The sequence below is a fragment of the Budorcas taxicolor genome, chromosome 25 (genome assembly GCF_023091745.1).
Source record: "Budorcas taxicolor isolate Tak-1 chromosome 25, Takin1.1, whole genome shotgun sequence".
Classification (NCBI taxonomy): Eukaryota; Metazoa; Chordata; class Mammalia; order Artiodactyla; family Bovidae; genus Budorcas; species Budorcas taxicolor.
In genome coordinates, this window is record NC_068934.1 from 38,975,270 (window position 1) to 39,119,448 (window position 144,179).

Consider the following 144,179-nt stretch of genomic DNA (forward strand, 5'->3'; position numbering starts at 1 on the left):
GGGGGTTCCCATAAGGATAACAGCTGATCTTTCAATAGAATCTCGTCAGACCAGGAGGGAATGGCAAGGCATACTTAAAGTGATGAAAAAAAAAAAAATGCCTACAGCACAGATTACTGTACCCAGCAAGGATATCATTCAAATATGAAGGCAAAATCAAAAGCTTTACAAACAAGCAAAAGTTGAGAGATTCAGCACCACCAAACCAGCTCTAAAACAAACGTTAAAGGATCTTGTCTAGACAGGAAACACAGAAAGTGTGTATAAACTAGAACCCCAAACAATAATGTAAATGGCAATGGGTTCATACTTATCAATAATTACCTCAAATGTAAATGGGTTGAATGTCCCAAACAAAAGACAAAGACTGGCTGAATTGATACAAAAACAAGACACATATATATGTTGTCTACAGGAGACCCACCTCGAAACAAGGGACACATACAGACTGAAAGTGAAGGGCTGGAAAGAGATATTCCATGCAAATAGAGACCAAAAGAAAGCAGAAGCAGCAATCCTCATATCAGATAAAATAGACTTGTAAACAAAGACTGTGAAAGAGACAAGGAAACTACACAATGATCAAAATATCAATCCAAGAAGACATAACAATTATAAATATAAAGGCACCCAACGTAGGAGCACTACAAAATGTAAGACAAATGCTAACAAGTATGAAAGGGGAAATTAACAATAACACAATAATAGTGGGAGACTTCAATACCCCACTCACACCTATGACTAGATCAACTAAACAGAAAATTAACAAGGAAACACAAACTTTAAATGATACAATAGACCTGTTAAACTTAATTGATATCTATAGGACATTTTATCCCAAAACAATGAATTTCACCGTTTTCTCAAATGCACACGGACCCTTCTCCAAGATAGATCACATCTTGGTCCATAAATCTAGCCTTGGTAAATTACAAAAAAAAAAAATGAAATTATTCTAAGCATCTTTTCTGACCACAATGCAATAAGAGTAGATGTCAATTACAGGAGGAAAACTATTAAAAATTCCAACATATGGAGGCTGAAAAACACGCTGATGAATAACCAACAAATCACAGAAGAAATCAAAAAAGAAATAAAAATATTCATAGAAATGGATGAAAATGAAAACAAAACAAGCCAAACCATGTGGGACACTGTAAAAGAAGTGCTAAGGGGAAGGTTCATAGCAATACAGGCATACCTCAGGAAACAAGAAAAAAGTCAAATAAATACCCTAACTGTACACCTAAAGCAACCAGAAAAGAAAGAAATGAAACCCAGTGTTAGTAGAAGGAAAGAAATCTTCAAATTTCAGGCAGAAATAATTGCAAAAGAAACTAAAGAGACCATAGCAAAAATCAACAAAGCCAAAATCTGGTTCTGTGAGAGGATAAATAAAATTGAAAAACCAATATTTGACAGGCCAATATCTTTGATGAACAGAGATGCAAATATCCTTAACAAAATTCTAGCAATCAGAATCCAACAGCACATTAAAAGATCATACACCATGACCAGGTGGGCTTTATTCCAAGGATGCAAGGATTCTTCAATATCCACAAATCAATCAATGTAATACACCACAAAAACAAATTGAAAAATAAAAGCTATATGATTTTCTGAATAGATGCAGAGAAAGCCTTTGACAAAATTCAATATCCATTTATGATAAAAACTCTCCAGAAAGCAGGAATAGAAGGAACATACCCCAATATAACAAAATCTATATATGACAATCCCACAGCAAAATATTATCCTCAATGATGAAAAATTGAAATCATTTCCCCTAAATTCAGGAACAACTACAAGGATGCCCACTTTCACCACTACTATTAAACATAGTTTTGGAAGTTTTGGCCACAGCAACCAGAGCAGAAAAGTAAATAAAAAGGAATCTAGATTGGAAAAGAAGAAGTAAAACTCTCACTGTTTGCAGATGACACGGTCCTCTACATAGAAAACCTAAAGACTCCAACAGAAAATTACTCGAGCTAATCAATGAATATAATAAAGTTCCAGGATATAAAATCAACACACAGAAATCCCTTGCATTCCTATACACTAATAATGAGAAAATGGAAAGAGAAATTAAGGAAATAATTCCACTCACCATTGCAATGAAAAGAATAAAATACTTAGGACTATATCTACCGAAAGAAACTAAAGACCTATATAGTTTTATAGAAAACTATAAAACACTGGTGAAAGATATCAAAGAGGACACTAAGAGATGGAGAAATATACCATGCTCATGGATCAGAAGAATCAATAGTGTGAAAATTAATATACTCGCCAAAGCAATCTATAGATTGAATGCAATCCCTATCAAGCTACCAACGGTATTTTTCACAGAGCTAGAACAAATAATTTCACAATTGGAATGGAAATACAAAAAAACATTAAATAGCCAAATCAATCTTGAGACAGAAGAATTGAACTGGAGGAATCAACCTGCCTCCCTTCAGGCTCTACTACAAAGACACAGTCATCAAGACAGTATGGTACTGACACAAAGACAGAAATAAAGATCAATGGCAAAAATAGAAAGCCCAGAGATAAATTCACACACTTATGGACACCTTATCTTTGACAAAGGAGGCAAGAATATACAATGAAATAAAGACAATCTCTTTAGCAAGAGGTGATGGGAAAACTGATCAACCACTTGTAAAAGAATGAAACTAGAACACTTTCTAACAGCATACACAAAAATAAACTCAAAATGGATTAAAGATCTAAATGTACAACCAGAAACTATAAAACTCTTACAGAACATAGGCAAAACTCTCTCCGACATAAATCACAGCAGGATCCTCTATGACCCACGTCCCAGAATATTGGAAATAAAACAAAAATAAAGAAATGGGACCTAATTAAAATTAAAAGTTTCTGCACAACAAAGGAAACTATAAGCAAGGTGAAAAGACAGCTTTCAGAATCGGAGAAAATAATAGCAAATGAAGCAACTGACAAACAAGTAATCTCAAAAATATACAAGCAACTCCTGCAGCTCAATTCCAGAAAAATAAACCACCCATTCAGAAAATGGGCCAAAGATTGAAATAGACATTTCTCCAAAGAAGACATACAGATGGCTAACAAACACATGAAAAGATGCTAAACATCACTCATTATCAGAGAAATGCAAATCAAAACCACAATGAGGTACCATTTCATGCCAGTCAGAATGGCTGCGATCCAAAAGTCTACAAGCAATAAATGCTGGAGAGGGTGTGGAGAAAAGGAAACCCTCTTACACTGTTGGTGGGAATGCAAACTAGTACAGCCACTATGGGGAACACTGTGGAGATTCCTTAAAAAACTGGAAATAGCACTGCCTTATGACCCAGCAATCTCACTGCTGGGCATACACACTAAGGAAACCAGAATTGAAACAGACACGTGTACCCCAATGTTCTTCGCAGCACTGTTTATAATAGCCAGGACATGGAAGCAACCTCGATGTCCATCAGCAGATGAATGGATAAGAAAGCTGTGGTACATATACACAATGGAGTATTACTCAGCCATTAAAAAGAATACATTTGAATCAGTTCTAATGAGGTGGATGATACTGTAGCCTATTATGTAGAGTGATGTAAACCAGAGAAAAAAACACCAATACAGTATACTAATGCATATATATGGTATTTTGAAAGATGATAAAGATAACCCTGTATGCGAGACAGCAAAAGAGACACAGATGTACAGAATAGTCTTTTGGACTCTGTGTGAGAAGGAGAGGGTGGGATGATTCTGGAGAATGGCATAGAAACATGTATAGTATCATACAGGAAATGAATCGCCAGTCCAGGTTTGATGCATGAAACTGGATGCTTGAAGCTGGTGCACTGGGACGACCCAGAGGGATGGTACAGGGAGGAAGGAGGGAGGAGGGTTCAGGAAGGGGAAACGTGTATACCTGTGGCGGGTTCATGTTGATGTATGGCAAAACCAATACAATATTTAAAGAAATTAACTTCCAATTAAAATAAATAAATTTATATTAAAAATACATTTAAAAAAGAAATATAAACCCCACCACATATGAAAAGAAAATGACTGAAACACAAAAGTTAATGAATTTAACTCTCTGTCCTCAAAAGATTGTGAGTTAATGTGAAATGCTAAAAAATAAGTAGAGATAACAGTGTGCATAGTTTTAAATAGCTTTCTGTGGTAACCTCTAAATTCCCAGGGTTCTGGATGATTTTGACAGAGAATTGTACCCAGAATGGGTTTCTCTTGCTTTGGTTTGAATGTGACACTGGTTATTCAGCCATGTTTGGAAACACCAGGGGGTGACTGGCAATACAGTCTACTGCTTTTTTAACCCTTCTCTCACCAAAAAGAGTAATGGATACAGCTGGAATAAACTACTCCAGCAAAAGGTAATGTAAAAAATAAATTAACTTAGCCTTGTTATAAACTGTATTGTATCCCTCAAGTTCACAAGTTGAAGACCCACTGCCAGAACCTTATAATGTGACTGCATTTGAAGACAGGGCCTTTAAAGAGGTTGAGATGAAGGCATATGTGTGGGATCAAATGAAATATGACTGGTGTCGTTAGACTAGAAGGACACAGACAACATAAACAGAGGGAAGAACATGTGAAGACACAGTGAGAAGGCTTCTATCTGTAAACCAATGAAAAAGGCCTCAGGAGAAACCAACATTGCCAATACTTTGATTTGGGACTTCTAGCCTCCAGAAATGTGAGGGAATAAACTTCTGTTGATTCCAAAAATAAATAAATAAATAAAAGAAAGAAAGAAAGAAAGAAAGCTGTGGTACATATACACAATGGAGTATTACTCAGCCATTAAAAACAATACATTTGAATCAGTTCTAATGAGGTGGATGAAACTAGAACCTATTATACAAAGTGAAGTAAGCCAGAAGGAAAAACACTGATAGAGTACACTAATGCGTTATTATGTAATTTAGAAAGATATTAATGGTAACCCTATATACGAGACAGCAAAAGAGACACGGATGTATAGAACAATCTTTTGGACCCTGTGGGAGAGGGAGAGAATGGGATGATTTGGGAAAATGGCATTGAAACATGTATAATATATATGAAACGAATTGACAGTTCAGGTTTGATGAATTTTACTGGATGCTTGGGGCTGGTGCACTGGGATGACCCAGAGAGATGGTGCAGGGAGGGAGGTGGGTGGGGGGATCAGGATGGGGAACACCTGTACACCCATGGCGGATTCACGTTGATGTATGGCAAAACCAATACAATATTGTAAAGCAATTATCTTCCAACTAAAATAAATAAATTTATATTTTTAAAAATGAGTAATTTCCACCCTGGTGGGTGGGGGCACAAGTAGACATGGTGAAATTTGAGACTCAAGGATTGTTCCCTATAACTTAGATCAGTACTATCAACTCTCTGCAGAAAACTGGAAGGGTATCACCTATACCTTCCTACAGTTCTCTGTATGTACCTCTCTCCTGTGAACTCTAAATATATAGAGTCATAAATCTCTTTTCTTGGGGTGACTGTTTGCCTCTGCCTAGGTACACCTTCTATGTATGTGTTGGAAACTATTTCTAGAGTTGGGGCAATTGTAGAACTCTCCTTGCTTGCTCCCTGCCTCAGAAATTCATTCTCTGCTGCCAGATGTTTGATGTAAAACAATGCTCTTTCATTTGTCTTTTCTACTTTGGAGTTAGTTGAGACAGGAGGATAAATGTGTCCTTTATTTCTTTCAGTTCAATTCATTTCAGTTCAGTTGCTCAGTCGTGTCCGACTCTTTGAGACCCCATGAATCACAGCACGCAAGGCCTCCCTGTCCATCACCATCTCCCGGAGTTCACTCAGACTCACGTCCATCGAGTCCATGATGCGATCCAGCCATCTCATCCTGGGTCGTCCCCTTCTCCTCCTGCTACCAATCTCTCCCAGCATCAGAGTTTTTCCAATGAATCAACTCTTCGCATGAGGTGGCCAAAGTACTGGAGCTTCAGCTTTAGCATCATTCCTTCCAAAGAAATCCCAGGGTTGATCTCCTTCAAAATGGACTAGTTGGATCTCATTGCAGTCCAAAGGACTCTCAAGAGTCTTCTCCAACACCACAGGTCAAAAGCATCAATTCTTCAGCGCTCAGCCTTCTTCACAGTCCAACTCTCACATCCATACATGACCACAGGAAAAACCATAGCCTTGACTAGATGGACCTTAGTCCTTTATGTCGACTAAAATGGAGGTCCCCTTGCAATCAGAACTCACTGAATGCCTTGTGAATGCTAGGCACTGACTTCTGTGCATGGGTGCAAACTTGACTGGGGATATGTGTTGGGGCCTTAGGGAGCCCCAGTCTTGCTGGAGAGACATGCCAATTACAAAAAGTATCTGCTCTGTGGTATGTTCAGTTCAGTTCAGTCACTCAGTCATGTCCGACTCTTTGTAACCCCATGGACTGCAGCACACAAAGGCTCGCTGTTCTTCACCAACCCCTGGAGCTTGGGCAAACTCATGTCCATGGAGTTGGTGATTCCATCCAACCATCTCATCCTCTGTCATCCTCTTCTCCTTCTGCCTTCAGTCTTTCCCAGTAACAGGGCCTTTTCTAATGTGTCAGTTCTTCACGTCAGTTGGCCAAAGTATTGGAAGTTCAATTTCAGCATCGGTCCTTTCAATGAATATTCAAGTTTGATTTCCTTTAGGATGACTGGGTGGATCTCCTTGCAGTCCAAGAGACTGTGAAGAGTCTTGTCCAACACCAAAGTTCAGAACCATCAATTCTTTATTGCTCGCCATTCTTTATGGTACAACTGTCACATCCATACATGACAACTGGAAAAATCATAGCTTTGATTATACTGAACTTTTTCAGCAAATTAATGTCTCTACTTTAAAAAAAAAAAAACTTTGTATAGGTTTGTCATAGTTTTTTCTTCAAATGAGCAAGCATCTTTTAATTTCATGGCTACAGTCATCATCTGCAGTGATTTTGGAGCCCCTAAACATAAAGTCTCTCACTATTTCCATTGTTTCCCCATCTATTTGTCATGAAGTAATGGGACCAAATGCCATGATCTTCATTTTATGAATGTGAAGTTTAAACCAGATGGTTCACTCTCCTATTTCACTTTCATCAAGAGGCTCTTTAGTTCCTCTTCAATTTCTGCCATGAGGGTGGTGTCTTCTCCATATCTGAAGCTACTGATATTTCTCCCAGAAATCTTGATTCCAGCTTGTGCTTCATCCAGTTGGGCATTTCACATGATGTACTCTGCATATAAGTTAAATAAGCAAGATGACAATATACAGCCTTTATGTATTCCTTTCCCAATTTGGAACCAGTCTGTTTTTCCATGTTCAGTTCTAACTGTTTCTTCTTGACCTGCATACAGATTTCTCAGAAGGCAGGTAAGATGGTCTGGTATTCCCATCTCTGTAAGTGCCGGGAGCCAGCATGAGGAGTCCCGCCCATGGCAAAGGTCATGAGGTTAAGGGGTCCGACAGGCAAAGGCGAGTTGGGCCTTAAGGGAGCCTCACTGAATTTTCTCCAACATCTCCCCTCATAACCAGAGTCTGCCCGCCTTACTGCATTATGCTCTCACCAACTCCTCTGACATCGACAGGGGGCTGTCCCCACCACCTTCCTCTAAAAAGAATTAACTTAGAGCTCCAGTTAACAGTCTCCTGCATATAAAAGGAATGTCTCGGCTTAAATCCCTCTGATAGCTTTTTAACTTACCTGACCAGCCTGTCTGGATTTTTACAACTACACATGTGATTGTTTATGGTTCCCCAACCACGAGAAGCATGAAGCTTAAAGCATCTTAAAGATATAGAGCCTATTCTAAAAAGCAAAAAATTATATTGGTGACGGGTTTCACTGTTGAGTCAATGACTGTTGCCAGGCCTCCATATTTTTTATCTTTTAGGCACTTGAAGGATATTAATCAATGGAATTGGGATATAGAAAAAGGAATATAGTAGCTTTGATGTTAGCAACAGTAGGCTTTTGACTTAATGAACTTTCTCTTTGTTATAAATCACTGTACTCCTCTTTCCTTGTTATGAATTGTTGTGTCCTTGCTATGTAAGAATGTAACTTTATTTAGTGCTTTCTGACAGTGGCACCAGACTTTGGGAAGAACAACTATTAAGGCAAATAAGTTTTCTGGTTGACAGATCCTTATGAGAAAAGGGCCGTAAAATGTTAATAGGCCTCCTGGCCAGAAGATTATGTAAATCACCCAAGACTTGTGTATACAGCTAGGTATGCAGAGAGAAAGCCTGGTCTCAAGAAGAGTCAGGGCTGCTGATGCTGCATAATTTTGTATTATCCATTGATCTCTATGTACAACCAAAAGTATAAAAAGCATTTCTGGACAATAAAGGATGGGCCAGTCACTGGAAAGACTGGTTCCCTCGTGTCTTCTTTACTCTATTTTCTGTCTGAATTCCCTGCTGGATCGTGGAGGCTCACCACGTCTACTTACTTGCCCTGGCTTCTCAGACCCACAGCGGGGCACCCTCCACTATTCAAGCGGGTGCCAGTGGCGTACGTAGGTGGTGCAAATTTCTTGTCTTGAGACTTCATTAGCTTTCCGCGTAAACCAAGTTATTCAGCCTCTTTTCTCCACTAATTTTCCTACAACACTATTCTTTCTTAATCTCTCTTTATATTTCTAATTAAATAGTTCTTTCTAAGATGCTGACTCTGTCCCTGCTTCAAATTACCCTGGATCCAATGGGGCTGGACCCCGGCATGTGAGTTTTCCAGAGTTTGTTGTGATCCTCACAGTCAAAGACATGATCAATAAAGCAGAAGAAGGTGTTTCTCTAGAATTTTCTTCCTTTTTCTATGATCCAACGAATGTTGACACTTTAATCTCTGGTTCCTCTGCCTTTTCTAAATCCAGCTTGAGCATATGGAATTTCACAGTTCAAGTACTGTTGAAGACTTGCTTGGAGAAATTACTTTGGTGGCATGTGAGGTGAGTGCAACTGGGTGGTAGTTGAACATTCTTTGAAATCACTTTTTTGGGGGGATTGCAAGAAAACGACCTTACCAGTCCTTTCACCACTACTGAGTGTTTCACATTTGCTGGCATATTGAGTGCCACGCCTTAACAACATCATGTTTTAGGATCTGATATATCTCTACTGCAATGTCATCACCTCCACTAGCTTTGCTCTTACTAATACTTCTGAAGACCCATTTGACTTCATATTTCAGGACTGTCTAGCTCTAGGTGAGTGATCACACCATCGTGGTTATCTGGGTCATTAATATCTTTTTTGTGCAGTTCTTCTATGTATTCTTTCAATATTTTCTAATGTATTCTGCTTCTGTTAGGTCCATCTTTTGCCTCTTTTTTATTGTGCCCATCTTTGCCTGAAACATTCCCTCCCTAACTAATAATCTTTTTTTCCTCTATTTCTTTGCACTCATCACTTAGGAAGGCTTTAATGATTTATTTTTTAATCTCTTCTTGCTATTCTTTCGAACTATGAATTCAGATGGGCATGTCCTTTTTTCTCCTTTGCCGTTTGCTTCTCTTTTTTTCTTAGTTATTTCTAAGGCTTTCTCAGGCAACCATTTTGCCTTTTTGCATTTCTTTTTATTTGGGATGATCTAATGTGGTAAGGTTAAAAAAAAAAAAAAAAAAAAAAAACGAATATCATGGCATCCAGTCCCATCACTTCATGGCAAATACCTGGAAAAACAATGAAAACAGGGACATACTTTGTTTCCTGGGCTCCAAAATCACTATAGATAGTGACTGCAGTTGTTAAAAAAAAAAAAAAAATGCTAGCTCCTTGGGAGAAAAGCGATGAAAAACCCGACAGCATACTAAAAAGCAGAGACACTACTTTACCAGCAAAGGTCTGTATAGTCAAAGCTATGGTTTTACTGGATGTTGTGAGTGGATGTGAGAGTTGGACCATAAAGAAAGCTGAATACCAAAGAATTGATACTTTGAAAATGTGGTGTTGGACAAGACTCTTGAGAGTTCCTTGGACTGCAAGGAGATCCAACCATTCCGTGAAAAAGGAAATAAGTCCTGAATATTCATTGGAAGGACCGATGTTGAAGCTGAACCTCCAATACTTTGGCCACCTGATGGAAAGAACTGACACATTGGGAAAGACCCTGATGCAGGGAAAGATTAAAAGCAGAAGGCAAAGGGGAAGATAGAAGATGAAATTGTTGGGTGGCATCACTGATCTCATGAAGATGAGTTTGAGCAAGCTCCAAGAGTTGGCGATGGACAGGGAAACCTGGCATGCTACAGCCCATGATATAGCAAAGAGTTGGACATGACTGGGAGACTGAACTGAACTGAACTGAACTGATGTACAGAGCACATCAGGGAGCATGCAGAGGTCTTTGGGGTCCAGTCAAGCCTGTGGCCCTGGTGGGAGTGGTGAAAGATTTAGGTGGAAGGGAAGGCTTCCTATCCTCTGGTGCAGGTCCTTGAATCCAAGGCAAGGAGCACAAAATTTTGAATATATTACCAAATATTGTTTTCTAAAAAACAAAACAAACAAAAAAAAACAAAACAAAGAAAACCTGTTTTCCTAAGGAGTGAGAAGTTTGACGAAATCTGTTCTCTAGATTTTACTGAGGGATATGGAAGGGATCTGGAGTGGACTGAGTCTGCAAAAATTATGTGACCAGCTGCTGGAGTGCCAGGCTTATGATTGACATTCTGCACTAGATGGAAAACAAATCCAGAGAAAAAGTGTCCCTTCTGGAGTGTACATGCAAATGTATCACACTGTTTCAGCAGATCACTTCAATGGTGTTTTGGGACAAGCAAGGAATGCATGATGGGTGATTTTCTTTTGTCAATTTCTGTGGATAGTTAGATGACTAAATGTTTGGTTACTTCACTGCATAGTTGAAATTATGCTTGGGGAAGAAAAACTAGATGAAGTTCAACTTATTTTGTCATTAGACAACAAGCATAGGAAGGTTACTAATGCAAATATAGGTAATTTAAACATGAAGGGCCAAATGGGGAAAGATTCATTTAACAGGCTGAGATTGGCTGTACAGGTTTCCATAGTTGTTACTATGACAATTAGCCATAACAGCTACTTGTTGCTATACTGGAGATGTGGGAAACTGACAAGAGAGCAAGAGCCTTTACGACTCTCCTTGCAGTGTGATTTCAGCTGAGAAGTAGTTGACAAGGAAATGCTGACTGGTAAGGCTGAGGAAGGGAGTAATCTGAACCAGTAATCTTTAGCTCTTGTGGGAGCCCAGAAAACAAAACCATCAGCTCATTCAGAGTTCTAGGTCAGGGTTCAGAAATAGATGTCATTTGGCTTGAATCAATATTTAGCCTTTGGTATAGCAGCCATAACCTCGAAACAAAAGATATCCTTCTCCCCAGGTGGCAGAATAATTCATATTTGTTGCAGACTCAGGAGCCTAAAAAACCCTCTCAGGGCCATTTGCTCTTAGCAGGCACAATCTAGAAGGTGGAATTATCATCATATTGCCCATTTTCCAGATGAGAAACTGAGGTTAAGAGACTTGGTCAAGATCAAACAGCTAAACGTGTGAAAAGCCAAGCAGAAGCCCAGGGTAACAGTCCTCAAACTGTGTGTTTTTGCTCCACACCCACTGAGAGTGGTGGGTGGTGATCTGGAAGCAATGCTTAGGCAGAAGCAAACAATATTCAGGCTTCAGTTGAAGAAAGTAAGGAAAACCACTAGAACATTCAGCTATGACCTAAATCAAATCCCTTATGATTATATAGTGGAGATGAAAAATAGATTCAAGGGTATAGGTCTGGTAGCCTGAACAACTATGGGTGGAGGTTTGTAACATTGTACAGGAGGTAGTCATCAAAACCATCCTCAAGAAAAACAAATGTGACAAGGCAAAGTGGCTGCCTGTGGAGGCCTTAAAATTAGCTGAGAAAAAAAGAGAAGTGAAAGGCAAAGGAGAAAGGGAAAGATATACTCAATGGAATGCACTCTTCCAGAGAACAGCAAGGAGAGATAAGAAAGTCTTCATAAGTGAACAGTGCAAGAATTAGAGGAAAACAATAGAATTGTTAAGAGTATAGATCTCTTCAAGAAAAGTGGAGATACCAGAGGAACACTTCATGCAAAGATGGGCACAATAAAGTACAGAAAATTCAAAGACCTCACAGAAGAAGATGAGAATAAGAAGAGGTGGCAAGAATGCACAGAAGACCTATACAAAAATGATCACAATGAGTGGGATAGGGTTGATGCTGGGATCACTCACATAAAGCTAGATATACTGGGATAGGAAGTCAAGTGGGCTTTAGGAAGCATCACTACAAGCAAAGCTAAGTAAGGCAACGGAATTCCAGCTGAGCTGTTTAAAATTCCTAAAGAATGAGGCTGTAAAAGTGCTGCATTCAATAAGTTAGCAAATTTGGAAAACTCAGCAGTGGACGCAGTGCTGGAAAAGGTCAGTTGTCATTCCAATGCAAAAGAAAGACATTTCCAGAGAATGTTCAACCTATCATGCCATTGTGCTCATCTCACCTGATAGCAAGGTAATGCTCAAAATTGTCCAAGCTAAGTTTAACAGTACATGAACTGAGAACTTGCAGATGTACAAACTGGTTTGAGGAACAAGAGATCAAATTGCAAATATCCATTGGATCATAGAGAAAACAAGGCAATCCCAGAAAAAACATTTCTATCTGCTTCACTGACTATGCTAAATCCTTTCACTGTGTGGACCACAATAAAGTGTGGAAAATTCATAAGGATATGGGAGTTCCATATCACCTTACCTACCTCCTAACAAGTCTCTATGTAGGTCAAAAAGCAGCAGTTTGAATCAGACATGGAACAGCTGAAAGATTTAAAATTGGGAAAGGAGAATGACAAGGTATACATTCTTACTCTGGATATTTAACTTATATGTAGGATATATCATTAAATATGCTGGTCTGGATAAATCCCAAGCTGGAATCAAGATTACTGGTAGAAGTATCAATATCCACAGATATGAAGATAACACTACCCTAATAGCAGAAAGCAAAAAAGAGCTAAAGAGCCTCTAGATGATGAGAGGAGATGAAAAAACTAGGTTAAACTCAACGTTCAAAAAACTATTCACAAAAAGACACTCACCACTCGTGGCATCCAGTCCCACCACATCATGGCATATAGATGAGGGAAAAGTGGGAACAGTGGCAGATTTTATTTTCTTGGGCTCCAAGATCACTATGGACCTTGACTGCAGCCACAAAATTAAAACACACTTGCTCCTTGGAAGGAAGAAAGGCTATGAAAAACCTGCACAGTGTATTAAAAAGCAGAGAATCACTTTGATACAAAGGTCTGTAGTATCAAAGCTATGGTTTTTCCAGTAATCAGGTACAGATGTGCAATCTGGACCATAAGAAATGGTGAATGCCAAAGAATTGAGCTTTTGAACTGTGGTGCTTGAGAAGAGTCTTGAGAGTCCCTTATACAACAAGATCAAACCAGTCAATCTGAAAGGAAATCAACATCTGACCCTTGCTGTCTCAGCTGAGGCATCTACTGAGGGCCTCCAGGTGGAAAGAACAGATGTTTCCACAGCAAAAGTGCCTAACCATGACAGCTCCAACAAACAGTTTTTTAGCCCCACCCATGGAAAAGCTCAGAAAGGCTGAAGGCTCTGTGTACCCTGGGTCTCCCTATACATGCGTTGCATTCTCCCCAGCAGCACTGGATGCCAAGGAAAGGGCATTCTGGGCCCTGGAGGAGGGGGATCACTCAGGGATCCACTGGAGCCATCACTTACCCAGTAGGAATGGAAAGGGCAGGGCAGGCATATGCCGTAGTGACCTCGTGACTTCGTGTGGGTAAAAAGGGAACCAGCTCTCCATGAAGTACTTCACCCCAACTCCCCAGGAGCAGAAGCCCAGTGATAAGTTCATCTGAGATGGGATGAAGCGAGTCTATTTTATTACCCCTTATTATTCCTCTGAATGAGGAGGTGGTGGAGTTGGTGGGTCATACAAACTCTTCTATGGCCTAGACTATCTCCCTGTTGCTTTCTTTGGGCTGCCTCTCCCCAGCTAGAGTCATGTAGTTCTGGAGGAAATTGACAATCATGTGTGCTGCTAGGTCAGGGTCACAAGACCATGTAAAGCCAATCATAGGACCCCATAGCCCTGCAAGGATGGCTAATCTAGGACTGTACATGTGATCTGAGATGGGTCATTCAGAGAACACCCTTGAACTCTGATGTCTTCAATCTTTTCATTCCTTACTAAGGATGCCTTCAAGATATAAAACCCTAGGGCAAGTAGCTTGGACTCCATCACTAGGTGCAGATGCCTCAGCGAAGAAAGTTTTCAGGCTAAGAACACCACAAGAGGGAATGAAAGTGTGAGAGTGTGAAATGATGACTTCTGATCTCTTGGTCCAGTCACAGAGATCTTTGTATTTACTCTGATTCTTGTGTCCTAGATTCCAAGAATCATTTCAATGATTCTCCCCTTTCCTTGAAGCCAATTGGAGGTGGGCTCCTCTCAACTGTGATTCAGACTTTGTTCTAAATGCTTCCCTATCATTGTACAACTCCCAGACACAAACAGAGGCACACGTTTGTTTCAGCACCATTACGAGTGAAACCTTTTATTCTTTATTGCCAATAGGATGTGCAGACCACCTAATACAGTTCACTGGCATCTTGGGCAGGAGTACCCTAAGTGTGATTTAGTGTTTGCTTGGAGGACCTTATTGATTCCTGAACCACTCCAAGCATTTATACTGCCTATGCCAGGACAACCTGTCATTTTCTCTATCAAAGACTGAGAAATATAGCCTCAGGAAGATGTCACTGAGGATCAAGGTCTCTCTAGATGTCCTCACTTTGTTTTCCTGAAAGGTGGTATAGCAGTGGCCTCTAGAATCCTGGGGGAGTCAGAGACACACACCAGTCAGCCTCAACCCTTACGTGCGACTCCCACAAATATCTAGACCTAGAATAATTATTAGTTCTATTTCCCTCTTTTGGTATGTATCATGGGATTTTCTGCTGGGACCCAGCACAAGGAGTCCTGCCTGTGGCAATGGTCATGAGGTTAAGGGTCCAACAGGTAAAGGCGAGTCGGGCCTTAAGGGAGCCTCACTGAATTTTCTCTAACATCTACGCCCAAAACCAGAGTCTGCCTGCTTATTGTACTGTGGTTTCCACCCTTCTGACATAACAGAGGGCTATCCCCGACCACCTTTCTCTGGAAAGAGTTAACTTAGAGCTCCAGCTAACAGTCTCCTGCATATAAAAAGAATGTCTTGACTTAAACCCCCTCTGATAGCTTTCTAACTTATCTGACCCCTCTGTCCGGATTTTACCACTACACATGTGATTGTTTATGACCCCCCAACCATGACAGGCATGAAGCTTAAAGCATCTTAAAGATATAGAGCCTTTTCTAAAAAGCAAAAAATTATATTGGTAATGGGTTTCACTGTTGAGTCAATGACTGCTGCCAGGCCTCCATGTTATTTATCTTTTAGGCACCTGAAGGATACTAATCAATGGAATTGGTATATAGAAAAAGGGATATAGTAGTTTTTGATGTTAGCAACACTAGACTTTTGACTTAATGAACTTTCTCTTTGTTATAAATCACTGTACTCCTCTTTCCTTGTTATAAATTGTTGTGTCCTTGCTATGTAAGAATGTAACTTTATTTAGTGCTTTCTGACAGTGGCACCAGACTTTGGGAAGAATAACACTATTAAGGCAAGTAAGTTTTCTGGTTGACAGATCCTTATGAGAAAAGGGCCATAAAATGTTAATAGGCCTTCTGGCCAGAAAATTTTGTAAATCACCTAAGACCTGTGTATACAGCTAGGTATGCAGAGAGAAAGCCTGGTCTTGATAAGAGTCAGGGCTGCTCATGCTGCATAATTTTGTATTATCCATTGATCTCTATCGGAGAAGGCATTGGCACCCCACTCCAGTACTCTTGCCTGGAAAATCCCATGGGTGGAGGAGCCTGGTGGGCTGCAGTCCATGGGGTGGCTAAGAGTCAGACACGACTGAGCGACTTCACTTTCACTTTTCACTTTCATGCATTGGAGAAGGAAATGGCAACTCACTCCAGTGTTCTTGCCTCGAGAATCCCAGGAATGGTGGAGCCTGATGGCCTGCCATCTATGGGGTCACACAGAGTCGGACACGACTGAAGTGACTTAGCAGCAGCAGCAGCAGCATTGATCTCTTTGTACAACCAAAAGGATAAAAAGCTTTTCCGGACAATAAAGGATTGGCCAGACACTGGAAAGATTGGTTCCCCCGTGTCTCCTTTATTCTATTTTCTGGCTGAATTCCCATCTGGGGCGTGGATGCTCGCCAATTCTACTTACTTGCCCTGGCTTCCAAGACCCATGCAAGAGGGAGCCCAAGGCGGGGCACCCTCCACTATTCAAGCAGGCACTGGTGGCCTAGGTAGATGGTGCAAACCTCTTGTCTCAAGGTTTTATTAGCTTTCCATGTAAACCAAGGAATACAGCCTCTTTCTCTCCTCTATTTTCTTAACTGCAAACTCTTTGTTTATCTCTCTCTAAATCTATACATCTCTCTCACCAAGCCGTCCCCGCTTTGAATTATCCTGGATCCACTGGGGCTGGACCCCGGTAATTTTCCCATCAGCAGGGAATATGAGAGTTCATCCACAACCAAAAAGGGCCAAGACATGAGGTTTCCATGAGGACAGGTGTGGAGGAGTGGAGGACTCAGAGTTGGGGACCCAGAGGAATGATAAACAAAGTCCTACTGCAGAGCATAAGGAAATATATTAAATAACCAGTCATAAACGACATGAAAAAAATAAGATATATATTTTTTTTTCTGTATGTGTATAACTGAGTCACTTTGCTGTGCAGCAGAAATTAACCCAACACTGAAGATTAGCCACAGTTCAATAAAATTTTCATAAAAGAAAAAGTATGTCCATAGTTCCCCTCTCTCCCTGATTCTTTCCTTGTGACTCCTGCTCCTTGTTTTCTCTGCAGAGAATGCTGGTCCTCCTCCTGCGTCCCCAAAATCCATACTTTATTTTAAAAAAATTATTTTGTATTGGAGTATAGCTGATTAACCATATTCTGAGTTTCAGGTGGATAGGAAAGTGACTCAATTATATGTATCCATGTATCTTGGTCCCAAAGATACCCCTCTCATCCAGGCTGTCATATAACTGAGTGGAATTCCCCAGGCTACACATTAATTCATTGTTGGTTATCCAACAGTGCCCAAAACACCTTCTTGAAGACTTAACTTAGGAACTCTGGGAATCCTCCTTCGGCCCACACTCACCTACTTTGGCCACTCCAGGCTTGGGTGGGTAATGTACTCTGGTTCCCCATGCCCACCAGTCAGTCCGTAGCCCTCATCACCCCGAGTAAGTCCCCAGTGTCCCAATGCAGAGCACCATGGGATGCCATTTGCATGGAATCCAGTGCAGTTTTCCCTAGAACCAACCAACCCTCCAATGGCTTCATGAGTTTACAGTTTTAGAATTCCTGAAATTCCCTCCCTTCCTCAAAGCCTTCTCGGAGCCCATCAGCCAGCTCTGAACTCCCCTAGGGAGCTGACATGAATCCTCCACCCTGTGCTGGGGCTGAGTAGTCACTGTGCACCCTTTATTCACATTAGCATCAAGCCTCCCCACAGAGGGGTCGGGTAGCCTGACTCACAAAGGGGACACCCGACCAGAGCCAGGGGAAGATGCATCTGAGAACTAGGGTGACAATGTAATTTATCATCCAAACTAGGAAAACTGTGAGAAGGGAAGAGAGACTGTTAATCCCTATGCTGGGACAGCACACTGGGACTGTCCACAGCCATTCTCCATGTCACATGACTTATTTCAAGGACTGCTAGAGCTGACTTTCCAGGTTCATCCGTCTGAGGGTTCAGATAGAACTGAAACTCTTTGAGGACTGAGCACCTGAGTGTTCACCTCTCCTGTGACTCCCACCATGTCAGCACCGTGTGGTGTGTCCACATTTATTTCAGGATGATCAATGTCCCAGACGGCCCTTTACTCTCAAGTGATTCGTCTTGCAGGAGACTCTGGCCAGCCCCAGGGCTCAGCAGCTTCTGCAATAGAGCGAGAAGGCCTGAAGAGGGAGCCCTCCTCCCAGCAGCAGCCCAAGGTTTCCTGCAAGTTCCTATTAGAGAACCACCCCTCAGGGTTCTCCCCTCATCTTGTTGATGGAGGCTTGAGCTGGGACAGGGTATGATACCATTAATGGTGAAGATAATAGAGGACAGGGTATGGACCACAGAACATGAAATGTAGTGCTGTTAGAGAGAAAGGGAGAGAGGTTGGCCCTGGAGATCCTTCTTGTGGTTGGAGAGTTGGAGTGAGCCTGGGGCATGACTTTTCATCTTGTAACCCCATGGCATGGCGCTGGTGAGCTTCTGGATGTTACTGACCAGTCTTCTTGGGCCAAGGATCAGTGATGTCCTGATATCCATAAGGGCCTTGAAGCTGCCAGAACAAACAATAACCTTTCTTTTCATGGAGATGATGAGAGACAGTGTGACAAAGCAGGCATCAAGGTCACTCTGTGTCTCCCCAGAGCTGCCCTCTTCCCGAATGTCTTCTAAACAGCCCTTTGTCTCTTGCCTTCTTTTCCTTTGCTCCTGACACGGCACCTTCCTTGACATTCTTGAATGTAGTACTTGAATACACCAGGCTCTTTTGCACTTTGCCACAAGCTGGTCTTCCTTCCTAAAGCAGGCCGCTCCCCTTTGACTGGCAAATTTCTTCTCATCTTCCAGATTCCAGCTTAATTGTCATGGTTTCAGGGAAGTCTTTCCCTGGGTGTTTATCAGTCTCCTTTCTTGACAGTCTCTGTAGACACTTCCTCATGTTTAGCATGTACCAAAGTCACAATTCACTATGTGTGTGTCTCAATTCCTGTGCATCTGCCTTCTTAGATGTGAGGGCGAGTTTTATTTTCATTGCTTCTCTAAAGTGCCTGGCACACAGTTGATGCCCAAGGCTTGTCTTTTTAGTGAGTGAATGAAGACTTGAGAATAATGATTGAGAAACTTCCAGAGAGCTGTATCTGGTGGGGAACAAATAACGGGTCAATTGAAGAGTGAAGATGGAGATTCACGAGGGCAGCAGACTCTCATAGTGGTGGGAGAGAGGGGCTCCTCTAAAATAGGGTGTCTGCCAGCACTGCTCTTACAACCAGCTCAGACCCTGAGACCCTGGCCAGGAAATACATGACTAGCCCACAGAAACTCCAAAGGACAGGGCAGATTTTGTCTGAGGGTATCACACAGAATCCTATCAATTATGCCTCTTGTCCTCAGGTCACTCCTGGATCCCACATTCCTGATTCTGTTATAGCCCCTAACCCACTGTGTGCCCATGCACCTGTGGTGTCTTTTTCATTAGTTGCTTTCACATCTTAAGACTTCAGCAAATCTCTCTACACTTCTTAGTCATTGATCCCTTAGGAGGCCAGTTCTCCCCATTTGCTCAGGACTTTCCCTGTTTTCAAACTGACATTTATCTGTACTGAGAACTTCCATTGTCCCAGCTAGCCCCAGAAAGTTGGTCATCTTATATCTCTCTTCATGTTGGAGAAATTCTCTCTGATCCTCTGTTCAACACACTGTAAAGTCTTCCATCCATGCTCCATGTCTCACAAGGCAGTAGGTGCAATCCTCTCCCAGCTGCACAGACGTCTCCAGACCCGTTTAAGACCCTCATCAGACCCCTGGTCAGAAGGCCTGAGGATTATGAACCCATTGGTTGTTTGCATATCTATCTGCTTGTGCTTTTGTTTGTATATGTGTTTGTATGTGTGTTTCTATGCATCTCTGTGAGTGCTTGTGTGGCTCTGACTAGCTATGCATGTTTATAGGTGTCTCTGTTTATGTTTATATATGTTTTCTTGTGTGTTTCCATGTGTCTGTGTGTCTGTGTGTGTTGTTGTGGGTGGTGTATATGTTTGTGTGACTGTGTCTATGAGAATGTATTTGTGTGTGTCTGCCTGTGTCCATGTACAGTAGTGGGAGCATCACTCGGGCTGACCCTCAGAGGATGAGATTACCAGTCCATGTGTACACTCCAGTCGCCCCCTTTGATCAATGTTATCCAGTTGAGCACTCCCTGGCAGTAGGATTTATACACCCCACCAAACATCACCACACTGCCTTTCGTCCCGCATGTGTAGAGAGAAGATAGTGGGGGGATCCTTGGAGGACAGTAACAACAGCAGTGTCTGAGAGCTGTGCTGGTCCACCTATCAAGGCCCTAATAAGGTCCCCATGTACAGAGGCAGAAATCGAGTCTAGAAGTGATTGAGATCCAGACTAAGGTCGGTTCCTGGCTAATGAGTGGCACAGAGGAGGTTAGAAGCTGAGTCACCTGGCTGGGCTCCACCCACTATATCTTCTGAAGTTGTCCTACCTCCTGCAACCTGAGTACTCAGACACACTCAGAGGACACGGTGCTGAAGCATAATGGGTTTCTCCTTGTCCAGATTATCATTTTTCAGGAAAATCAAAGCCTGGGAGTTCTAAGGGTGTGGTTTCAGGTCACCCAGAGTTGGCTCCGCTGGCCTGTGACCCCTACTGTCCAAAGGGCCCCACACTCAGAAGGGACCACATCTCTGCTCTCCACATGTGTGACCTCAGCAAGGCCCTTGCTGTCTGCTCTTCAGTTTCCTCATATGTCTCATGAGCTAATCAGACCACCTGCTGTGTGGCATTGTTGCAGGATTAAACCAATTATTATCTGAAATGCCAGGAACAGTCTGTGAATATAAACATGGGTGCTTTTCCCCCTCTTCTCGCTCCCAGCAAAATGAACCTTGAACTGCCTGTGGGCAGAGGAGCTGCAAGTCCACACCTCAAGCCACTCTCTGGGTTAGCTAATCCATTTGCTCTTGTGTCACCACAGGCACTGCCTTCCCACGGACAGGATCCTGTGGGTAGGATGGCCAATGTCTATGGGAGTCAGGCTAGGAAGGGTCCTGCAAGATGGTCCTGCATCTGTTTTGCAAGCAGGTATCACTCCGTAGCCAGTAGTGACTCAACTTCTCTTTACATCTTACCCGAATAGTGTCATAAACAAGAAATACCTTCATGCTCCCAGATCCGTAGGCGATCCTGAAGGTCTCTTGGGTAGTTTGGAAGGCGGAAGACTTGTAATGTCTGAACCTAACTTGTGTAGCTGCAGACACAAGAGATGAGTATCATCAAGTGCCAAGGGTGGAAACAGGGTGACAGGGCAAGTGAAAGAGGGTCCGGGCATGAGGTGTCTGTACTCACAAAAGGCTGGACTGGGGCAAAAGAGGGAGGCCACCCACAAGTCAGATGAGCCTGTGTCAAAGATAATCTGGAATTCCTGTGGGGGGGGGGGTGGTGTTCCAATAGTGATGTTACCGCCAAAGAGCATCTACAGGAAGAAGGAGGGAGTGGGTTAGTGCAGAACTGGCTACCCTCTAATCACACACTGATGTCTCCATCTGGGTGCTATATATCTCTTGAGATCACTTTCCAACAACTGTGAAGCTCACAGAATTGATCACAGAGGTGCTTGTTTTTGATATTTTTTTCATATGCTACATTGTATGCAGGATATTGATTCTATGACGAGGTGTTGAAGCGGTACCTCTTGCATTGGAAGCACAGAGGCATAACCACTGGACCTCTAGGACCGTTGGACACCCAGGGAAGTCCTGGTGCCTTCATTTGAGAAACTCTGTAGTCTCTTCAAACCCAGCCTTAGCACTCTTTTCTCCAAGAGGTCCTTCTAGATCAACCCCAGCCACTCCCTTTAAATTCTGACCACATCAAATCAACAACAAACAAGTGACACTTTCATGTGACATGTTTTTACTCTTTGCCTATCTCTCAGGATGGCATGCTCATTCTTGAAGACAAAATAAGCCCTTTTTCTAATCTAAAAACAGTAACCAATGTGTTAGATTCTGATGGCCTTACATGGAATACAAGTTCAGTAACTTTTTACTGCTGTGGTTGTCACATCTCTGGAAACTGAATTCCTCTGCCTGGTTATTCACAATTGCTTTGCAGTCGGTTCTACCTTCTGATCAGAGATGGTTCACTCTTCGTCTGTAACTAGTTGACTGCCTTAGTCCAGAAGCAACTGTGGCTGCTACTGCTACTAAGTCACTTCAGTAGTTTCCGATTATGTGCAACCCCATAGACAGCAGCTCACCAGGCTCCACCGTCCTGGGGATTCTCCAGGCAAGAACACTGGAGTGGGTTGCAATTTCCTTCTCCAATTCACGAAGGCAAAAAGTGAAAATGAAGTCGCTCAGTCATGTCTGATTCTTGGTGACCCTATGGACTGCAGCCTACCAGGCCTCTCCATCCTTGGGTTTTTCCAGGCAAGAGGACGGAAGTGGGTTGCCATGCCTTCTGCCCATAAGGAACAATATCCCTCAAACTAATGGCACATCTTTGACACAGAAATGAATGTTTACCTGCCATCTGGTAATTTCTGGGCTCAGTCACCAAGACAAGAGTTGAGAATGATATTGCCTTCTCCCTCTGCGTGGGGACCCGGTTGCCCAGTGTTTCTGACTTTTGCAGGTGCCCCAGCCCCAACATCTCACGTGGTATCACCGGATGAGCCTCAGTGCTAGGCTAGAGCACCAGGGGGCGCTTGGATCACCTCCCGAAACACATGCATGATGTTCCTTAGGGGGTAAATAGCTATATTAGAGCCACAAGAAGAAATCTGAGACAGTCTGTAAGCATGTTCCTTGAGGAAATTGTTCATAATGTTTTTTTTTTCACTGAAGGTATTTTTCATGGTCTTCACTTTCCTTAAAGGTATTCTTTCACCGAACATTTGACAAAGAAAACAAAGAAGATGCTACAATTAACTGTCAGTGTTAAGCTATAACTCTCATTGTAACAGCACTGAGTATTTTCTCATCATTATTATGAGTCACCTTATTATAAGAATTGTATGCATATTCCATGGCAAAGACATAGGTTTGAATAAAGATTCTGTTCTATAATACTGAGTTAGCCATATGACCATGTGGGGTCTCATTCTCCCCTTCAATAAAATGGTGGAATGTAACGATTCAAACCCTCCAAATAGAATATATTGGGGATAAGTAAAGTGATGGATATAAGGTACCTGATAAATAGGAACTCTCAACAATGACAGCCGTTGGCATTGCTGTTGCCATCCCCTGTATCCTTCTCATAGAAGCTCAGGGAAGGAGGTAGAGGGGGATTCCTATCCTCTTTTACAAGGGAGGAATTTGAAATGCAAGAGGTTTGTGAATTGGCTGTGGTCACACTGCTTGTCAGGTATAAAACAGTGTATAAGTAGCTCTCTCAATGTTTCTCCAAGTTGAAAGAGAAGAGAGTTGAAAGAAGAATCCAGGAGATAGGGAACAAGTTCAGGAAATGTAGAAAGTTAAAAGAAAACACCACAGAGAGAAATCCACTCACAGAGACTTCCAAAGGGATGGAGAGATAAATGACAGTGATACAGAGATGCAGACATAGACATATACACACTGAAGTAGAGAGGGAACAAAGAAGTCATGCTAAATAAAAGGTAGAAAAATGTTATTCCACAAGACCACACCTACATCTGCATTGACTGTTCACTGAACAATTGCAAGGCGTTCCAGTTTCAGTAGGTCATGACCTGACTGGACCACAGAGTTGTGTAAATATGCAAATCTACACCAAGAACCTTGGGTCCCACATTTCCTATAGTTAAGTACTTAGTAGGAAAGGGTTGAACTTTAAGATTGCCAGGGAAATATTCCATTCCATCCTAAACCTGATGAGTAGGAGAATAATCAGATTGAAAGAAAAATCACAGAAAGGAAGATGATGTGGCTTACAGTCTCCATCCATACATGACTCTGCAATCTGAGGAGGTCACTGGCCTGAGAAGGACAAGCCACGTCATGTTTCTTTCATGGCTCCAAGGACTCAGGGAAGTTCAGGTTCTTAGCATGTAGTGGTGACTGGGAGCCCTTAGTTACATATGCTCTGGCATGGTCTAGTTTAGCCCTTTAGGCCAATAATAGGTCTGAAAAAAACACAAAAGTCTCGATAAAATCTTTATCTTCATCAGTGTCCTTGGTGAGTGGACTTTGAAGCTTCTCAGAATACAGAGAATTGAACTGTAACCTCTTCCTTGAAGATTGACTGGAAAATCAAACTGATCTGCATGGACATCTAAGAAGATGGAGAATCATGCCTACTTGGAGGAAAAAACTGCTAAGAACATCATAAAAATGGATACTAATGGCCATGCTCGACATTCGTCATTTCATGTCATCTTCTAGCTACTTCATGAGATATGCATTACTGTTTTCATTGGAGAGGAGATTGCTAGGAGGATAAGTTGTCAAATGGCCAAGTGAAGACTTCAGGGACAGCCCAGGGACACACAATTGGTTTTAGGTAGTGGGTCTAATGGCAGACATCAGGGGCATCTATATTGCCAGTCTATGTCAAAGATTTAGGGCAGAGCCATACTTCATTTCCATTTTTTCAGTATTGGGAGAAATGTCATATGCATCCACAAGATATTTTATAGCATCCAACAAATGTACAAGGAAGAACTGTGTGCTAGGCTCTGGCTTAAAGATTTCAAAGTCAAAGTTGATGAAGACAAAAGTAATCTTTATCTTAAGAGTGCTAGAAGCCTAGTTCTCACAAAGTCATGGCCCCCAGAGGCAGGAGATATGATAATAAGACTAGGTGGCCATGTTGAACCATGGGCCGCACAGGCTTTGCCACTGGGAGCAGCCTTTCTTCTACTTCACCCATGCTGGAAAGCAGGCCAGTTGGCCATGTTTTCAAGAGAATCAGAAGTTTCAATATTTATGTACAATCTGCTGATTTTAATGTTAGCAACTTTTTTTTGGGGGGGGGGGGAATGAAATATCCACAGTGATGTGCTGGAATCAGCCTTCAGTCTCTGCAGGTTTTTATTTCTCACCTAGAGTTGGGAGTGCATTGGGGACAGAGAGGAATTTAATTCATGTCATTTGATTTTAAAAGACACTGAATGCATATTCAACATGTGTGTTTCCTTTCTATTTATAAAGAAAGAACATCAGGGGCATACAAACCAACAAAATTTAACTGCTGAAGATAAATGGATATATTTCTGATGTAATTTCCCCTAGGGTCTATGTCATGAAAAATTTTGTCTGCCAAAACAAACATACAAAAGAAAAAAAAAAAATTGAAATGTCTTCCCAATCAAAGAAGACGAAACTACTGTGGCAGCCAAAGTAAAGACAATCGCATTTAATGACTCCTGCAGGACTTCCAGGGCCTATTCCTGTATGAGACCTATCCATGCCTGTCCCTTGAATAAAACAGGAAACTCTCCTGTTGCCAGGTGTGTTTAGATGGAGCACTGTGACTTAATCCTCATTTTTGTATGTTGTTTAAATTCAGTTCTGGTGGTTAAATCCCAACAGGGGGAATATGACGTCACTGACAAATGACACACATATATGTCCTTTAAACTATGGTGTTGGAGAAGACTCTTGAGAGTTCCTTGGACTGCACAAGATCAAACCTGTCCATCCTAAAAAAAATCAGTCCTGAATATTCACTGGAAGGAATGATGCTGAAGCTGAAGCTTCAATTATTTGCCCACCTGATGGGAAGAACTGACTCATTGGAAAAGACCCTGAGGTAAGGAAAGATTGAAGGCAGGAAGAGAAGGGGAAGACAGGATGAGATGTTTGGATGGCATCACCGAGTCGATGGACATGAGCTTGAGTAAGCTCCAGGAGTTGGTGATGGATAGGGAAGCCTAGCATGCTGCAGTCCATGGCACTGCAAAGACATGGACCCAACTGAAAGGACTGAACTAAATTGAACAAATTGAGAACAAGGAGACTGATAAATCTAATTGCATCAAGTTGGTGACTAGCTGCCCATAACAACACACTAGATAAGTGGCTTTAAAATTCAGAATTGTGACTACATTCAGCGTGGAATATCTTCTGAGGAAAAACAAGAATACTGCCCATCCAAAACAAAACCAAAGAAAATCAAGAGACAAACAGGAAAGAAATCTGAAACTATATTCAACAACATACTGTTTCTCATAACTTCTGTTATTGTGACAGAATCATATGCATGTTAACAGGTAAAAGCAAGGCAATACTTAAAACTAATGTTCTGAAGTAAGCCTTTCAGTGGCTAGAAAAGGAGGTTCACACATACCATAAAGAAGTTTAATTAAAACCCTGCTGTCTTAATCTGGAACTGAAAGCAAGTTTGTAACAAATAGTTTTATTCATTGTTATTTTTTTTTTTTTATGAAAATGTGTACTTCCTACTCTGACCAGTGTAGAGCCTACAAGCAATGACAACTTGATAACAGTGACTATTCTGAGGTCTAACATGTAGCTTCTAAATACATTTCCCATCAGATGATGCATGGATTCTTAAAGAGATGGCTAATTTCAGGACATGGAAAAGAAATGCATGAAATAATCTTGGGAATCGTGAAGGACCAGAAAGCTAAGGGGCTTCAAAGACCAATGGGGACTGGACAGAAAGTTGAGGAATCCAAATGAAAAGGCCAGATATCTACCAGTTTGTTGGACAGAGTGATATTTCTGCTTCTCAACACACTGTTTACATTTCTCATAGCTTTCCTGCCAAGAAGCAATTGTCCTCTGATTTCATGGCTTCAGGTAGCATCCACAGTGGTTTTAGAGGCTGAGATGAAGAAATCTGTCATTGCTTCCACCTTTTTTCCTTCTATTTGCCATGAAGGATGGGGCTGGATCCCATGATCTTAGTTTTCTAAAATTTAATTTTAAGTGGCCGAATGTGTCCAAATGTTAATAGGCAACATCTAATCTGTCACTGTCATAGATTCCTGGGGCACCAACTCACCATTCCAAGCAATGAGAAAGGAAAATAATCATCAATATTTATGCTATTTTTGTTTCTATTAAGCATATGTTATGTAACTAAAAACAGTTCCAGGAAAACAAGCTAGAATATCCCTTCTGGGGGTGATGAGAGAGTGTAGGGGAGCAGCTATAGTATAGATGAAGCCTCACTTACTGGCCTGCAGCTCACCTCCTGCTGTGGAGGTCTGGTTCCTAATAGACCAAGGATTGCTACTAGTGCTGACTACTGTGCTGGTATTGTGGACTCCTGCTCTAAACCCAATAGGAGGGATATTCTGTAAGACAAACCACCCTGTTTCTGCCCAGTTTCTGAAAAAAAAATGACATTAAAATTGGGAAACAGTTATTTAGTCCCAAAGGAGAACAACCAAGTGCAACATATGACAACATTCTTTCAATAAACTGTGAACTGCTTTTTGAGAATCAGGGAAATGTGTACATGGACTGGATATTAGATGTTATTTTTATTGGGAACAAATGAGCATTTTTTCCACATCCTATCATTTTATCCCAAATACTCATTATATATATTTTGTGAAATGTTCATCATGTCCATAAAACACTTCAGGAAAAACGAATAAGGAGTAAAAGAGTGAATGAAATGAGGGTCTGTCTTGGTTTAAAAACAGATCTGCATAGCTGCTATGGATTGAATTGTGTCCACTCTTAACTCCCAATTGATGGTATTAGGAAGTAGAGCCTTTGGGAGGTACTAAGTTGACATGGGGTTTTGATGGTGTCCCTCTAGATGGGATTACCCTCTCCCTCTTTTTCTCTCTCATTCTCCCTCTTCCTTCTTCCCTTCCCCCACCACAAATGAGAACATAGCAAGAAGAGAAAGACCTGATGTAAGTCAAGAATGTCTTCACCAGGAACTCAATTGTCCACAACATTAATGTTGTATAGTCTCTGGTTTATGACAACCTGTGGGACTAAGAGGTTAGTTTTGTAGTTATTGATGCCGAATGATGAAATATAAGGTTCATGACTCTCTTCTTTCTTATATTTGTTATGTTTGAAGTGGTTTTGTAGTAAGAAATTTATAGAATGACATTTCTGTCTTAGTGATATCCTGAGGGGCCCAAGATGACAGATTTAGGCAGGTCCCCGATGAGTGAGTGGTTGGAGGACCACATGCTCCTTCCTCCAACTCTTCTCTTGTCATCTGAAAACCATCCCCCCCCCCATACCTGAAAACCTTGCCTCCAACACTATCTGCATCTCCACTCCCCTGTTAAGCTGCTGGGGCATCTGGTTGGAGATCTTGATCATTCAAGACAGGGTCTGGAAGGAGAAGGAATGCAGACATTTTCAGAAAGAATGATCTGGGCAATCCTTCCTTGGTTTTCCCTTATTTATTGCCATCTGAAGGAGAGGGATAGGCCTGGGTAGAGAGGAAGCCACAAGTGAGACTGCATGGATATTTGCAGGAGAAGGGAGGAGGAATTCACAACCCAATAACCAGGAGGTTGGAAGCTGCACAGGACCCAGGACAGAAGGAAGAAAGACTGGAAAAGAATAGTGCCTACCTGAGGGTCAGACCTACCTGAGTCTTCCTGTTAAACTTGGAGGTTGTGTCCTTCCTGATTTAATTTCTGCTCCAGATGTGGAGGGGATAGAGGTACTCATTGCTAGTGAGTTCGGGGAGAGGGACATCCTCCCCCAGGAACCCTTTGATTCCACTCTAACTGTGGCTATCATCCCAAGCCAGAGAGCAAATGGCAGGTCATCCAAAAGGTGACCTACTTTAAATAGTATTTAAAATACTAGAGAATTTGTCTAATAGTCCTGGCGTATATTTTCCCAGAGTTTTTTTTTTTTTTTTTTTTTTTTTTTTTTTTAGGAGAGATGATTAGTTATCCTAATTTGGGTTCTGCTGAGGAATCTACAAGCTTCCCCATTGGTAACTTCTGACTTATAAACACCTGATCTCATCCCACAGAACCCAAATGATGGTAAGTTCCAGTGGGCAAGGACTCTAAGTTCCTCAGTGTCACAGCAGCTGTGTGCCAACTGGTCTACCACTCCCAGTCCTGAGCCCAGGACCCATGAACATCACCAGACAGTTACAGCCCCCTGCCCACTAGAGGCAGCCTCAGCATAGTCAGCAACACCCACCTCTGAGCCACTTGTTCACTGATTGGCACTGAGCTTCAGTCTGGAACAAGTGTTCTGGAGCAAGTCTAGTCTCCCTCATCTAAGAGATGGGAAATTGAACCCTGGGGTGTATGACTCACCTTAAAGCTGCAGGTAAGTTAGTGAAGACTTGGGACCAAGGAACTCTGCTTCCCCGGCTAGGAGACTTCAAGGAAGGGAAAGATGAAAGAAAGCTCAATTGCATCCACTGCTGGGTAGCTCTCAGATGTCTGCAAGCACCAGAGTGGAAGTTCCTTTCCCTTTGCCCCTCAAGTCTCATTCCGATTTTATCAGCAGACTTGCCTTCTTGTAGCAGCAGGAAAGAAAAATTCAGGGCTGTTTCTTCTGGGTTCCAGGCACAGCGGGGGCGGCCCAGCTGTAGTGACCCCAGGAGGCAGTCCTGCAAGTGGTGACTGACTCACTCCCAACTCCAAATCCAAAGAGCTCCCGCTTCTCATTCACACAACACAGATCTTGGGTGACTCGATAACATCCACCTGCATTCAAGTGAAATGCATTCCTTTCTCAGCCTTCTGGTAACTTAGATAAGTGCCATATATTTCCTGAGGGAACCCCTGGCTGAGCGAGGCTGGGGTCTGAGACTAGCCTGGATGAAACGGATATGTTCCCTCTTTGATGCTCAAAATAGACCTTGGAGCTTCAAAGGCCTTCAGAAGGTAACAATCAAACTTCTGTTTTTTCAGGACTTTGTTTTATGAATCTGGTTGGAGAAAAGGGATAGAAACACAGGACAAGGCTGGACATCTCTGGGTCCCTGCTGACTCTGAGTTGACTTCCAGCCACCAGGCTTCACAGTTAGGTGCTGCTGTTATTCATAAGCCACCTTTGAAGAAGGAATAGAGGAAAGAGTTTTTGGGCAGACAGCAGTGTGGTCAAGGGGCCGTGGGAATCACACGGGACAAGATGAAACAAGAGTCAATACTTGTTTCTTTGCTCTATCAGTTCCTTGGTGTTTCTACTCCTGAGAACAAGTACATGGAGATAGTCAGAGTCATTGGTGTTGCCCCTGGCACCTGATGCTCCTGGTGAGTTTGTGGACACGTCCCTGAGTTCATAGCATATTCAGCCTCGTGATAGCCCCAGGTTCTCCCTTCTTGCAGGGGGCTGACATGGTTCATTGCTTATAACTCACAACTGAAACATGGGATGAGGTCATGGTGGTTGACCTGTAGGCCAAGTTCCAAGCATGGAAGGAAGGCTGGCAGTGGAAGGGTAGCCATTTATTGAGCTTGGTTACTTTGGTCCTTAGCAGGGGCTATTTCCCACATCTACAATGTTTTTCTCCCAGCTTTTTGCATGGCCAGGTCCTTCTCAACATTTAGAATCATCTCAAATGAGTCTCTCTCAGGCTTGCTTTCCCTGGCCACTGCACTCTCATGGCACAGACCCTCATCCAAAAAGTTCCTAGACCCTTCCCTCCATCAAAACACTAATTATAGTTACCAAAGTGGAAAGGTGGGAGAGGTGTGAGTTTGAGATTAATATATGTATGCTATATGTATACTATGTTATTTAATAGATAATCACCAAGGACCTACTGTACAGCACAAGAATTCTGCTCAATAGTCTGTAATATCCTGTATGGGAAAAGAATCTAAGAAACAATGGATACATATGTATGTATGATGGTATTCATTTCCCATAAAACTAGTATTAATACAATGCTGTAAATCAACTACACTCCTATATAAATTAAAACCTCAATATTTTGTTAAAAAATGCTGACATGTAGAGTCTCATGGAGTTCTTTAGACTCGCAGGATGTCAGATATGATGATGGAGAAGGCAGGCTAGGTGCAGAACTCTAGACATTATCTGAGGTTGCATTTTCCTGAGCTTTGGTGTCTTTTTGCTTCTAGTGCCACTTTCGATTTTTCTTTGGAGGATCTAATACAAGGGCTTGGATACACCAGCTGGGTGTTAGTTGAAGGATGAGAAGGAGGCACTAGTGGGAGAGTGAAATCCCAGCTCCCTAGCCTTGGGTTGGGGCACGTTTGAGGCACAACTTATATCCCAAGTTCCTTGTGAAAACAGGCTGTAGGTTCCCTCTCCACGACTTGCATGAAATCAGATCCAGACTGGTTTCATCCTTTTTCATGTCCTTCTTCCCCTAGGATCTCACTGGTTTCTCTAGGATAATTTTTTTTTTTTTTTAAATTTTGGTAGCACTAGGTCTTCATTGTGGAGAAGGCAATGGCACCCCACTACAGTATTCTCACCTGGAAAATCCCATGAATGGAGGAGCCTGGAAGGCTGCAGTCCATGGGGTCGCTAAGGGTCAGAAAGGACTGAGCTACTTCACTTTCACTTTTCACTTTCATGCACTGGAGAAGGAAATGCCAACCCACTCCATTGTTCTTGCCTGGAGAATCCCAGGGACGGGGGAGCCGGGTGGGTTGCAATCTATGGGGTTGTACAGAGTCGGACGCGACTGAAGTGACTTAGCAGCAGCAGCAGGTCTTCATTGCTGCTCAGGGCTTCTCTATTTTCAGCAAGCAGGGACTACTCTGTAATAGCAGAAGACTGGCTTTTCAATTCTGTGCTTCTCTTAATGCAGATCACAGGCTCTGGGGCACTCAAGGTCAGTAGTTGTGGCCCACCGGCTTAGTTGCCCTGGGGCATTTGCAGTCTTCCCAAACCATGTCTTAAATGTGTATCTTAAGCACTGGATCAAAAGGGAAAACACTCTGGAAGATATTTGAAATAAATCACTTTTATATGAAACTTGGCACCATGGCCTGTTTATGAGGAGACTGAGAGAGGATTGTCCCTGCTTCAAGCAGCCTCCTGAGATCAGGACTGATTGAGGTTCCCCTCCCAAGGGTTCCTACAGGATCTTGAAGCTCTCCTGCCATGTGGCATTGTTCTTGTTTCAGTTTCTGAATCTCACACTAGAGCACAGCTTTCAGAGGGCAGGGCTGTCACTTGACTCACTTGTAAGTGTACATCATAGATATTGTCTCATTCAGAACCCAATATCAAGACAAGGCTAACACAAAGATCAGTTATTTTACTGAGTGTTAGGTTACAGGTTCAATGACTGTAATCAAACCTTAATAACATTGTCTTCAATACAATATAATTTCAATCTAGATAGCATTTTGAAAAACAGAGACATTACTTTGCCAACGAAGGTCCGTCTAGTCAAGGCTATGGTTTTTCCAGTGGTCATGTATGGACGTGAGAGTTGGACTGTGAAGAAAGCTGAGCGCCAAAGAATTGATGCTTTTGAACTGTGGTGTTGGAGAAGACACTCGAGAGTCCCTTGGACTGCAACCACTCCATTCTGAAGGGGATCAGCCCTGGGATTTCTTTGGAAGGAATGATGCTAATGCTGAAACTCCAGTACTTTGGCCACCTCATGCAAAGAGTTGACTCACTGGAAAAGACTCTGATACTGGGAGGGATTGGGGGCAGGAAAAGAAGGGGACAGCAGAGGATGAGATGACTGGATGGCATCACTGACTCGATGGATGTCAGTCTGAGTGAACTCTGGGATTTGGTGATGGACAGGGAGGCCTGGTGTGCTGCAATTCATGGGGTCAAAAAGAGTCAGACACGACTGAATGACTGAACTGAACTGAACTGAATTTCAGTTCTCTGTCATAATATGTTAGTGCAGGTCTCACCACAGAGATGAAGGCCCACTTCTTTATTGTCACATCTTCCACATATGCTACTTACCGCTTGTCTAACATGGCTACTCCAGCTTCTGTCATTATATCTCCATTCCAGATAGTGAGACAGAAAGTAATACTTCCATTTGGAAGTGAGATATCACCTCTACTCAAATTCCACTGGCCAAAGTATCTTCCATGGTCATGGCAAACCTGGGGGTGGTGGGCACACAGAAGGGCAGGGAAATGTGATCCTATTTCAGAACACACATAATGAGTAACAATGGCCACAACCCTTCGTTCATGTCTTTGTAATTCATTCTTCTTTGGTTCTCTCCAGACAGCTCTCAGTCTGTTTTGGCCCGTAGATATGGATATGGATGAAGTTATAAGAGAGGACATGGCCCAGGCTGTACAAATATGGAGAAAACAAAATGGAAAGAAGATCAGTTCAGTTCAATTCAATTCAGTCACTCAGTCGTGTCCGATTCTTTGTGACAGCATAAACCGCAGCACACCAGGCCTTCCTGTCCGTCATCAACTCCCGGAGTTCACTCAGACTCACAGCCATCAAGTCAGTGATGCCATCCAGCCATCTCATCCTCTGTGGTCCCTTTCTCCTCCTGACCCCAATTCCTCCCAGCATCAGAGTCTTTTCCAATGTGTCAACTCTTTGCATGTGGTGGCCAAAGTATTGGAGTTTCAGCTTTAGCATCATTTCTTCCAAAGAAATCCCAGGGCTGATCTCCTTCAGAATGGACTGGTTGAATCTTCTTGCAGTCCAAGTGACTCTCAAGAGTCTTCTCCAACACCACGGTTCAAAAGCATCAATTCTTCAGCACTCAGCTTTCTTCACAGTCCATCTCGCACATCCATACATGACCACTGGAAAAACCATAGCCTTGACTATACAGACCTTTGCTGGTAAAGTAATGTCTCTGCTTTTAAATATGCTATCTAGGTTGGTCATAACTTTTCTTCCAAGGAGTAAACGTCTTAATTTCATGGCTGCAGCAACCATATGCAATGAGTTTGGAGCCCAAAAAATGAAGTCTGACACTGTTTCCACAGTTTCCCCATCTATTTCCCAAGAAGTTAGGGGACCAGATGCCATGATCTTCATTTTCTGAATGTTGAGTTTTAAGCCAACTTTTTCACTCTCCTCTTTCACCTTCATCAACATGCTTTTTTCTTCCTCTTCACTTTCTACCATAAGGGTGATGTCATCTGCATACCTGAGGTTATTGATATTTCTCCTGGCAATCTTGTTTCCAGCTTGTGCTTCTTCCAGCCCAGCGTTTCTCATGATGTACTATGAAAGAAGATAAAAAAAGTATAAAAATTGAAAATCTAAACAAAAACATGTTTATAATCATAATTTTGCATTTATACAATTTAGGTATAATGGTTGATTAATTAATTTATAAAACAAAAGAATTAGAGAAATGTAAAAAACATATATATATATTCACTAAACCCAACAAAATAATAAAGGTATATCATATTAAGCACATAGTAGCATCAGGATTAAGTTTGGATGCACATTGCAAAAAACTAAAACAACCATAACTTTAGCAAGATAGACTTTATTTTTCTTTCCCACTGAAACAAAGTTGGAGGTGGGCAAGCCAGAGCTTGGGTGCTATCTATCTCCAAGGTTAAATGATTGCCCAATACAACTGCAGGAGTTCCAGCCATCACAACTAAAATCCAGAAAACTATTAGGAAGTAGGTGTGGAAGGGAAGAGTCCCATCTCTCAGCTAAATCAGATCTTGAAAGCAGTCTTCCAAGAAATCCCTCTTACAGATCTGCTTGCATCTCCAAGACACCTGTCATGAACACGGGTGTGTAGAAAGTGCAGTCCTGTAGATACTGGGCTCATGGCTATATAACAGACTATTTTCAGTTTTGAAAGAGAAGCAGAGATTAGATCATTTTGTATGTAGCCTGCAGCGCCTGCCTTAAAGAACAAAATAATAATAATAATGATAATGATAATAATAATAATAATGGAATAGGCTGAACGGCTGGGCACAGTGTGGAAGCCAGGAGAAAGGAGTAGCAATGAGAAATAACTAGATGGATCTGAACTGTGCTCCAGAAAATAGAGGCAGACTGGTAAGTAGAGATCTTCTAAGGACTGAAGTGAGGATTACACATACCACATGACCAACTTGGTTTAAAGACTGCTTTTTCATACTCAGGTCTCAAACCTCTCTCAATTCCTCAGCTTCTAAATACCTTGTCTTTATTACCTTACATTCTGACCTACCTGTCTCATCTTCCTTATTTCTGTTCACCTCACTTCTCCATCTAGTCCACCAGCATTACAAGATCCAGTGTTGAGAACTTAGCAACACTTTCTAGAAGTGGGTAGAAACACAATGACTATTTCTACTTTAGTATTTGTTTGTCCTGATCAAGGTCTTTTGAAAAGACTGAAGATCTCATGTTTCCTGTAAAATCCCAACCAAGAATGTGACTTCCTTGGACCTGGAGGGGATGTGTTCACTTTTGCATCCACAGGTCTTAGCAGAACAGTAAGTCCCCTGTATATGAACAAGTTACATTTGAAAGGGGTGTTCAAAAATTCCAATTTCATAATAAATCCAACAAAGTTACTTAGGTAGCCAACTAAGACAATTGGCTATATATTACCATAGTTTAATAGCTTTATGATATTTTTTCACACAAATAACATATAAAAAACAAACACAATAAAAGAAATACTTTTAATCTTGCAGTACTTGGATACGGCATGGCAACCCACTCCAGTATTCTTGTCTGGAGAATCCCCATGGCAAGAGGAGCCTGGCAGACTGCAATCCATATGTTGAAAATTCAGGCACAGCTGAGCAACTAATCACACCTTTAAAAATAGAATAGTAGTACCGTCTACATTATTACTGAATTTATGCTTCCTTGCAGACAGCGTAGGCTTGAAATAAAAGTCATGCACTATTGTACTCCATACAGTTCTGTACAATAAAGTACGCAAATATACACCAACTTGTCTTGGATGTGCTCACAACGATGTGTGTCAGATCTGTGAACTAACTGATGTGATTGCACATGCAAATGTACTTTTACATGTTGAAAGCTTTATACTTGAACGTTTGCATGTAACAAACTTGCTACATAGGTCTTCAGTGGATGTATGTAGTGAAGGAACAAGAGAGGAGAGTAAGGAGCTGCCTGTTCTTTCCCTTTTTGCGTGTATTATGGCCACTCTGAATAAGAATTTCATTGGGTGTAACTGAGGCCCAGTGTATGGGAACATGACTGCAAGTGACAGAGGACCAGAATCCCAGGAGGTAGGACAAGAGCCGTGGTTGGTTGAAAAGAGCCAAGAGTGCGAAATAGGAGGAAACAAATTTTCACTGGTTTATGTGAAAGACTCAGCAAATATCATCCAGCTTTGTGTGTAGTGATTGAGCTGTGGATTAGAGGAGCAGTCCCTCTTGCCCAGGATGAGCAAGAGAGGAGAAGAGAGAGGAGACCAAATCGTGAAAATCAAACATGTATGTCTAGTATTGTCTATTTATGTCAAGTATGTCTAATATTGAAGAGATGTAAGTCCTGTCAATTTATCTGCTCCCTCCTGAGAAGAATTAGAGTTGCAAAAGAGAGAAGGTCCACACTATGCTAGCACCTTATTCTTCTTCTGTCCAGTGAACATTGATTTCTAATGCCATTTCTTTATAAACAGAGGATGTACTTTGCATGATTGAAGTCTTCTAATTTACTGTTCTGTATAAACTTTTGGTGCTGTTCTGTGCCCAGGAACATGGGTGTTAAGGGGAGGCAGGCTCTGTTTTGGCTGCACAGTTCAGCGTATGGGGATCTACTGTCATCTGGGCCTTGGGTTATATATTCAGTCTGGGTTCACATCTGAGGGGTTAACTCTAGTTGGGTTTAATTCGATCCTCTTGCTCTTTATCTTCAATTTGTCCCATGTTTTCTTTCCATGTCCCTTTTTATCCCTGACCTCTCTGTAATTGAGTAGTTTTTCTGATTCCCTTTTATTTCCTTTGTCACGTTATTAACTGTAACTTTTTTATAAGTAGTTTTAAGATCCATGGTATGCATCTTTACCTTGCCAGTCTATCATTATAAATCATGATGTTTATTAAATTATTTATTTATTTATCATTTCTTTGTCTGGGTCTTAGTGTGTCATGCAGGATCTTCCTTGTGGTAGGAACTCTCTATTTGAGGAGGGTAAGCTCAATACTTGCAGTATGTAAACTCTATTTGAGACATACAGGCTTAGTTACTCAGTGGCATGTGGGATCTTAGTTTTCTGGCAAAGGAACAAAACTTTGCCATTTGCAAATGCTTTGCATTGCAAAGCAGATCCTTAACCACTGGACCACCAAGGAATTCCCTATATTTACCTTTTAATACATACTATATGGTTATCATTTTGTGTACTGTTCATTCCCCCTGTAGATCCAGATTTTCACTTGGTTTTAAATTCCTTCTGACTTGAGGCCTTTTTTAAAAAAATATTACACTGGTCTGTTGGTGGTGATGCAGTCTTTTTCTTGATGTATGTCTGAGAAAGTATTTTATCTTGTTTTAGATATGTATTTTTCTTGGGTATAGAATTCTGAGGCAATTATCTTTCTCTCAGCATCTTGATGTGGTGCCAGTGTCCTCTGGCTAACATTGTTTCATTTGCCTCATCTGCTGTCATCCCCATTTTTTGTTCTACTGTATTTTTCCTTCTAGTTATATTTCTTTGGTTGGTTGTCTTAAACCATGAATTATGATGTGCCTTTGTATAGTTGTCTTATTTCTTGTCCTTGAATTAATTGAGCTTCTGTGTTAATGGGTTTAAAGCTTTCACCATACCTGGAAAGTTTTCAGCCAGTAATTATGAAGTTCTTCCCTCTATTCTGTCTTTCACTTCCTGTGGGATTCCATTTACATATATTTTAGCACTCTTAAAGTTACTTCAAAGCTCTCTGATGCACAATTAATTTTTTCCCCACAGTCTTTGCATTTCTGTTTTACCTGTATCTATTTAACATACTCAATATTCTTCAGCTTCATGAATATAAGGATTATTTATGTAGCAAGCATTTTAATGTCCTTCCCTGCTAATTATGTAATATATATTTTACTTGTGTTTTTACTAATTGAATTTTCCCTCATTATGGATATTTTCTTGCTTCTTTACACATCTGGATTTTTTTCTTTTTAAATTTATTTATTTATCTTAATCAGAGGATAATTACCTTACAAAGTTGAGATGAAACTAGGACAAATACTTTCACAATTTGTATGTAAATTTTAAATTGAATGGTGGATGTGGTCACTTTACCTTTGGATGCTGGATACTTTTTTAATTTTTATAAATTGTTCCTTTCACTGTTTGCAAACACTGTTAATTTCTTGGAAACAACTGTATTTTTTGAAGGCTTGCTGTAAAGTTTTTTAAGCTGAAATGAAACCAGCCTTTAGAACGGATTTACTATTCCCCACTAGCAAGGCAATATTGTCTTCAGGGCCCTATTGATTTCATGGGAATTATGAATACTTTGGGGGGCGGTCCTAAGGTGGCAGAGTAATAGAACAGGGAGACCCTTTCTCCCCAACAAATTCATCAAATGAACATTTGAACGCTGAGTAAATGCCACAAAACAAGTTCTGAATGCAGGTAGAGTACATCAGGCACCCAGAAAAACAGCCCATTGTCTTCAAAAGGAGGTAGGAAAAGATGTAGAAGATAAAAAGAGAGGCAAAAGAGGTAGAGATGGAGATCCGTTCCGGGAAGGGAGTCTTAAAAAAGAGAGGTTTCCAAACACCAGGAAACACTGTCACTGGCGAGGCTGTAGTGAGCCTTGAAACCTCAGAGGGCAACATAAGTGGGAGGAAAAAGAAATAAAAAAACTAAACCCACAGATTACATGCCCAATGGTAACTCCCAGCAGAGAAGCAGTACAGAGGCCTGCATCTGCCCCTAGCAAGAGGGGGCTGGGCAGGGAGGTGCGGGCTGCATTGCTTAGAGTAAGGACCAGGCCTGAATGCCCCAAGGGCAATCTGAGGGAACTAACTTGAGATAGCAAACCAGAGGCTGGGATAGCTACCAGGTGAAAAGCCCTAAACTAAGACATCGACAGGCCTGCTCATAGAACAAAGGACTGAGCAGAGGTATCCAGTTGTGGACTGGCCCATCCCCTGCCAGAGACAGGGGAGTGAGGGCAGCCAGAGCCAAAAGGGGGCAATAGCAGCCCCAGAGAGGCATCATCTACCAAACTGCAAGCAGACTTCTTTGCTAACCAACATTTCTTGGGATTCTGGATGGTCAATATCCGCCTGAGAAGGTGTGCTGGTTGTACACCCAGAAAACCGAGCGGCAGGAACAGGAGAGGCAATACGTTGCAGCGACTGCACTCACCAAACATCTGGTCACCTGAGCAGCTCGGACCAGGGAAGGGAACAAAACTCAGGCCCAACCGAGTCTGCACCTTTGTGGAGTACCCGAGTACCTGAACCTCAGTAGCTTAGACCTGGGAAGTGCATGCAACCGAGGGCCCACCTCAGACAGTTCCCAGCAGAGCAACCTAGAGCCTGAGCAGTGTAGACAGGGAAAGCATACACGTCATGAGCGGGGGCAAACTCAGTGGGGCCAAATTACTGTGAGCACACAGCAATGTTATCTGTTGGCAGTGTCCCTCCCTCCCGACAGCACAACAGAACAAGTGAGCCTAAAAAAATGTTCCACCACCGCCCCCTTGGGTCAGGGTGGAAATTAGACACTGAAGAGACCAGCAAACAGAAGAAGCTAAAACAGAGGGAACTGCCCTGGAAGTGACAGGTGCAATAGATTAAACTCGTGATGTTAGCACTGACTACATTGGAAGTGGCCAAGAAATCTTGAGAAGTATAAGTTGGATCAAGGAATTATCTGAAAGTGAACTGACCCCACACTGTCCACAACAACAACAGAGAAAATCCTAGATATATTTTTACTATTTTCATTATTTAATTTTTTTTTTATTTTTAAGTCCTCTATTACTCCTTTAATTTTCATTTTTATAACCTTCTATTACTTTAAAAAAAAAAAAAGACCCTATTTCCTAAAGCAAAATTCATGTATATATAAATACACACACACATATATATATACATATATATATATATATATATACATACACACACACACACACACATATATATATAATTTTTGTGACTTTTTTTCCTTTAATATTGTATTTTTGAGAATCTGACATCTACTCTAGATTTTTAATTTTTGCTTTTTGTTATTTCTTTTGCAATTTTGTACCTTTAAGAACCCAATCTTCAGTAACAATTTTTACTTGGGAGTGAGATCACTGGCCTGATTGCTCTCGCCCCCTTTGGATCTCCTTTTTCTCCACCAGGTCGCCTCTATCTCCTCCCTCCCCCATTCTCTTCTCTACCCAACTCTGTGAATCTCTTTGTTTGTTCTGGACTGTGGAGAGCACTTAGGGAACTGATTACTGGCTGGATGTTTCTCTCTCCTCTTGATTTCCCCCTTTATCCCCCTAGCCACCTCTGTTTCCTTCCTCCCTCTTCTCTTCTCTGTGTAAACCTGTGAACATCTCTGAGGGATCCGGACTGTGGAGAGCACATAAGGAAGTGATTATTGGCTAGCTTGTGCTCTCCACTTTTGATTCCCCCTCTTCTCCTCCTGGTCACCTCTAACTCCATCCTCCTTCTTCTCTTCTCTATGTAACTCTGTGAACAACTCTGAGGGATCCAGACTGTGGAGAGCACATAAAGAAGTAATTACTGGTTAGTTTGAGGAGAGTGAAAAAGTTGGCTTAAAGCTCAACATTCAGAAAACTAAGATCATGGCATCTGATCCCATTACTTCTTGGGAAATAGATGGGGAAACAGGGGAAACACTGTCAGACTTTATTTTGGGGGGCTCCAAAATCACTGCAGGTAGTGATTGCAGCCATAAAATTAAAAGACGCTTACTCCTTGGAAGGAAAGTTATGACCAACATAGATAGCATATTGAAAAGCAGAGACATTACTTTGCCAACAAAGGTCCATCTAGTCAATGCTATGGTTTTTACAGTGGTCATGTATGGATGTGAGAGTTGGACTGTGAATAAAGCTGAGCCCTGAAGAATTGATGTTTTTGAACTGTGGTGTTGGAGAAGACTCTTGAGAGTCCCTTGGACTGCAAGGAGATCCAACAAGTCCATTCTAAAGGAGATCATCCCTGGGATTTCTTTGAAAGTAATGATGCTAAAGCTGAAACTCCAGTACTTTGGCCACTTCATGCAAAGAGTGGACTCCTTGGAAAAGACTCTGATGCTGGGAGGAGGATAAGGGGACGACAGAGGGTGAGATGGCTGGATGGCATCATGGACTCGATGGACGTGGGTCTGAGTGAACTCTGGGAGATGCTGATGGACAGGAAGGCCTGGTGTGCTGCGATTCATGGGGTCACAAAGAGTCAGACACGACTGAGCGACTGAACTGAGCTGAATTGAACTGAACATTCTCTCACCTCTTTTGATTCCCCCTCTTCTCCCCCTGGTCACCTCTATCTCCCTCCTCCCTCTTATCTCCTCTACATAACTCTGTGAACCTCTCTGGATGTCACTCACTGTGACTAAACTGTTCATCTTCAACCTAGCGTTTTATCATTGGTGCTGTATAGATGGAGAAGTCTTGAGGCTACTATAAGAATAAAATTGAAAACCAGGAGCAGGACACTTAAGTCCAAATCCTGAGAACACCAGAGAACTTCAGACTCCGGGAAGCATTAATTGATAGGAGCTCATCAAATGCCTCCATACCTACACAGAAACCAAGCACCACCCAAGGGCCAACGAGTTCGAGAGCAAGACATACCACGGAAATTCTCTTCAGCAACACAGGAATATAGCCCTGAGCTTCAATATACAGATTACCCAAAGTCACTCGAAACCCACTGACATCTCATAACTCATTACTGGAAACTTCATTGCACTTCAGAGAGAATAAATCCAGCTCCACCCACCAGAACACCGACACAAGCTTCCTTAACCAGGAAAGCTTGACAAGCCACCCGTCCAACCCCACCCACAGTGAGGAAACTCCACAAAAAAGAGAACTCCAGAAACTGCCAGAATATGGAAAGGCGACCCCAAACACAGCAATATAAACAAAATGAAGAGGCAGGATCATAAGAGACTACTCTCAACAACTATATGCCAATAAAATGGACAACATGTAAAAAATGGACAAATTCTTAAAAGAGTACAACTTTCCAAAACTGAACCGGGAAGAAATAGAAAATCTCAACAGACACATCACAAGCATGGAAATTGAAACTGTAATCAGAAATTTTCCAGCAAACAACAGCCCAGGACCAGATGGCTTCACAGCTGAATTCTACCAAAAATTTAGAGAAGAGCTAACATTTATCCTTCCAGAAAATTGCAGATGAAGACAAACTGCCAAACTCATTCTATGAGGCCACCATCATCCTAATACCAACACCTGACAAAGAAGCCACAAAAAAAGAAAACTACAGGCCAATATCACTGATGAACATAGATGCAAAAATCCTTAACAAAATTCTAGCAATTAGAAGCCAGAAAGAAAAACACTAATATAGTATACTAATGCATATATATGGAATTAGAAAGATGGTAACAATAACCCTGTTTGCAAGACAGCAAAGAGACACAGATGTATAGAACAGCTTTCTGGACTCTGTGGGAGAGGGCGAGGGTGGGATGATTTGGGAGGATGGCATTGAAATATGTATATTATCATATGTGAAATGAATCGCCAGCCCAGGTTTGATGCATGATACAGGATGGTCGGGGCTGGTGCACTGTGATGACCCAGAGGGATAGTATGGGGAGGGAGGTCGGAGGGAGGTTCAGGAAGGGGAGCACATGTACACCGGTGGGAAATTCATGTCAGTGTATGACAAAACCAATACAATATTGTAAAGTAATTAGCCTCCAATTAAAATAAATTTATATTAAAAATATGAGTAATTTTGACACTGGTGGGTGGGGACACAATTAGACTTGGTGCAATTTGAGACTCAAGTATTGTTCCCTATAATTCAGACCAGTACTATCATCTCTCAGATGAAAACTGAAAGGGTATCACGTGTACCTTCCTACAGTTCCCTGTATGTCCCTCTCTCCTATGAACTCTAACTATATGGAGTCAATAATCTCTCTTCTTGGGAAGACTGTCTCTGCCTAGATACACCTTCCATGTATGTGTTGGAAACTATTTCTAGAGTTGGGACAATTGTAGAACTCTCCTTGCTTGCTCCCCGCCTCAGAAATCCATTCCCTGCTGCCAGATGTTTGATGTAAAACAAGGCTCTTTCATTTGCCTCTTCTACTTTGGAGTTAGTTGAGACAGGAGGATAAATGTGTCCTTTACTCCTTTATGTCGATTAAAATGGAGGTCCCCCTGCAATCAGAAATCACAGAATGACTTGTGAATGCTAGGCACTGACTTCTGTGCATGGGTGCAAACTTGATTGGGGATATATGTTTGGGCTTTAGGGAGCCCCAGTCTTGCTGGAGAAACATGCCTATTACAAAGAGTGTTTGCTATGTGGTATGTTCAGTTCAGTTCAGTCGCTCAGTCATGTCTGACTCTGCCACCCCATGGACTGCATCACGACAGGGCTTGCTCTTCTTCACCAACACCTGGAGCTTGGGCAAACTCATGCCCATCGAGTTGGTGACTCCATCCAACCATCTCATCCTCTGTCACCTTCTTCTCCTCCTGCCTTCAAGCTTTCCCAGTAACAGGGTCTTTTCTAATGAGTCAGTCCTTCACTTCAGTTGGCCAAAGTATTGGAGGTTCAATTTCAGCATTGGGCCTTCTGATGAATATCCAGGTTTTATTTCCTTTAGGATGACTGGGTGGATCTCCTTGTAGTCCAAGGGACTCTCAAGAGTCTTGTCTACACCACAGTTCAAAACCATCAATTCTTCATCGCTCACCATTCTTTATGGTGCAAATGTCACATCCATACATGACAACTGGAAAAATCATAGCTTTGATTATACTGAACTTTTTCAGCAAATTAATGTCTCTACTTAAAAAAAAAAATTATATACGTTTCTCAGAGCTTTTCTTCAAACAAGCAAGCATCTTATAATTTCATTGCTGCAGTCATCATTGGCAGTGATTCTGGAGCCTCCGAATATAAAGTCTCTCACTGTTTCCATTGTTTCCCCATCTATTTGCCATGACGTGATGGGACCAAATGACATGACCTTTATTTTCTGAACGTGAAGTTTAAACCAGCTGGTTCACTCTCCTATTTCACTTTTATCAAGAGGCTCTTTAGTTCTTCAATTTCTGCTGTAAGGGTGGTGTCTTCTGCATACCTGAGGCTATTGATATGTTTCCCAGAAATCTTGATTCCAGCTTGTGCTTCATCCAGTTGGGCATTTCACGTGATACTCTGCATATAAGTTAAATAGCAAGTTGACAATATACAGACTTTACGTACTCCTTTCCCGATTTGGAACCAGTCTGCTGCTTCATGTTCAGTTCTAACTGTTGCTTCTTGACCTGAATACAGATTTCTCAGAAGGCAAGTATGATGGTCTGGTATTCCCGTCTCTGTAACTTTTCCACAGTTTGTTGTGACCCACAAAGTTAAAGGCCTTTGCATGGTCAATAAAGCAGAAGAAGGTGTTTTTCTAGAATTCTCTTCCTTTTTCTATGAACGAACGAATGTTGACACTTTGATCTCTGCTTCCTCTGCCTTTCCTAAATCCAGCTTGAACATATGGAATTTCACAGTTAATGTACTGTTGAAGACTTGCTTGGAGAAATTACTTTGGTAGTATATGAGGTGATTGCAACTGTGTGGTAGTTGAACATTCTTTGAAATCACCTTTTTGGGGGATTGCAAGGAAAACGACCTTTCCAGTCCTATGGCCACTGCTGAGTTTTCCACATTTCCTGGCATATTGAATGCAGCACTTTAAGAGCATCATCTTTTAGGGTCTGATATATCTCTACTGCAATACCGTCACCTCCACTCTTTGCTCTTAGTGATGCTTCTAAAGACCTATATGACTTCGCATTTCAGGATTGTCTAGCTCTAGGTGAGTGATCACATCATTGTGGCTATCGGGGTCATTAATCTTTTTTGTGCAGTTCTTCTATGTAGACATTACTATGTAGACATACTTCTAAGAGACATTACTTTACCAGAAAACGTCTGCATAGTCAAAGCTACGATTTTACCAGAAATCATGAGTGGATGTGAGAGTTGGACCGTAAAGAAAGCTGAGTGCCAAAGAATTGATGCTTTTAAACTGTGATGTTGGACAAGACTCTTGAGAGTCCCTTGGACTTCAAGGAGATCCAACCGGTCCATACTAAAGGAAATAAGTCCTGAATATTCATTGGAAGGACCGATGCTGAAGCTGAACCTCCAAAACTTTGGACACCTTTTGGGAAGAACTGACTCTTTAGAAAATACCTTGATGAAGGGAAAGATTAAAGACAGAAGGCAAAGGGGAAGACAGAAGATGAAATTGTTGGGTGGCATCACTGACTTGATGAAGATGAGTTTGAGCAAGCTCTGAGAGTTGGTGATGAACAGGGAACCCTGGCATGCTGCACCCATGATATAGCAAAGAGTAGGACGTGATTGAGAGACTGAACTGAACTGATATACACAGGAAATCAGGGAGCATGCAGAGGTCTTTGGGGTCCAGTCAAGCCTGTGTCCCTGGTGAGAGTGTTGAAAGATTTAGGTGGAAGGGAATGCTTCCCATCCTCCAGTGCAGGTCCTTGAATCCAAGGAAGGAGCACAAGATTTTGAATGTGTTACCAAATATTGTTTTCTTAAAAAACGAAAAACCTATTTTCTGCAGGAGTGAGAACTTTGACTGAGTCTGTTCTGTAGATTTTACTGAGGGATGTGGAAGGGATCTGGAGTGGGCTGAGTCTGCAAAAAATTATGTGACCAGCTGCTGGAGGGCCAGGCTTATGATTGACATTCTGCACTAGATGGAAAACAAATCCAGAGAAAAAGTGTCCCTTCTGGAGTGTACATGCCAATGTATCCCATTGTTTCAGCAGATCATTCAATGCTGTTTTGGACCAAGCAAGAAATGTATGAAGGGTGGTTTCTTTTGTCAATTCCTGTGGGTAGTTAGATGACTAAATGTTTGGTTACTTCATTGCATGGTTGAAATTATGCTTGAGAAAGAAAATTAGATGAGGTCCACACATATTTTGACATTAATCAACAAGCATAGGAAGGTTACTAAGGCAACTATACATAATTTAAACATGAGAGGCCAAATGGGAAAGGATTCATTTAACAGGCTGAGATTGGGCTGTACAGGTTGCCATAGTTGTTGCTATGACAAATAGCCATAACATCTACTTGTTTCTATGCTGGAGATGTGGGAAACTGACAAGAGAGCAAGAGCCTTTATGACTCTCCTTGCAGTGTGATTTCAGGGGAGAAGTAGTTGACAAGGAAAGGCTGACTGGTAAGGCCGAGGAAGGGAGTAATCTGATTAGTAATCATTAGTTCTTGTGGGAGCCCAGAAAACAGAAGCATTGGCTCAGTCAGAATTCTGGGCCAGGGTTCAGAGATAGATGTCACTTGGCTGAAATCAATATTTAGTCTTGGGGATGGCAGCCATAACCTCGAAAAAGAAGATTTCCTTCTCCGAGGTGGCAGAATAATTCATATTTGTTCCAGACTCAGGAACCCAGAAAGCCCTCTCAGGGCCACTTGTTCTTAGCAGGCACACATGCAATCTAGAAGGTGGAATTATCATCATGGTGCATGAAAAAACTGAGGTTAAGAGACTTGATCAAGCTCACACAGTGAGGCATGTGAAAAGCCAAGCACAAACCCAGGGTAACAGTCCTCAAATTGTGTGTTTTTGCTCCACACCCACTGGGAGTGGTGGGTGGTGATCTGGAAGCAATGCTTAGGCAGAAGCAAACAATATTCACATTTAAATTGAAGAAAGTAAGGAAAACCACTAAAACATTCAGCTATGACCTAAATCATATCCCTTATGATTATATAGTGGAGATGAAAAATAGATTCAAGGGATTAGGTCTGTTAGCCTGAAGAACTATGGATGGAGGTTCATGCCGGGGTCCAGCCGTGGTGGATCCAGGGTGATTTGAAGGTGGGGATGGAGTCGGCGTCCTGGAAAAAACTTATTTAATTACAGATATAGAGGGAGATTAGAAACAGATACTGTACTAGGAGAATTAGTGGAGAAAAGAGGCTGAATAACTGGTTTACATGGAATACCAATCACCACCTACGTAGGCCACAGGCGTCTTTCCATTCTCCCAAAGGAGAGGAGGCACTGAGGCCTTCCCGGTCCGATCTCAGAAGCCCGGGCAGAATTGGCAGGCTTGGTGAGTACCCACATTTCAGATGGGAATTCAGCCAGGAAAACGGGGAGTGAGAAAGAAACAACACGGGGGAATCAGTCTTTCCAGAAACTGATCTAATTTCTTTATTTTTCAGGTTTGATTATATACCTTTTTGTTATACATAGGGATGAATACAGAGTCACGCAGGGGTCAGCAGACCTGACCCTTGTCACAATCAGGTGCTTCATATAAAATTATACAAAGGTCTTATGAGTTTCATCATCTTCTAGCCATGAGATCTGCTGACATTTTATGGCCCTTTCTGATACCGGTCAGTTAACCAGAAAATTTATTTTTCCAGGGGTGATTTTTTCTTAAATCAGGCGCCACCCTCCAAATAAAGTTGCATTCCTATAGGGTGAGGGTGTAGTGAGTTACAATCAAGAAAGTAATTTACTTAACCTAAGGTTTAACATGATTAATCTTAAAGGTTAATACTTATCTCTCCTATATGCTAGTTATATTCATTGTAAGGGCAGGAATATGGAGACTTAGCAGCAAATATTGGCTCAACAAATGTAAACCCTTCACCAATGTTCCCCTTAAGATCTATTTTGTCTTAAGATAGTGATAAAGTTACATAGCATAGTGATTTATAGTGATTTATAACAAAGTACAGTGATCTATAACAAAAGAGAAGATTCATTAACTCAAAAGTGTAGTATTGCTAACTTCAAAAACTACTATATTTCCTTTTCTATATTCCAAATACATTGATTAATATATTCCCAGGTGCCTAAGGATATGGAGGCCTGATGGCAATCATTGACTCATCAGTGAAAAAAGCCCTATGCTAATACTCCAAACTCTCTGTGCTGTTTATGGTTGAGAGGTTGTCACACACACACGAGCTAGTCTGTCAGCAGAGAGGTTTGACCTGAGACATCCTTGTCACACTCAGGGCAGGGAATTAGCAGTAATTATTGGCACGACAAATGAAAAAACCCTTCACCAATATAATTCCTAATCAACCCACTAATACTATACTAATGATCTTCTAACTACTCAAAAAGAGTCTGTGCTTAGAAAGTTTTAAAACATCCCGTGCCTCTCACAGTTGGGAGGCTGTAAACAATCACATGCAGCCAGACGAGCCTGATCAGGCAGGCCAGAGAACCTTCAGAGTTCATAAGTTGAAACACTCTGGTCACACCCAGGAATTTTTATTAACTTGGAGCTGCAAGTTAACTCCTTCTCCGAGAGAAATAGTTATGGGGGAGAGCTCCCCATAAAGTACTCTGATTTGGGAGTAGATGCTCTGGAACAGGGGGTTTCCTGAGGCTTGATCACGCCTTTGTGTATGCCAAGCGTCCTTCCTCATGAACCTTTGCCATGGGTGGAGTTCCTCACGCTGGCTCCCAACAGGTTCATAACATTGTATGGGAGGTGGTCATCAAAACCATCCTCAAGAAAAACAAATGTGAGAAGGCAAAGTTGTTGCCTGAGGAGGCCTTAAAAATAGCTGAGAAAATAAGAGAAGTGAAAGGCAAAGGAGAAAGGGAAAGATATATCCAATGGAATGCAGACTTCCAGAGAATAGCAAGGAGAGATAAGAAAGTCTTCATAAGTGAATAGTGCAAGATTTAGAGGAAAACAAAAAGAATTGTAAAGATTATAGATCTCTTCAAGAAAAGTGGAGATACCAGAGGAACACTTCGTGCAAAGATTGGCACAATAAAGGACATAAATTTAAAGACATAACAGAAGCAGATGAGATTAAGAAGAGGTGGTACAAATGCACAGAATTATACAAAAATGGTCATAATGACCAGGATAGGGATGATGCTGGGGTCACTCACATAAAGACAGATATGCTGGAGTATGAAGTCCAGTGGGCTTTAGGAAGCATCACTACAAGAGAAGCTAGGGAAGGTGATGAAATTCCAGCTGAGCTGTTTAAAAATCCTAAAGAATGAGGTTGTTAAAGTGCTGAATTCAATATGACTGCAAATTTGGAAAACTCATCAGTGGCCACAGTGCTGGAAAAGGTCAGTTTTCATTCCAATGCAAAAGAAAGGCAATTCCAAAGAATGTTCAACCTATCTATCAGTCATTGTGCTCATCTCACTTGCTAGCAAGGTAATGCTCAAATTTGTTCAAGCTAAATTTCAACAGTACATGAAGTGAGAACTTCCAGATATATAATCTGGTTTGCGGAACCAGAGATCAAATTGCGAACATCCATTGGATCATAGAGAAAACAAGGGAATCCCAGAAAAACATTTCCATCTGTTTCACTGACTATGCTGAAGCCTTTCACTGTGTGGACCACAACAAACTGTGGGAAAATCTTCAGGAAATGGGAGTACCAGATCACCTTACTTTTCTCCTAACAAGTCTTTTTGTAGGTCAAAAAGCAGCAGATAGAATCAGACATGGAACAACTGAAAGATTTAAAATTGGGAAAGGAGCATGACAAGGTATACATTGTCACTCTGGTTATGTAATTTATATGTAGCATACATCATTCAATATGCTGGTCTGGATAAATCCCAAGCTGGACTCAAGATTGCTGGGAGAAGCATCAACATCCACAGATATGAAGATAACACTACCCTAATAATAGAAAGCAAAGAACTAAAGAACCTCTCTGTGAGGAGAGGAGATGAAAAAACTAGCTTAAACTCAACATTCAAAAAACTATTCACAAAAAGATACTCAACATTCATGGCATCCAGTCCCACCACTTCATGGCATATAGATGAGAGAAAAGTGGAAACAGTGGCAGATTTTATTTCCTTGGGCTCCAAAATCACCATGGATCTTGACTGCAGCCACAAAATTAAGACACTTGCTCTTTGGAAGGAAGAAAGGCTATGAAAAACCTGCACAGTGTATTAAAAAGCAAAGACTCACTTTGCTACAGAGGTCTGTAGTGTCAAAGCTATGGTTTTTCAAGTAATCAGGTACAGATGTGCAATCTGGACCATAAGAAATGGTGAATGCCAAAGAATTGAGCTTTGAACTGTGGTGCTTGAGAAGATTCTTGAGAGTCCCTTATACAACAAGGAGATCAAACCAGTCAATCTGAAAAGAAATCAACCTCTCATCCCTGCTGTCTCAGCTGAGGCATCTACTGAGGGCTTCCAGGTGGAAAGAATGGATTCTCCCACTGCAAAAGTGCCTAATCGTGGCAGCTCCAAGCAAACAGTTTGTAGCCCCACCCATGGAGAATCTCAGAAAGGCTGAATGCTCTGTGTACCCTGGGTCTCCAGATACATGCTTTGCATTCTCCCCAGCAGCACTGAAGTCCAAGGAAGGGGCATTCTGGGCCCTGGAGGAGAAGGATGGCTCATGGATCCACTGGGGCCATCACTTACCAAGTAGGATTGGAAAGGAAAGAGGAGGCATGAGATGGCAGAGACCTGGTGACTGGGTGTGCGACCCAAGGGAACCAGCTCTCTATAAAGTACTTCACCCAAACTCCCCTGGAGGAGAAGTCTAGTGATAAGCTCATCTCAGATGGGATGAAGAGAGTCTATTTCATTACCCCTTATAATTCCTCTGAATGAGGAAGTGGTAGAGTTGGTGGGTCATCACAAACTCTTAAATGGCCTAGGCTATCTCCCAGTCGCTTTGGGGCTGCCTCTCCCTAGCTTCAGTCATGTAGTTCTGGAGGAAATTGAAAATCATGTGTGCTGCTCGGTCAATCGAAGAGTGAAGATGGAGATTCACGAGGGCAGCAGATTCTCATAGTGGTGGGAGAGAGGGGCTCCTCTGGGAGAGCGTGTCTCCCAGCACTGCTCCTACAACCAGCTCAGGCCCTGAGACCCTGGCCAGGAAATACATGACTAGCCCACAGAAACTCAAAGACAGGTCAGCTTTTCTCTGAAGGTATCACAGAGAATCCTATCAAGTATGCCTCTTGTCCTCAGGTCACTCCTGGATCCCACCTTCCTGATTCTCTGTTATAGCCCCTGCCTTATTGTGTGCCCATGAACGTGGGGGTGTCTTTTTTATTAGTTACTTTCACATCTTAAGACTTCAGCAAATCTCTACACTTCTCGGTTGTTGCTCCCTTAGGAGACCGGTTCTCCCCATTTGCTCAGGACTTTCCCTGTTTTTAAACTGACATTTATCTGTACTGAGAACTTCCTTGGTCCCAGGTAGCCCCAGACTGTTGGTCATCTTATACCTCTGTTCAGGCTGGAGTAATTCTCCCTAACCCTCTGTTCACCACAGTGTAGTGTCTTCTAACCATGCTCCACACCTCACAGGGCAGTGGGTGCAATCCTTTCCCAGTTGCACAGACCTCTCTGGACCCTTTGAGGACCCTGGTCAGAGCCCCGGTCAGAAGGCCTGGGATTATGAAACCATTGGTTGTTTGCATATCTATCTGCTTGTATGTTTGTTTATATATGTGTTTGTATGTGTGTTTGTATGTGTCTCTGTGACTGCTTGCGTGTCTCTGACTAGCTATGCATATTTACTTGTGTCTCTGTGTATGTTTTTGTGTGTCTGCTTGTGTGTTTCCATGTGTCTGTGTGTCTGTCTGTGTCGTGGGTGATGCATATGTCTGTGTGACTGTGTGTCTAAGAGTGTATTTGTATGTGTCTGCCTGTGTCCATGTACAGCAGCAGGAGCATCACTCGGGCTGACCCTCAGAGGGAGAGGCTTACCAGTCCACGTGTACACTCCAGTTGCCCGCGTGGATCAATGGTACCCCTAAGCTGAGCACTCCCTGGCAGTAGGATTTATCCACCCCACCAAACATCACCACACTGCCTTTCACCCTGCATGTGTAGAGAGAAGAGAGGAGGGGATCCTTGGAAGACAGTAACAACAGCACTGTCTGTTAGCTGTGCTGGTCCACCCATTAAGGCCCTAATAAGGTCCCCATGTACAGATGCAGAAATAGAGGCTAGGAGCGATTGAGATCCAGACTGAGGTCGGTTCCTGGCTAATGAGTGGCACAGAGGAGGTTAGAAGCTGAGTCACCTGGCTGGGCTCCACCCACTATATCTACTGAAGATGCCCTACCTCCTGCAACCTGAGTACTCAGACGCACTCAGAGGACATGGTGCTGTAGCATAATGGGTTTCTCCTGTCCAGCTTGTCATTTTTCAGGAAACTCAAAGCCTAGGAGTTCTAAGGGTGTGCGTTCAGGTCACTGAGAGTTAGCACCACTGGCCTGTGACCTCTACTGTTCAAAGGGCCCCACAATCAGAAGGGACCCCACCTCTGCTCTCCCTGTCTTGAAATGCCTAATATTTCTTGAACAAGGCGTCCCACATGTTTGTTTTGTGTCCCACACTTTCATTTTTCACTGGCTCCTGCAAATTGGGTAGCTGTTCCTAGGCTCCCAGTGGAATGCTAATGAGGATGGAAAGATATCCACCATCCTTCTCCTTCCTTCCTTATCAAATTGATGAGCAAATCATATTGCTTTTCCTCCAACTTGTTTCCTGTTGCCTTCCATTAGTCTTCCTCCTCACTCACGCCCACTAGACCAAGTTACTGGTTTTGAGCCCAGGAGCAGGGTTGTGTTCCAATAAAAAGTTATTTATAAAAGCCAGTGGTGAAGTCAGGCACAGCCCAGGGCTATATTTATCCTGGGTTATATTATCTCTCAGGAATCTTCTTTATCAAGTGTTCTATAATTTCGTGCAACTGAAAGCATCTTAAGGCTAATTTGGAGAAAGGGATTGTCCATCTCAGACTTACTTGCTCAACTAGAAGGCCAAAACAGGCTCAGTAATGGCACCTTGATTCTCCAGCTTGTCAAAGATGGGGATGGCTCCAGAGAAGGATTCGTTGGAGTAGTTCAAGCCCAAGATGCCATCATAAGCTCTGCCCTCAAACCCGTATTCCACCACGCTTAGCCCAAACGGCTGGTCAGTACATATAAGGTCCCCAATCTGTGACAGAGAAGAGTGTTCCCACTTACGGATATGTGAAGTGGGATTAGGACTGGGCTGGGGTGCATTGCCGTTATATCCTCAGAGAAGAATTGAGGCTGGGCTGTGTCTTTGGTGGGCCTCAGACAGTTAGACCAAGCTGGGAGGGGAATTTGATTTCCATTTGTTAGAGGCTATGAATTTTAAAACATCAGCCCTCTGAAAAACACCACCTGAGTGAGTCAAATTGGCCTGTGTCTTCTGTACAGGTGGGGCAACCGACTCAGGTCAGGACCCATTGGTGCCCCTTTGTGGACAAAATGAGTCGAGAGCAAGGTAGCCTTCTCTGGCATCACTATGACCTAATGACAGGAATCTACTGAATTCTCTGTAAGGTACTGTGGATTCTACATCTGTCCAGGAAGACAGAAGCCAAAAACACAGTCTTGCTTGCAGGGATTTATGAAACTACTGCCTGGGAAATTCACATTTGGGGATATGTGTATATTTGTGTGAGTGTGTATGAGAGAGAAAGAGAGAGAGGGGAACTACTCAAGTACTTTGGAGAAACAGGCCATACATTTTATTAGACTCTCAGAAGCACCCTAGAGTGAGAACTCATATATCAGGCCCCTTGACATCTCTGGCCTCCAGTGTCCCACTATGGATACCTGAAGCCCTTGACTGCCCCCAGAGTCCCCAGATCAGTTTTATTCTGTCCCTAAACACCCTACAGTAACTGCCGTCCTGAAAAGCCAACCCAGCTCCACCTTTTACCACATGTGTGACCTCAGCAAGGCCCTTGCTGTCTGCACCTCAGTTTCCTCATATGTCTCATGAGCTAATCAGACCACCTGCTGTGTGGGGTTGTTGCAGGATTAAACCAATTATTACCTGAAAGTGCCTGGAACAGTCTATGAATATAAAAGTGGATGCTTTTTCCCCCTCTTCTCGCTCCCAGTGAAATGAGCCTTGAACTGCTCATGGGCAGAGGAGCTGCAAGTCCACACCTCAAGCCACTCCCTGGGTTAGCTAATTCATTTGCTCCTGTGTCACCGCGGGCACTGCCTTCCCAGGGACAGAATCCTGTGGGAAAGATGGCCAATATCTATGGGAATTAGGCCTGGAAGGGTCCTGACAGATGGCCCTGCATCTGTTTTACAAGCAGGGGTCACTCCATAGCCAGTCCTGATTCAACTTCTGTTTAAAAGTTACCCGAATGGTGTCATACACAAGAAATACCTTCATGCTCCCAGATCCATAGGCGATGCTGAAGGTCTTTTGGGTAGGTAGGAAGGCGGAAGACTTGTAATGTCTGAACCTAACTTGTGTAGCTACAGACAAAAGAGATGAGTGTCATCAGGTGCCAAGGGTGGAAACAGGGTGGCAGGACAAGTGAAGGATGGTCTGGGTATGGGGTCTGTACACACAACAGGCTGGACTGGGGCAAAAGGGGGAGGTCACCCACAAGTCAGATGAACCCATATCAAAGATAACCTGGAATTCCTGAGAGAGTGTTCCAATGGTGACTTTACACATATATAACTTAACACAGAGAAGAAGGGAGTGGGTTAGTGCAGAACTGGCTACCCTCTGTTCCCACACTGCTGCCTCCCATTGGGTGTCACATATCTCTTGAGATCACTTTCTAACCACCACGCAGCTCACAGTCTTTGGTCAGAGAGGTGCTTGCATTTGATATTTTTTCCCTGTACTACATTGTATGCAGGATATTGATTGTATGACCGGGCATTGGAGTGGTACAACCTGCATTTGAAACGCAGAGGCATAACCACTGGAACTCCAGCCCCTTTGGACACCCAGGGAAGTCCTGGTGGATTCATCTGAGAAACACTGTAGTCTCTTCAAACCAAGCTTTAGCACCCCCTTTTCCAGGAGGTCCTTCTTGAACAACCCGAGCCACTCCCTCTAAACTCAGACCACATCCAATCAACACCACACAAGTGACCCTTTCATTTGACATGTATTTACTCTTTGCCTATCTCTCAGCCTGGCATGGGCATTCTTGAAGACAAAATAAGCCCTTTTTCTAATCTAATCTAAAATCAGTAAGTGCTGTGCTAGATTCTGATGGCCTTCCACAGGTTCAGTAACTTTTTACAACTGTGGTTCTTGCTTCTGTGGAAACTGAATTCATCTGCCTGGTTATTCACAATTGCTTTGCAGTTGGTTCTACCTTCTGATCAGAGATAGTTCACTCTTCATCTGTAACTAGATGACTCCCTTAGTTCAGAAGGAATTGCTGCTGCTGCTGCTGCTGCTGCTGCTGCTGCTGCTGCTGCTGCTGCTGCGTCAATTCAGTCATGTCCCATTCTGTGCAATCCCATCAACAGCAGCCAACCAGGCTCCACTGTCCCTGAGATTGTCCAGGCAAGAATACTGGAGTGGGTTGCAATTTCCTTCTCCAATTCAGGAAAGTGAAAAGTGAAATTGAAGTAGCTCAGTTGTGTCCGACTCTTAGTGATCCGGTGGACTGCAGCCTACCAGGCCTCTCCGACCTTGGGTTTTTCCAGGCAAGAGGACTGAAGTGGGTTGCCATTGTCTTCTGCTCAGAAGGAACAATCTCCCTCAAACTAGTGACACATCTTTGACACAGAAGTGGATGTTCACCTGCCACCTGATAATTTCTGGGCCCAGTCACCAAGACAAGAATTGAGGATGACAGTGCCTTCTACTCTGCGTGGGGCCCCTTTGGCCCAGTGTTTCTGCCTCCTGCAGGGGCACCAGCCTCAACATCCCACGTGGCATCTCCGGATGAGCCCCAGTGCTATGCTAGAGCACCAGAGGGCGCTGTGGAGCACCATCCTCCAAAAACACTCACATCCATGATGTTCCTTAGGGGGTGAATAGTTATATCTGAGCCACGAGAAGAAAACTGAGACAGTCTGTAAACATGTTCCTTGAGGAAATCGTTCAGCATTTTTTTTTCACTGAAGGTATTTCTCATGGTCTTTGTTTTCCTTAGAAGTATTCTTTCAACAAACATTTGAAAAAGAAAACGAAGATGCTACATTTAGCTGTCAGTGTTAAGGTATAACTGTCATTGTAATGCCACTGTGTGTTTTCTAATCATTTTTATGTCACCTTAATATAAGAATTTTATGCATATTCCATGGCAAAGACGTAGGTTTGAATAAAGCTTCTGTTCTGTAATTTTGGGTAAGCCATACGATCATGTGGGGCTTCAGTTTCCTCTTCGGAAGAATGATGGAATGTAATGATTCAAACCCTCCAAATAGAATATCTTGGGGTTAAGTGAAGTGATGGGTAGAATATATCAGATAAATAAGAAGTCTCAAAAATGACAGTCATTAGCTTTGCTGTTGCCATCCCACTGTATCCTTTTCATAGAAGCTCAGGGAAGGAGGTAGAAGGGGGATTCCTATCCTCTTTTATAAGGGAGGAATTTGAAATGCAACGGGTTTGTGAATTGGCTGTGGTCATACTGCTCGTCAGATATAAAACAGTGAATAAGTAGCTCTCCCAATCTTTCTCCAAGTTGAAAGAGAAGAGAGAGTTGAAAGAAGAATCCAGGCGATACAGAACAAGTTCAGGAAATGTAGAAAATTAAAAGAAAAGTTAAAAGAATACACCACAGAGAGAAATCCACTCACAGAGACTTCCAAAGGGATGGAGAGATAAATGATAGTGATACAGAGATGCAGACATAGGCATATACACATGAAATAGAGAGGGAACAAAGAGGACATACTAAATAAAAGGTAGAAAAGTGCTATTCCACAGGACCACATCTACATCTGCATTGACTGTGCTCTAAACAATTGCAAAGATTTCCAATTTCAATAAGTCATGACATGACTGGACCCCAGAGTTGTGCAACTATGCAAATCTACACAAAGAACCTTGGGTCCCACAGTTCCTATAGCAAGGTACTTATCAATATTTAAGGGCTCAACTTTAAGATTGCCAGGGAAATATTCCATTCCATCCTAAAACTGATGAGTAGAAGAAAAATCAGATGAAAAAAAAATCACAGAAAGAAACATGATGTGGCTTACAGTCTCCATAATTAAATGACTATGCACTCTGAGAAGGCCACCTGCCCAAGAAGCCCAAGCCACTTCATGTTTCTTTCCTGGCTCCATGGACTCGGGGAAGTTCAGGTTCTTAGCATGTAGTGGTGACTGGGTGGCCCTAGTTATATATGCTCTGGCATGCCCTAGTTTAGCCCTTTGGGCCAATAATAGGTCTGAAAAAAACACAAAGGTCTCGATAAAATCTTTATCTTCATCAGTGTTCTTGGCGAGTGGATTTTGAAGCTTCTCAGAATACAGAACATTGAACTATAACCTCTTCCTTGAAGTTTGACTGGAAAATCAAACTGATCTGCATGGACACCTAAGAAGATGGAGAACCTTGCCTACTTGGAGGGAAAAAAAAACAAACACAAACAAACAAACTACTGCTAAGTACATCATAAAAATGGATACTAAGAACCATGCTCAACATTCGTCGTTTCATGTCATCTTCCTAGCCACTTCATGGGATATGCATTGATGTCTTCACTGGATAGGAGATAATATAAAGATAAGTTGTCAAATGGTGAAGTGAAGACTTCAGGGAGAGCCCAGGGACATACAACTGACTTTAGGTAGTGGGTCTAATGGCAGACATCAGTGGCACCTATGATGCCAGGCTGCTTCAAAGATTTAGGGCAGAACAGTACTTCAATTGCCTGGTATCAATGTTGGAAGAAATGTCATATGCATCCACAAGATATTTTATATCATCCAACAAACGTACAAGGAAGAACTGTGTGCTAGTTTCTGGGTTAAAGTCTTCAAAGTCAAAGTTGATGAAAACAAAAGTAGTCTTTATCTTAAGAGAGCTAGCAGTTTAGTTCTCACAAAGTCATGGCCCCAGGAGGCAGGAGTTATGACACTAGGATGAGGTGGCCATGTTGAACCCTGGGCCACACTGGCCTTACCACTGGAGCAGCCTTTCCTCCACTTCACCCATGCTGGAAAGCAGGCCAGTTGGCCATGGTTTCAAGAGAATCAGAAGTTTGGATATTTATGTACAATCTACTGATTTTAATGTTAGCAACATTTTTTTTTTTTCCCAAAAAACCATGGGAATGAAATCTCCACAGTGATGTACTGGAATCAGCCTTCAGTCTCTGCAGGATTTTATTTCTTGCCTAGAGTTGGGAGTGCAGTGGGGACAGAGAGGAATTTAAGTCATGTTGGTTGATTTAAAAAGAGAATGAATGCATACTGAACATGTGTGTTTCCTTTCTGTTTATAAAGAAAGGTCATCAGGGACATACAAACCAACAAAATTTAACTGCTGAAGAGAAATGGATATATTGCTGATATAATTTCCTCATTGGGTCTATGTCATGAAAAATTTTGTCTGCCAAACCAAACATATAAAAATAATCAAAGACAAAACTACTGTGGCAGCCAAAGTAAATACAATCATGTTTAATGACTCATCCAGGACTCCCAGGGCCTATTCCTGCTTGAGATATATCCATACCTGTCCCTTGAATACAACAGGAGCCTCTCCTGTTGCCAGGTGTGTTTAGATGGGGCACTGTGACTTAATCCTCATTTTTGCATGTTGTTTAAATTCAGTTATGGTAGTTAAATTGCAACAGGGGGAACATGACATCACTGACAAGTGACACACATATATGCCCTTTAAGCTATAGTGTTGGAAAAGACTCTTGAGAGTCCCATTGACTGAGATGAGATCAAACCAGTCCATTCTAAATAAAATCAGTCCTGAATATTCACTGGAAGGACTGATGCTGAAGCTGAAGCTCCAATTATTTGCCCACATGATGGGAAGAACTGATTCATTGGAAAAAAGCCTGATGTTAGGAAAGATGGAAGGCAGGAAGAGAAGGGGAAGACAGGATGAGATGTTTGGATGGCATCACCGAGTCGATGGACATGAGCTTGAGTAAACTCCGGGAGTTGGTGATGGATAGGGAAGCCAGGCATGCTGCAGTCCATGGCACTGCAAAGACATGGACACAACTGAAAGGACCGAACTGGACTGAACAAATTGAGAACAAAGAGACTGATAAATCTAATTGCATCAAGTTGGTGACTAGCTGCCCATAACAACACATTACTTAAGTGGCTTTAAAATTCAGAATTATGACTAAATTCAGAGTGGAATATCTTCTAAGGAAAAACAAAAATACTGCCCATCCAAAAAAACACAAAACAAAACAAAGAAAATCAGAAGAAATACAGGAAATAAATCTGAAACTATATTCAACAATTTATTGTTCCTCATATTGCTTCTGTTATTGTGACAGAACCATATATATGTTAACAGGTAAAAGCAAGACAAGAATTAAAACTAATGTTCTGAAGTAAGCCTTTCAGTGGCTAGGAAAAGAGGTTCACTCATAACATAAAGAACTTTAATTAAAACCCTGCTGTCTTAAATCTTGAACTGAGAGCATAAGTGTGTACCAAGTAATTATATTCCTTTTTATTTTATTTTTTAAGGAAAATGTGTTCTTCCTACTCTGACCAATGTAACACCTACAAGCAATGACAACTTGATACCAGTGACTATTCTGAGGTCTAACATGTAGCTTCCAAATAAACATTTCCCATGAGATGATGCATGGATTCTTAAAGAGATGGCTGATTTCAGGACTGGATAAAGAAATGCACAAAATAATCTTGGGAACCGTGAAGGACCACAAAGATAAAGGACTTCAAAGACCAGTAGCGACTGGACAGAAAGTTGAGGAATCCAAATGAAAAGGCCAAACATCTACCAGTTTGTTGGGCAGAATGATGTTTCTGCTTCTCAACACATTGTTTATGTTTCTCAAAGCATTGCTGCCAAGAAGCAAACACCTTCTGATTTCATGGCTGCAGTCACCATCCACAGTGGTTTTAGAGGCTAAGATGAAGAAATCTCTCACTGCTTCCACCTTTTCTCCTGTTTGCCATGAAGGATGGGGCTGGATCCCATGATCTTAGTTTTTTAATATTTAATTTTAAGCTGGCCAAATGTGTCCAAATGTTAACAGGCAACATCTAGTTTTTCACTGTGATAGATTTCTAGGACACCAACTCACCATTCTAAGCACTGAGAAAGAAAATAACCATCAATATTTAAGCTATTTTTATTTCTATTAAGCATAAGTTATGTAACTACAAACAGTTCCAGGAAAACAAGCTATATTGTCCCTTCTGGGGCTGATGAGAGAGTGTTGGCGAGCAGCTATAATACAGATGAAGCCTCACTCACTGGCCTGCAGATCAGCTCCTTCTGTGGAGGTCTGGTTCCTACGAGACCAAGGACTGGTACTTGTCCTGACCCACTGTGCAGGTATTGTGGATTCCTGCTCTAAACCTAATAGTGGGACATTCTGCAAGACAAACCACCCTGCTTCTTCCCAGTTTCTGAACAAGTGAATGTCATTAAAACTGTGAGAGGAACAGTTATTTTGTCTTAAAGGAGAACAACCAAGTGCAACATGTGACTACATTCTCTCAGTAAACTGTGAAAAGACATCTGCTTTTTGAGATCAGGGAAATTTGCACATGGACTGGATAGTAAATGTTCATTTTATTGGGAAAAAAAGAACATTTTTTTAACTTCCCATTATTTTACCCCAAATACTCATTATGTACATTTTGTGAATTCTTCATCTCGTCCCTAAAATACTTTAGGAAAAAAATGAATAAGAAGTAAAAGAGAGAATGAAATGAGTGTCTGTCTTGATTTAAAACAGTTCTGCATAGCTGCTATGGATTGAATTGTGTCCACCCTTGAATCCCAATGTGATGGTATTGGGAAGTAGGGCCTTTGGGAGGTACACAGGTTGACATGGGGTTTTGATGGTGGTCCCTCATGATGGGATTAGCCTCTCCCTCTTTTTCTCTCTTATTCTGCCTCTTCCAAGTTCCCTTCAACCACCACATGTGAGAAGATAACAAGAAGAGAAAGACTGATGCAAGTTAAGAATGTCTTCACTGGGAACTCAATTGGCCATCACCTTGATGTTGCAAAGTCTCCAGTATATAAAAACCTGTGGGACTAAGAGGTTAGTTTTGTAGTTATTGATGCCAAATGATAAAATATAGGGTTTGTGACACTCTTCTTTATTATATTTGTTATGTTTGAAACTGTTTCATAGTAAGAAGTTTATAGAAAGTCCATTTTGAAATTTCTGTCTTAGAGTTACCCTGAGGAGCCCAAGATAGCAGATTCAGGCAGGTCCCCAATGAATGAGTGGTTGTAGGACAACATGCTCCTTACTCCAACTCATCTCTTGTCATCTGAAAACCATCCCCCACACCTGACAACCTTACTGCCCCCACCATCTGCATCTCCATTCCTCTGATAAGCTGAATCAGCCAGCTGGAGATGTTAATGATTCAAGACAGGGTCTTGAAGGAGAAGGAATGCAGACATTTTTAGAAAGAATGAACTGGGCAGACCCCTCCTTGGTTTTCCCTTCTTTAATGCCATCTGCAGGTGAGGGATTGGGCCTGGGTAGAGAGGAAACCACAAGTGGGACTGCATGGATATTTGCAAGAGAAGGGAGCAGGAATTCAGAACCCAGGAACCAGGAGGTGGGCAGCCTGCACAAGACCCAGGAAGAAACGTTGGGAAAAGAATAGAGCCTACCTGAGGGCCAGACCTACCTGAGTCTTCCAGTTACACTTGGAGGTCATGTCCTTCCTGCTGGAATTCCTCCTTCAGAAGTGGAAAGGAGAGAGCTATACTCACTCCTACTGAGTCATAGGAAGAGGGACAGCCTCCCCCAGAGCCATTTGATTCCACTCTAACTGTGGGTACCATCCCAAGCCAGAGAGTAACTGGTAGGTCATCCAAAAGATGACCTACTTTAAATAGTATTTAAACTATTACAAAATTTGTCTAAGAATTCTGGCATATCTAGTTCCCAGAGTTTTTTTAGCAGAGATGATTCATCAGCCTAATTTGGGTTTCTCCTGAGGAATCTACAAACTTTCCCATGGGTAACTTCTGACTTTTAACTACTTGATCCCATCCCACAGAACCCAAAAGATGGTAAGTTCCAGTGGGCAAGGACTCTAAGGTTCTTGGTGTCACAGCAGCTTTGTGCCAAGTGGCCTACCACTCCAAATTCTGATCCCAGGACCCTTGAACTCACCAGACAGTTACAGCCCCCTGCCCACCAGAGGCTAACTCAGCATCCTCAGCAACAGGCACCTCTGAGCCACTTGTCCACTGATTGGCACTGAGCTTCATTCTGAAACAAGTGTTCTGGAACAGGTCCAGTCTCCCTCATCCAAGAGGTGGGAAAATGACCCTGGGTTGTATGATTCACTCTAAAGCTGTAGGTAAGTTAGTGAAGACTTGGGACCCAGGAACTCTGGTTCCCAGGTTAGGAGACTTCCAGGAAGGGAAAGAGGAGAGAAAACTGCATTGCATCCACTGCTGGGCAGCTCTCAGATATCTGCAGGCACCAGAGTGGAAGTTCCTTTCCCGTTGCCCCTCAAGTCTGCTTCTGATTTTATTAGCAGACCTGCCTTCTTGTAGCAGCAGGAAAGCAATACTGCAGGCTGTTTCTTCTGGGGTCCAGGCACCGCAGGGGAGCTTCAGCTGTAGTGACCCCAGGAGGCAGTCGTGCAGGTGGTGATAGACTCACTCCCAGCTCAGAATCCCCAGAGCTGCCTCTCCTCATTCAGTCAACACAGGCCTTTGGGTGACTGGTTAACATGAACCTGCATTCACAGTGAGAAACTCTTCTTAGCCTTCTGGCAACTTAGATAAGTGTCTTATGTTTCCTCAAGGAAGCCCTGGCTGAGGGAGGCAGAGGTCCGAGGATAGCCTGGATGCAGGGGCATATGTTCCCTCTTTGATGCTCCAAATAGGCCTTGGAGATTCAAAGGTCTTGAGAGGATTACAATCACCCTTATGTTTTTTAGGGACTTTGGTTTATGAATCTGGTTGGAGAAAAAGGACAGAAACTCAGGAAAAGGCTGGATGTCTCTGGGTCCCAGCGGATTGATCGTGAGTTGAGTTCCAGCCACCAGGCTTCACAGTCAGGTGCTGATGTAATTCACAAGCCACTTTAGAGAAGCAAAAGAGGAAAGAGTTTTGGGGCAGAGAGCAGTGTGGTCAAAGGGCCATGGGAATCACACGGGGTAAGATGAAACAAGAGTCATTACTTGTTTATTTGCTTTATCAGTTCCTTGGTGTTTCTACTTCTGAGAACAAGTACATGGAGAGAGTCAGAGGCATTGGTGGTGCCCCAGGTACCCGATGCTCTTGGTGATAACAAGTCTGTGTACACTTCCCTGAGTCTAGAGCATATTCAGCCTCATGATAGCCCCAGATTCTCCCTTTTGGGAATGCTGACATGCCTATTGCTGCTACCTCACAACTGAAGCATGGGATGAGGTCATGGTGGTTGACCTGTAGGCCAAGTTCCAAACACGGAAGGAAGATTGGCAATGGAAGGGTAGCCATTTATTAAACTTGGTTACGTTGGACCTTAGCAGGGGCTACATCCCACATCTAGAATATTTTTCTCCCAGCTTTTTGCATGGCTGAGTCCTTCTAAACATTTAGCATTATCTCAAATTAATCTCTCTCAGGCTTGCTTTCCCTGATCACTGCACTCTCACAGGAACTGACCCTGATCCACAAAGTGCCTAAACCCTTCCATCCATCAAAACAATAATTATATTTAACAACGTGGAAATGTGGGAGAGCAATAAATTGAGAGTTTGAGATTAATATATGTATAGCACTGCATTTAATAGATAATCAACAAAGACCTACTGTACAGCACAGGAATTCTGCTCAATAGTCTGTAATATCCTGTAGGGGAAAATAATCTAGGAAAGAATGGGTACTTATCTATGTATAAGGGAAATAATTTCTCATACAACTAATATTAATACAATGCTGTAAATCAACTATACTCCTATATAGACTAAAAGCTGATTTTTAAAAAAAAAATGCTTACATGTGGAGACCCATGGAGTTCCTTCAGTTCAGTTCAGTTCAGTCGCTCAGTCATGTCCGACTCTTAGCGACCCCATGAATCGCACCATGCCAGGCCTCCCTGTCCATCACCAACTCCCGGAGTTCACTCAGTCTCGGGTCCATCGAGTCAGTGATGCCATCCAGCCATCATCCTCTGTTGTCCCCTTCTCCTCCTGCCTCCAATCCCTCCCAGCATCAGAGTCTTTTCCAATGAGTCAACCCTTTGCATGAGATGACTCGCAGGATTTCAGATGTGACGCTGGATATGGCAGAATGGGTGCAGAAATCTACACAATTTCGGAGGTTACATTTTCTTGAGCTTTGGTGTCTTTTGCTTCTAATGTCACCTTTGAGTTGTCTTTGGACTCTACAAGGGCTTGGAGACACAAGGTGGGTGTTAGTTGAAAGATGAGATGGAGAGGCTAGTGGGAGAGTGAAATCCCAGCTCCCTAGCCTTGGGTTGGGGCATGTTTGAGGTGCAACCTATATCCCAAGTTCCCTGTGAAAACACGCTATAGCTTCCCTCTCCATGACTTGCATGAAATCAGACCCAGACTTGTTTCATCCTTTTTCATGTCCTGCTTCCCCTGAGACTACACTGGTTTCTCTGGGAGAAATTTTTTAAAAACGTTTGGCTGCACTAGGTCATCATTGCTGCCCAAGACTTCTCTATTTGTAGCAGGAGGGGCTACTGTGTGATTTCAGTGCACTGGCTTTTCAATCCTGTGCTCTTGATGTAGATCACAGCCTCAGGGACACTCAGGCTCGGTAGCTGTGGCCCACTGACTTATTTCCCTTTGGGCATTTGCAATCTTCCCAATCTAGGTTTCAAATGCATGTCTTAAGCACTGAATCAAAAGGCAAAACACTCTGGAAGGAATTTTAAATAAATCACTTTTACATGAACCTTGGCACCATGGCCGATTTATGAGGAGATTGATAAAGGATTGCCCCTGCTTCAAGCAATCTCCTGAGATCACGACTGATTGAGGTTCCCCTCCCATTGGGTTCCTACAGGATCTTGAAGCTGTTCTGCCATTTGGCTTTGTTCTTGCTTCAGTTTCTGAATCCCACACTAGAGCACAGCTTCCAGAGGGCAGGGATGTCACCTGACTCACCTGTAAGTATACGTCAGTAGATATTGTGTTATTCAGACCCTAATACCAAGACAAGGCTAACACAAAAATCCATTATCCTGAGTGTTAGGTTACAGGTTCAGTGACTGTAATCAAACCCTAAATAACATTTTCTTAAATACAATACAAATTCAATTCTCTTTCATATAATATTAGTGCAGGTCTCTCCACATAGATGAGGGCCTAGTTCTTTCTTGTCATATCTTCCACCTGTGCTACTTACTTCTGGTCTAACATGGCTGCTCCAGCTCCTGTCATTATATCAGCATTCTAGCTAGTGGAAGAGAAATAATACTTCAATTTGGAAGTGACATATCACCTCTATTCAAATTCCACTGACCAAATTATCTTCTATGGTAATGGCAAACCTGAGGGTTGTGAGCACACAGAAGGGCAGGGGAATATGACCCCACTTCAGAACATGAGTAATGAGTAACAAGGGCCACCACTCTTCATTCATATCCCTGTATTCATTCCTCTTTGGTTCTCCCCACACAGCTCTCGGTCTGTTTTGACTTGCAGATATGGATATGGATGAGGTTATAAGAGAGGACATGGCCCAGGCTGTAAAATATGGAGAAAACAAGAAAGGAAAGAAGATAAGAAAGTATAAAAATGCAAAATCTAAAGGAAAATATGCTTGTAATCATAATTTTGCATTTATACAACTTAGGTATAATGGTTGATGAATCAATTTATAAAATAAAAAAATAAAGAACTATAAAACATAAATGTATTCCCTAAACCCAACAAAATAATAAGGCTATATCATATTAAACACATAGTAGTAACAGGATTAAGTTTGGATGCACATTGCAAAAATCAAAAATAACTATAACTTTAGCAAGATAAACTTGATTTTTCTCTCCCACTGAAAAAAACCTGGAAGTGGCCCAGCCAGAGCTTGGGTGGTATCCATCTCCAAGGTTACATGATTGTCCAATACAACTGCAGGAGTTCCAGTCATCACAACTAAAATCCAGACAACAGTTAGGAAGTAGGTGGGGAAAAGAAGAATCCCATCTCTCAGCTGAATCAGCTCCTTGAAAGCAGTCTTCCAAGAAATCCCTCTTACAGGTCTGCTTGCATATCAGTCACCAATCATGACTAAGAGCATGGGTGGGCAGGAAATGCAGTCCTGTAGCTACTGGGCTCATGGCTATATAACAAACTATTTTCAGTTTTGAAAGAGAGCAGAGAATAGATCATTTTGTAGGTAGCCTGCAGTGCCTGCCTTAAAGAACAAACCTTTTCTGAATGGATTAGGCTGAATGGCTGAGCACAGTGTGCGAGCCAGGTGGAAGGAACAGCAATGAGAAACAGCTAGATGGACTTGAACTGTGCTTCAGACAAAAGAGGCAGACTGGTCAGTAGTGATCTTCTAAGGACTGAAGTGAGGATTATACACACCACATGAACCAGTTTGGTTTAAAAACTGCTTTTCCAACTGAGGTCCCAAATCTCTCTCAGTTCTTCAGCTTCTAAATACCTTGACTTTGTTACCTCACATTCTGACCTACCTGTCTCACCTTCCTTATTTCTGTTCACATCACTTCTCCATCTAGTCCACCAGCATTGCAAGACCAGTACTGAGGAGTTAGCAATACTTTCTAGAAGTGGGTACAAACACAATGACTATTTCTACATTAATATTTGTTTGTCCCTCTCAAGGTCTGTTGAAGGACTGAGATGGCTAGAATTATCGAGATCTCACATTTGAGTCCTGGTAAAACAAAAAATATATATATATATTTCTTGTTACATTGGTTGTTGGTGGTGATGCAGTTCTTTGGAAGGAATGATGCTAAAGCTGAAACTCCAGTACTTCGGCCACCTCATGCAAAGAGTTGACTCATTGGAAAAGACTCTGATGCTGGGAGGGATTGGGGGCCAGAGGAGAAGGGGACAACAGAGGATGAGATGGCTGGATGGCATCACAGACTCGATGGATATGAGTCTGAGTGACCTCCGGGAGTTGGTGATGGACAGGGAGGCTTGACGTGCTGTGATTCATGGGGTCGCAAAGACTCGGACATGAATGAGCGACTTAACTGAACCGAACTGAAAAAAAACACTTCTTGTTACATTGGTTGTTGGTGGTGGTACAGTCTCATAGTTGTTGTATGTCTGAGAAAGTATTTTATCTTGTTTTTGATATGTATTTTTCTTGGGTATTGAATTCTGATTCAATTATGTTTCTCTAAGCATTTTAAGATGTGGTGCCAGTGTCCTCTGGCTAACATTGTTTCATATGCCTAACCTGCTGTCTTTCCCATTTTTTGCTCTGCTGTGTCTGTTTTTGCTTCTGTTACATTTGGGGGCGGGGTTTGATTGTTTTTAACAATGAATTATCATGCACCTTTGAATAGTTGTCCTATTTCTTGTACTTGCATTAATTGAACTTCTGTGATAATGGGTTTAAATCTTTCATCGTATCTGGAAGATTTTCAGCCAGTGATTATGAAGTTCTTTTCTCTATTGTCCTTCTGTCACTTCCTGTGGGATTCCATTTACATATATTTCAGTATTCTTAATTTTTTTTCAAATATCTGTGATGCACAATTAATTTTTTCCCACAGTCTTTTCATTCATATTTTCCATTTCTCTATTTAACATACCCAATATTGTTCAGCTTCATGACTATTAAGAGTATTACTCTAGAAAGCATTTTAATGTCCTTCCCTGCTAATTACGTAATGTATATTTTAACTGTATTTTTACTAATTGATTTTTCCCTCATTATGGGTATTTTCTTGCTTCTTTACACATTGGAATTTTTTTTTTCTTTTTAAATTTATGTAATTATCTTAATTAGAGGATAATTACTTTACAATATTTTGATTGACATAGGGCAAATATTTTCACAATTCATATGGAAATTTTACGTTGGATATTGGATATAGCAATTTTTACCCTTTGGATGCTTGGATATTTTTAATTTTTATAAATTATTCATGGCACTGTTTGCAGACACTGTTCATTTCTTGGAAACAATTGTATTTTTTGAAAGCTTGCTGTTCAGGTTTTTTACCTGATATAAGACCAGCCTTTAGACCAGGTTTATTGTTCCCCACTAGTAAGGTAATATTGTCTTCAGGGCCATAGTGATGTCATGGGAATTATGAATAATTTCCATGCTCGTGGGTGTCCCCATGAGTTGGCACAATTTGAGACTCAAGGATTGTTCCCTATAATCTTGACCAGTACCATCAACTCTCTGCTGAAAACTGGAATGGTATCACCTGTATACTTACACAGTTCTCTGTGTGTAGCTCTCTCCTGTGAACTCTAACTATCTAGAGCCTCAAGTCTGTCTTCTTGGGAGACCGTTTATCTCTGCCTGGATAGTACTTCCATGTATGTGTTGGAAACTATTTCTAGAGTTGGGGCAATTGTAGAACTCACCTTGCTTGCTCCCCGCCTCAGGAATCCATTCTCTGCTGCCTGACATTTGATGTAAAAATTTTCTCTTTCATTTATCTCTTCTATTTTCAAGTTGTTTGAGACAGGAGAATAAATGTGTCCTTTGCTCCTCTATGTCTAGAAAAATGGAGGTCCCCCTGCAATCAGAACTCACTGAATACCTTGTGAATGCTAGGCAGTGACTTCTGTGCATGGGTGCAGACTAACTAGGGATATGTGTTGGGGCTTTGGGGAGCCCTATCTTGATGGAGAAACATGACAATTACAAATAGCATTTGCTATGGAGCATGTTCAGTTCAGTTCATTCACTCAGTCATGTCTGACTCTTTGCAACCCCATGTACTGCAGAACACCAGGCTTCTCTGTCCTTCACCAACTCTTAGATCTTGATCAAACTCATGTCATCGAGTCAGTGATGCCATCCAACCATCTCATCCTCTGTCATGCTCTTCTTTTGCTTTCAATCTTTCCCAGTAATAGCATCTTTTCTAATGAGTAAGTTCTTCACATCAGTTGGCCAAAGTATTGGAGTTCCAGCTTCAGCATCGATCCTTCCAATGAATATTCAGGATTGATTTTCTTGACTTGTTGGAGCTCCTTTTAGTCCAAGGGACTCTTAAGAGTCTTATCCAACACCACAGATCAAAATCTTCAATTCTGCATTACTCACCATTCTTTTAGCTCCAACTGTCACATCCATACATCACAGCTGGAAAAATCATAGCTTTGATTATACTGAACTTTTTCAGCGAAGTAACGTCTCTGCTTTTAAAAATGTTGCTAGGCTTGTCATAGCTTTCTTCAAACAAGCAAGCATATTTTAATTTCATGCAGTCATCATCTGCAGTGATTTTGGAACCTCCCAAAATAAAATATCTCACTGTTTCCATTGTTCCCCCATCTATTTGCCATGAAGTGATCGGACGAAATGCCATGACCTTCATTTTCTGAATGTGGAGTTTAAGCCAGATGTTTCACTCTCCTCTTTCACTTTCATCAAGAGGCTCTTTAGTTTCCCTTTATGTTCTCCCATGAGTGTGGTGTCATCTGCATGTTTGAGGTTATTGATATTTTTCCAAGCAACCATGATTCCAGCTTGTGCTTCATCCAGTTGGCCATTTCGCATGATGTACTCAGCATAGAATTTAAATAAGCAGGGTGACAATATACAGCCTTTAATTACTCCTTTCCTGATTTGGAACCAGTCTGCTCTTCCATGTTCAGTTCTAACCGTTGCCTCTTGACTTGCATACAGATTTCTCAGAAGGCAGGTAAGCTGGTCTGGTATTCCAATCTCAGTATGTTTTCCATAGTTTGCTGTGATCCACAATGTCAAAGGCTTTTGCATAGTCAATAAATCAGAAGTAGGTATATTTCTGGAATTCTCCTGCTTTTTCTATGATCCAACAGTGCCGGAGTCCAACTCTAGCAACCAGGGATTCAATCTGAAGAGATGAGTGGTTTTGGCAATGAGGCAGCCTGTCATTTTTCTTTTGGACTGCCTGTTTATTTCAAGTTTAAGATTCTCTTTATACTTTTACAAAAACATTAGGCCAGAAGTTTGACATTTTCAGTTCCCCCTCTCCCAGATTTATTATCTCCATAAATCATTGTTGCTCTTCAAACAGATTTCCTGCTTCAGTGATTCTCTTGGAATCAGCCTTATCATCTATTATCTATCTCTTTTAATGTGTCCTTGGCTCAGATGGTAAAGCGTCCGTCTACAATGTGGGAGACCTGCGTTTAATCCCTGGGTTGGGAAGATCCCCTGGAGAAGGAAATGGCAATCCACTCCAGTACTCTTGTCTGGAAAATCCCATGGACAGAGGAGCCTGGTAGGCTACAGTCCATGGGGTCGCAAAGAGTCGGACATGACTGAGCGACTTCACTTTCACTTTCACTTTCACTTTCTAATGTGTCCTATACTTAACTTGTGATTACATTGTAACTCATGGTACATTCCTCAGTTTACTACTTATCTCCCTGTTTGTCCCCAACATCCTGAGCTCACTATCTCTTAAAAAGGCTTCTAGCTATAGTGTCTCCAAAAATTCCTAACTTCTATAAGCTATAGTAAAATATGCTAACTTTACAACATTCCTTAAATCTTTAACTTCTAACTATTCTAATTATTTCTAAACCCTAAATTCAGTAAACTCCTTTGCCATAAACATTCTCCTCACAAATAGGCTTCATATATCAATCCCTCCCATGGCCTCAAGCTACAGCCTATCTGCTCATCCTGGAACACTCTTTTGTAAAAGTCCTTGAACAAATATCAATGATTAACTTTATGAATTATTTTCTGAGCAATGCTGCAGAAGGCTTTGTGCCTTGTCATGCTCCTCTGGAGAACAATAAGCACCTTAATATTCCTTTTCAGTCAACTCAGCTGAGGAGAGGAAAAGACAAGTCAGAATTACAAGGCCTAACTCCTTCATCCCTTGGATCCGTGCCTGTGGAATGAGGAGAGGGGGCTGGGGACCGTGCCCCCATTTTGTCAGTAATACCTAACGTGGCCCCCGACACACCAGATAATGGCAAATTGATCTCTGGTTCCTCTGCCTTTTCTAAATCCATCTGGAACATATGGAATTTCACAATTCATGTACTGTTGAAGATTTGCTTGCGGAAATTACTTTGGTAGCATGTGAGATGAGTGCAATGTGTGATAGTTGAACATTCTTTGAAATTGCCTTTGTTTGGAATTGCAGTGAAAACGACCTTCCAGTCCTGTGGCCGCTGCTGAGCTTTCCAAATTTCCTGATGTATTAAGTGCAGTACTTTAACAGCACCATCTTTTAGGATTTGAAATGACTCAACTGCAATTCCATCACCTACACTAGCTTTACTCATAGTGATGCTTCTTAAGGCCCTCTTGACTTCACATTTCAGAATGTCTAAGGTCTAGGTGAGTGATCACACCATCGTGGTTATCTGGATCATTAACATTATTTTTGTTTAGTTTTTCTATATATTCTTTCAACTTCTTCTAAATATATTCTGCTTCTCTTAGGTCCATGCCATTTCTGTCTTTTATGTGGCCCACCTTTGCATGTAATGATCCTTCCCTACCTCTAATTTTTTTGAGCAGATCTCTGGTCTTTCTCATTCTATTGTTTTCCTCTATATCTTTGCACTGATCTCTTAGGAAGGCTTTTTTTGTTTTTTGTTTTTTGTTTGTTTGTTTGTTTTTTCAAATCTCTTCTTGCTATCTTTCCAACTCTGCATTCAGATTGATATGTGTTTCTTTTCTGTTTTGCCTTTTGCTTCTCTTCTTTCTAAGTTATTTCTAAGGCATCCTCAGACAACCATTTTGCCTTTTTGCATGTATTTTCTTGGGGATGGTCTTGATGAGGCACGCACAGATCAAAAAACGAAGATCACTGCAACCAGTTCCATTATTTCATGGCAAATACATGGAGAAACAATGAAAGCAGTGGCATAATTTATTTTCGTGGGCTCCAAAAATCACTGCATATAGTGACTGCAGCTGTGAAAAAAAAGGTCACTTGGTCCTTGGAAGAAAAGCTGTGAAACACTTTGACAGCATACAAAAGAGCAGAGAAATTACTCTACCAGCAAATGTCTGTGTAGTCAAAGCTATGGTTTTTCCAGAAGTCATGAGTGGATGTGAGAGTTGGACCATAAAGAAAGCTGAGCACCAAAGAATTGATGCTTTTTAACTGTGGTGTTGGGCAACTCTTGAGAATCCCTTGGACTGCAAGGAGATCCAACCTGTCCACCCTAAAGGGAATCATTCCTGAATATTAATAGGAAGGATCGATGCTGAAGCTGAACCTCCATTTCTATGGCCAATTGATGGGTAGAACTAACTCATTATAAAAGACCCCAATGCTGGGAAAGATTAAAGGCAGGAGGCAAAGGGAAAGACAGAAAGCAAAATTGTTGGGAGGCATCATCAATTTGATGAACATGAGTTTGAGCAAGCTCTGGAAGTTGGTGATAGGGAAACCTGGCATGCTGCATCCCATGATATAGCAAAGATTTGGACATGACTGAGAGATTGAACTGAACTGATGTACAGAGGACAATCAGGGAGCAGGCAGAAGTCTTTAAGGAAGGAGGATGGAACAATTCATTGACAGCTGACAATTTTGGGTCAGCAGACAACTTCAAGCTGGAGAAGCTGTAGGGAAGCAATTCTATGCCAGCTGGAGAGAAAAGTAAGAGAAAGGCAGGGTGGCAGTGCTGGATTTCCCAGAGGACTAGATCCCTTTTCTGTTAAGCTTTATCAATGGTCAATATTGTTAGGTAATTAGAAACATGAGGGTTGTTTTGGAAGAGGTAGCACAATATTCAATGGAAGGACTGATGATAAAGATGAAGCTCCAACACTTAGGCCAATGATGTGAAGACCCAACTCAATGGAAATGACCCTGATGCTGGGAAGCATGTGAGCAGATGGAGAAGGAATAAAAGGATGAGACTGTGAGATGGCATCACCTACTCAAAGGACATGAGTTTGAGGAAACTATACGAAACAGTGAAAGACAGGGAAGCCTGTTTTGTTGCTGAACAGGTAATCACAAAGAGTCAGATATGACTTAGCAACTGAATGATACCAATGTGGACACAGGGTCCAGTGAAGGCTCTGGTCCTGGTTGGAGTGGAGAAAGATTTAGATGGAAGGGGAGGCTTCCCATCCTCTGGGGCAGGTCCTTGAATCCAAGGCAAGGAGCACAAGATTTTGAATGTGTTACCAAGTATTGTTTTCTGAAAAACAAAATTTCTTTTCCACAGGAGAGAGAGCTTTGACTGAGTTTGTTCTCTAGATTTTACTGAGGGATGTCGAAGGGATCTGGAGTGGGCTGAGTCTGCAAATACCACCTGACCAGCTGCTGCAGGGCAAGGCTTGTGGTAGACATTCTGCACTAGGTGGAAAATGGATCCACAAAAAGTGTCCCTTCTGGAGTGTACCTGCCAATGTATCACATTGTTTCAGCAGATCACTTCAATGTTGTTTGTGGCAAGCAAGAAATGGATGGGTGGTATGCTTTTGTCAATTCCTGTGGGTAGTTAGATGACTAAATGTCTGGTAAGTTCATTGCATGGTTAGAATCATGCTTGGGAAAGTAATCTAGATCAAGTTCACACATATTGATCATTAAACAGCAAGCATAGGAAGGTTTCTAAGGCAACCATAGGTAATGTAAACATGAAGGGCCAAAGTGGGACAGCTTCATTTAACAAGCTGAGATTGGACTATACAGGTTGCCATAGCTGTTGCTATGACAAGTAGCCATAACAGTTATTTCTTGCTATGCTGGAGATATGGGAAACAGAAAAGAGACCAACAGCCTCACAACTCTCCTTGCAGTGTGATTTCAGGCTAGAAGTAGTTGGCAAGGAAAGGCTGACTGGTAAGGCTGAGGAAGGGAGCAATCTGAGCCAGTAATCATTAGCTCTTGTTGAGGCCCAGAAAACAGAAGTATCAGCTCAGTCAGAGTTCTGGGTCAGGTTCAGAGACAGATGTAATTTGGCGTGAATCAATATTTAGCCTTGAGGATGGCACCTATAACCTCTAAACAGAAGATTTTCTTCTTCCCAGGTAGCAGAATAATTCATATTTGTTCCAGACTCATGAACCCAGAAAGCCCTCTCAGGACCACTTGTTCTTAGCAGGCACGCATGCATCTAGATGTGGAATTATCATCATGATGCCCATTGTCCGGATGAGAAAACTGAGGTTGAAGGACTTGAACAATGTCACACAACTAAGCACGTGAAAAGCCAAGCACAAACACAGGGTAACAGTCCTCAAATTTGTGTTTTTGCTCCACATCCACTGGGAGTGGTGGGTGGTGATATGGCACCTATGCTTAGGCAGAAGCAAGCAGTATACAGGCTTAAATTGAAAGAACTAAGGAAAACCAGTAGAACATTCAGCTATAACCTAAATCAAATCCCTTACGATTTTATAGTGGAAATGAAAAATAGATTCAAGGGATTAGGTCTGGAAGCCTGAAGAACTATGGATGGAGGTTTGTAACAATGTACAGGAGGTGGTCACCAAAGCCATCCCCAAGAGAAACAAATGTGAGAAGGCAAAGTGGTTGCCTGAGGAGGCCTTTAAAACAGCTGAGAGAATAAAAGAAGTGAAAGGCAAAGGAGAAAGGGAAAGATAAACCCAATGGAATGAAGACTTCCAGAGAATAGCAAGGAGAGAGAAGAAAGTCTTCATAAGTGAAAAGTGCAAGAATTAGAGAAAAATAATAGAATTGTAAAGGGTATAGATAGCTTCAGGAAAATTGGAGCTACCAGAGGAACATTTCATGCAAGAATGGGCACAATAAAGAACAGAAAAATCAAAGACCTAACAGAAACAGATGAGATTAAAAAGAGGTGGCAAGAACGCACAGAAGAACTGTACAAAAACCCTCATAATGACCAGGATAGGGATGATGCTTGGGTCATTCATGTAAAGCTTGATATACTGTAGTATGAAGTCAAGTGGGCCTTAGGAAACAACACTACAAACAATGATAGGAGAGGTGATGGAATTCCAGCTGAGCTATTTAAAAATCCTAAAGAATGAGGCTGTAAAAGTGCTGCATTCAATATGTCAGCAAAATGTGGAAAATGCAGCAGTGGCCACAATGCTGGAAAAGGTCAGTTTTCATTCCAATCCAAAAGAAAGGCAATTCCAAAGAAATGTTCCACCTATCATGCAATTGCACTCATCTCACTTGCTAGCAAGGTAATGCTCAAAATCCTTCAAGCTAATCGTAAACATTACATGAACGGAGAACTTCCAGATGTACAAACTGGTTTGAGCAACCAGATATCAAATTGCTAACATCCATTGGATCATAGAGAAACCAAGGGAATTACAGAAAACATTTCCATCTGCTTCACGGACTATGCTAAAATCTTTCACCGTGTGGACCACAACAAACTGGAAAATTCTTAAGGAAATGGGAGTACCAGATCACCTTACCTGTCTCCTGAAAAGTCTGTATATAGATCAAAAATCGGCAGTTAGAATCAGACACAGAACAACTGAAAGATTTAAAACTCTGAAAGAAGCATGAAAAGGTATACATTCTCACTCTAGTTATTTAACTTCTATACAGGTTACATCATTCGATATGCTGGATTGCATAAACCCCAAGCTGGAATAAAGATTGCTGGGAGAAATATCAACATCCACAGGTATGAAGATGATACTGCCCTAATGGCAGAAAGCAAAGAACTAAAGAGCCTCTTGGTGAGGAGAGGAGAGGCAAAAACTGGCTTAAAACTCAACATTCGAAAAACTATTAACAAAAATATGCTCAACATTCATGGCATCCAGTCCCACCACATCACGGCATTTAGGTGAGGGAAAAGTAGAAACGGTGGCAAATTTTATTTTCTTGGGCTCCAAAACCACTATGGACCTTGAGTGCAGCCACAAATTTAAAAGACACTTGCTCCTTGGAAGGAAGAAAGGCTATGAAAAACTTGCACAGTGTATCAAAAAGCAGAGACTCACTTGGTTACAGAGATCTGTAATGTCAAAGTTATGATTTTTCCAGTAATCATGTACAGATGTGCTATCTGGACCATAAGAAAGGGTGAATGCCAAAGAATTGAGCTTTTGAACTGTGGTGCTTGAGAAGATTCTTGAGAGTCCCTTATACAACAAGGAGATCAAACCAGTCAATCTGAAAGGAAATCAACCTGTGATGCCTGCTGACTCAGCTGAGGCATCTACTGAGGGCCTCCAGGTGGAAAGAACGGATGCTTCCACTGCAAAAGTGCCTAACCATGGCAGCTCCAAGCAAATAGTTTGTAGCTCCACCCCTGGAGGAAACTCAGAAAGGGTGAAGTCAATGTGTACACTGGGTCCCCCGATACATGCGTTGCATTCTCTCCAGCAGCACTGGAGGCAAGGAAGGGGCATTGTGTGACCTGGAGGAGGGGGATGGCTCAGGGATCCACTGGGGCCACCACTTACCAACTGGGACAAGTAAAGGACAGAGCAGGTATATGTGGCATAGACCTGGTGACTGGGGTTTGGGAACAAGTGGGAACCAGCTCTGCATGAAGTACCTTACCCAAAATCCCCTGGAGGAGAAGCCCAGTGATAAGATCATCTCAGATGGGACAAAGAGAGTCTATTTCTTTACCCCTTATAATTCCTCTAAATGAGGAGGTGGTGGAGTTGGTGGGTCATCACAAAATTTCCCTGGCCTAGACCATCTGCCAGTTCCTATCCTTGGGGCTGCCTCTCCCCAGCTTCAGTCATGTAGTTCTGGAGGAAACTGACAATCATGTGTGCTGCTGGGTCAGGGCAAAAGACCATGTAAAGCCAGTCATATGACCACATGTCCCTGCCAGGATGGCTGATCTAGGGCTGTACATGTAATCTGAGGTGGGTCACTCAGAGAACACCCTTGAACTCTGATGTCTGCAATCTTTTTTCCTTACTAGGTGATGCATTCAGGATACAAAACCCTAGGGCAGGTAGCTTGACTCCCTCACTAGGTGTTGAAGCCTTAGGGAAGAAAGTTGCCAGGCTAAGACCATCAAAGTAGACTGAAGGGAAACAGTGAAGGTGAGAGAGAATTGATGACTTCTGATTTCTTGGATCCAGTCACTGAGATCTTTGTATTTGCTCTGATTTTTGTATCCTGGATTCCCAGAATAATTTCAATAAGTCTCCATTTTCCTTGAAGCCAGTTGGAGTAGGGCTCCTCTCAATTTTGATTCAGTCTTGGTTCTAGAACTTTCACTCCCAGACTCAAACAGAGGCAACCATTTGTTTCAGCACCATTAAGAGTGAAACCTTTTATTCTTTACTGAGAAGAGGGTGTGCAGACCACCAAATACAGATCACAAGCATCCTTGGAAGTAGTGCTCAACGTGTGAGTGAGTGTGTGTTAGGAACGGCCTTCTGATTCCTGAACCACTCCAAGCATTTACACTGCCCGTGCCAGGCCAATCCTGTCATTTCCTCGATCAAAAACCGAGAAATACACCCGCAGAAAGACGTCACCCAGGAACCAGGTCTCTCTAGATGAACTAAAATCGTGCTCATCAAAGCCGGCATAACAGTAGCCTTTAGAATCCTGGGGGAGTCAGAGACACACACCAGTCAGCATGAGCCCTTACAGGTGACTTACCCCAATATCCAGACCCAGCACAATTCTTTGCTTTATTTCCCTCTTTTGGTATCAAGGGGTTTTCTCAGCAGCAGGTGATGTGAGAGTTCATCCAAAACCAAAGAAGGCCAAGACATGAGGTTGCCATGAGGAAAGGTGTGATGAGTGGAGGACTGGGAATTGGGGAAAAAGAGGAATGAAAAACAACGAAGTCCTACTGTATAGCGTAAGGAACTATATTCAATATTCAGTGATAAACCACATGAAAATGAATAAGAAAAAAATATATTTTTATATGTATAACTGATTCACATTGCTGTGGAGAAGAACTTAATGGAACACTGAAGATTAGCCACACTTCAATATAACTTTTTAGAAAAGAATAAATGTGTCCAAAGTTCCTCTCACTTCCTGTTTCTTTCCTTCTGACTTCTGCTGCTTGTTTTCTCTGCAAAGAATGCTGGTTCTCCTCCTGCCTCTTCACAATCCATACTTTATTTAAAAGCTTTTTTTTTTTTTTTTTTAGTATAGCTGATTAACAATATTCTGAGTTTCAGTTGGACAGTAAAGAGACTCAGCCGTATGTATCCAGGTGTCCTGGTCCCAAGGACACCCCTCCCATCCAGGCTGTCATATAACTGAGCAGAGTTCACTGTGCTGCAAAGTAACTGGCTGTTGGTTATCCATCTTAAATAGAGCAGTGCCCACAACACGTTGTTGAAGACTTAACTCAGGAATCTGAGAAGCCTCCTTTGGCCCAAACTCACCCTCTTTGGCCATTCCAGGCTTGGTTGAGTAATGTACTCTGGTTCCCCATCCCCACCAGTCAGTCCGTAGCCCTCATCACCCCTCGTAAGTCCCCAGGGCCCCAGTGCAGAGCACCTTGAGATGCCATTTGCATGGAATACCATGCAGTTTTGCCTAGAACCAAGTAACCCTCCATATGGCTCAATGATTTTGTGGTTTTAGAATTCCTGAAATTCCCTCTTTCTCAAAGCCTTCTTTGAGCCCATCAGCCTTCTCTGAACTCTCGAAGGGAGCTGACATGAAGCCTCCACCCTTGCCAGGGGTGAGCAGTCACTGTGCACCCTTTATTCACCTTAGTATGCAACCTCCCCACAGAGGAGTCAGGTACCTCAACTCACAAAAGAGGCACATGGCCACAGCAAGGGGAAGATGCAGCTGAGAACTAGGGTGACCATGTAATTTATCATCCAAACCAGGAAAACTTTGAGAAGGGAATGGAGACTGTTAACTTACACTGGGACATCACACTGGGACTGTCCCCAGTCATTCTCCTTGTCACATGGCCTATTTCAGGGACTGCTAGTGCTGACTTTCATGCTCATGCACCTAAGGGTTCAGATTGAATTGAAGCTCTTTGAGGACTGAGGACCTTAGTGTTCCCCTCTCCCTGACCCCCACCATGCCATATGGTGTGGTATCTCCACATTTATTTCAGGAAGATCAGTGTCCCACACGGCCCTTTACTTTCAAGTGATTGCTTTTGTGGGAGTCACTGGCCCAGCTACAGGGCTCAACAGCATCTCCAATGGTGTGACATGGCCTCCAGAGGGTGCCCTCCTTCCAGCAGCAGCCCAAGGGTTCCTGCAAGCTCCAGTTTGAGAACCAACCCTCAGTATTGCCCCCTCACCTTGAGAATGTAGGCTTGAGCTGGCACTGGGTAGTCGATGCCGTTGATGGTGAAGATAATAGAGGGCAGGGTATTGACCACAGAACATGAAACATAGTGCTGTTAGAAAGAGAGGGAGAGAGGTTGGCCCTGGAGATCCTTGTGTGTGGAGACTGGGAGTGACCCTGGGGCATGACCCTTCACCTTGGAAAGCCAATGTGTGGCGCCGATGAGCTTCTGTATCTTATTGACCTGTCTTCTTGGGCCTATGATATGTGATGTCCCAGTGTCCACAAAGGCATCGCAGCCGAGAGAACAAGCAATAACGTATCTTTTCATGGAGATGCTGAGAGACAATGGAAGAAAGCTGGCATCAAGGTCACTTGAGTCTCCTCAGCGTTACCCCCTTTCCGACTGTCTCATAAACAGCCCTTCGTCTCTTGCCCACTTTTCCTTTACTCTCGACACAGCACCTTTCCTGACATCCTCGAATGCAGTACTTGAATACACCAGGATCTTTTGTACCTTGACACAAGCTGGTCTTCCTTCCTAGAAGACTCCACTCCCCTTTGACTAGCAAGTTTCTTCTCATCTTCCAGATTCCACCTTAATTGTATTGTTTTCGGGAATTCTTTCCCCCAGTGTTTATCAACCTCCTATCTTGATATCTCTCTGTAGACCCTTCCTCTTGTCTGCTGCTACTGCTGCTGCTGCTAACTCACTTCAGTCATGTTCAGCTTTGTGAGACCTCATAGAGGGCAGCCACCAAGCTCCACAGTCCCTGGGACTTTCCAGGCAAAGTACTGGAATGGGTGGCCTTTGCCTTATCCTCCTCATATCTAGCATATACCGAAGTCACAATTCACTATGTGGGTGAGTCACTTCATGTACATCTGCTTTCTTAGATGTGAGGGCGGGTTTTATTCTCCTTGCCTCCCTAAAGTGCCTGGCACACAGTGGATGCCCAATGCTTCTCTGTTTAATGAGAGAATGAAAACTGAGAAAATAATAAGAAACATCCAGAGAGCTGTATCTGATGGGGAACAAATAACAGGTCTCAAACAGAGTGAAGATGGAGATTCTCAGGGGCAGCAGATTCTCATAGTAGGAGGAGAGAGGGGCTCCTCTGGGAGAGCATGTCTTCCAGCACTGCACCTACAACCAGCTCAGACCCTGAGACCCTGGCCAGGAAATACATGACTAGCCCACAGAAACTCCAAAGGACAGGTCAGCTTTTCTCTGAGGTATCACACAGAAACCTATCAATTATGCCTCTTGTCCACAGGTCACTCCAGGATCCCACCTTCCTGATTCTCTATTATAGCCCCTGTCCCACTGTGTGCCCAAGAGCATGGGGTGTCATTTTTATTAGTTGCTTTCACATCTTCAGACTGCAGCCATCATCTCTCCACTGCTGGCTAGCTGCTCCCTAATAAGACCAGTTTTCCCCATTTTCTCAGGACTGTCCCAGTTTTTAAAATGACATTTATTTGTACTGAGAACTTCCTATGTCCTAGGTAGCCCTGGACAGTAGGTCATCTTATCATACCTCTGTTCAGGCTGGAGAAATTCTCCCTGATCCTCTGTTTACCACACTGTAGAGTCCTCTAACCATGCTCCCCACCTCAAAGGGCAGTGGGTTCAGGGCTTTCAAATCTGCACAGACCTCTCTGGTCCCTTTTAGAACGCTGGCCAGAGCCTTGCTCAGAAGGTCTGGGGATTATGAACCCATAGGTTGTTTGTGTAACTATGTGCCTGTGTGTTAGTTTGTATGTGTGTTTGTATGTGTCTCTGTGTGTGCTTGTGTGTCTCTGACTAGCTATGCATGTTTATATGTGTCCTTGTGTAGGTTTATATGTGTGTGCTTGTGTGTTTCCATCTGTCTATGTGTCTGTCTCTGTCGTTGAAGATGGTGTATATGTCTGTGTGACTGTGTGTCTGAGAATGCATTTGTGTGTGTCTGCCTGTGTCCATGTGCAGTAGTGGGAACTTCACTTCGGCTGACCCTCAGAGAGAGACGCTTACCGGTTCATGTGTACACTCCAGTCACCTGCTTGGATCACTGGTACCCAGTTGAGCTTTCCCTTGTAGTAGCGGTGGTCCACTCCACCAAACATCACCACACTACCCTCCTGCTTGTCTCTGTAGAGAGAACAGAGTGGGGGATCCTTGGAGGACATAAACAACAGCAATGTCTGAGAGCTGTGCTGGTCCACCCATCAAGGCCCTAATAAGGTCCCCATGTACAGATGCAGAAATTGAGTCTAAGAGAGATTGAGATCCAGACTGTGGTCTGTTACTGGTTAGTGAGTGGAACAGAGGAGGCCAGAAGCACTTGGCTGGGCTCCAGGCACTATGTCTTCTGAAGATCCCCCGGACCTCCAGCGACCTCAGTGCTCAGACACCCTCAGAGGACACAGTGCTGAAAAGCTTTGGCTTTCCCCTTGTCCACCTTGTCATTTTTTTGGGAAAATCAAGGCCTGGGACTTCTAAGGGTGTGGGTTCAGATCACCCAGTGTTGGCTCCAATGGCCTATGACCTCTACTGTCCAAAGAGCAACACACTCAGAAGGGACTCCACCTCTGTTCTCCCTGTCTTGAAATGCCTAATATTTCTTGAATAAGGGATCCCACACTTTTGTGTCCCACACTTTCATTTCTCACTGGCTCTTACAAATTGGGTAGCTGGTCCTGGGCTCCCAGTGAAATGCTAATGAGGAAGGAAAGATATCCACCATCCTTCTTCCTTCCTTCCTTATCAAATTCATAAGCAAATCCTAATACCTTTTCCTTCAACTTGTTTTCTGTTGCCTTCCATTAGCCTTCCTCCTCACTCACCCCCTAGACCATGTTACTGGTCTTGAGCCCAGGAGTAGAGTTGGGTTCCAATAAAATTTTATTTATAAAAGCCAGGGGTGAAGCCAGTTGGGCCCTGGGGCCATAGTTATCCTGGGTTAGATTACCTCTCAGGGTACTTCTTTATCAAGTATTCTATAATTTTCTTGCACCTGAAAGCATCTTACATCTAATTAGGACAAAGATATTGTCCACCTCAGACTTACTTGCTCAAGTAGAAGGCAAAAACTGGCTCAGAAATGGCACCTTGATTCTTCAGCTTGTCAAATATGGGGATGGCTCCAAAGAAGGATGAGTTGGGGTAGCTCAAGCCCAAGATGCCATCAAAAGTTACGTTCTCAAACCCAGATTCTGCAATGCTTAGACCAAACGTCTGGTCCGTACTTACAAGGTCCCCAATCTGTGGGAGAGAAGAGTGTTGACACTTGCAGATACTGGAAGTGGGGCTAGCACTGGCCTGGGGTGCATTGCCATTAGATCCTCAGAGAAGAATTCAAGCTGGGCTCTCTCTTTGGTGGCCCATAGATAGTTAGATCAAGCTGGGAGAAGAATTTCAGTTCCATTTGAGAGAGCCTGTGAATTATAAAGCATCTGCCACTCTGAAAAACACCACCTAGGTGAGTCAAATTGGCCTCGTGGCTTCTGTTCATGTGGGGCAACCAAGAGTCAGGCCAGGTCCCATAGGTGCCACCTGAGGGACAAAAATACCGAGGCCAAGATAGCCTTATCTTTGGCATCACTGTGACCTAATGACAGGAATGGACTGCATTCTCTGTAATTACTCAGGATTCTGCATCTGTCTAAGAAGACAGAAGCCAAAAACACAATCTTGTTTGCAGGGTCCTATGAAATTACTGTCTGGGAAATTCACTTTTGGGGATCTGTGTATATTTCTGTGAGTGTGTATGAGAGAGAAAAAGAGAGAGGGGAACTACTCAAGTATTTTAGAGGAGGCAGGCCATAGGTTTATCAGACACTCAAGGGTCGTCGAGAGTGATAATTCATTTATCAGGCCCCTTGACTTCTCAGGCCTCCCACTCTGGATACCTGAAGTCCTTGACCGCCTCCAGGGTCCCCAGATCAGTTTTACCCTGTCTCCCAACACCCCACAGCAACTTCAGTCCTGAAAAGCCAGCCTAACTCCACCTTTTACCACATGTGTGCCCTCAGCAAGGCCCTTACTGTCTGCACCTCAGTTTCCTCATATGTCTCATGAGCTAATCACAGTAACTGCTGTTAGGTTGTTGCAGGATTAAACCAGTTATCACCTGAAAGTGCCTGGAAGAGTCTGTGAATATAAAAGTGGGTGCTTTTATGCCTTCTTCTCGCACACATAAAAATGAACCATGAACTGCTCATGGGCAGAGGAGCTGCAAGTCCACACCTCAAGCCACTCTCTGGGTTAGCTAATTTCTTTGCTCGAGTGTAACCACAGGCACTGCCTCCCCCGAGACATGAACCTGTGGGTAAGATGGCCAATATCTATGGGAGTTAGGCTAGGAAGGGTCCTGCCAGATGGTTCTGCATCTGTTTTGCCAACAGTGGTCACTCCATAGCCAGTCCTGCCTCAGCAGTTGTTATACTGTTACCCGAACTGTGTCATGAACAACAAATCCTTCAACTATCCCAACTCCATAGAAGATCGTGAAGGTCTCATTGGTAAGCCGGTAGGTGGAAGACAGACGATGTCTGAACATAATGTGTTTAGCTGCAGACACAAAAGATGAGTGCCATCAGGTGCCAAGGGTGGAAACAGGGTGGCAGGGCAGGTGAAAAACAATCCGGATAGGGAGTATGTATACTCACAACAGGTTGAGCTGTTGCACAAGAGAGAGGGGACCCACAAGTCAGATGAGCCTGTGTCAAAGAGAACCTGGAATTCCTGAGGGGGTGTTCCAATGGTGATGTTACCCAGGTAGACCAACTACAAGGAGAAGGATGGAGTGGGTTAGTGCAGAACTGGCTACCCTCTATTCCCAAACTGATGCCACCCTCTATTCCCAAACTGATTCTTCCCTCTGGATGTCACATATCTCTTGAGATCACTTTGTAACCACCGTGCAGCTCACAGACTTTGGTCACAGACATATCTGCATTTGGTATATTTTTCCTGTGCTATATTGTATGCAGGATATTAACTCTATGACCAGGCGTTGAAGTGGTACCTTCTGCATGGAAAGCCCAGAGGCATACCATTGGGCCTCCAATACCACTGGAAACCCAGGGAAGCCCTGGCGCCTTCATTTGGGAAGCTCTGTAGTCTCTTCAAACCCAGCATTAGCACCTGCTTCTCCAGGAGGTCCTTCTTGATCAACCCCAGCCACTTCCTCTAAACTCAGACCACATCCAATCAACATCACACAGGTGACCCTTTCATTTGACATGTATTTACTCTTTGCCTATCTCTCAGGCTGGCATGCACTTTTCTGAAGACATCTTGAACACAAAGTAAGCCCTTTTTCTAATCTAAAAACAGGAACCACAGTGATTCTTATGGCCATACTCAGAATACAGTTTCAGTAACTTTTTACGGCTGTTGTTCTTGCATCTGTGGCAACTGATTTCCTCTACCTGGGGATTCACAATTGCTTTGCAGTTGGTTCTACCGTTTGATCAGTGATGGTTCACTCTTCACCTATAACTGAGTGGCTCACTTAGTTCATAAGGAACAATCGCCCTCCAACTAATGACACATGTTTGATACGGAAATGGATGTTTACCTGCCACCTGGTAATCTCCGGGCCCAATCACAAAGACCAACAGTTGAGAATGAGAGTGCCTTCTCCTCTGGGTGGGGTCCCTCTTTTCCAGTGTCTCTGCCTCCTGCAGGAACCCCAACCCCAACATCCCACCTGGCACCTCTAGATGAGCCCCGTGCTAGGCTAGAGTACCAGGGGGTGCTGTGGAGCACCATCCTCCCAAAATACTCACATCCCAGATGTTCCTCAGTGGGTGAGTAGTGAGATTTGAGCCACGAAAAGAAATCTGGGACAATCTGTAAGGATGCTCCTTCAGGAAATTGTTCAGCATGTTTTTTCCACTGGCGGTATTGCTCATGGTCTTCACTCTCCTTAGAGGTATTCTTTCACCAAGCATTTGACAAAGAAATCAAAGTAGATAATCCAATTAGCTCTCAGTGTTAAGGTATAACTGTCATTGTAATAGTCCCGTGTATTTTCTAATTATTTTTATGAGGCACATTATTATCAGAATTTTATGCATATCTGCAATCTTTGGTAAGCCAAATGACCATGTGGCATCTAAGTCACCCCTTCGATAAAATGGTGGAATGTAACAATACAAACCCTCCAAATAGAATAACTTGGGGATAAGTGAAGTAATGGATATAAGGTACCTGATAAATAGGAAGTCTCAACCATGACAGTCTTTAGCATTGCTGTTGCCTTCTCACTCATTCCTTCTCATAGAACCTCAAGGAAGGAGGTAGAAGGGGGACTCTTATCCTCTTTTACAAGGGAGCAACTTGAAATGCAAGCGGTTTCTGAGTTGACTGTGTTCACACTGCTTGTTTGATATAAAACAGTGTAAAATGGTTTATCTTTCTCCAAGTTGAAAGAGAAGAGAGAGTTGAAAGAAGAATCCAAGATATAGGGAACAAGTAAGGGAATTTCAGAGGCTTAAGAAGGAGGAAGAGTCAAATGAAAACTTAAAAGAAAACAACACAAAGAGAAATAGACTCCCAGTGACTTGCAAAGAGATGGAGAGATAAATGACAGTGATACAGAGATGCAGACATAGGCATATACACACTGAAATAGACTGGGATAAAAGAGGACATGTTGAATAAAATGTAGAAAAATGCTATTCCACAGGACCACATCGACATCTGCAAAAACTATGCACTGAACAGTTGCAAGGAGTTGCATTTTCAATAGGTCATGACATGACTGGTCCTCAAGATTTGTGCAACCCAAATCTGCACCAAGACCTTGAGATCCACAGTTCCTATAGAAACTTACTTATCAATAAGTAAGAGTTGAACCTTAAGACTCTAAGGGAAATATTCCATTCCCTTCTACACCTGATGGCTGGAAGAATAATCAGATGAAAAGAAAAATCCAAGAAAGGAATATGATGTGACTTACAGTCCCCATACTTACTTGACTATGCACTCTGAGAAGGCCACCAGTGCAAGGAGCACAAGCCACTTCATGTTTCTTTCCTGGCTCCAAGTATTCAAGGAAGTTTGGGTCCTTAGCATGTAGTGGTGACCAGGAGCCCCTAGTTATATATGCTCTGACCTACCCTACTTCTCCCCTTTAGGCCACTAAAGATCTGAAAACAACAACAACAACAACAACAAAGGTCTCGATAAAATCTTTGCCTTCATGAGTGTCCTTGGCGAGAGCCTTTGAAGCTTTTCAGAATACAGAGAATTGAACTGTAACCTCTTCTTTGAAGCTTGAATGGAAAATCAAACTGATCTGCATGCACATCTAAGAAGACGAAAAACCTTGCATATTTGGAGAAAAAACTGCTAAGAACATCATGAAAATGGATACTAGGGGCCATGCTCGACAGTTGTGGTTTCATGTCATCTTCCTAGCCACTTGATGAGATAGGCATTGCTGTCTTCTTTGGAGACGAGACTGCTAGGAGGATAAGCTGTCAAAAGGCAAACTGAAGACTTCAGGGGCAACCCAGGGACATACAACTGGCTTAGGTATTGAGTCTAATGGCAGACATCAGGGGCACCTATGATGCCAGTCTGCATCAATGATTTAGGACAGAGCAGTACTTCGATTGCATGGTTTCAGTTTTGGAAGAAATGTCATATGCTTCCACAAGATAATTTATATCTCCAACAACTGTACAAGGAAGAACTGTGTGCTAGGCTCTGAGTTACAGGCTTCAAAGCCAAAGTTGATCAAGGCAAAAGTAGTCTTTATCTAAAGAGAGCTAGAAGTCTAGTGCTCACAAACTCATGGCCCCAGGAGGCAGGAGATTTGATACTAGGACTAGGTGGCCATGTTGGAATCTGGGCAGCACAGGCCTTACCATTGGGAGCAGCCTTTCCTCCACTTCACCCATGCTGGAAAGCAGGCCAGTAGACTATGTTTTCAAGAGAATTACAATCTATTGACTTTAATGCTAGCAACTAATTTCCGCCCCCCCCCAAAAAAAAAAAAAAAGATTTTGAATGAAATCTCCACAGCAATGTGCTGGAATCAGCCTTCAGTCTGCAGGTTTTTGTGTCTGGCCTAGACTTGGGAGTGCAGTGGGGACAGAGAGGAGTTGAATACATGTTGGTTGATTTTAAAAGAGACTCAATGCATACTAAACATGCTGACACATTGGAAAAGACCCTGATATTAGGAAAGATTGAAGGTATGAGGAGAAGCATACGAAAGAGAATGAGATGGTTGGATGACATCACCAAGTCGATGGACATGAGCTTGAGCAAGCTCCGGGAGCTGGTGATGGATAGGGAAGCCTGGATGGTATGGATTCCTGTCTATGGCATTGCAAAGAGATGGACACAAGGGAAGGACAGAACTGAAGTGAACAAATTGAGAACAAAGACTAATAAATCTAATTGCATCAAGTTGTTGACAAGCTACCTATCACAACACATTACTTAAGTGGCCTTAAAATTCAGACTTATGACTCTGCATTCAGAGTGGAATATCTTCTAAGGGAAAACAAGAATACTGCCCATCAAAAACAATACCAAAGAAACCAAAAGAAAAAAAGGGAAGTAAATCTGGCACTATATTCAACAACTATATTTCCTTGGTATGTCTAATTTTCTTGAAGAAATCTGTAGTCATTCCCATTCAATTGTTTTCCTCTATGTATTTTCATTGATCGCTGAGGAAGACTTTCTTATCTTTCCTTGCTATTTTTTGGAATTCTGCATTCAAATGGGTATATCTTTGCTTTTCTCCCTTGCTTTTTGCTTCCCTTCTTTTCACAGATATTTGCAAGGCCTCCTCAGACAGCCATTTTGCTGTTTTGCATTTCTTTTTCTTGGGGATGGTCTTGATTTCTGTCTCCTGTACAATGTCATGAACCTAGATCTAGTCCATTAAATCTATTTCTCACTTCCACTGTATAGTCCTAAGGCATTTGACTGAGGTCATACCTGAATGGTCTAGTGCTTTTCTCCACTTTCTTCAATTTCAGTCTGAACTTGGCAATCAGGTGTTCATGATCTGAGCCATCGTCAGCTCCCAGTCTTGTTTTTGCTTACTGTATAGGGCTTCTCTATCTTTGGCTGCAAAGAATATAATCAATCCGATTTTGATGTCGACCATCAGGTGATGTCCATGTGGACAGCCTTCTCTTGTGTTGTTGGAAGAGGATGTTTGCCATGACCAGCACATTCTCTTGGCAGAACTCTATTAGCCTTTGCCCTGCTTCATTCTGTACTCCAAGGCCAAATTTGTGTGTTACTCCTGGTGTTTCTCGACTCCTATTATTGCATTCCAGTCCCTATAATGAAAAGAACATCTTTTTTGGGGTGTTAGTTCTAGAAGGTCTTGTAGGTCTTCATAGAACTGTTCAGCTTCAGCTTTTTCAGTGTTACTGATCAGGACATAGACATGGATTACCATGATATTGAATGGTTTGCCTTGGAAATGAAGAGATCATTTTTGAGATTGCATTCAAGTACTGCATTTCAGACTCTTTTGTTGACTCTGATGTCTACTCCATTTCTTCTAAGGGATTCCTGCCCATAGTAGTAGATATAATGGTCATCTGAGTTAAATTCACCCATTCCAGTCTATCTTAGTTCGCTGAATCCTAGAATGCCTATGTTCACTCTTGTCATCTCTGGTTTGACCCTTTCCAATTTGCCTTGATTCATGGACCTAACAATCCAGGTTCTTATGCAATATTGCTCTCTACAGCATCGAATCTTGCTTCTATCACGAGTCCCATGCACAACAGGGTGTTGTCTTTGCTTTGGCCCCATCCCTTCATTCTTCCTGGAGTGATTTCTCCATTGATCTCCAGTAGCATATTAGGCACCTACCGACCTGGGGAGTTCATCTTTCAGTGTCCTATCTTTTTGCCTTATCATACTGTTCATGGGGTTCTCAAGGCAAGAATACTGAAGTAGTTTGCCTTTCCCTTCTCCACTGGACCACATTCTGTCAGACTTCCCCACCATGACCCCTTCATCTTGAGTGACGCTACATGGCATGGCTTAGTTTCATTGAGTTAGACAAGGCTGTGATCCATGTGACAGATTTGCTAGTTGTCTGTGATTGTGGTTTCAGTCTGTCTGCCTTCTGATGCCCTCTCTCAGTGCCTACCATCTTACTTGGGTTTCTCTTACCTTGGATGTGGGGTATCTCTTCATGGCTACTCCAGCAAAGCACAGCCACTGCTCCTTACCTTGGAAGTAGGGTAGAACCTCTTGGTGCCACCCCTGATTTGGACATGAGGTAGTCCCTCTCCACCATGCTTCTGTACTGCCATTACAGCTGCCATGCATCCGCACTGCCATCTCATCTGCAGCTAGCAATAATTCGACAACTATTGTTACTCATATTGTTTCTGTTATTGTGATGGAATCATACGTATGTTAACAGGTAAAAGCAAGACAATCATTAAAACTAATGTTCTGAAATAAGTTTTCACTCTCTAGAAAAAAGAGGTTCACACATAATATATCAAAGTTTATTTCAAATCCTGCTGTCTTAAATCTTGAACTGAAAGCAAAAGATTGTACCAACTAATTATATTTCTTTTTATTTTAATTTTTAAGGAAGATGTGTGCTTCCTCCTCTGACCACTGTAAAGCATAGAAGCAGTGACAACTTGATAACAGTGACTCTTCTGAGGTCTGACATCCAGCTTCTAAATACATTTCCCATCAGACAATCTTAAAGAGATGGCTGATTTCAGGACTGGGTAAAGAAATGTACAAAATAATGTTGGGAATTGTGAAGGACCAGAAAGCTGAGGGACTTCAAAAACTAACGGGGACTCTAGAGAAGTTTTAGGAGTCCAGATGAAAAGGCCAAACACCTACCAGTTTTTTGGGCAGAATGATGTTTCTGCTTCTCAACACACTGTTTATGTTTGTCATAGCTTTCGTGCCAAAAAGCAAATGTCTTCTGATGTCATGGCTGCATGCAACATCCACAGTGGTTTTAGAGGCTAAGATGAAAAAATCTCTCACAGCTTCCAACTTTTGTCCTTCTATTTGCCAGGAAGGATGGGGCTGGATCCCATGATCTTAGTTTTTTAATTTTTAATTTTAAGCTGGCCGAATGTGTCCAAATGTTAATAGGCAACATCTAATTTGTCACTGTGATAGGCTGCTAGAGCACCAATTCACCATTGTGAGCACTGAGAAAGGAAAATAATCATCAATATTTATGCTATTTTTGTTTCTATTAAGCATAAGTTATGTAACTACAAACAATTCCAGGAAAACAAGCTAGACTGTCCCTTCTAGGGGTGATGAGAGTGTGATGGGGAGCAACTATAATACAGATGATGCCTCATTCACTGGACTACAGTTCACCTCCTGCTGTGGAGGTCTGGTTCCTAATAGACCAAAGACTGGTACTGGTTCTGACCCACTGTGCTGGTATTGTGGACTTCTTCTCTAAAACCACTAGTGCAACATTCTGTAGGACAAACACCCTTGCTTCCTCCCCGTTTCTGAATGAATAAACGACATCAAAATTGGGAGAGGAACACTTATGTAGTCCTAAAGGAGGACAACCAAATGCAAAATATGCCTACATTCTTTCAATAAACTGTGAAAGGTATCTGCTTTTTGAGAATCAGGGAAATTTGCACAGAGGCTGGATATAAAATATTCATTTTCTTGGGAACAAAAGAGCAGTTTTTTCATATCCTATCATTCTACCACAAATACTCAAAATGTGTATTTTGAGAAATGTTCATTTTGTCCCTAAAATACTTCAGGAAAAATGAATAAGGAGTAAAAGAGAGAATGAAATGAAGGCCGGTCTTGATTTAAAAACGGATAGCTGCTATGGTATGCCTAGCTGCTATGGAGTGAATTGTGTCCACCCTTGACTCCCAATATAATGCTATTAGGAAGTAGCGCCTTTGGGAGGTACCCAGGTTGACATGGGGTTTTGATGGTGGTCCCTCATGATGAGATTAGACTCTCCCTCTTTTTCTCTCTTATTCTCCCTCTTCTTCCTTCCCTTCAACCACCACATGTGAGAACATAGCAAGATGAGAAAGACTGATGCGAGTCAAGACTGTCTCTGCTGGGAACTCAATTGGCCACCACCTTGATGTTGCATAGTCTCAAGTCTATGACAATCTGTGGGACTCAGAGGTTAGTTTTGTAGTTATCGATGCTGAATGGTGAAATATAGGGTTCATGACACTCTTCTTTCTTATATCTGTTATTTTCAAAATAGTTTTGCAATAAGAGGTTTACAGAAATCCATTTTGAAGTTTCTGTCTTAGTGATACTATCGTCTCAAATGAGTGTCTCTCAGGCTTGCTTTCCCTGGCCACTGCACTCTAACAAGCACAGACCCTCATCCAAAAACCCTCCCTCCATCAAAACAATAATTATGCTTACCAAAGTAGAAAGGTGGGAGAGGGATAATTTGAGATTAATATATGTATACTACTTTATTTAATAGATAACAAAGACCTACTGTACAGCACAGAAACTCTACTCAATTGTCTGTAATGTCCTTAGGAGAAAATAATCTAAGAAACAATAGGTACATGTGTATGTATAAGGGAATTAATTTCGCATACAACTAATATTAATACAATGCTGTAAGTCAACTACACTCCTGTACAAACCAAAACCTGAATTTAAAAAAATATATATGCTTACATGTAGAGACCCATGGAGTTCTTTAGACTCGCAGGATGTCAGATATGATGCTGGAGATGGCAGACTGGGTGCAGAAATCTAGACATTATCTGAGTTGCATTTTCCTGAGCTTTGGTGTCCTTTGCTTCTAGTGTCTCGTTTGATTTGTCTTTGGAAGATCTAATACAAGGGCTTGGAGACACCAGCTGGGTGCTAGTTGAAGGACTAGAGGGAGGCGCTAGTGGGAGAGTGAAATCCCAGCTCCCTAGCCTTGGTTTGGGGCACGATTGAGGCACAGCTTATATCCCAATTTCCCTGTGAAAACAGGCTGTAGCTTCCTTCTCCGTGACTTGCAGGATATCAGACTCAGACTGGTTTAATCCTTTTCCATGTCCTGCTTCTCTTGAGGCCTCACTGGTTTCTCTGGGAGAATTTTATTTTATTTTATTTTACTTTACTTTATTTTATTTTTATTTTTATTTTTGGCAGCACTATGTCTTCATTGAGGAGAAGGCAGACACCACTCTGGTACTCTCGCCTGGAAAATCCCATGAACAGAGGAGCCTGGGAGGCTGCAGTCCATGGAGTCGCTGAGGGTCAGACAGGACTAAAAGACTTCACTTTCACTTTTCACTTTCATTCACTGGAGAAGGAAATGGCAACCCACTCCACTGTTCTTGCCTAGAGAATCCCAGGGACGAGGGAGCCTGGTGGGTGATTGTCTATGTGGTCGCACAGAGTTGGACACAACTGAAGTGAATTAGAAGCAGCAGTACGTCTTCATTGCTGCTCAGGACTTCTCTATTTTCAGTGAGCAGGGGCTCCTCTGTAATTGCAGTGCACTGGCTTTTCAATCCTGTGCATCTCTAGATGTGGATCACAGGCTCTAGACCACTCAGGCTCAGTAGCTGTGGTCCACTGGCTTAGTTGCCCTGGTGCATCTGCAATCTTCCCAAACCAGGTCTCAAGCACATATCTTAAGTACTGGCTCAAAAGGGGAAACTCTCTGGATGGAATCTGAAATAAATCACTTTTACATGAAACTTGGCAACATAGACTATTTATGAGAATACTGATAGAGAATTGTCTCTGCTTCAAGCAAGCTCCTGAAATCAGGACTGATTGAGGTCCCTGCCCCGCCCCGCCCCCCCCCCCCGACCCCAGGTTCCTACAGGATCTTGAAGCTCTCCTGCCATGTGGCTTTGTTCTTGCTTCAGTTTCTGAATCCCACACTAGAGCACAGCTTCCAGAGGGCAGGGCTGTCACTTGACTCACTTGTAAATATTCTTCAGTACATATTGTCTCATTCAGACCCTAATGTCAAGAAAAGGCTAACACAAATATCAGTTATTTTATTACGAGTGTTAGGTTACAAGTTCAACGACTGTAATCAAAACCTTATTAATATTGTCAAATACAATACAATTTCAATTATCTTTCATATAATGTTATTGCAGGTCTCTCCACAGAGATGAGGGCCCACTTCTTTCTTGTCACATCTTCCACCTATGCTTCTTACCTCTGGTCTAACATGTCTGCTCCAGCTCCTGTCATTATATCTCCATTCCAGCTAGTGGGACAGAAAATACTACTTCCATTTGGAAGTGACATATCACCTCTACTCCAATTCCACTGGCCGAAGTATCTTCCATTGTCATGGCAAACCTGGGGGTTATGGGCACACAGAAGGGCAGGGGAATGTGATCCTACTGAATAACATTCACGATGAGTAACAAGGGCCACCACCCTTCATTCATATCCCTGTATTCATTCTTCTTTGGTTCTTCCCAAACAACTGTCAGTCTGTTTTGGCCTGCAGAGGTGGATATGGATGAGGTTATAAGAAAGGACATGGCCCAGGCTCTACAAATATGGAAAAAAACAAGAATGGAAAGAAGATAAGAATGCATAAAAATTCAAAATCTAAAGTAAAGCATGCTTATAATCATAATTTTGCATGTATACAATTTAGGTATAATGGTTGGTAAATCAATTTATAAAATAAAAATAAGAGAAATGTAAAATATACATATATTCACTAAACACAACAAAATAACAAGTCTACATCATATTAAACACCTAGTAGTATCAGGATTAAGTTTGGATGCACATTGTGTTAAACTAAAACATCTAAAACTTTAGTAAGATAAATTTGATTTTTCTCTCCCACTGAAAAAAAGCTGGAGGTGGGCCAGCAAGAACTTGGGTGCTATCTATCTCCAAGGTTACATGATTGCCCAATACAACTGCAGGAGTTCCAGCCATCACAACTAAAATCCGGGAACTAAATTCCTACTTAGGAAGTAGGTGGGGAAAAGAAGAGTCCCATCTCTCAGCTGAATCAGCTCCTTGAAAGTAGTCTTCCAAGAAATCCCTCTTACAGATCTGCTTGCATCTCAAAGTCACCAGTCACAACTAAGAGCACGGGTAGTTAGGAAGTGCAGTTCTGTAGCTACTGGGCTGATGGCTATATAACAAAGTATTTTCACTTTTGAAAGAGAACCAGGGAATACATAATTTTGTAGACAGCCTGCAGCGCCTTCCTTAAAGAACAACAATAACAACAACCAAAAGAATGGAATAGCCTGAACGGCTGGGCACAGTGTGGGAGCCAGGGGAAAGGAGCAGCAATGAGAAACAGCTAGATGGATCTGATCTGTGCTCCAGGAAATAGAGGCAGACTGGTCACGAGAGACCTTCTAAAGACTGAAGTGAGGATTACACATACCACACGACCCAATTTGGTTTGAAACTGCTTTTCCAACTCAGGTCCCAAATCTCTCTCAATTGTTCAGCTTATTTCTATTCATATCACTTCTCCATTTAGTCCACTAGCATTACAAGATCCAGTATTGGGAACTTAGCAACACTTTCTAGAAGTGGGTAGAAACACAATGACTATTTCTACTTTAGTATTTGTTTGTCCTGATCAAGGCCTTTTGAAAAGACTGAAATGACTAGAATTATGGAGATCTCACGTTTCCTCTAAAATCCCAAACAAGAATGTGACTTCCTTGGACCTGGAGGGGATGCATTTACTTTGGATCCACAGGTCTTAGCAGAACAGTGAGTCCCCTGTATATGAAAAAATTACATATGAAAAGGGTGTTCAAAAATCCCAATTTCTTCATAAATCCAGCAAAGGTACTTAGGTAGCCAACTAAGACAACTGGCTATATATTACTGTAGTTTAATAGCTTTATGATACTTTTCACACAAATAATACATAAAAAACCAAACACAACAAAAGAAACATTTTTCATCTTGCAGTACCTGGATATGGCATGGCAACCCACTCCAGTATTCTTTTCTTGAGAATCCCCATGGCAAGAGGAGCCTGGCAGACTGCAGTCCATTTGTTGAAAATTCAGACATAGCTGAGCAAGTAAGCACACCTTTAAAAATAGAATAGTAGTGCCGTCTACATTATCACTGCATTTATTCTTCGTTTCAGACGGCATAGGTTTGAAATAAAAGTCCTGCACTATTGTACTCCATACAGTTCTGTACAGTAAAGTACACAAATGCACACCAATTTGTCTTGGATGTACCCACAACAATGTGTGTCAGATCTGTGAACAAACTGATGTGATTGCACTTGCAAATGCACTTTTACATGTTTGAAAGTTTTCTACTTGAACGTTTGTATGTAACAAACTTGCTACACAGGTTTTCAGTGGATGTATGTAGTGAAGGAACAAGAGAGGAGAGTAAAGAGCTGCCTGTTCTTTCCCTTTTTGTGGGTATTATGGCCACTCTGAATAGGAATTTCATTTGGTGTAATTGAAGCCCTGTGTATGGGAACATGGCTGCAAGTGATAGTGGACCAGAATCCCAGGAGGTAGGACAAGAGCTGTGGTTGGTTGAAAAGAGCCAAGAGTGTGAAATAGGAGGAAACAAGTTTTCACTGGTTTATGTGAAAGACTCGGCAAATATCATCCAGCTTTGTGTGTAGTGTTGAGCTGTGGTTTAGATGAGCAGTCCCTGTTGCCCAGGATGAGCAAAAGAGGAGAAGAGAGAGGAGACTGAACCATGAAAATCAAACATGAATGTCTAGTGTTGTCCATATATGTCAAGTATGTCTAGTATTGAAGAGATATAAGACCTGTCAATTTATCTGCTCCCTCCTGAGAAGAATTAGGGTTGTAAAAGAGGGAATGTCTGCACTATGCTAGCACCTTATTCTTCTGTCCAGTGAACATTAATTTCTAATGCCATTTTTTATAAACAGAGGATGTACATTGTATGATTGAAGTCTTCTAATGTACTGTTCCATAAAAACTTTTGATGCTGTTCTGTGCCCAGGCACATGGGTCCCTGGGGCCTGGCAGGCTCTGTTTTGGCTGCACAGTGCAGTGTACAGGGATCTACTGTCGTCTGGGCCCTGGGTTATATCTTCAGTTTGGGTTCACATCTGAGGAGTTAACTCTAGTTGGGTTTAATTCGATCATCTTGCTCTTTATCTTCAGTTTGTCCCATGTTCTTTCTTTCCATGTCTCTTTTTACCCCTGACTTCTCTGTGGCTGAGTAGTTTTTCGGATTCCCTGTTATATCTTGTCACTTTATTAACTGTAACTCTTTTTTTAAGTAGTTTTAATATCCATGGTATGCATATTTAACTTGCTATTCTATCATTATTAATTATGACAATTATTAAATTATTTATTTATCATTTCTTTGCCTGTACTGGGTCTTAGTGGGGCATGCAGGAACTTCCTTGTGTTAGGGACTCTCTATTTGAGGAGGGCAAGCTCAGTACTTGCAGCATTAACTTTATGTGAGACATTCAGGCTTAGTGCTCAGTGGCATGTGGGATCTTAGTTCTCTGACAAAGGAACAATGCTTTGCCATTTGCAAATGCTTTACATTGAAAAGCAGATCCTTAAACACTGGACCACCAAGGAAATCCCTATATTTGCCTTTTAATACATATAAAATATTTATCTTTTTTGAGTACTGTTCATTCCCCCTGTAGACCCAGATTGTCACTTGGTTTTAAATTCCTTCTTATTTGAAACCTTTCAAAAAAACATTTATTACATTGGTCTGTTGGTGGTGATGCAGTCTTGCTGTTGTTATATGTCTGAAAAAAGTACTTTATCTGGTTTTTGATATGTATTTTTCTTGGGTATAGAATTCTGAGTAAATTATGTTCCTCTCAGCATTTAAGATGTGGTGCCAGTGTCCTCTGGCTAACATTGTTTCTTTTGCTTAATCTGCTGTCATGCCCATTTCTTGTTCTACTTTGTCGGTTTTTCCTTGTGGTTACATTTCTTTGGTTATTGTCTTAAACCATGAATTATGGTGTGCCTTTGTATAGTTGTCATATTTCTTGTCCTTGAATTAATTCGGCTTCTGTGTTAACAGGTTTAAAGCATTCATCATTCCTGGAAAATTTTCAGCCAGTAATTGTGCAGTTTTTTTGCTCTATTCTCCTGTCTTTCACTACCTGTGGGATTCCATTTACAAATATTTTAGCACACTTAAATTTACTTCAAAGCTCTCTGATGTGCAATAAATTTTTTCCATGGTGTTTGCATTTCTATTTTACATGTCTCTATTTTGCATGTCTCTATTTAACATACTGAATATTCTTCAGCTTCATGCATATAAGGATTATTGACAATCACTCACCTAGAACCAGACATCCTAGAATGTGACATCAAATGAGCCTAAAAAGCATCATTATGAACAAAGCTAGTGGAGATGATGGAACTCCATTTGAGCTATTTCAAATCGTGAAAGATGATGCTGCAAAAGTGCTGCACTCAATATGCTAACATAACTTGGAAAACTCAGCAGTGGCCACAGGACTGGAAAAGGTCAGTTTTCACTCCAATCCCTAAGAAAGGCAATGCCAAAGAAAGCTCAAACTACTTCACAATTGCACTCATCTCACACGCTAGTAAAATAATGCTCAAAATTCTCCAAGACAGGCTTCAGCAATACATGAATCATGCAATTCCAGATGTTCAAGCTGGTTTTAGGAAAGGCAGAGGAACCAGAGATCAAATTCCCAACATCCACTGAATAATCAAAAATGCAAGAGAGTTCCAAAATATATCTATTTCTGCTTTAATCACTATACCAAAGTCTTTGACTGTGTGGATCACAATAAACTGTGCAAAATTCTGAAAGAAATGGGAATAACAGACAACCTGCCCTGCCTCTTGAGAAACCTGTATGCAGGTCAGGAAGCAACAGTTAGAACTGGACATGGAACAACAGACTGGTTCCAAAAAGCAAAAGGAGTAAGTCTAGGCTGTATATTGTCACTCTGCTTATTTAACTAGTATGCAGAGTACATCATGAGAAAGGCAGGACTGGAAGAAACACAAGCTGGAATCAAGATTGCTGGGAGAAATATCAATAAACTCAGATATGCAGATGACACCACCCTTATGGCAGAATGTGAAGGGGAACTAAAACGCCTCTTGGTGAAAGTGGAGGAGGAGAGTGAAAAAGTTGGCTTAAAGTCCAACATTCAGAAAACGATGTTCATGGCATCTGGTCCCATTGCTTCATAGAAAATGGATGGGGACACAGTGGAAACGATGTCAGACTTTATCTTTTTGGACTACAAAATCACTGCAGATGCTGACTGCAGCCATGAAATTAAAAGACACTTACTCCTTGGAAAGTTATGACCAACCTAGATAGCATATTGAAAAGCAGAGACATTACTTTGCCAACAAAGGTCCGTCTAGTCAAGGCTTTGTTTTTTCCAGTGGTCATGTATGGATGTGAGAATTGGACTGTGAAGAAAGCTGAGCACTGAAGAATTGATGCTTTTGAACTGTGGTGTTGAAGAAGACTCTTGAGAATCCCTTGGACTGCAAGGAGATCCAACAAGTCCATGCTAAAGGAGATTAGCCCTGGTTGTCCTTTGGAAGGAATGATGCTAAACCTGAAACTCCAGTACTCTGCCCACTTCATGTGAAGAGTTGATTATTTGGAAAAGACTCTGATGCTGGGAGGGATTGTGGGTAGGAGGAGAAGGGGACAACAGTGGATGAGATGGCTGGATGGCATCACCGACTGGATGGACATGAGTTTGAGTGAACTCCGGGAGTGGTGATGGACAGGGAGGCCTTGTGTGCTGCAATTCATGGCATCGCAAAGAGTCGAACGCGACTGAGCAACTGAACTGAACTAAACTGAACTGATATATTTTATTGTCCTTCCCTGCTAATTATGTAATATATATTTTACTTGTGTTTTTACTAATTCATTTTCCCTCATAATGGTTATTTTCTGGCTTCTTTTCACATCTGGATTTTTTTTCTTTTTAAATTTATTTAATTATCTTAATCAGAGGATAATCAACTTACAATATTGAGATGAAACTAGGACAAATACTTGAACAATTAATATAGAAATTTTAAACTGGATTGTGGATGTGCTCACTTTACCTTTGGATGCTGGATATTTTTAAATTTTTATAAATGATTCCTTTCACTGTTTGCAATCACTGTTAATTTCTTGGAAACAATTGCATTTTTGAAGGCTTGCTGTAAAATTTTCTAAGCTGAGAAACCATCTTTTAGACCAGGTTTACTATTCCCCACTAGCAAGGCAATATTGTCTTCAGGGCCCTATTGATCTCATGGGAATTATGAATAATTTTGGGGTCAGTCCTAAGGTGGTGGAGAAATAGGACAGGGAAACCACCTTCTCCCCAACAAATTCATCAAAAGAACATTTGAACGCTGAGTAAATTCCACAAAACAACTTTTGAATGCAGGCAGAGGACATCAGGCACCCAGAAAGCAGCCCATTGTCTTCAAAAGGAGGCAGGAAAAAATGTACCAGATAAAAAGAGATTTAAATGAGGTAGGGATGGAGAAGTGAGTCTTAAAAAAGGGAAGTTTCCAAACACCAGGAAAGACTCTCACTGGCGAGTCTGTGGCGAGCCTTGGAACCTCAGAGGGCAACATAACTGGAAGGAAAAATAAATAAATAATTTAAACCCACAGATTACATGCCCAAAGGTAACTCCCAGCAGAGCAGCTGCGCAGACACCTGCATCTGCCACTAGCAAGAGGAGGCTGGGCAGGGAGGTGCGAGCTGCATTGCTTAGAGTAAGGCCTGGGCCAGAATGCCTCAAGGGCAATCTGAGGGAACTAACTTGAGGTAGCAAACCAGATCCTGGGATAGCTACCCCAGGAAAAGCCCTAAAGTAAGACACTGCCAGGCCTGCTCACAGAACAGAGGAGTAAGCAGCGCTAGCCAGCTGCGGACTGGCCCATCTCCTGCCAGAGACAGGCATGCGAGGGCAGCCAGGGCTGGAAGAGGGCAATCACAGCCCCAGGGAGGCATCATCTACCAAACTGCAAGCAGGCTTTGTTGCTAACCAAGACTTCTTGGGATTCTGGACGGTCAAGAACTGCCTGAGAAGTTGCGCTGGTTGTATAGCCAGAAAACCAAGTGCCAGGAATGGGAGAGGCAATAAGTCGCAGCGACCATGCTTCCCAAACACCTGATATTCTGAGCGGCTCGGACCTGGGAAGGGCACAAAACGCAGGCCAAACCGAGTCTTCTCCTTTGAGTACCCGAGTACCTGAACTTGAGTGGCTTAGACCTGGGATGTGCATGCAACCCAGGGCTTGCCTCAGACAGTTCCCAGCAGAGCAACCTAGAGCCTGAGCAGTCTAGACAAGGGGAGCATACACTCTGAGTGGTGGCAAACCCAGTGTGGCCGAATTACTGAAAGCACACGCCATTGTTATCTGTTGGCAGCAACCATCCTTCCTCACAGCACAACTGAACAAGTGAGCCTAAAAAATTGTACACCACCACTCCTTTGGGTCAGGGCAGAAATTAGACACCGAGAGACTAGGAAACAGAAGAAGCTAAAACACAAGTAACTGCCCTGGAAGTGACAGGTTCTATAGATTAAAACCCTGCAGTTAGCACCAACTACACAATAAGGGGCCTATAGATCTTGAGAGGTATAAGCTCGATCAAGGAACTGAAAGCAACTCATCCCACACTGTCCACAACAACACCAGAGAAAGACCTACATATATTTTTTACTACTTTCATTCTTTATTTTTTTTTAATTTTTAAGTCCTCTATTACTCCTTTAATTTTCATTATTATAACCTACTATTAGTTTGAAAAAAAGACCCTGTTTCTTAAAGCAAAATTCATATATATATTCATATATATATATATTATATTTTGTTTATATATATATATATATTCTGTGATTTTATTTTTATTTTCCTTTACTATTGTATTTTTGAGAATCCAACCTCTACTCTAGATTTTTAATCTTTGCTTTTTGATATTTGTTAACAATTTTGTACCTTTAAGAACCCAATCTTCAGTAACCAATTTTACTTGAGAGTGAAATCACTGGCCCAAGTGCTCTCTCCCCCTTGGGGACCTCTCCACCAGGTCACATCTATCTCCTCCCTCCACCTTTTCTTATCTACCCACATCTGTGAATCTCTTGTGTGTTCTGGACTGTGGAGAACAGTTAGGGAACTGATAATTGGCTGGAACTGTCTCTCTCCTTTTGATTCCTACCTTTATCCCCCTGGTCACCTCTGTCTCCTTCCTACCTCTTCTCTTCCATGTGTAATTCTGTGAACATCTCTGAGGGATCCAGACTGTGGAGAACACATAAGGAAGTGATTACTGGCTAGTTTGCTCTCGCCTCTTTTGATTCCCCCTCTTCTACTCCTGGTCACTTCTATCTCCTTCCTCCCTCTTCTCTTCTCCATGTAACTGTGTGAACCTCTCTGGGTGTCCCTCACTGTGGAGAAACTTTTCATCATTAACCTAAATGTTTTGTCTTGGTGCTGTATAGATGAAGAAGTCTTGAGACTACCGTAAGAGTAAGACTAAAAACCAGAAGCAGGAAGATTAAGTGCAAATCCTGAGAATACTGGAGAACTCCTCACTCCAGTGGACATTAATCGATAAGAGCTCATCAAACGCCTCCAAACCTACTCTGAAGCCAAGCACCACCCAAGGGCCAACAAGTTCCAGAGCAAGACATACCACACAAATTCTCCAGCAACACAGGAAACATAGCCCTGAGGTTCAATATACAGGCTTCCCAAAGTCACTCCAAACCCACTGACATCTCATAACTCATTACTGTACACTTCTTCACACTTCAGAGAGAAGAAATCCAGCTCCACCCCCCAGAACACCGACACAAGCTTCCCTAACCAAGAAACTTTGACAAGCCACCTGTCCAACCCCACCCACAGTGAGGAAACTTCACAATAAAGAGAACTCCACAAACTGCCAGAATACAGAAAGGCGACCCCATACACAACAATATAAACAAGATGAAGAGGCAGAGAAATACCGAACAGGTAAAGGAACAGAATAAATGTCCACGAAACCAAACAAAAGAGGAAGATATAGGAAAGCTACCTGATAAAAAATTCTGAATAATGATAGTAAAAATGATCAAAAATCTTGAAAACAATAAGGAATTACATATAAATAGCCTGGAGACAAGGATTGAGAAGGTGCAAGAAAAGTTTGACAAGACCTAGAAGAAATAAAAAACAGTCAATATGTAATGAATAATGAAATTAATGAGATAAAAAACACTCTGGAGGGAAACAAGAGTAGAATAACAGAGGCAGAAGATAGGATAAGTGAAGTAGAAGATAGAATGGTAGAAATAAAAGAAACAGAGGGGAAAAAAGAAAAACAAATGAAAAGAAATTAGAACAACTTCAGAGACCTCTGGAACAATGTTAAATGTACCAACATTCGAGTCATAGGAGTCCCAGAAGAAGAAGACATAAAGAAAGACCATGTGAAAATACTTCAGATAATATTTGAAAGCCTCCCTGAAATGGGAAAGGAAATAATCACCCATTCCAAGAAACCCAGAGAGTCCCAAAAAGGATAAATGCAAGGTGAAACACTCCAAGACAAATATTATTCAAATTAACAAAGATCAAATATCAAAAGCAGCAAGGGAAAAACAACAAATAGCACACAAGGGGGTCTCCATAAGGATAACAGCTGATCTTTGAATAGAAACTCTTCAGGCCAGAAGGGGATTGCAGGGCATACTTAAAGTGATGAAAGAAAAAAACTTACTGCCCAGATTACTGTACTCAGTAAGGGTCTCATTCAAATATGAAAGAGAAAACAAAAGCTTTACAGATACCCAAAAGCTGAGAGAATTCAGCACTACCAAACCAGCTCTCCAACAAATGCTAAATGATCTTCTCTGGACAGGAAACACAGAAAAGGTGTAGAAACTCAAACCCAAAGCAAGAAAGTAAATGGCAACGGGATCATACTTATCAATAGTTACCTTAAATGTAAATGGGTTGAATGCCCCAAAACAAAAGACAAAGACTGGTTGAATGGATACAAAAACAAGACTCCTATATATGTTGTCTACAAGAGACCCACCTCGAAACAAGGGACACATTCAGACTGAAAGTGACTGGCTGGAAAAAGTTATTCCATGCAAATAGAGACCAAAAGAAAGCAGGAGAACAACCCTCATATCAGATAAAGTAGACTTTAAAACAAAGGCTGTGAAAAGAGACAAAGAAGGACACTATATAATGATCAAACTATCAATCCAAGAAGAAGATAGAACTATTAAAAATGCACCCAAAATAGGATCACCACAATATGTAAGACAAATGCTAACAAGTATCAAAGGGGAAATTAACAATGAGACAATAATAGTGGGAGACTTTATTACCTCACTCACACCTATGGCTAGATCAACTAAACAGAAAATTAACAAGGAAACACAAACTTAAATGATACCATAGACCTGTTAGACCTAATTGTTATCTATAGGACATTTCACCCCAAAGCAATGAATTTCACCTTTTTCTCAAGTGCACGTGGAACCTTCTCCAGGATAGATCACATTCTTGGCCACAAATCTAGCCTCGGTAAATTTAAAAAAATCGAAATCATTCCAAGCATTTTTTCTGACCACAGTGCAGTAAGATTAGGTCTCAATTACAGGAGGAAAAATATTAAAAATTCCAATTTACAGAGGGTGAACAACATGCTGATGAATAATCTACAAATCACAGAAGAAATAAAAAAATAAATCAAAATATGCATAGAAACTAATGAAAATGGAAACAAAACAACCCAAACCTTGTGGGACACTGTAAAAGCAGTGCTAATGGGAATGTTCATAGCAATACAGGCTTACCTCAAGAAACAAGAAAAGTCAAATGAATAACCTAACTCTACACCTAAAGCAACTAGAAAAGGAAGAAATGAAGAACCCCAGGGTTAGTAGAAGGAAAGAAATCTTCAACATTTGGGCAGAAATAAATGCAAAATAAACAAAAGAGACCATAGCAAAAATCAACAAAGCCAAAACCTGGTTCTTTGAAAGGATAAATAAAGTTGACATACCATTAGCCAGACTTATCAAGAAACAAAGGCAGAAGGATCAAATCAATAAAATTAGAAAAGAAAAGGGAGAGATCACAACAGACAACAAAGAAATACAAAGGGTCATAACAGACTACCATCAGCAAGTACATGCCAATAAAATGGACAACGTGGAAGAAATGGACAGATTCTTAGAAAAGTACAACTTTCCAAAACTGAATCAGGAAGAAAAAGAAAAGCTTAACAGACACGTGACAAGCACAGATATTGAAATTGTAATCAGAAATCTTCCAGCAAACAAAAGCTCAGGACCAGACGGCTTCACAGCTGAATTCTACCAAAAATTTAGAGAAGAGCTAATACCTATCCTACTCAAACTCTTGAAGCAATTTGCAGAGGAAGGTAAACTTATGAACTCATTCTATGAGGACACCATCACCCTAATACCAACACCTGACAATCATGCCACAAAAAAAAAAAAAAAAAAGAAAGAAAACTACAGGCCAGTATCACTGACGAACATAAATGCAAAAATTCTTAACAAAATTATAGCAATCAGAACTAAATAACACAATAAAAAGATCATACATCATGACCAAGTGGGCTTTATCCCAGGGATGCAAGGATTCTTCAATATCCACAAATCAGCCAATGTAATACACCACAATAACAATTGAAAAATAAATGTTATATGAATATCTCAATAGATGTAGAGAAAGCCTTTGACAAAATTCAACATCCATTTATGATAAAACCTTCCAGAATGCAGGAATAGAAGGAACATACATCAACATAATCAAAGCTATAAATGACAAATCCACAGCAAACATTATTCTCAGTGGTGAAAAATGGAAAGCATCTCCCATAAAGTCAGGAACAAGACAAGGGTGCTCACTCTCACCACTACTAGTCAACATAGTTCTGGAAGTATTGGCCACAGCAATCAGAACAGAAAAAGAAATAAAGAAATCCAAATGGGAAAAGAAAAAGCAAAACTCTCACCATTTGCAGATGGCATGATCCTCTACATAGATACCCCTAAAGACTCCACCAGAAAATTACTAGAGCTAATCAATGCATATAGTAAAGTTTCAGGATATATCAACACACAGAAATCCCTTTCATTCCTATACACTAATAATGAGAAAATAGAAAGAGAAATTAAGGAAACAATCCATACACCATTGCAACGAAAAGAATAAAATACTTAGGACAATATCTACCTAATGAAACAAAAGACCTATATATAGAAAACTATACAACACTGGTGAAAGAAATCAAAGAGGACACTAATAGATGGAGAAATATACCATGTTCGTGGCTTGGAAGAATCAATATACTGAAAATGAGTATATTAACCAAAACAACTTTTAGATTTGATGCAATCCCTATCAAGATAACAAAGGTATTTTTCACAGAGCTAGAACAAATAATTTCACAATTTCTATGGAAATACAAAAAAACTCAAATAGCCAAAGCAATCTTGAGAAAGAAGAATGGAACTGGAGGACTCAACCTGCCTGAATTCAGGATCTACTACAAAGCCACAATCATCAGGACAGTATGGTACTGACACAAAGACAGAAATATAGATCAATGGAACAAAATAGAAAGCCTAGAGATAAATCCATGCACCCATGGACACCTTATCTTTGACAAAGGGGGCAAGAACATACAATGGAGAAAAGACAATCTCTTTAACAAGTGGTGCTGGGAAAATTGGCCAACCACTTGTAAAAGAATGAAACCAGAACACTTTCTAACACCATACACAAAAATGAACTAAAAATGGGTTAAATATCTAAATGTACAACCAGAAACTATACAACTCCTACAGGAGAACATAGGCAAAACACTCTCCCACATAAATCACAGCAGAATCCTCTATGATCCACCTCCCAGAATATTGGAAATAAAAGCAAAAAGAAAACAAATGGGACCTAATTAAAATTAAAAGCTTCTGCACAACAAAGGAAACTCTAAGCAAGGTGAAAAGACAGCCTTCAGATTGAGAGAAAATAATGGCAAATGAAACAACTGATAATTAATCTCAAAAATATACAAGCAAATCCTGCAGCTCAATTCCAGAAAAATAAATGACCCAATCAAAAAATGAGCCAAAGAACTGAACAGACATTTCTCCAAAGAACACATACAGATCGCTGCCAAACACATGAAAAGATGCTCAACATCACTCATTATCAGAGAAATGCAAATCAAAACAACAATGAGGTACCATTTCATGCCAGTCAGAATGGCTGCTATCCAAAAGTCTACAAGCAATCAATGCTGGAGAGGCTGTGGAGGAAAGGGAACCTTCTTACACTGTTGGTGGGAATGCAAACTAGTACAGCCACTATGGAGAACAGTGTGGAGATTCCTTAAACTGGAAATGGAACTGCCATAAGACCCAGAAATCCCACTGCTGGGCATACACACCAAGGAAACCAGAGTTGAAAAAGACATGGGTACCCCAATGTTCATCACAGAACTCTTTTATAATAGCCCGGACATGGAAGCAAACTAGACGTCCATCAACAGACAAATGGATAAGAAAGCTATGGTACATATACACAATGGAGTATTACTCAGCCATTAAAAAGAATACTTTTGAATCAGTTCTAATGAGGTGGATGGAACTAGAGCCTATTATACAGAGTGAAGTAAGCCAGAAAGGGGAGGGAGATGGAGTGGGGTACAGGATGAGGAACCCCTTGTACACACGTGGTGGGTCATGACAATATCTGGCAAAACTGATAAAATATTGCAAATACACCAATACAGTATACTAACAGCAAAAAGAGATAAGAAAGCCTTCCTCAGTGATCAATGCAAATAAATAGAGGAAAAGAATAGAATGGGAAAGATTAGAGAACCCTTCAAGAAAATTAGAGATACCAAGGGAAGATTTCATACACAGATGGGCTTGAAAAAGTACACAAATTGTACTAACCTAACAGAAGCAGAAGATATAAAGAAGTGGTGGCAGGGATACACAGAACTGTACAAAAAAGATCATCACCACCAAAATAACCACGATGGTATGATCAGTCATCTAGAGCCAGATATCTTGGAATGTAAGGTCAAGTTGGCCTTAGAAAGCATCACTATTAACAAAGCTAGTGGACGTGATGGAATTCCAGTTGAGCTATTTCAAATCCTGAAAGATGATGCTGTGAAAGTGCTGCACTCAATATGCCAGCAAACTTGGAAAACTCAGCAGTGGCCACAAGACTGGGAAACATTAGTTTTCATTCCAATCCCAAAGAACGCAATGCCAAAGAATGCTCAAACTACCACACAATTGTACTCATCTCACATGCTAGTAAAGTAATGCTCCAAATTCTCCAAGCCAGGCTTCTGCAATATGTGAACCATGAACTTCCAGATATTCAAAGTGGTTTTAGAAAAGGCAGAGGAACCAGAGATCCAATTGCCAACATCTGCTGGATCATGGAAAAAGCATGAGAGTTCCAGAAAAACATCTATTTCTGCTTTATTGACTATGCCTGCGCCTTTGACTGTGTGGATCACAATAAACTGTGGAAAACTCTGAAAGTGATGGGAATACAAGACAACTTGACCTGCCTCTTGAGAAACCTATATGCAGGTCAGGAAGCAACAGTAACAACTGGACATGGAACAACAGATTGGTTCCAAATAGGAAAAGGAGTACGTCAAGGCTGTATATTGTCACCCTGCTTCTTTAACTTATTTGCAGAGTACATCATGAGAAATGCTGGGCTGGAAGAAGCACAAGCTGGAATCAAGATTGCTGGGAGAAATATCAATAACCTCAGATATGCAGATGACAGCACCCTTATGGCAGAAATTGAAGAGGAGCTAAAAAGCCTCTTGATGGAAGTGAAAGAGGAGAGTGAAATAGTTGACTTAAAGTTTAACATTCAGAAAATGAAGATCATGGTATCTGGTCCCATCACTTCATGGGAAATAGGTGGGGAAACAGTGGAAACAGTATCAGAGTCTATTTTTTTTTGGGGGGGGGCCAAAATCACAGCAGATGGTGACTGCAGCCATAAAATTAAAAGACACTTACTCCGTAGAAGGAAAGTTATGACCAAACTAGATAGCATATTGAAAAGCAGAGACATTTCTTTGCCAACAAAGGTTCGTCTAGTCAAGGCTATGGTTTTTCCAATAGTCACATATGGATGTGAAAGCTGGACTGTGAAGAAAGCTGAGCGCCAAAGAATTGATGCTTTTGAACTGTGGTCTTGGAGAAGACTCTTGAGAGTTCCTTGTACTGCAGGGAGATCCAACAAGTCCATTCTAAAGGAGATCAGCCCTGGGTGTTTTTTGAAAGAAATGGTGCTGAGGCTGAAACTCCGGTACTTTGTCCACCTCATGTGATGATTTGACTCTTTGGAAAGGACTCTGATGCTGGGAAGGATTGGGGGCAGAAGGAGAAGGGGACGACAGAGGATGAGATGGCTGTATGGCATCACGGACAAGATAGATGTGAGTTTGAGTGAACTCCAGGAGTTGGTGATGGACTTGTAGGCCTGGCTTGCTTCAGTTCATGGGGTTGTAAAGATTCAGACACAACTGAGCAAGCAAACTGAACTGAATGCATATATGTGGAATTTAGAAAGATGGTAATAACCCTGTATGCAAGACAGCAAAGGAGACACAGACGTATAGAACTGTCTTCTGAACTCTGTGGCAGAGGGCGAGGTTGGGATGATTTGGGGGGATGGCATTGAAACATGTATATTATCATATGTGAAACGAATTGCGAGTCCAGGTTCGATGCATGATTCCGGATGCTCGGGGTTGGTGCACTGGGATGATTCAGAGGGATGTTACGGGGAGGGAGATGGAGGTGAGTACAGGATGAGGAACCCGTGTACATGCGTGGTGGGTCATGACAATATCTGGCAAAACTGATACAATATTGTAACGTAGTTAGCCTCAAATTAAAGTAAATAAATTTATAGTTGAAAAAATGACTAATTTCCACACTGGTAATGGGGACACAATTAGACTTGGTGCAATTTGAGCCTCAAGGATTGTTCCCTAGAATTCAGACCGGTACAATCAGCTCTGCTGAAACCTGGTATCACATCTACTTCCTACAGTTCTCTGTATGTAGCTCTCTCCTGTGAACTCTAACTATATAGAGTCATAAATCTCTCTTTTTGGGGAGACTGTTTGTCTATGCCTACGTACACCTTCCATGTATCTGTTGGAAACTATTTCTAGAGTTAAGGCAATTGTAGAACTCTCCTTGCTTGCTCCCTGACTCAGGAATCCATTTTCTGCTGCCAGATGTTTGATGTAAATCAATGCTCTTTCATTTGTCTTTTCTACTTTGGAATTATATGAGACAGGAGAATAAATGTGTCCTTTATTCTTTATGTCGACTAAAATGGAGGTCCCCCAGCAACCAGAACTCACTGAATGCCTTGTGAATGTTAAGCAATGACTTCTATGCATGGTTGCAAACTTGACTGGGGATATGTGTTGGGGCCTTATGGAGCCCCAGTCTTGCTGAAGAAACATGCCAGTTTCAAATAGTATTCGCTATGTGCTATGTTCAGTTCAGTTCAGTCGCTCAGTAATGTCCAACTCTGTAACCCCATGGACTGCAGCACGAGAGGGCTTGCTGTTCTTCACCAACACCTGCAGCTTGGGCAAACTCAAGTCCATTGAGTTGGCGATTTCATCCAACCATCTCATCCTCTGTCAACCTCTTCTCCTCCTGCCTTCAATCTTTCCCAGTAACGGGGTTGTTTCTAATGAGTCAGTTCTTCACATCAGTTGGCCAAAGTATTGGAGGCTCAATTTCAGCATCAATCCTTCCAATGAATATTCAGTTTTGATTTCCTTTAAGATGACTGGGTCGATCTCCTTGCAGTCCAAGAGACTCTCAAGAGTCTTGCCAAACACCACAGTTCAAAAACATCAATTCTTCATCGCTCACCATTCTTTATGGTGCAACTGTCACATCCATACATGACAACTGGAAAAATCTTAGCTTTGATTATACTGAACTTTTTCAGCAAAGTAATCTCTCTACTTTTAAAAAAATTATATAGGTTTGTCATAGTTTTTCTTCAAAAGAGCAAGCCTATTTTAATTTCATGGCTGCAGTCATCATCTGCAGTGATTTTGGAGCCCCTGAAAATAAAGTCTCTCACTGTTTCCATTGTTTCCCTATCTATTTACCATGAAGTGTTGGGACCAAATGCCATTATCTTCGTTCTCTGAATGTGTAGTTTAAACCAAATGTTTCACTCTCCTATTTCACCTTTATCAAGAGGTTCTTTAGTTCCTCTTCAAATTCTGCTGTGAGGGTGATGTCTTCTGCACATCTGAGGCTATTGATATTTCTCCCAGCAATCTTGATTCCAGCTTGTGCTTCATCCAGTTGGGCATTTCACATGATGTACTCTGAATATAAGTTAAATAAGCAAGGTGGCAATATACAGCCTTTATATAATGCTTTCCCGATTTGGAAACAGTCTGCTTTTCCATGTTCAGTTCTAACTGTTGTTTCTTGACTTGCATACAGATTTCTCAGAAGGCAGGTAAGATGGTCTGGTATTCCCATCTCTGTAAGTTTTCCACAGTTTGTTGTGACCCAGACAGTCAAAGGCTTTTGTGTGGTCAATAAAGCAGAAGTAGGTGTTTTTCTAGAAATCTCTTGCTTTTTCTATGATCCAATGAATGTTGACAATTTGATCTCTGGTTCCTTTGCCTTTTCTAAATCCAGCTTGAACATATGGAATTTCACAGTTCATGTACTGTTGAAGATTTGCTTGGAGAAATTACTTTGGTAGCATGGGAGATGAGTGCAACTGCGTGATAGTTGAACATTTTTTTAAATCGCTGTTTTTGGGGATTGCAAGGAAAACAACCTTTCCAGTCCTGGAACCACTGCTGAGTTTTCCACATTTGCTGGCATATTGAGTACAGCACTTAAACAGCATCATCTTTTAGGATCTGATATAGCTCTACTGCAATGCCATCACCTCCAATAGCTTTGCTTGTAGTGATGCTTCTGAAGACCCATTTGATTTCACGTTTCAGGATTGTCTAACTCTAGGTGAGTAATCACACCATCAGTGTTACCTTGGTCATCAATATATTTTTTTGCAGTTCTTCTATGTATTCTTTCACCCTCTTCTTAATATATTCTGCTTCTGTTAGGTCCATCACATGTCTCTTTTATGGTGTCAATCTTTGCCTGAAACATTTCTTCCTTGAACATTCCATCTCTTTCTTAAAGAGATCTCCGGTCTTTCCCATTCTAAAGTTTTCCTCTCTTTCTTTGCACTGATCACTTAGGAAGCCTTTTTTTTTTTTTTTTTTTTTTTTGGTCTCTTCTTGCTATTCTTTGGAACTCTGCATTCAGATGGATATGTCTTTCTTTTCTCCTTTGCCTTTTGCTTTTCCTCTTTTCTAACTTCTTTGTCAGGCCTCCTCAGGCAACCATTTTGCCTTTTTGCATTTTTTTTTCTTTAGATCATATTGATGTGGTATATACAGATCAAAAATTTAAGATCATGGCATTCAGTTAGATCACTTCATGGCAGATTCCTGGAAAAACAATGAAAACAGTGACATACTTTATTTCCCTGGGCTCCAAAATCACTCTAGGTAGCGACTGCAGTTGTGAAGAAAAAGACATCAGCTCCTTGGAAGAAAATCTAAGGAAAACACCACAGCATACTAAAAAGCAGAGACATTACTTTACCAGCAAAGGTCTGTGTACTCAAAGCTATGGTTTTACCAGAAATCGTGAGTGGATGTGAGAGTTGGACCATAAAGAAATCTGACTATCAAAGAATTGATGGTTTTAAACTGTGGTGTTGGACAAGACTCTTGAGAGTCCCTTGGACTGCAAGTAGATCCAACCAGTTCATGTTAAGGACATAAGTCCTGAATATTCATTGGAAGGATCGATGCTGAAGCTGAACCTCCACTGCTTTGGCCACCTGATGGGAAGAACTGACTCATCAGAAAAGACTTGATGCAGGGAAAGATTAAAGGCAGAAGGCAAAGGGGAAGGGAGAAGATGAAATTGTTGGGTGGCATCACCGACCTGATGAACATGAGTTTGAGCAATGTCAGGGAGTTGGTGATGGACAGGGAAACCTGGCATGATGCACCCCATGATATATGACTGAGAGACTGAACTGAACTGATGTACAGAGGACATCAGGGAGCAGCCAGAAGTCTTTGGGGTCCAGGCAAGCCTGTGGCCCTGGTGGGAACGGTGAAAGATTTAGAGGGAAGGGGAGGCTTCCCTTCCTCTGGTGCAGGTCCATGAATCCAAGGCAAGGAGCACCAGATTTTGAATGTGTTACCAAATATTGTTTTCTTAAAAAAAAAAACTGTTTTCTTCAGGAGTGAGAACTTTGACTGAGTCTATTCTCTCGATTTTACTGAAGGATGTGAAGGGATATGGAGTGGGCTGAGTCTGCAAAAATTAGGTGACCAGCTGCTGGAGGGTCAGGCTTATGATAGACATTTTGCACTAGATGGAAAACAAATCCAGAGAAAAACATGTCCCTTCTAGAGTGTACATGTCAATGTATTACATCGTTTCAGCAGATCACTTTAATGGTGTTTTGGGGGCAAGCAAGAAATGCATGAAGAGTTGTTTGCTTTTGTCAATTTCTGTAGGTACTTAAATGACTAAATACTTCATTACTTATTTGCATGGTTGAAATCATGCTTGGGAAAGAATACTAGATGAGGTCCATACATATTTTGACATTAAACAGCAAGCATAGTAAGGTTACTAAGGCAACTGTAGGTAATTTAAACATGAAGGGGCAAATGGGGAAAGATTCATTTAACAGGCTGAGATTGGGCTATACAGGTAGCCATAGTTGTTGCTATGACAAGTAGCCATAACAGCTTCTTATTTCTATGCTGGAGATGTGGGCACTGACAAGAGACCAAAAGCCTTTACGATTTTCCTTGGAGTGTGATTTCAGGGGAGTAGTTCACAAGGAAAGGCTAACTGATAAGGGTGAGGAAGGGAGTAATCTGAGCAAGTAGTCATTAGCTCTTGTGTAAGCCCAGAAAACAGAAGCATCGGCTCAGTCAGAGTTCTGGGTCAGGGTTCAGAAACAGATGTCATTTGGCTTGAACCAATATTTAGCTTTGGGGATGGCAGCCATAACCTCTAAACAGAAGATTTCCTTCTCCCCATGTGGCAGAATAATTCATATTTGTTCCAGACTCAGAAACCCAGAAAGCCCTCTCAAGGCCATTTGCACTTCGCAGGCACACATGCAATCTAGAAGGTGGAATTATCACCATGGTGCCCATTTTCCAGATGAGAAAACTGAGGTTAAGAGACTTGATCAAGCTCACACTGTTAAGCATGTGAAAAACCAAGCACAAACCCAAGGTAACAGTCCTCAAATTGTGTGTTTTTGCTCCACACCCACTGGGAGTGGTGGGTGGTGATCTGGAAGCAATGCTTAGGCAGAAGCAAACAATATTCACATTGAAATAGAAGAAAGTAAGGAAACTTAGAACTAAAACATTCAACTATGACCTAATTAAAATCCCATATGATTATATAGTGTAGATAAAAACTAGAGTCAAGTGATTAGGTTTGTTAGCCTGAAGAGCTATGGATGGAGCCTTGTAACATTGAATGCGAGGTGGTCATCAAAAGCATCCTGAAGAGAAACAAATGTGAGAAGGCAAATTGTTTGCCTGAGGAGGGCTTAAAGGTAGCTGAGAAAATAAGAGAAGTGAAAGGCAAAGGAGAAAGGAAAAGATATACCTAATGGAATGCAGACTTCCAGAGAATAGCAAGGAGAGATAAAAACATCTTCATAAGTGAATATTGAAACAATTAGAGGAAAACAATATAATTGTAAAGACTTAGAACTGTTTAAGGAAAGTGGAGATACCAGAGGAGCACTTCATGCAAATATGGGCACAAAAGGACACAAAATTCAAAGACCTAAGAGAAGCAGATGAGAGTAAGAAGAGTTGGCAATAATGCACAGAAGAACTATACAAAAATGGTCATAATGACCGGGATAGGGATGATGCTGGGGTCACTTACATAAGCCAGATATGCTGGAGTATGAAGTCAAGAGGACTTTAGGAAGCATCACTACAAGAAAAGCTAGGGAAGGTGATGAAATTTCAGCTGAAATGTTTAAAACCTCTAAAGAATGAGGCTGTAAATATGCTGCATTCAATATGTCAGCAAATTTGGAAAACTCATTAGTGGCCACAGTGCTGGAAAAGATCAGTTTTCATTCCAATCCAAAAGAAAGGCAATCGCAAAGAATGTTCAACCTATCATGCTATTGTGCTCATCTCACTTGCTAGCAAGATAATGCTCAATATGTTTCAAGCTAAGTTTCAACAGTACATGAACTGATAACTTCCAGCTATACAAACTGGTTTGAGGAAACAGAGATCAAATTGCCAACATACATTGGGTAATAGAGAAAGCAAGGGAATCCCAGAAAAATGTTTCCATCTGCTTCACTGACTATGCTAAAGCCTTTCACTGTGTGGACCACAACAAACTGTGGAAAATTCTTAAGGAAATGAGAATACCAGATCACCTTACCTTTCTCCTAACAAGTCTGTATGTAGGTCAAAAAGCGGCCTTTAGAATCAAACATGGAACAACTGAAAGATTTAAAATTGGGAAAAGGGCATGACAAGGTATACATTGTCACTCTGGTATTAAACTTATATGAAGGATACATCATCCAATATACTGGTCTGGATAAATCCCAAGCTGGAATCAAGATTACTGGGAGAAGTATCAACATCCACTAATAGGAAGATCTCCCAAAATAGCAGAAAGCAAAGAAGAACTAAAGAGCCTCTCGATGAGGAGAGGATATTAAAAACCTAGCTTAAACCCAACATTTAAAAAACTATTCACAAAAAGATACGCAACATACATGGCATCCAGTCCCACCACTTCAAGGTGAGGGAAAAGTGGAAACAGTGGCAGATTTTATTCTATTTGGGCTCCAAAATCACTATGGAACTTGACTGCAGCCACAAAATTAAAAGCCTCCCTGTCCATCACTAACTCCCGGAGTTCACTCAGACTCACGTTCATCGAGTCAGTGATGCCATCCAGCCATCTCACCCTCTGTCATCCGCTTCTCATCCTGCCCCCAATCCCTCAAGCATTAGGGTCTTTTCCAATGAGTCAACTCTTCACATGAGGTGGCCAAAGTATGGAGTTTCAGATTCAGCATCAGTCTTTCCAATGAATACACAGAACTGATCTCTTTTAGGATGGACTGTTTGGATCTCCTTGCAGTCCAAGGGACTCTCAAAAGTCTTCTCCAACACCACAGTTCAAAAGCACCAATTCTTCGGTGCTCAGCTTTCTTCACAGTCCAACTCTCACATCCATACATGACCACTGGAAAAACCATAGCCTTGACTAGATGGACTGTTGTTGGCAAAGTAATGTCTCTGCTTTTGAATATACTATCTAGGTTGGTCATAAATTTCCTTCCAAGATGTAAGTGTCTTTTAATTTCATGGCTGAAGTCACCATCTGCAGTGATATTGGAGCCCCAAAACATAAAGTCTGACACTGTTTCCACTGATTTCCCATCTATTTCCCATGAAGTGATGGGACCAGATGCCATGATCTTCGTTTTCTGAATGTTGAGCTTTAAGCCAACTTTTTCACTCTCCTCTTTCACTTTCGTCAAGAGGCTTTTTAGTTTCTCTTCATTTTCTGCCAAGAGGGTGGTGTCATCTGAGTATCTGAGGATATTGATATTTCTCCTGGCAATCTTGATTCCAGCTTGTGCTTCTTCCAGCCCAGCATTTCTCATGATGTACTCTGCAAATAAGTTAAATATGCGGGGTGTCAATATAAAGCCTTGACGTACTCCTTTTCCTATTTGGAACCAGTCTGTTGTTCCATGTCCAGTTGTTACTGTTGCTTCCTGACCTGCATACAGGTTTCTCAAGAGGCAAGTCAGGTGGACTGGTATTCCCGTCTCTTTCAGAGTTTTCCTCAATTTATTGTGATCCACACAGTCAAAGGCTTTGGCATAGTCAATAAAGCAGAAATAGATGTTTTTCTGGAACTCTCATGCTTTTTCCGTGAATCAGCTGATGTTGGCAATTTGATCTCTGGTTCCTATGCCTTTTCTAAAACCAGCTTTAACATCAGGAAGTTCATAGTTCACGTATTGCTGAAGCCTGTCTTGGAGAATTTTGAGCATTACTTTACTAGCATGTGAGATTAATGCAATTGTGCGGTAGTTTGTGCATTCTTTGGCATTGCCTTTCTTTGGGATTGGAATGAAACTGACCTTTTCCAGCCCTGCATCCATTGCCATGTTTTCCAAATTTGTTGGCATATTGAGTACAGCACTTTCATAGCATCATCTTTCAGGATTTGAAACAGCTCAACTGGGATTTCATCACCTCCACCAGCTTTGTTCGTAGTGATGCTTTCTAAGGCCCACTTGACTTCACATTCCAGGATTTCTGGCTCTAGATGAGTGATCACATCATCTTGATTATCTGGGGCATGAAGATCATTTTTGTACAGTTCTTCTGTGTATTGTTGCACCTCTTCTAAATATCCTATGCTTCTCTTAGGTCCATACTATTTCTGTCCTTTATCAAGCCCATCTCTGCATGAAATGTTCCCTCTCTATCTCTAATTTCTTGAAGAGATCTCAAGTCTTTCCCATTCTGTTGTTTTCCTCTATTTCTTTGCATTGATAACTAAAGAAGACTTTCTTATCTCTTTGCTCTTCTTTGGAACTCTGCATTCAGATGCTTTTATCTTTCCTTTTCTCACTTGCTTTTCACTTCTCTTCTTTTCACAGCTATTTGTAAGGCCTCCTCAGACAGCCATTTCACTTTTTTGCATTTCCTTTCCATGGGGATGATCTTGGTCCCTGTCTCCTGTACAACGTCACGAACCTCATTCCATAGTTCATCAGGCACTCTATCTATCAGATCTAGGCCCTTAAATCTATTTCTCACTTCCACTGTATAATCATAAGGGATTTGATTTAGGTCATACCTGAATGGTCTAGCAGTTTTCCCTACTTTCTTCAATTTCAGTCTGAATTTGGTAATAAGGAGTTCATGATCTGAGCCACAGTCAGTTCCTGGTCTTGTTTTTGTTGACTGTATAGAGCTTCTCCATCTTTGGCTGCAAAGAATGTAATCAGTCTGATTTCGGTGTTGACCATCTGGTGATGCCCATGTGTAGAGTCCTCTCTTGTGTTGTTGGAAGAGGGTGTTTGCTATGACCAATGCATTTTCTTGGCAAAACTCTATCAGTCTTTGTCCTGCTTCATTGCACATTCCAAGGCCAATTTTGCCTGTTACTCCAGGTGTTTCTTGACTTCCTACTTTTGCATTCCAGTCCCCTATAATGAAAAGGACATCTTTTTTGGGTGTTAGTTCTAAAAGGTCTTGTAGGTCTTCATGGAACCATTCACCTTCAGCTTCTTCAGCGTTACTGGTTGGGGCATAGGCTTGGATAACTGTGATATTGAATGGTTTGCCTTGGAGACGACCAGAGATCATTCTGTTGTTTTTGAGATTGCATCCAAGTACTGCATTTTGGACTCTTTTGTTGACCATGATGGCTACTCCATTTCTTCTGAGGGATTCCTGCCCGCAGTAGTTTTGAAAAGTGTTACCACGTTCCCATACCCGGAGTAATACCCGGGCTGCCTGGGTGAAAACCAGGAATCTTAACTGCTAGACCATATAGGAAGTGCTGTGTTATAGTACAGTAAGTGGTGACCAAAACCTTCCCCAAGAAAAACAAATGTGAGAAGGCAAAGTGGTTGCGTGAGGAGGCCTTCAAAACAGCTGAGAAAATAGGAGAAGTGAACAGCAAACAAGAAAAGGAAAGATATACCCAATGAAACGTAGACTTCCAGAGAATAGCAAGGAGAGATAAGAAAGTCTTTGTAAGTGAAAAGTGCAAGAATTAGAGGAAAATAATAAATTTTGAAGAGTATAGATCTCTTCAGGAAAACTGAAGACACCATAGGAATGCTTCATACAAAGACAGACACAATAAAGGACAGGAAATTCAAATGCCTAACAGAAGCAAATGAGATTGAGAAAAGATAGCAAGAATGCACAGAAGAATTATACAAAAATGGTCATAATGACCCAGATAGAGATGATGTTGGTGTCACTCATGTAAAGCCAGACATACTAGAGCATGAAGTCAAGTGGGCCTTAGGAAGCGTCACTACAAGCAAAAGTAGTGGAGGTGATGGAATTCCAGCTGAGCTGTTTAAAACATCCTAAAGAATGAGACTGTAAAAGTGCTGCATTTAAAATTTCACCAAATTTGGGAAACTCAGCAGTGTCCACAGTGCTGGAAAAGGTCAGTTTTCATTCCAATGGAAAAAAAAAAAAAAAAAAAAAGGCAATCCCAAAGAATCTTCAGCCTATCATGCCATTGTGCTCATTTCACTTGCTAGCAAGATAATGCTCAACATCCTTCAAGCTAAGCTTCACAATACATGAAATGAGAACTTCCAGATGTACAAACTGGTTTGAGGAACCTGTGATCAAATTGTCAACATCCATTGGATCATAGAGAAAGCAAGGAAATTCCAGAAAAAAATCTACATCTGCTTCCCTGACTATGCTAAAGCCTTTCACTGTGTGGACCACAACAAACTGTGGAAAATTCTTAAGAGAATGGGAGTAGCAGATCACCTTACCTGTCTCCTGAAAGTCTGTATGTCGGTCAAAAAGTGGCAGTTAGACACGGAACAACTAAAAGATTTTAAATTGGGAAAGGAGCATGACAAGGTATACATTGTCACTCTGGTTATTGAACTTGTATGTAGGAAAAATCATTTGATAGGCTGGACTGCATAAATCCCAAGATGGAATCAAGATTGCTGGGAGAAATATCAACATCCAGTTAAGAAGATGACACCACACTAATAGCAGAAAGCAAAGAACTAAAGACTAATTAATAAGGAGAGGAGATGAAAAAGCTGGCTTAAAACTCAACATTCAAAAAACTATTCACAAAAAGACACTCAACTTTCATGGCATCCAGTCTCACCACTTCATGGCATACAGATGAGGAAAAAGTGGGAAAAGTGGCAGATTTTATTTTCTTGGGCTCCAAAGTCACTATGGACCTTGACTGCAGCCACAAAATTAAAACACACTTGCTCCTTGGAAGGAAGAAAGGCTATGAAAAACCTGCACAATGTATTAAAAACCAGAACTCACTTTGCTAGTGAGGTCTGTAGTGTCGAAGCTGTGGTTTTTCCAGTAATAATGTGCAGATGTGAGATCTGGACCATACGAAAGGATGAATGCCAAAGAACTGAGCTTTTGAACCGTGGTGCTGGAGAAGATTCTTGAGAGTGCTTTATACAACAAGGAGTTCAAACCAGTCAATCTGAAAGGAAATCAACCTCTGACCCTGGTATCTTAGTTGAGGGATCTACTGAGGGTCTCCAGATGGAAAAAACAGATGTTTCCACTGCAAAAGTGCCTAACCATGGCAGCTCCAAGCAAATAGTTTGTAGCTCCACCCCTGGAGGAAGCTCAGAAAGGCTGAAGGCTCTGTGCACCCTGGGTCTCTTAATACATGCGCTGCATTCTCCCCAGCAGAATTGGAGGCCAAGGAAGGGGCATTGTGTGCCCTGGAGGAGGGGGATGGTTCAGGGATCCACTGGTGCCACCACTTACCAAGTAAGACTGGAAAGGACAGAGCAGGCATATATGGCAGAGAGCTGGTGCCTGGGCTGTGGGAACAAAAGGAAACCAGCTTTGCATGAAGTACCACACCCAAAATCCCCTGAAACAGAAGCCCAGCAATAAGATCATCTGAGGTGGGATGAAGAGAGTCTAGTTCATTACTCCTTATAATTCCTCTGAATGAGAAGGTGATGGAGTTGGTGAGTCATCACGAACTCTTCCATGGCCTAGACCACCCCTTAGTCGTTATCCTTGGGGCTGCCTCTCCCCAGCTTCAGTCATGTAGTTCTGGAGGAAATTGGCAGTCATGTGTGCTGCTGGGTCAGGGTCAATGACCATATAAAGCCAATCATAGGACACCATGGCCCTGCCAGAATGGCTGACCTAGGGCTGTACATGTGAACTGAGGTGAGTCATTCAGAGAACAACCTTCAACTCTAATGGCTCTGAGCTTCTTTCCTTACTGGAAGATGCTTTCAGGATATAAAACTCTAGTGCATGTAGCTTGACTTCCTCACTAGGTGTAGAAGCCTTAAGGAGGAATGTTGTGAGACTAAGACCATCAAAGAAGAGGGAAGGGAAAAAGCGAGGGTGAGAGAGAATTGATGACTTCTGATTTCTTGGGTCCAGTTTGGGGATGGTTCCTCTCAACTGTGATTGAGACTTTGTTTTAGATCTTTCCCGATCATTGTACACCTCCCAGACTCAAACAGAGACATACATTTGTTTCAGCACCATTATGAGTGAAACCCTTTATTCTTTAATGGGAGTAGGGTTTGCAGCCCACCAAATACAGTTCACCAGCATCCTGGGCAGGAGTACCCTAAGTGTGAGTGAGTGTTTGCTCAGAGCGGCCTTACTGATTCCTGAGCCACACCAAGCATATACACTGCCTGTGCCAGGCCAATCCTGTCATTTCCTCGATCATAAACCGAGAAGTACTGCCTCAGGAAGACGTCACTCAGGATCCAGGTCTGTAGATATACTCACTGTGTTCTCTTTAAAGGTGGTATAGCGGTGTCCCCTAGAATCCTGGGGGAGTCAGAGACACACACCAGTCAGCCTGAGCTCTTACCTGTGACTCCCACCAATATTCAGACCCAGCAAAATTCTTGGTTTTATTTCCCTCTTTTGGTAAGTATTAAGGGGTTTTATGAGCAGCAGGGGATGTGAGAGTTCATCCAAAACCAAAATGGGACAAGACATGCGCTTACCATGAGGAAGGGTTTTGGGGAGGGGAGAAGTGGGTGTTGGGGATACAGCAAAATGATAAGAAACAACATCCTACTGTAGAGCATAAGGTGCCGGGAGCCAGCTTGAGGAATCCCACCCGTGACAAGGTCATGCAGAAGGAAGCCTGACAAAATGCAAGGACGTCATCAGGCTTCAGGGGTTCCCCCCTGGAATTTCCTGAGCATCCACCCCCCAAGATCAGAGTCTGCCTGCTTTACTGTGTTATGCTTTCCACCTACTCTTCTGTCATTAACAGGGGGCTGTACCCCCACCACGTTTTTCTGGAAAAAATTTAATTTCAAGCTTTTAGATAATAAATCTCCTGGGCATAAAATGAGTGTTTCAATCCAAAAACCCCTCTGATGGCTTTCTAGCCTGCCTGCAGGACTCGTACAGCTGTGCATGTGATTGTTTGTGGCCTCCTGACAGAGGGAGGCACAGGAAGCTTCAAACATCCTAGGAATGTAGGGGTTTCCAAGGAGTCAAAATCATTAGAATAGGACTGATTAAAGGTTTCATTTGTTGAGCCAATACTTGCTGCCAAATTTTCATATCTTTTATTTGTTGATATAGTTGGTATATAGAAAAAACAAGTAGCAACATTAGATCTTTGAGTTAAGTACCTTCTTTGTTATAACCCACTGCCCCTTTGTTCTATAAAAATGTAACTTTAATGCTTTAAGGAGATGCAGATTAAAGAAAAACACTTCAGGGGAAACGAGATCAACATTCATTAAGAAAGAGAGCCAAAAAGTGTTAGCAAGCCTCTTGGCCAGAAGATAATGTAAATCACCTGAGATCTTCTGTATACAAAAAGATATACAGAAAGGGTCAGGACTGCTGCCCCTGCATGACTCTGTATCTTCCATTATGTAAAATTTAAGGTATATAAACACTTTTTGAACAACAAAGTTGGAGGGGGATTTGCACAAGCCTGGCCTCCCCCGTGTTGATTCTTTCTCTTGCTCCCTCCCTCTCATTTTCAGGCTGATACCTTGGAATGTGGAGGCTCACTGAGTCTACTTACTTGCTCAGGCTTCAGAGACCCACGTGAGAGGGAACCCAAGGTGGGTCACCCTCCGCTATTCAAGCGAGTGCCTGTGGCACAACATAGATGGTGCAAGTTCCTTGTCTGGAAATTTATTGGTTTTCCACGTAAACCAAGTTAATCAGCCTCTTTTCTCCACTAAATTTTCCTACTACGCTTTTTCTTCCTAATCTAATCTTATATTAATAAATAAATAAGTCTTTTCTCGCCAACACCGTCCCTGCTTTGAATTCCCTGGATCCACCAGGGCTGGACCCCGGCAAGAAGGAACTATATTCAATCTCCAGTGATAAACCTCATAAAAAAGAATATACATTCTTAAACAAATATATAGTTTTTATGTGTGTAACTGAGTCACATTGCTGTGCAGAATAACTGAAAGCAACACTGAAGATCAGCCATAGTTCAATAAATTTTTAGAAAAGAACAAGAGTGTCCATAGTTCTCCTCACTCCCTGTTTCTCTCTTCTGACTCCTGCTCCCTGTTTTCTCTGAAGACAATGCCATTCTCCCCCTGCATCCCCACAATCTGAACTTTATTTTAAAAACTATTTTGTATTGGAGTATAACTAATTAACAATATTCTGAGTTTCAGGTGGACAGTAAAGGGCCTCAACTGTAAGTATCCGGGTATGCTGGTTCCAAAGATACCCCTCCCATCCAGGTTGTCATATAACTGAGCAGAGTTCCCTGTGCTACAAAGTAACTCGTTGTTGGTTATCCATCTTAAATAGAGCAGTGCCCACAACACGTTCTTGAAGACTTAACTCAGGAACTCTGGGAAGATTTCTTCAGCCCGCACTCACCCTCTTTGGCCACTCCAGGCTTGATTGGGTAACTTACTCTGGTTCCCCATCCCCACCAGTCAGTCCGTGGCCCTCATAACACCCAGTAAGTCCCCAGTGCCCCAATGCAGAGCACCTTGGGATGCCATTTGTATGGAATCCAGTACAGTTTTGCCCAGAACCAAGCAACTCTCCACATGGCTCCATGAGTTTACAGTTTTATAGTACCTGAAATTCCCTTCCTTCCTCAAAGTATTCTTTGAGCCCATTAGCCAGCTCTGAACTCCCCTAAGGAGCTGATATGAAGCCTCCACTCTGTGCCAGGGCTGAGCAGTCATTGTGCAGCCTTTATTCACATTAGCATCCAGGCTCCCCACAGAGCGGTCAGGTATCCCAACTCACAAAGGGGACAAACGGCCAGAGCGAGGGGAAGATACATCTGAGAACTAGGGTGACCATGTAATTTATCATCCAAACCAGGAAAACTGTGAGAAGGAAAGGGAGACTGTTAAACCCTATGGTGGGAGAGCACACTGGGAGTGTCCCCAGTCATTCTTTTTTTCATATGGCCTGTTTCATGACCACTGGAGCTGACTTTCATGTTCATGCATCTGAGGGTTCAGATTGAATTGAAGCACTTTGAGGACTGAGGACCATAGTGTTCCCCTCTCCTTGTGATTCCCACCATGCCAACATGGTGTGGAGTCTCCACATTTATTTCAGGATGACCAGTGTCCCAGACAGCCCTTTAATCTCAAGCGGTTCATTTTGTGGCAGGCTCTGTCAGACTTTATTTTTTGGGGCTCCTAAACCACTGCAGATGGTGATTGCAGCCATGAAATTAAAAGACGTTTACTCCTTGGAAGAAAAGTTATGACCAACCTAGATAGCATATTCAAAAGCAGACATTACTTTGCTGACTAAGGTCTGTCTAGTCGAGGCTATGGTTTTTCCTGTGGTCATGTATGGATGTGAGAGTTTGGACTGTGAAGAAGGCTGAGCAATGAATAATTGATGCTTTTGAACTGTGGTGTTGGAGAAGACTCTTGAGAGTCCCTTGGGCTGCAAGGAGTTCCAACCAGTCCATTCTGAAGATCAGCCCTGGTTGTTCTTTGGAAGGAATGATGCTAAAGCTGAAACTCCAGTACTTTGGCCACCTATGTGAAGAGTTGACTAATTGGAAAAGACTCTGATGCTGGGAGGGATTGGCGGCAGGAGGAGAAGGGGACGACAGAGGATGAGATGGCTGGATGGCATCACTGACTCTGTGGACATGGGTCTGAGTGAACTCCGGGACTTTGTGATGGACAGGGAGGCCTGGCGTGCTGTGACTCATGGGGTGGCAAACAGTCAGACACGACTGAACGACTGAACCGAACTGAACTGGCCCGGCAACAGGGCTCAGCAACATCTACAATAGTGCGACATGGCCTGCAGAGGGCAACGTCCTAGCAGCTGCAGCACAAGGGTGTCTGAAGTTCCTATTTGAGAACCACCCTTCAGGGTTCTCCCCTCACCTTGAGGATGTAGGCTTGAGCTAGCACTGGGTATTTTATGCCGTTGATAGTGAAGATAATAGAGAACAGGGTATTTACCACAAAACATGACACATAGTTTAGCTAGAGAGAGAGCGAGAGAGGTTAGCCCTGGATATCCTTCTTGTGTGCGGAGACTGGGAGTGACTGGGGGCATGACCCTTTTCCTCGGAATGCCATGGTGTGGTGCTGATGAGCTTCTGGATGTTACTGACCAGTGTTCTTGGGCCAAGGATCAGTGATGTCCACAAGGGCCTCTCAGCTGCCGGAAGAAGCAATAACCTTTCTTTTCATGGAGATGCTGAGAGACAGTGTGACAAAGCGGACATCAAGGCCCCTCTGAGTCTCCCCAGAGCTGCCCCCTTCCCAATTGTCTCCTCATCTTTTGTGCTTTGTCTCTTCATCTTTTGTGCTGACTCTTTTCCTTTGCTCTCCACATGGCACCTTCCTTGGCATCCTTGAATGCAGTATTTGAATACTGCAGGATGTTTTGTATCTTGACACAAGCTGGTCTTCCTTCCTAAAAGAGTCCCCTCCCCTTTGACTAGCAAATTTCTTCTCATCTTCCAGATTCCAGTATAATTATCATTGCTTCAGGGAAGTCTTTGCCTCGTTATTTATCAGTATCCTGTCTTGGTCACTTTCTGTAGACCCTTTCTCATGTATGCTGCTGCTGTTAAGTCACTTCAGTCGTGTCTGACTCTGTGCGCCAAGCTCCCACATCCCTGGGATTCTCCAGGCAAGAACACTGGAGTCGGATGCCATTTCTTTGTCCAATGCATGAAAGTGAAAAGTGAAAGTGCTGTCACTCATTCCTGTCTGACTCTTTGCCACCCCATGGACTGCAGCCTACCAGGCTCATCCGTCCATGGGATTTTCCAGGCAAGAGTACTGGATTGGGGTGCCCCTCATGTCTAGCATGTACAAGTCACAATCACCATGTCACCCTCACATCCAAGAAGGCAGATGCACAAGAAATGACACACACACATAGTGAATTGTGTCTTTGGTACATGCTCATGACACACACACATAGTGAATTGTGACTTTCACAATTCACTATGTGTGTGTGTGTCATTTCTTTTTGCCTCTGCCTTCTTAGATGTGAGGGTGAGTTTTATTCTCATTGCCTCCCTAAAGTTCTGGCACACAGTGGATGCCCAATGCTTGTCTGTTTAGTGAAAGAATGAAGACTGTGAAAATAATCAATGAGGAACATCCAGAGAGCTGTATCTGGTGGGAAACAAGTAATGCGTCAGCCACAGAGTGAAGCTGGAGATTCGCAGGAACAGTAGATTCTCATAATGGAGGGAGAGAGGGGCTCCTCTGGGAGAGGGTGTCTCCCAGCACTGCTCCTACAACCAGCTCAGACCCTGAGACCCTGGCCAGGAAATACATGACTAGCCCACAGAAACTCCAAAGGACAGGTGAGCTGTTGTCTGAGGGTTTCACACAGAATCTTATCATTTATGCCTCTTGTCCTCAGGTCACTCCTGGATCCCCCATTCCTGATTCTCTGTTCTAGCCCCTGCCCCACTGTATGCCCAGGTACGTGGGGTGTCTTTTTTTTTTTTTTTAGTTGCTTTTAAGTCTTTAGACTCAGCCAACCTCTCTCCACTGCTGGGTAGCTGCTCCCTAAGAAGACCAGTTATACCCATTTGATCAAAAATTTCCCTATCTTTAAACTGACATTTATCTGTGCTGAGAATTTCCTTGGTCCCAGGTAGCCCTGGACAGTTGGTCATCTTATAACTCTGTTCAGGCTGGTGTAATCCTCCCTGATCCTCGATTCAGCACACTGGAGAGTCCTCTAACCATGCTCCACACCTCACAGGGCAGTGGGTGCAGCCCTCTCCCAGGTGCACAGACCTCTCTGGACCCTTTTAGTACTCTGGTAAGAGCCCTGGTAGGAAGGCCTGGGGATTATGAACCCATGGGTTGTTTGCGTATCTATGTGTTTATGTGTTTGTTTGTATATGTATTTGTATGTGACTGTAATTGTGCTCCTGTGTCTCTGACTGGCTATGCATGTTTGTACGTGTCTCTGTTTATATGTGTCTGCTTGTGTGTTTCCCTGTGTCTGTGTGTCTGTCTGTGTCCTTGTGGGTGGTGTATATGTCTGTGTCACTATGTGTCTGAGAATCCATTTGTGTGTGTCTGCCTGTGTCCGTGTACGGATGTGGTGCATCACTCGGGCTGACCCTCAGAGGGAGAGGCTTACCGGTCCATGTGTACATGCCAGTCTCCCGCTTGAATCAATGGTATTCAGTTGAGCGTTCCCTGGTAGTAGGCTTGTCCATCCCTCCAAAAATCACCACACTGCCCCTCCCCTGCATCTGTAGAGAGAAAAGAGGGGGAGATCTTTGGAGGACAGTAACAACAGCACTGTTGGAGAGCTTGTATTTGTGCCTGTCTACCCATCAAGGCCCCAATAAAGTCTCCATTTACAAATGCAGAAATCGAGGCTAGGAGTGATTGAGAACCAGAGTGAGGTCAGTTACTGGCTAATGAGTAGCACAAAGGAGGTTAGAAGCGGATTCACATGGCTGGGCTCCACCCACTATGCCTTCTGAAGAGGCCCAGGACCTCCTGCTACCTGTGTGCTCAGAAACCTTCAGATGAGAGGGTGCTGAAGAGTGTTTGCTTTCCCCTTGTCCAGCTTGTAATTTATAAGGAAAATCAAAGCCTGGGAGTGCTAAGGATGTGGGTTCCGGTCTCCCAGAGTTTGCTCCACTGGCCTGTGACCTCTACTGTTAAAGGGCCCCACACTCAGAAGAGACTACACCTCTCCTCTCCCTTTTTTTAAATTTTCTCCCTGTCTTAAAATGACTTCTGTTTCTTGAACATGGGATCCCACATTTTGTTTTGTGTCCCACATTTTTATTTTTCACTGGCTCCTGAAAATTGGGTAGCTGGTCCTGGGCTCCCAGTGGAATGCTAATGAGGAATGAAAGATATTCACCATCGTTCTCCTTCCTTCCTTATCAAATTCATAAGCAAATCCTATTGCTTTTCTCTCCAACTTGTTTTGTGTTGCCTTCCATTAGTCTTCCTCCTCACTCACCCCCCTAACCAAGTTACTAGTCTTGAGCCCAGGAGCAGGCATGTATTCCAATAAAACATTATTTATAAAAACAAGTGGTGGTGCCAGGTTGGGCTCTGGGGCCATAGTTATCCTGGCTTAGATTATCTCTCAAGATACTTCTTTATCAAGAGTTCTATAATTTTCATGCAACTGAAAGCACCTTACAGCTAATTTGGAGAAAGGGATTGTCCATCTCAGACTTACTTGCTCAAGTAGAAGGCAAAAACAGGCTCAGAAATAGCACCTTGATTCTTCAGGTTGTCAAAGATGGGGATGGCTCCAGTGAAGGATATGTTGGGGTAGTTCAAGCCCAAGATGCCATCAAAAGGTATACCCTCAAAGCCAGATTCCGCCAGGCTTAGACTGAACGGCTGGTCAGTGCTTACAAGGTCCCCAATCTGTGGGAGAGAAGAGTGGTCCCACTTACAGATACATGAAGTGGTGCTAGAACTGGGCTGGGGTACATTGCCATTACATCCTTAAAGAAGAATTTAGGCTGGGCTGTGTCTTTGGTGGACCTCAACGTTAGAACAAGGTGGGAGGGGAATTTGGGTTTCATTTGTGTGAGGTTGTGAATTTTAAAACATCTGCCCCTCTGAAAAACACCACCTGAGTGAGTCAAATTGGCCTCATGGCTTCTGTACAGGTGGGTCAACCAAGTCAGGCCAGGACCCACTGGTGCCACCTTGTGGACAAAATGAGTCGAGAGCAAGATAGCCTTCTCTTTGGCATGATGTAATGACAGGAATGGACTGCATTCTCTGTAAGGAACTGTAGATTCTGCATCTGCCCCGGAAGACAGAAGCTGAAAACCCAATATTACTTGCAGGGTTCTATGAAATTATTGCCTGGGAAATTCACTTTTGGGGATATGTGTGTATTTCTGTGAATGTGTGTGAAAGAAAGAGAGAGAAGGGAACTACTTAAGTACTTTGGAGAGGCAGGTCATAGGTTTTATTAGACTCTCAAAGGTCTCCTAGAGTGAGAACTCATTTATCAAGGCCCCTGACATCTCTGGCATCCAGTTTCCCACTGTGAATATTTGAAACCCTTGACTACTCCCACGGTGCCCAGATCAGTTTTATCATGTCCCAAAAACCCCACAGCAAGTGCAGTCTTGAAAAGCCAGCCCAGCTCCACTGCATACCATATGTGTGACCTCAGCAAGGCCCTTGCTATCTGTACCTCAGTTTCCTCATATGTCTCATGAACTATTCAGACCATTTGCTGTGTGGGGTTGTTGCAGATTAAACCAGTTATCACCTGAAAGTGCCTGGAACAGTCTGTGAATATAAAAGTGGGTGCTTTTATCCCCTCTTCTCGCTCCTAGCAAAATGAACCTTGAACTGCTCATGGGCAGAGGAGCTGCAACTCCAAACCTCAAACCACTCTCTTGGTTAGCTAATCTGTTTGCTCATGTGTCACCATGGGCAATGCCTCCCCAGACATACGATCCTGTGGATAAGATGGCCAATATTTATGGGAGTTAGGCAAGGAAGGGTCCTGCCAGATGGTCCTGCATCTGTTTTGTAAGCAGGGGTCACTCCATAACCAGTCCTGACTCAGCTTCTGTTTACACGTTACCCGAACAGTGTCATAAGCAAGAAATCACTTTATGCTCCCAGATCCATAGGCGATGCTGAAGGTCTTTTGGGTAGGCTGGAAGGTGGAAGACTTTTAATGTCTGTACCTAAATTGTCCCACTGGAGAAGGGAACGGCAAGCCACGTCAGTATTCTTGCCTTGAGAACCCCATAAGAGTATGGGGTTTCATAATAGTATGAAAAGGAAAAATGATAGGATACCAAAAGAGGAACTCCCCAGGTCATTAGGTACCCAATATGCTACTGGAGGTCATGGAGAAATAATTCCAGAAAGAATGCAGGGAAGGAGACAAAGCAAAAACAATACCCAGTTGTGGATGTTGTTGGATGTGGTGATAGAAGAAAGATCCGATGCTGTAAAGAGCAATACTGCATAGGAACCTGGAGTGTCAGGTCCATGAATCAAGGCAAATTGGAAGCGGTCAAACAAGAAATGGCAAGGGTGAACATCGACATTCTAGGAATCAGCGAACTAAAATGGACTGGAATGGGTGAATTTAACTCAGATGATCATTATATCTACTACTGTGGGCAGGAATCCCTCAGAAGAAATGGAGTAGCCATCATGGTCAACAAAAGAGTCCAAAATGCAGTACTTGGATGCAATCTCAAAAACAACAGAATGATCACTGTTCGTCTCCAAGGCAAACCATTCAATATCACAGTTATCCAAGTCTATGCCCCAACCAGTAATGCTGAAGAAGCTGAAGTTGAACGGTTTTACGAAGACCTACAAGACCTTTTAGAACTAACAACCAAAAAAGATGTCCTTTTCATTATAGGGGACTGGAATGCAAAAGTAGGAAGTCAAAAAACACCTGGAGTAATAGGCAAATTTGGCCTTGGAATGCAGAAAGAAACAGGGCAAAAACTAATAGAGTTTTGCCAAGAAAATGCACTGGTCATAGCAAACACCCTCTTCCAACAACACAAGAGAGGACTCTACACATGGGCATCACCAGATGGTCAACACCGAAATCAGATTGATTACATTCTTTGCAGCCAAAGATGGAGAAGCTCTATACAGTCAACAAAAACAAGACCAGGAGCTGACTGTGGCTCAGATCATGAACTCCTTATTGCCAAAATCAGACTGAAATTGAAGAAAGTAGGGAAAACCGCTAGACCATTCAGGTATGACTTAAATCAAATCCCTTATGATTATACAGTGGAAGTGAGAAATAGATTTAAGGGCCTAGATCTGATAGATAGAGTGCCTGATGAACTATGGAATGAGGTTCATGACATTGTACAGGAGAAAGGGATCAAGACCATCCCCATGGGAAGGAAATGCAAAAAAGCAAAATGGCTGTCTGGGGAGGCCTTACAAATAGCTGTGAAAAGAAGAGAGGTGAAAGCAAAGGAGAAAAGGAAAGATATAAGCATCTGAATGCAGAGTTACAAAGAATAGCAAGAAGAGATAAGAAAGCCTTCTTCAGCAATCAATGCAAAGAAATAGAGGAAAAGAATAGAATGGGAAAGACTGGAGATGTCTTCAAGAAAATTAGAGATACAAAGGGAACATTTCACACAAAGATGGTCTCTGTAAAGGACAGAAATGATCTGGACCTAACAGAAGCAGAAGATATTAAGAAGAGGTGGCATGAATACACAGAAGAACTGTACAAAAAATATCTTCATGACCCAGATAATCATGATGATGTGATCACTAATCTAGAGCCAGACATCTTGGAATGTGAAGTCAAGTGGGCCTTAGAAAGCATCACTAAAAACAAAGCTAGTGGAGGTGATGGAATTCCAGTTGAGCTGTTTCACATCCTGAAAGATCATGCTGTGAAAGTGCTGCACTCAATATGCCAACAAATTTGGAAAACTCAGCAGCGGCCAGAAGACTGGAAAAGGTCAGTTTTCATTTCAATTCCAAAGAAAGGCAATGCAAAAGATTGTTCAAACTACTACACAATTGCACTTATCTCACATGCCAGTAAAGTAATGTTCAAAATTCTCCAAGCCAGGCTTCAGCAATATGTGAACCGTGAACTCCCTGATGTTAAACCTGGTTTGAGAAAAGGCAGAGGAACCAGAGATCAAATTGCCAACATCCGCTGGACCATGGAAAAGGCAAGAGAGTTCCAAAAATACATCTATTTCTGCTTTATTGACTATGCCAACACCTTTGACTGTGTGGATCACAATAAATTGAGGAAAATTCTGAAAGAGATGGGAACACCAGGACACCTGACCTGCCTCTTGAGAAATCTGTATGCAGGTCAGGAAGCAACAGTTATAACTGGACATGAAACAACAGACTGGTTCCAAATAGGAAAAGGAGTACGTCAAGGCTGTACGTTGTCACCCTGCCTGTTTAACTTATATGCAGAGTACATCATGAGAAATGCTGGACTGGAAGAAACACAAGCTGGAATCAAGATTGCAGGGAGAAATATCAATAACCTCAGATATGCAGATGACACCACCCTTATGGCAGAAAGTGAAGAAGAACTAAAAGGCCTCCTGATGAAAGTGAAAGAGGAGAGTGAAAAAGTTGGCTTAAAGCTCAACATTCAGAAAACGAAGATCATGGCATCCGGTCCCATCACTTCATGGGAAATAGATGGGGAAACCGTGGAAACAGTGTCAGACTTTATTTTGGGGGGCTCCAAAATCACTGCAGATGGTGACTGCAGCCATGAAATTAAAAGACGCTTACTCCTTGGAAGAAAAGTTATGACCAACCTAGATAGTATATTCAAAAGCAGAGACATTACTTTGCTGACTAAGGTCCGTCTAGTTAAGGCTACAGCTTTTCCTGTGGTCATGTATGGATGTGAGAGTTGGACTGTGAAGAAGTCTGAGCGCCGAAGAATTGACGCTTTTAAACTGTGGTGTTGGAGAAGACTCTTGAGAGTCCCTTGGACTGCAAGGAGATCCAACCAGCCCATTGTAAAGGAGATCAACCCTGGGATTTCTTTGGAAGAAGTGATGCTAAAGCTGAAACTCCAGTACTTTGGTCACCTCATGTGAAGTGTTGACACATTTAAAAAGACTCTGATGCTGAGAGGGATTGGGGGCAGGAGGAGAAGTGGACGACCGAAGATGAAATGGCTGGGTGAGATCATGGACTCGATGGACATGAGTCTGAGTGAACTCTGGGAGATGGTGGTGAACAGGGAGGCCTGGCGTGCTGCAATTCATGGGGTTAAAAATAGTCTGACACAACTGAGCGACTGAACTGTACTGACCTAACTTGTGTAGCTGCAGACAAAAGAGATGAGTGTCATCAGGTGCCAAGGGTGGAAAACAGGGCGGCAGGGTAAGTGAAAGATGGTCTGGGTAGGGGGTGTCAATATTCCCAACAGGCTGCACTGGGGCAAAAGAGGGATGGCACCCAAAAGTCAGATTAGCCTGTGTCAAGGACAACCTGGAATTCCTGAAGGGGTGTTCCAATGGTAATGTTACCCATGTACAGCATCTACAGGGAGAAGAAGGGAGTGGGTTTTCCAGAACTGGCTACCCTCTATTCGCACTTGCTGCCTCCCTTTGGGTGTCACATATATCTTGAGATTACTTTCTAACCACTGTGCAGCTCACAGCCTTTGATAACAGTGGTGTCTGCAATTGATATATATTTTCCTGTGCTACATTGTATGCTACATTGTTTTGTCACCAGGCTTTGAAGTGATACCTCTTTCATGTCAAGCCCAGAGGCATATCCACTGGGCCTCCAGGACCGCTGGGCAACTTATGGTGCCTTCATTTGAGAAGCTCTGTAGTCTCTTCAAACCCAGCATTAGCATCCTCTTCTCCAGGGGGTCCTTCTTGATCAACCGCAGCCACTCCCTCAGAACTCAGACCACATCCAATTAACACCACACAGGTGACCCTTTCACTTGACAAGTATTTACTCTTTGCCTATCTCTCAGGCTGGCATGGGCATCCTAGAAAACAAAAATAAGCCCTTTTCTAATCTAAAAACTGTAAGCACTTTGATAGATTCTTATGGCCTTACACGGAATACGGGTTCAGTAACATTTTACTGCTGTGGTTCTTGCATCTGTGGAAACTGAATTCCTCTGGCTGGGGATTCACAGTTGCTTTGCAGTTGGTTCTACCTTTTCATCAGAGATGATTCACTCTTCGTCTGTAACTGAGTGACTCCCTTAGTTCAGAAGGATCTGCTGTTGCTGCTGCTGCTAAGTCACTTCAGTCATATCCGATTCTGTGCAACCTCATAGACAGGAGCCCACCAGGCTCCCCCATCCCAGGGATTCTTCAGTCAAGAACACTGGAGCGGGTTGCCATTTCCTTCTCCAATTCAGGAAAGTGAAAAGTGAAAGTGAAGTTGCTCAGTCATGTCCGACTCTTAGTAACCCCATGGACTGCAGCCTACCAGGCTCCTCCAACCTTGGGTTTTTCAAGGCAAGAAAACTGAAGTGGATCGCCGTTGCCTTCTCAGAAGGAATAATCTCCATCAAATTAATGACACATCTTTGACACAGAAATGGATGTCTACCTGCTACGTAGTAATTTCTGGGCTCAGTCACCAAGACCAAGAGTTGAGGAAGATAGAGCCTTCTCCTTTGGATGGGACCTCTGTTGCCCGGGGTTTCTACCTCCTGCAGAAACCTCCTGGATCCCCAGCCCCAACATCCCACCCATCACCTCCGGAAGACCCCAGTGCTAGGCTAGAACACCAGGGGGTGCTGTGGAGCACCATCCTCCCAAAATACTCACATCCGTGATGTTCCTCAGGGGGTGAATAGTTCTATTTGAGCCACGAGAAGAAATATGGAACAGTCTGTAAGTATGTTCCTTCAGGAAATTGTTCAGCATGTTTTTTTCACTGAGGTTTTTCTCATGGTCTTCACTTTTGTTAGAGGTATTCTTTCATCGAGCATTTGACCAAAAAAAACCCCAAAGAAACAGCTACAATTAGCTGTCAGTGTTAAGGTATAACTGTCATTGTAATGGCACTGCGTATTTTCCAATCATTTTTATGAGTCGCCTTATTATCAGAATTTTATGCATATTCCATGGCAAAGACATAGGTTTAAATAAAGATTATGTTCTCTAATGTTGGGTAGGCCGTATGAACATGTGGGGTCTCAGTGTCCCCTCAGTAAAATGGTGGAATGTGATGATTCAAATCCTCCAAATAGAATATTTTGAGGATAGTGAAGTGAGGGATATAAGGTGCCTGATAAATAGGAAGTCTCAACAATGACAGCCATTAGCACTGCTGTTGCCATCCCACTGTATCCTTCTCATAGAAGCTCAGGCAAGGAGGTAGAAGGGGGATTACTGTCCTCTTTTACAAGGGAGGAATTTGAAATGCAAGAGGTTTTGAATTGCCTGTGGTCACCCTGCTTGTCCGATATAAAACAGTGTATAAGTAATTCTCCCAATCTTTCTACAAGTTGAAAGAGAAGAGATAGTTGAAAGAGAAGAGATAGTTGAGAAAAGAATCTAGAAGATAGGAAACAAGTTAGGGAAATGTAGAGGCTCAAGAAGGAAGGATGAGTCAAATGAAAAATTAAAAGAAAACAACACAGAGAGAAAAACATCAGAGCCTTCCAAAGAGATGAAGAGATAAATGATAATGATACAGAGATGAAGACATAGACATGTACACACTGAAGTACAGAGGGAACATGCTAAATAAAACATGCAAAATAAAAGATAGAAAAGTGCTATTCCACAGGACCACACCTTCATCTGCATTGACTGTGCACTGAAAATTGCAAGGAGTTCCAATTTCAATAGGTCATGACATGACTGTACCCCAAGAGTTGTGCAGCTATGCAAATCTACACCAAGACCTTTGGGACCCACAGTTCCTATAGCAACATACTTATCAATAAGGTAGGGTTGAACTTTAAGATTTTCAGGGAAATATTCCATTCCCTTCTAAAACTGATGAATAGAATAATCAGATGAAAAGAAAAATCACATAAATTAATATGATGTGGCTTACAGTGTCCATACTTACATGACTATGCAATCTCAGAAGGCCACCAGGTCAAGGAGCACAAGCCACTTCATGCTTCTTTCCTGGCTCCAAGTACTCAGGATAGATCAGGTTCTTAGCATGTAGTGGTGACCCAGAGCCCCTAGTTATATATGCTCTTACATGCCCAAGTTTAGCCCTTTAGGCCAATAATAGGTCTGAAAAAACACAAAGGTCTCAATAAAATATTTACCTTCATCAGTGTTGAAGGAAGTTAATGCGGCCATAAGAGGGAAGCGGAGATGTGCCTGCAATGGGACTCTCTGCTCGGGTGGAATGTGCTTCCAAACAAGATGTTCTGCCAAAGAGTCTGGACACAGCCTTGAGTTTAATGGTCCCTTGCAAACGAGGGAACATTCCCTTCTTGTGATAAAGAGGAAGAAAGGGCTCTGGACAGACTCTGCAGTAAACAGGAGTTTCACTCCCCTTGCTGTACAATAACATTTGTGCACCTGCGCTGTGCTGAAAAGGCTTAGTCATGCAGTCTGGAATTCTGCCTAGGGGGCTTTATAAAAATAAACCGCAGCTTGTTTGCGCAGTTCTCTTTTCCTCCGGCAGGAGTTGTGTCTTTGTCTGTCTCATGTGTGTGTTTTGTCTTTGTGTCATTTATGCTCGCAACATCTGGCGCCCAACGTGGGGCTCGAGTGAAACCAAAAGGGTGAGTAACCCCAGGGGGATTTTATAGCAGGGGAACTTTCAGGAAAATCATGGGGAATTCCTCATCATTATGGACACAATACATGGAGTTGGTCAAAAGACTTCTCCACTCCATAGGCATTAAGGCCTCAACTCATTGATTGAGTGAGCTCTTTCGCTTGGTGGAGCAATATTGTTTTGGTTTCAATATCAAACTAAGTTACAGTTAAATTTAAAGTAGTAGAAAATAATCCAAAAAAAAAAAAATTTTTGAGAAAGCAACATCAGAAGGATAATGTGATCCCTTTGAAGTTGTGGACTTTATGTAGTGCTATAACACAGGTTTTGACCTTGCTATCTACTGATAGTGAAACTAAATCTAATGCTTCAATGAAGGGAGAGGCAATTTATGAGGATGTGCCAGATGTTGGTGGGGCTTCTGCATCGCCTAAAGGTAGAGATACGGGTGAGCCTCCTCCTGTAAATGGTAAAATATCTGATAGTTCAAAATCAGATTTGGAGGCTTCTCTGGTTTCATCAGAAGAGGGCAAAGAGATTTAAAAAAATGACCCATCTATTCCAGGAGTGGTAAAAATCCCGTAAAAAAGAGAAAAAATCTACACCTCCTGCTTCTCCTTATGCTTCTCTTTTCCCCACTGCAGTTGATCGGCCCGAGGTGGGCAGGGAACATTGTCAGTTCTCCTTTCCTTTGTCTATGTTTTATAATGATGACTTACCTGCTCCCCCTGGTGGTTTTATCGATCCTCCACAATTATTTCCCATCCAGAGACAGCAAAATGCCAATGTGGTAAATGTTCACTACACTCCTTTGGAATATAAAATTTTTAAAGATCTTAAAGCTGCAGTAGTGCAGTACGGTCCTCAATCTCCCTTTGTTTTGGCTATGCTGAAATCATTGGGAAAAGGCAAATTAATCATTCCGTTAGATTGGGAATCTATTGCTCAAGCTGTCTTGGAGGGTTCTCAATGGTTGCAACTTCGTAGCTGGTGGAAAAAAAAAAAAAAGCTAAAAAGCAGGCTCAGATTAATAGAAGACAAAATCCCCCTGGTCCTCTCGAGGACAAGCTAATGGGAGAGGGCCATTATCCGGCTTTAAGAGAACAGGCTCAATACTCTGACCAGGACTTACAACAGGTCCGCCAGGTCTTTTTACAAGCATGGCGCCATGTGGTGCCTACTGGCCACGCCCAGCCCTCCTTTGTTAAAACAATGCAAGGCCCCAATGAGCCATATACTGATTTTCTAGCAAGATTGAGGGTAGCTGTAAAACAAGCTATAGGGAGGGATGAGATTTCAGGTTTATTATTACAAACTTAAGCATTTAAAAATGCAAATCCTAAATGCAAGCATATACTGAGACCATTAAAGGGACAGGGTGCATCTGTAGCTAACTATATCAGAGCCTGCTCGGGAGTAAAAAGAGCAGAGCATCAGGCTAATGTCTTTGCTACAGCCTTGGCCAAAGCTATAAGACCACAAAAGGAAGGTAACTGCTTCCATTGTAAAAAATCTGGTCATATTAAAAAAAAGTGTCAGAAATTAAAAGCTAATCAAGGTGCAATTCCTAAAGACAGATCTCTTGCTAAAAAAAAAAAAAAATAAGACTCCTCCTGGACCTTACCGTCGGTGCAAAAAAAGGCTTCATTAGACTAATGAGTGCAGATCTGAAACAGACAAAATGGGCAACCCGATATCAAAAAACTATCCTGCGGGCCTGAGTCCTTGGGGCCCAAAAACAATACTGGGGACTTCTCCTCCCTGCCCTCCTGCCATCCCACCTACCCCAACCCTGTTCCCTCCCAACAACAGTTACGAGTCGATGCCCCATTAAAAAGACCTCAAATGATGATTTCGGACTTATGGTCTGCTACTTCAGAAAGTGCTGCTACTGATTTGCCACTAGCTGAAAATGTTCTTTTGTCGCCAGGAAGAGGCATTTACAAATTAAAAACAAATATATTCAGACCACTGCCTAAAGACATTTTTGGCTTGATATTAGTCCGTAACAATGTGGCTTTGAGAGGTCTAACCATAATTCCTGGGATAATAGACTCTGACTATGTTGAAAAAATTTTAATTATGGTTTCTACTTCTACCATGCTTTCATTATTAGCTGGAGAGCATATTGCTCAAAGACTTCTCCTACCTTATCACCCCTTTTTGGCTCTTCCTAATAAACAAACAAAAATATTTAAAAATACTGGGCGACATATATTTTGAAAAATGCTTATCAAAGATTCTCGCCCTGTTCTCTCCTTGATTAAAAAAAAAAAAAAAAAAACTTTGAGGGACTAGTAGACACAGGAGCAGATGTTTCAGTCATTTCTTCTCAACAATGGCCCCAAGATTAAAAAAATAAAAATAAAAAAGCCTTCTAATGCTGGGCTCCATTGCAGATGTCTAAAAGAGTACCCATCCCTTACAATGCCAATTCCATAATAAAAGATCAGCGTTTGTTACCTTTTATATTGTAAACATACCTATTAATATATGGGGAAGAGATCTTCTCTCTCCTTTGGGGGCTTCTGGAACCATTCCATCAAAAAACTTGTAGCCACTGCTCAAATTCCTCAAACACTCCCATTAAAATGGTTAAGTAATACTCCAAAATGGGTTGAGCAATGGCCATTACCACAAATAAAGCTTGAGATATTAAAACAATTAATACAAAAACAACTCCAACTTGGTCATATAGAGCCCTCTACCACCCCCTAAAATTATCCTGTTTTTGTTATTTTAAAAAATCTAAAAAATAGAGAATGTTAACTGATTTATGAGAAGTTAATAAATGTATTGAACCTATGGGAGCATTACAATTGGGACTCCCCTCTCCAGCTCTTATTACTCAGAATTGGTCCTTAATGGTGCTAGATCTTAAAGACTGTTTTTCTTTTTTGTTTGTTTTCATTTTTACCATTCCCCTACAATTGCAAGATAGAGATAAATTTGCTTTTACAGTTCCTGTTCTTAATCATGCTCAGCCTGTTAAGCACTATCAGTGGACAGTCTTACCACAGGGAATGACAAATAGCCCTACCTTATGCCAAGAATTCGCAGCTCGCTCTTTACAATCCCTCCGTCGAGTATACCCCAATTATATTCTATATCACTATATGGATGATCTCCTATTAGCAGCTCCTAGTATTGCTGAACGTGATGAATCCTTTCTAAAAGTACAGGAGGCTTTAAGACTATACAATTTGCAAATAGCCCCAGAAAAAATTCAAAAGGACTTTCCTATTTCGTATTTAGGGATGGTATTGAAGCAACATAGAATAAGGCCCCAAAAGTTGCAAATTAGAAGGGACCATCTCAAAACCTTAAATGATTTTCAAAAGTTATTGGGAGATATCAATTGGCTACGCCCAGTACTTGGGATTCCTACTTATCAATTATGACATTTCTTTTCTACTTTAGAGGGAGATACAGCTCTGGATAGCCCCCAGACCTTAACCCCATTGGCTTTACAGGAACTTCAATTTGTTGAGCAACGACTAAATGACGGCTTTTTGACTTACTTACATGTGTCTCAACCTATTTCGTTTATAATATTTCATACCCCTTATTCCCCTTCTGGTGTAATTGCTCATGAAAAAGGATTAATAGAATGGGTTTTCTTACCTAACAGCTTTTCCAAAAAAATGACTACATATATGGATAAATTAGCCTTCCTTATACAGAAAGGTCGCCATCGTATTTTACAATTGTCAGGATGTGAACCACACCAGATTGTTACTCAGTTAACAACTGCTCAACTATCTCGATGTTTACAATTTAATGAAAACTGACAAATTTCTCTTGCCTCATTTCCTGGTTCATTTTCTAATCACTATCCATCATCTAAATTGATTGATTTTCTCTGGACTAACTCTATGATATCTCAATCCCCAATTTCAGATGTTCCAGTTAAGGGACCCACTATTTTTACAGATGCAAATAAAAATACTGCTGGATATTGGACCCCGGAAAATTCTAAGGTTCTCCCCCACTCGTTTTCTTCTGTACAGCCCACTGAGTTGTGGGCTATCTATCTAGTTTTGCAAGATTTTCCCCAACTTCCTATTAACATTGTTTCAGATCCTCAATATGCTGTTCTCTCTTGCCTACAGCTTCCCCATGTCTCCCTTCCACTGACACTTAAAACAGCTATTGATAAAGTGTTTTACCAAGTAAAACAATTGCTCTTGCAGCGTTCATAGTTAATTTTCTATACTCACATCCTTGCACATTCTGCCCTTCCTGGACCCTTATCTTTCAGAAATGCTACAATTGATGCCTTACTTTATCCTATAGAAGCAGCAAAACAAGAACATCTCTTACAGCATACCAATTCAAAAGGGTTACAAAAATCTCATCTTATTACTCGAAAACAAGCTCAAAATATTGTTCGTTCTTGTTCCATATGTGCACCCTTTGCTTTGCCATTTACGCCACCAGGTGTCAACATGAGAGGACAACAAGCAAATCAGATATGGCAAATGGATGTAATTTACATTTCTTCTTTTGGACATCAAAAATGTATGCATCATACTATAGATACTTGCACACATTTTCAATGGGCCACTGCATTACATTCTGAAAAGGCTGATGCTATTATTACTCATTTGTTATCTTGTTTTGCAGTTATGGGATTACCAATTGAATTGAAAACTGATAATGCACCTGTCTACCAATCCGCGAAATTAGCTCACTTTTTATCCCAATACCATATAACTCATACTTTTGGTATTCCTTATAATAGCCAAGGGCAAGCTATCATTAAAAGGGCTAATCATACCTTGTGTGAATATCTTAAAAAAATAAAAAAGGGGGAACAGGAGAGATTTATGAAACCTAAGGACATTCTGAATAAAACCTTACTCACCCTAAATTTTTTGAAGATTTGGAGCAAGGGAAATCTATCAGCAGCAGAGTTGCATTTTCAAGGGAAAGAAGAGGATAAGAAGATCTTGAATACGCCTATTTGGTATAAAGATAAAGAGAAAGGTTGGATCCCAGCATCATTAATATATCTGGGACAAGGGTATGCTTTCATTTCTGTTATTAATTACAGGGTTTGGACCCCAGCAAGATTGATCAAAATCAACAATGGCAGATCCCTTTGTTCAAAAATTCAAAGAGCTTACTATGCAGAGAAGCTTTACTTTCCTTACAAGGGAAGCAACACCTCTTACGTGGGGTCAAATGAAGAAGTTGACCCAGGAGGCAGAGAAGACATTAATGAAGGCGGGGTAACCTCTGAATCCTACCAATCTTTTGCTTGCCATGATGGCAGTGGTGACATGTCAGGTAATCAGTGTATCGGCAAGTAATCATACACATTGGGCATATATAACTAATCCCCCATTAGTAAAAGCAGTTTCCTGGGGGGAGGCAAAAGTGCAGGTATGCACTAATGAGACTGCCTTCTTTCCCCCGCCAGCTTGCGGGGGAATAGAACAACTATCTCATCATAAACAACAATATAATATTAGTAATTTGACCATTGCAGTGGAAGGTATTCCTTTATGCATAAGAGGACACCCCTTTTGTCTGTCCACCAAGGAACATTCTCATCATTTCTATAATACATGGGGGTAAAGTATAATAATTATCACTTTGCTACTTTTACTATGCTTGTTTCCACCAGGGGATTTAACACCACGACAGAACCGATAGACATTCATAATGGAATACACATGTCGCTATGTCCTGTTAACTTTTTTGCTCCTTCTCTAGAATCTTTGGAATGGGAACGTTGCCAAGATCATCGACCCTTAAAAGTCATGAATTATTCTGGGTCTATCATTGTAGATTGGAGTCCAGATCATGGGCAATTCTTAGAAAAAATGGTCAAATAAATCTCTTAGGTGGCATCGTGCAAATAGCACTTTGATGGGCAATGGTAATGAAACAGTTAAATGGCAGCAATTTGCACTTATTCTTCCTCAATTACAATTGCAAGGATATCTGCACATTCAAGGGGATATTTGGAAACTATGGGCAGTTTCTGGTAATCTCACTATCTGTTCAGGAAACTATACTTTGGATAGTGGCGATACTTAGGGTCCATTTCATGTTAATTTACATGTTAATAAATCTTATTCTGCAATGGCATGTGTAAAATATCCTTTTACATAGTTATATGGAAATTGGACCTGGAATGATACTGTGGGGTCTGTGTCATGTGATTATTGTAATCTAACTCAATGTGTAAATCAGTCTTGGTGGGAAGAATTTAAAAGGCAAGCCAATAACTCCAATTTTTCGTTAGTAATTGTTAAGGCTCGAACAGAAGTATGGTTACCTATAAATCTGACTCGGCCATGGTCAAATTCTTTTGCTGTTTCTCATCTAGCAACCGCTGTACAGACTTTGCTACATCTATCTCAACGTATGCTTGGTGTGGTCATTTCTTCGATTCTAGCAGTTGCGTCAGTAACTGCAACAGCAGTGGTGGCAGTCCTTGCGTTACACCAATAAATTAAAACAGCTGATTTTGTTTGGGACTGGCATAAAGACTCTCATTTGTTATGGAAACAACAGCGAGATTTGGATGCACAACTTGCTACTGACGTGCTCAATCTTCAACACACCGTTTCCTGGCTTGGAGATCAATTAGCTGTTTTATCTACATGAAGTGTGTTGAAATGTGATTGGAATTCTTCTCAGTTTTGTATAACACCTGTAACATTTAACATGAGTGAGGGATGGGAAAGAGTAAAACGATCTTTGACTGGGCATCAAAATCTCACTACAGAGATTATGGACCTGGAACGATAAATTTTGTCTACTTTTAGCAGGGCTTTACCTGACATTACAGAGTCTGATTTGTTCAAAAGTCTTGAAGAGGAAATGAATAACTTAAATCCATTAGGGCATGTATCCTCACTAATTGGGATTACTTTTGGGCATATTACTTTTATGTTGTGTTGCTTTTCTAGTCTTCTAGTGATGGCAGAAAGGGAAACAACTAAAGCGCAAAGCAGAGAAGATCCAGACCATGCTAAAATTTATTAAAGCAAATAAAAAAGGGGGAAATGAAGGAAGTTAATGCGGCCATAATAGGGAAGCGGAGATGTGCCTGCAAATGGGACTCTCTGCTCGGGCGGAACGTGCTTCCAAACAAGATGTTCTGCCAAGGAGTCTGGACACAGCCTTGAGTTTAATGGTCCCTTGCAAACGAGGGAACATTCCCTTCTTGTGATAAGGAGGAAGAAAGGGCTCTGGACAGACTCTGCAGTAAACAGGAGTTTCACTCCCCTTGCTGTACAATAACATTTGTGCACCTGCACTGTACTGAAAAGGCTTAGTCATGCAGTCTGGAATTCTGCCTAGGGGGCTTTATAAAAATAAACCGCAGCTTGTTTGCGCAGTTCTTTTTTCCTCCGGCAGGAGTTGTGTCTTTGTCTGTCTCTTGTGTGTGTCTTGTTTTTGTGTCATTTCGCTCGCAACAAGTGTCCTTGGCGAGTGGACTTTGAAGCTTCTCAGAATACAGAGAATTGAAATGTAATCTCTTCCTTGAAGTTTGACTGGAAAATCAAACTAATCTGCATGGACATCTAAGAAGATGAAGAAACTTGAGACTTGGAGGGAAAAAAAAAAAAACTGCTAAGAATATCATAAAAATGGATACTAAGGGCCATGATCAACATTCGTGGTTTCATACCATCTTCCTAGCCACTTCATGACATATGCATTGCTGTCTTCATTAGACAAGAAATTGCTAGGAGGATAAGTTGTCAAATGGCAAAGTGAAGACTTCAGGCACAGCCCAGGGACATACAACTGGCTTTAGGTAGTGGGTCTAAGGGCAGACATCAGGGGCACCTATGATGCCAGGCTGCATTAAAGATTTAGGGCAGAGCAGTACTTCAATTGCATGGTTTCAGTATTGGAAGAAATGCCATATGCATCCACAAGAAATCTTATATCACCCATAAACGTACAAGGAAGAACTCTGTGCTAGGTTCTGGGTTAAAGGCTTCAAAGTCAAAGTTGATGAAGAAAAAAGTGGTCTTTATCTTAAGAGAGCTAGCAGTCTAGTTCTCACAGTCATGGACCCTGGAGGCAGATATGATACTAGGACTAGGTGGCCATGTTTAACCCTGGGCCGCACAGGCCTTACCACTGGGAGCAGCCTTTCCTCCACTTCACCCATGCTGGAAAGCAGGCCAATTGACCTTGTTTTCAAGAGAATCAGAAGTTTGGATATTTATCTACAATCTACTGATTTTAATGTTAACAATTTTTTTTTTTTCCCAAAAACAGTGGGAACAAAATCTCCATAGCGATTGGCTGGAATCAGCCTTCAGTCTCTGCAGG

The 144,179-nt window shown here is 42.0% G+C and overlaps 1 protein-coding gene and 2 pseudogenes across 1 annotated transcript; all 3 read right to left on the minus strand.

The window, feature by feature from the left end:
- Positions 1-14,709: 14,709 nt before the first annotated feature.
- LOC128068558 (pregnancy-associated glycoprotein 1-like) lies at positions 14,710-57,041 on the minus strand (annotated as a pseudogene).
- Positions 57,042-77,426: 20,385 nt separating this feature from the next.
- LOC128068917 (pregnancy-associated glycoprotein 1-like) lies at positions 77,427-86,319 on the minus strand. Its single transcript, XM_052662190.1, has 9 exons — positions 86,219-86,319; positions 85,029-85,179; positions 83,904-84,021; positions 83,687-83,805; positions 82,304-82,497; positions 81,268-81,384; positions 79,447-79,588; positions 79,264-79,362; positions 77,427-77,576 (listed from the first exon to the last, which is right to left on the minus strand). The coding sequence occupies exons 1-9, from the start codon at positions 86,317-86,319 to the stop codon at positions 77,427-77,429; spliced, it is 1,191 nt and encodes a 396-aa protein (XP_052518150.1).
- A 34,487-nt stretch (positions 86,320-120,806) lies between these two features.
- LOC128068559 (pregnancy-associated glycoprotein 1-like) lies at positions 120,807-135,253 on the minus strand (annotated as a pseudogene).
- Positions 135,254-144,179: the final 8,926 nt, after the last annotated feature.

Coding starts and splice junctions, on each gene's coding strand:
- LOC128068917 (XM_052662190.1), bottom strand. CDS start 86,319: ATGCTAAGGACCCAAACTTCCTTGAATACTTGGAGCCAGGAAAGAAAC. Junction 84,022..85,028: donor CACTGAGGAACATCTGGGAT/GTGAGTATTTTG, acceptor TTCTCCTTGTAG/TTGGTCTACCTGGGTAACAT. Junction 81,385..82,303: donor TTTGCCTTCTACTTGAGCAA/GTAAGTCTGAGG, acceptor TTCTCTCTACAG/AGACAAGCAGGAGGGTAGTG.